Below are 137,480 nucleotides of genomic sequence, written 5' to 3'. Positions count from 1 at the left end.
GTTTCAAACTCGTTAAGTACCAGGTTGAAAATATAACAATATTTCAACAGGGAAGAAAGTAGTAGTTTCCGCAGTCGACCACCCCTTCATGAAGGAGTAGGTAAAGAACTGGGTCACAGATACAAAGTTCGCATACGAATTTACAATATTTCAAGTAAGTTGGCCATAGATTTACAAAATTACACACTTCTTTTTCTTTTTTCTTTTATTGTCCTTCACTGGTTTCAAGCCGTCCTCTTTCCGCGATTTAATTTCCCTCATAAGATCAAAGAATACTTTGTCAACGTTCGCTTTTGTTTTAGCTGACGTTTCAACAAAAGCTACGTTCCACTCCTTCGCCTTCGACTGAGCTTCGTCGGCTGTTACTTGCCGTTTATCTTCTAAATCAGCCTTGTTTCCAACCAGCAAGAAAGGTATATGTTCGTCGTCTCCCTTCACGCGAAGAATCTGCTCTCTAAATTCTGATGTCGCTTCAAATGACTCTGGTTCAGTGATTGAGAACACGCAAAGAAATCCTTCCCCGCTCCGAAAATAATTATCACGTATAGCAGCATAATCTTCCTGTCCTGCTGTGTCTAAAATGTCTATTTGACACTCTTCTCCGTCTAAAACAACTTTTTTCCTATAACTGTCGGCTTTGGTGGGCTCGTAATCTTCAACAAACTAAAATAAATTATAGCAAAATAGATTTCAATTATCCACTAGCTTGATGGGCATGCGAGAAAGTATACAGTTCAACTCTCTCAAAATCAGAGAATTATAAGTTTGATTTAAAATGTCATCCACTGGCAGAGCATACATAAATCGCTCACTGTAAAATAGACAGAAAACCCCTACGTTGTGGGTTAGCTGCTTCAGAGGACAGAAGAGTTTAAGCGCTCCTAACACCCACCTCATCATACATGAACTGCAGGGTAAGTGCAGACTTTCCAACCCCACCACTGCCGACCATGATCACTTTATGTAACCCCAATTGCTTTTCCTTCGCATTCGACATTTTGGCAAACTTTTTGCCGATAAAACTTGCTGTAAATCTATTTGAGCATGAACCGATCACACACCGCTCCTTCGCTCTACAGAGTTCAACACCCTTAAATTTAGCAGCCGCGCCTGTTCGTCAGTGATGGTGGAAGCAAAACCTAACCACGTGACACAAATGTCATTTCTATTTGAGGAAAGCGATAACACGTCCATTATGGAAGAGGACGATATAATTCAACTTTGATGCTATCACGCGAGTTTTCATCTTTGATTCCTCTCTCTCTCTCTCTTTAAATGTCTGAAATTCGTGTATTCCCTGTACATTGTGCAGGGGAAGAGTGTGTGGAACAAGGGGCTGGACAAATCGATCTCAAATTCGATTACCAGCTACTATAAATTGTAGATTCCAAGGCACTTCCACCTTGAAGTATTACTAAAACAGACAAAGACTAGACCCTGTGAGCAGGGTAACTGGGATACCTGGGTGGTACTGGATCCGTGGAATCAAGTGTGGTGATACTACGCGTGTCGGACTAGTATACTGAAATAGTGAGCTCAAGTCTGGCCAAGGGCATACACCTGTCTCAAAACATAGGCATGCTATGCATACAAGAGATATTTTTTCTAGGGTGGGTGGATTACTTGAAACATTGTAAGTGGTCTACATTCTTACAAAAGGAAAGAAGATTATTAACGCGGGAAAGAATGAAAATGTCGAATTACCTCACGCACAGGTATTTTGTGGTAGATTATGTGTGTTGTGCGAATAAATGTAACCAAAAATAAACTGTATTTGTGCCACGGATACCTGTTAGTACAAAATGTAGACAGCAGACTGCAGACCGGATACAAAATATAGACTGCAGAGTGGGTAAAAAAATGCAGACTGAGAATCTGAAGAGTTTTTACGTCTGGTATATAATAACATGTCATCTTACAGCTTACCGAGCGTCACGCAATCGCTTTTCCGCGATCAGCCTTCACGATTATTTGCACTATTGTGGAAAATTCCTGGCCCATTTCTTGATGAAAATCGATCGTAATATAATTTCAAGCCTTCAACATAGTCTTCTTACTTTGCGCGCGAGTTGGTTGGTGTGATGTCTGTACAGATTTTACCAATGTAATAAAAGTAGATGACGTGAATAATAGTGATGGTAAAGCAAGCTTAAAACGGCAACAATCGCCAGAAACTACAACGGATACACAGGGTATGATTAAGTTTTATTGATTTTTCGAGAAAAATCTTCATATCTCGAAATATTTATCGTTGTAAATCGACCATATTTCGTTCCCTATACTATTCCTTATAACGTGTTCAAATTTTCAACGGTTCCTAGAATAACTTACTCTGAGTCACACAACGCGTGACGCGTTCGTGAATTAATCGTTGGCTCTTTCTCGAAACGTGACCTTGGGTCGCCTGTGACGAGACAATTGCGTAAACAATACTTGACATAATAACATTATACACGAAAAACACGGGATTTTGGATCATGTATTTATTAAAAAAGAATATCCATACAACTACAATGAAAACAAACATAAGATTCACCTTTCTAATCGTGAAATTAATACCATTCGCACTGTTATCGTAGCTACGTTCCCTGGCATCAAGTGAATCTAACATGGCGTCTTTCTTCACTAGCAGTTTGCATCCATTTGAATTTTGTTCTTCATTTTCACGGTAGTAGTGTTGTTCAATAGATTGCATAGAGTATATGCAGTTTGGTTTCAGATTTCAGAATTTGCTTTTTACAACGAGTTTACATTTTCAACTAAGACATTGGCATACTTGGCATACAAGACATACAAGGCATTCCATGCTTTCATGGCTTTCAAGCGTTCGCGATTCTGTCCGATCCAAAATTACCGCTCAATAACATCTTTTTGTGTGGATTGGCCGCGAACAATACGACTTGTGTATGCGTCTATAAGTATTTTGAGCGTTTGCCCCATAATGCTCCAGATAATCGTAATCCAATTACGTTGAAATACAAAACGACTGACAAAATATTTTTATGGGCAAAAATCTCGTGTTCATCATGTGACCCGGCCCTGTCCGTGCATGACAACGTCAATCATCATCAAGATAGCACACGTGATCAGCATGTGAACACCTCATTGGATCACAGTTAGTTATCATGGTGTTGAGGGCCCAATGACCTCTGGGTACTATTGCACAATTTTTCCATTTTGTGGCGGAGGAAAAAAAAAAAAAAAAAAAAAAAGACGACAAAAAAACAAAGGCATTTTATGACTGGGCTACCACAGGTATCCCAGTAATAAAAATCTTGTGACCGATGTGTCAGGATCAAAAAATGATGGCTTCCCTAAATTTATTTTTAGTGGGGCACATTTTCTTTGATGGTTTAAGAACCAGTACCAAAGATTTCAGGATTAAGATTAATACTTGTGGATCGTGAATGGACTGAAATTAAAAGAACAAATATGAATAAACAAAAATACTCCTCAAGGGTTTACCCTTTACCGCCGCCTGGTTAGCTCAATTGGGAGAGCGCCGGACTGCTGTGCGGGAGGTCGAGAGTTCAATACCGGCCGGACCAACACTCAGGGTCTTAAAATTAACTGAGAAGAATATGCTTCCTTTCTCAACATCAAGAAATGGTTAGATATTCTAGTCTTCTCGGATAGGGACGAATAAATGGAGGTCCCGTCTCCTGCAGGGTTAGGGGTAGGAGACGTTAATTTCCCACGCACGAGATTACTGTGTGATGGATGTCCTCCCCTGGGGTGGGATGGGGGGGAAAAGGTGAGGTCGTTACATGGACTAAAGCGGCTGCCAGAGGCGCCTGATTATGCTGACGTCCGATCTCAACCTTAGTAAAAATTGTAAGCGCATTGAGATTCTTAAATGCGTATTAAAGAACGTTCATTATTATTATTATTATTATTTACCCACAAAAGCAAAGTCTTACTCAAAAGAAAGATCTCGACCCCTCCCTATCTCAAAAGTTTTAAGTCCTTAGCAGCAATGCTAATGTCGTTTGACAAATAATGACTTAAGCACAGAGAATAGGGGCAGTGCTAACCTTAGTTTTCAAATAACACGTGCAGGGGAAGTCATTACTTTCAACTTCATGTGAATTTGTCCTGTATTCTCTCTCTATTATCATTAAGAAAATTGAACACACACAAACATTTAGGCAATTATACAAGTCTGGATTCATAAACAAATTTTAAAATAGCCACTTCAGTCATAAAACTGTTATTGACATGGGCCCAGTAAAATGCTTTGATCCATTAAAGTAATTCATTGTCTGTAGTTTGCAAAGACCAAAAATGTTAGTGTTCAGTCACATTGGTTTTCAATCATTATCTCAGTTAAAACAACAGTTTACATGACCAGAAACTCCAGAAAAAAATTAATAAAATATTCAGGACCAGAGCAAGATCAAGGTTGGATTTAGGTCCCTAAACATCATTGTGTACAACAACTGATGTTAATTCATGATCAATAACTGACGAACAAGTGACCAGGAATCATCCCTCTATAAGGGATTTAGCCTTCTCTAGTAAATCTGCTTCACTGGCAGTATAATAACTTTCTTTCCAGATCTCTTTTAGTTTTCCAAGCATTTTTCCAAATTCTGGTCCAGGCTTGACTCCCAACTTCTTCAAGTGTCCACCAGTAATAGGAAACACTGGAATGCACCATGTGTTTATTTCCTGTGCATGATCATGTCTTCCCAGATAGTGCAGTGTTTCCAAAACATAACTTTTAATCAAACTCCTTACATGCTTATAAGGTGCTGACACTATTATGTCTTGATATGGCTTAAGAACATGCTCATGAGGCTTGGGTCCCCTGTGCTGAGTTACAAATTTGCCCAAGGCTTTCTCTGCATTAGACAGTTTCCACTTCCTTGCAAGGTTTTCAGCCTCCTCTGCAGTGTTGACAAGGGAACAGAGCAGAGTTTCAGGTTGAAGTGGATGGATGTTATGTTCCTTCCATGCTCTAGTCAATTCCTGCATGCTCTCTTTAGAATAAGTAGGCAGGCCTGAAATTAGACAACAACACTTACTTTAGTCTAACTTTAAAGACTAAAAAAATGTATTTATGGTGTAGGACAATTGTCTTAAGGCAAGTTAAAAATGCTTGCCTGACAAGCCATCACGACTTCATTACACACAAAATGATAAGTAAGTAGAAGTGACTATCATTAAATATCAATCATTAGTACATATTAAAACAGTGGATAACATTGAAGGTGCACTATGATTGGCTTCACAAACTCTGAATATCCTTTGCTATTCACCCCTGAGCAATGGGTGCAGGATTTGCACCCAAAAGTATTGTAATCAAGGCAGTAATAAATGAGTCAAATTCATCTTTTTGTGCTATATTATCTTGCAGCTTTAGTATATACTCAGTGTTAGTGGTTAATGATGGATATTAACCTTGTGGCTTTGCCACAAGGTAAATATCCTCCACTACCATGCTCCACTTCAGCAAATAGTAATTATTCATCTATATCAGTATCTAGACCTCAGCTCAAGATTAGATTTGCAGTTTTTGAATTTTTACCTTGTTCATATTTTTTTATTTATTTTAACTAGTATTTCAAAGCACCAAAGACAAATTAACACTTAGGCCAGTTTTATCAAAGCATCAAAAATTGGACAGTCTGATACATGGCACTGCATTTATCTTTTCAAATGCAGACACTTGATGTGGCTGCTGTATGAGTTTCATGACCCATTTGACACAAACTTATCCTAGTTTGTTACTTCTCTTTGATAAGTTGTTAGTCCACTGCATGTAACCCAGGCCCTCAGGAATTCTTCAAAGTTTCCCTACCAGTTTGATTGTACCCATTTACACTCCTGGGTGGAGAGAGACAATATGAGAGCTAAGCATCTCACTCAAGAACACAATGCACTGGCCTGGCCAAGGTATAAACCCACACCTTTCAACCATGCACCCAGCACACTAACCACTGACCTTATTACACCTTCCCCAAGCCCATACACTTTCTTTCTGTATCTATGGAGTTTGACTATCTCACTCACCAATGCACTGAGAAACATTAAGCTCATACATATGATGCAAAATACTTGGTGTGTAATTTCCAGTCAAAATTTTTGAGACTTCCATCCAAATCCGTTCAACAGCAATCTTCTTCAATCCGTCTGCGCATTCCCGTATAACATTTAATGTTGAATGGTCATGGTTGTCTTCTTCTGAAGCTATTCTTCCATAAAAACGAAAGTATCTCAGAATTCGAAGGTAATCCTCCTTTATTCGCAACTCTGGATCACCTACGAATCTGACACGACGGTTGGACAGATCTTCCTTTCCGCCAAAATAGTCATACAAACTTCCGTCTAGTCCCAAACTCATGGCATTGAAAGTAAGGTCACGCCTCTCTGCATCTAATTTCCAGTTCTGGGTAAATTCTACTTTTGCATGTCTGCCATCAGTTTCAGCATCAATCCGCAAAGTCGTGACTTCAAAGTCTTGCTTGTTAACATGAGCCGTGATGGTGCCGTGGTTTAGGCCGGTCTCAATGAAGTGTATATTGTGTTGTTTGAACAGCTGAATCATCTTCTCCGGAGTAGCATTTGTTCCAAGGTCAACGTCCTTCGGTTGCAATCCCAAAAGAATGTCGCGCACTGCTCCACCAACTATTCTTACATCGTATCCATTCTGTAGGAATGGTGCGGCAACAGAGTGCAATTCTGGAGAGAGAACGCTTTTGAACTCGGGCGAGTCCAGTATTTCCACGGCATTGTCAGACATTTTCTCTCGGACTGGATGAAACAAATTTCGCGAAGTACCCAAAAATTGTTTTGAAATAGTTATTTTTATCAGGTTGTTCAGACGAAACATTAGTTTGGAGTTAGTAACAAACATGAAACTGTTCCAGGCTTACTAACAGTTCAGACCGCCATCTTGATACTGCCGCTGATATTAGGCAAAGTGGCCAAGTATGCGTCACGATTTATCAAGAATTATCAAGGGTGTCGAAGGTTCAGGGGATTTCATGTTTTTAGCATGCAGTTTCGTTATACAAACATCCTTACTTTATCAGCAAACTTTAGAAAAAGCCTTTCTCGAAAGCATCCTAACAATGACCTTGAAGGGCTAACGAAGGGCTTACGCTCGAAATTAAATGTCAGCATTGAAACTCTATGGTGCCGAAATTATTGTCAACTAACTGTAATAAAACCAAAATTATCAAGAAATGATGGCTTGATTAGTAAGTGAAAAAAAAAACGCAATCAAAGGTGATAAGCCAAATAAACCATACAAAATGCAATATTTAACTATGACTATTTGTGTGTCTACTGATTCATTCAGTGTCCTGGTAACAAAGTACAGCATTCCTATCGGCATTCATCCCTACGATTAAAATTATTAATAATGGTAATAGGACCGAGTGGAGTCCAATTCGGTCTGTGATCATACGAGTGACTAACAAAAACGGACGACCGCGAAGCGGGAGTCCGATTTGTCAATCACGAGTATGATTACAGACAGAACTGGACGACACAAAGTCCTCAGTTACCAATTGATCAGAACTGTCACAATTTCGGAAAACAACATATACATTTAGGACAAATATGTGCAGTAGAGACAATGTCTAAGTAAAAAATTCCTCAACTTTGGAAATTCCACAATTTTTTTAGGATAAGTGATTGCTGCTATGGTTATTGCGATCAATTCTGTGATTGGTGGATTTGACTGAAAGGACTAAATATGATTGGCTGCTTCAACTGTCCGATTACAGGTGTCCGATTATAGCTAACTGTCCGAACACAACTCTACAGGATGATTTGTGAAAAATAAAGTATTATCCGGAAAATAAACTATCCCTGGTGTGGAAAGTGTGGATTGCGACTATCGGGTGTGATAGAAACACTAGATAATTCACTAAAGAGAAATGGGAGTAGAGAGCGTGATGCATGGATTAATAAAAAAATAGCCACAAACTTGCTGTTAGGTGTAAGCGGCCAAAAGACGGTTGTGAGGGAGGTTTACAACAATAACACCATCTTTGTAAAAGCTAACATCACAAAATTGATGTTTCGTCCCACAACTTATTTCGCATTTTATCCCAGCCTTCCCTGAAAGTTCATTTTTTAGCTGTTTCTCGAGATCCTCCCTCGGAATAAAAAATCCATTCGAAAGCCTAAGAATTTTTGAAGAATGGTAGCTTGCTTCTTACATCTTTACAATGTCATCTGTAGAATTCACCTTTCTGAGGCCGTTTTTATCAGTCAGGATTTCCTCTGCCCGTCCCATGGATAATTCGGTCTTCTCAACAAGCAACTCACTACATTAACAGCCGGATTAAACTCACACTTCTTCTTTCACCCAAATCAACTTTATAACCGAGCCTGCGTTTTCTCTTAAACCTCGCTTGAAAGCTTCCACTTTACCATGAACTACGTCAGCTGCGGAACTTTGGAGTGGGAACTGAGATTTTCGCAACTTTCTTTCATAGTCTCTCCTTTTTTTGAGGGAAAGAAGCCTTTTCAAGAAGTCCTGAGATCATAATCGGTAATTGCTGATGCTCCTTTTCGAGGAATCTAAAACTTTTTTCCAGCAGATAGAGCGGTTAAAGTGATCCGACTGAACGCCGTAGCACGTATGATGTCCTCCAAACAGCTTCTGCGAACATTTTGGGCTCAACTGAGATAGCATCTGGATTCCTTCAACTCCTCGACTGAACAAACTCACTCATCCAACCACAGTGTATTGTTCAACAGGGAAGATGACGCTGAGTATGTTTTATTATTCATGGTCAGTATTAATCAATGCAGAAATGGGATGTAAGTTCTTCTTACATTTTTTTGTACTTCTTGCATAGGACTATTTTCTTCTGGAAGTCCTGAAGGATTGATAAGTGAAAATGTTTGCGCCTCACGTAGATTAGTTTGAAGATAAACTCTTTTTCAACTGGTCCTAAAAAACGTATGCAAGTTACATGTGTAAACACGACCACCAATGACATTATTTTTCTGAAATTGTACTGATTGATAAAAAAATTTTGGAGTGTCCCTATTTTTTAAACTAAGATCAACTGTGAAAAGATCGCAGCTTCGCAGTTAAAAATGTGGAATTAAAGGAAATATACATTGATGCTACCTACCATGAAGGACTCTCAATTAAGAACAAGCTTTGCCATCTCGTGAGCTATCTCGCACGGCCGGGATGAAAAGGTGACCCTTTTTTTGCCTTCCCCCGTTGGTTTAGATTCTTCCCCAAGCTGCTGAAATAATGCCTGTACATTGCCGGGTTTTACTGAGTAGAGACTGGTTCTAGCCAGTTTTTCTATAAGCATGATTCAACTTACGTCAATATTTATTTGTTGTTTGCCTTTTTTGCGGTGGTCGTTTAAATATGAGTGGAGAAAAATCATCACTTCATCCGTTTTTAATGGAACCTATGGCTGAGTTAGAATCGGGGGTGGACTTCCTGGACACCGTCAACATAGAGGACGAAAGAAACATCGAACTTAAAGGTAGAAATAATTTTCGCATCATCCTTGGCTTTGACTGCCATTATTTCACCCACATCTCATAAAAAGCTGATCTTAAGTCCATTCGAGGGAAAAGTTTCATCTTCATAAAAAAAATAGAAACAGGAACATATCATCGAAATGGTGAAGAATTTAACTTCATCTTTACATCGTTTGGTCGCTAACCCGAATAACTATCGAGGAAAAAATCATCGTCTGTCTTTTCATAAGTGTCAATTGAAGTTTAGTTCAACTTTTTCAAAGAGAATTAAACACTTGAAAGTAATTTACCATCTATCTTAGTTTTGTATGAAAATCTCTTCATTGCACCCAAGTTAGCCACCTTTAATTTGAACTACATATGTGGGAGATATAATTCCGTTTTCACCTTTAAAGTCTATTGATCGTGACATTAGAGTTGAAGAAATCGGCTTCCCTCAGACACCGAAAGAATGGCGCGGATAGGATGGGAAATAGATTACCCATATATGGGCATGCACGAATGTTTTGAAGTTTTGCATGGTATTGTCGGGTTTTTTGTTGTCTCCCGATTATGATCCTTATTCAAATTGACTGGTTTTTTCCCTTTTTCTCGAACGAAAAGGGGACTCTGCAAAGGACCGGAAAGATGTTGAGGCTGGTTCAAATTCCGGCTTAATGAAGAAAACGCGAACAAAGATTTCCTTGTATCAAAAACTTGAGCTGGAGTGCGCATTTCTGCAGACTCCGTATCCTTCACGAGCAGTGAGGGCTCATTTGGCTCATAGACTGGGACTCAAGCATCAAACATTGTTGGTAAGCTACACTTTGAGCAATTGAAATTTGACAAGAGTGACAAAGAAAAAGCAGAATGGAGTGAAAGTACCTTCTCAAGTGCATCCGTACCTCGACAAACCCCAAAGCTAAAAGAATGAACCAATTGTTTTATAACATAGAGGAAATACCTTGTGTTCGGAAAAAGAGTTTTATTACCTTGTTGTGTCTGGTTTTCAAGGCAAAACCGACTAGAAATATTTCGAGACCGAAGTTACATTCAAATAAATGCTAAATTTACTATTTGGAAGCGAAAAATGCTCGAATTTCTTGTATGGGCGAGATGCGTAATAGATTCAACTTGTTTGAACCGTTTTTAGTTATTAGGCCTTAAAAATTCGTAGATTTGTGGCGAGAACTCTCAAAATCACATGATTAAAAAAATCTATTGAACAATACTTTTCGGATATATCAGTTCCTGAAATGATATTTTCTCTTTCAAAGAAGAGTCCAAGTGTCGAAAAATATTTAATACTTGAAGTCAGAAAAGCTCAGTTTCATCAGTCCAGCCATAATTCGTTTCGCGTTTAAGAATGAAGAATTAATTTTTGTCGCTTCAAAGAGCTACATGTTCATTGCTTTTCGGATCAAGTATCATTTAGTCCTGATAAGATAATTTGGTTTTTCAACTGAGTTGATAATTTAAATTGGCCACTGTAAAGAGTTTCTAAAGCTGACGTTTCGAGCGTTAGCCCCTCGTCATTCGCTCGGACGAAGGGCTAACGCCCGAAACGTCAGCTTTTCCTTTTTTTTTCGTTGTTCGTCCTTCTTGTTTTCTCTACAATTCAACAGCTTCAGGATTGAGAAAAATTAAAAAAATATTCATGGAAAATGTATTCATTTTTTCAGAACTGGTTCAAGAAACGGCGATACCGCTGGCGACGACAGAGCCTAAACCCTGGAGTTCCGGTGTTATGTTCCTCCATCTTACCCGAGGTTCCACTTAATATGCCGGGCGAAGCTAGACCACAGGATTCCTGTCAGTTATCTGGTTGCTTCCAGGCACCATATTCTTGTCATTATCAAGATAACCAACAGCCACCTTTTTATTTAAATCACTGAGTTTTGTAGGCAGTTACATCTAAAGCGAATTTATGTGTATTGACGCACTGATTCTTAAAATTGGTAGAGCACCGCATAACAGTGAAAATCTTGCGAGGTATAAATTTGGGTATTTTTTTGGTTTGTCCTCCATCCTAAAAAAGTGTGAAACACCGCATAAATACATGATCTTTGCCATCGTGCCTTATCTCCTCTTTTTATTTGATCTTGGCTTGGTTGGGGGGAAGGGGGGGGGGAAGGTGTCATAGCTTTTCGGTTGCTGTTTCAGTGTTCTCTGGATGAAACGTATTCCCTACGAAGTTTTTTTTTTATGGAGTTAAGTGAAATGACTTTAACAAGTAGCACACTCTGTGACTCATCAAATGACTGATAAAAGTGAAACATTCTGCTGGAATAAGTTTCCCTTCTTGTTCATGTTCTGCTTTTATTACAGAAGACTGCCAAATTTTTTTCTCAAAAGAAATTCGAATCAATTAAATCGATCACTGAAAAAAAATTTATCATCGAAAAGAGCCGCCCGTAATGCAATGTAGTTGTGATTTTTATAAAGCTCCAATTCTGATGAAGAGGAGAGGTGGCATGGCATTTATAACCCCTTGGTACCATCCCCCGGATATTTTCAAAACTTTTCACCCCCCCCCCCTCCATCGACTAATCGGGGCTCCTTAGCCTGACCTTTAATGACCCTTTCACTCCTAAGAGTGATCAAGATATAATTCCCCCCTCCAATTTCAAAACTATCTCAACCACGCAAGTGATGAGAAAACAAGAAAATGTCAACACAAGGAGATTATTTTCTGATCCAGCGCCAAATTCTCAGAACCAAAATTACGAGAAATGTGTGGTAGACAATAAATTGAGATTTGGGTTTAAAAGGCGTAACAAACACTTTTCGTGCATTTTATCCCCATTAACTTAGCTCGCCATCATAGAAATTATTTTGCTATGACCATCATTGGCCCTGGCGGCTAGTTTTGAGAGGTTTGGGCTCGAGCGGGCCAGGGTGATTCTTATTTCGTAACATTCCTCGTCAGTAATTTATGAGGAAACGTATCGGTAGGTGCTTGCAAATAGACAGGAACACTGGGAATCATCCCCGCGACATATTAGCATCTTAATCACTTTATTCTGTGAAACCCAGAGTAACCTCTAGCACTTACCACTTAGCTTGTTCGATTTTGTTGATAATTTTATATTGTTACACCGAAATGTTGTCATATGGCCTTAGTTTACAACTTAAAGAACATGAGAAAACAAATTTGTTATGCTGAACTTGAATGAAGAGGTAAAAGTTTTATGAGAATTTACTTTGCAATACGCCGAATTGCAACTAAAGGGTAACGAAAGGGTAACATGGAGGGTGACACGTAGGCAGCCAACAAGGTGGGAGGGAAAGGGGACGGGTTAGCAAGCTTTCTGAATTTTGGGCTGAAATGAAGACGAATGCCTCTCCCCCGTCCAGACCCCTACAGAATTGGGTTGCAATGCTGTCGCGTAACTGAATGACGTTCAAGAATCGAACATGATTGACGAGCGAGGCGGTGATCAGACACTTTGAAGATCAGACAGTTTGTAAAAGAAAAAGGAAAAAAAATGCCGATGTAGTCCGGCAGTGTCGAAAGAGGCTCAGCTGATTTGGCTTTTGGACTGGATAATTACTTGAAATTCAAGCTTTTGAAAAACTGAAGAAGATCAAACTAGAAACACTACACCACATTTTGACACCTCGCGTTTGAACAACATAACGAGACGAGAAATTTTAAAATTTTGCATATCCGGGGTTTATTGAACATTCCAGTTGTTATCAAGATACATTCACAACATGTAACTCGAGGTCCAGTTGTACGAACTAAATTACAGAGTTATTTAAACCTTTTTCCTTTTAAATTTTTTAGTCAATTCGCAAATTTCAAGGTAACTTTTTGACTAAATTCTTTTCAAGATGGTCAAGAGTTTTCCTTGCATCACCTTTAAGATCTGTAGCCGATGACGAACACCTCACTCCAGTCTTTATCTGTGACAGCTGCCACGCTCTTGTCGCCTTCTTCGTGCACAAGCTTGATGGTCAAGGTCCCGTCACCAAATGGAAACCACATATTGGCTGAGTTGACAGTATTTATGCCTTGCCCAGTCGCCATATTCAGGAACTGTGTAAACTTCTTTTCTCCTTGAGAAGTTGAGAACTCAAAGTAGCCTCGGTGAAACTTTCCTTCTCCGTGAGCTGTAACGTATGAGTAGATCAAAACCTCATTTGCTTTGACTGGCAGCTCCAGCTTGTAAGTTTTTTCTTCCCCATTACGTTCGGGCAGAGTGCCGAAGCTCTTTTGGATTGGTTCATAGAGAGCAGCACTCATGGTTGGTTTGGTGATGAAGTGAAACTTGCAAAATTTCCACCTGACCTCTAGCTCGTCTGCACAGAGTTGAACTGCGACATGCAACTCGATACGATGGTATTTTATTTCAATGAACTGTTCCCAGCTGTCACAATTGCATCCAATGAAATAACTTAGAGGTTGCATGGACTATTTTTCAATCGCCTTTAAGGCAGCTTTTAAAAAAAACAATTCAGGATCTTTTTCCACGAGGTGTTTAATTACCGGACGTTTGGGAATTATCGTACTCATAACGGAGACAAACAAACTAATATTGTTTGTAGCTACATGAGACTACCGCCTACTCCGTGAGAGTTGGGTGGCTTTCATATTACGCAACTCGACGAGTTTCAAAATTTTGGACGTGATAAATCACAAGCGGCCCAAGCTCCAGCTGTGAGATGATCAAGCGGCTTTTCTTATGTACGTTGAAAACCTCGAAATGAACAACTCGCTTAAATGGGCTCTGTTCATCAAATTAAGCGGTCAGATAACAAGTGATACACTGTGGAAGTAAGGTGAAGTATTTTTATTGAGAATTTGACGTATTTTTTTATTCCTTAGAGCGGTCGTAAATATTCCCATACAAACTCTTATAATTCCGCCATGACTGTTATTGCGCAAGATGATCATCTCACAGCTGGAGCTTGGGCCGCCTGTGATCAGACCTTTTACCTTTGTTTATTTAAAACATTTTGGGGCGCGGCGAATGATACTTCAGCGATGAGCTTGAGTCTCGAAATGTTTTTATAATGCGTTTATTTTGTCTCGTGGTTTTCCTTTGGAAGTCTTTTTTAATCTCGCAATTACTCCCATCGCTAAGGGTCTTAACAAGAGATAGTGAACAGGGAAGCTTAGTGTTATCGTCGTGAGCAATGACACTCTGTGTATGGTGGGGCTATGTGTCAATGGAGAAACATGCGGGTACTCAGTTAGAGTCTGACTTAGTGACTTTCAGTGCTCTCTCTCTTTTATGAAATTAACATTGCGATTTAACCTTTGTCATGTCGTAAAAAACAACGCATAAGAGATTATTACAAAGAGTGCGCAACATTTTCATAACATCCATACTATTTTTAAATGATATTACCTAATAATAAGGAGTTGTTCATCTTAAGTCTTGGCTGCTAAGTTTTGAACTAGGCTCTTATCAAGTAAAGAAACGATCTTTGTAGGTAAACTACAGTTAAAACAATTACAGAAAAGAAACCTGATGTAGTTAGTATTCACACCCCCAAATATTCGTGATAAAGTTGGCTGTGCGCCAATGAAGCGTATAGCTTATTACCTGAATGGGATCAACCCGGCCCCAGATATATGGGCGGCCGTCACCACCAAAAATACAAGGATGTCAAATATATTAGCAAATACAGATACCTTAGAACATTTACACATCCCTTCAATCTCTTAATCATCGTGCAGAGGGTGAGGGTGCGAGCGTGGGCGAAACAGAGGGGTGGGGGTGGGGGTGGGGGTGGGGAAAGACAGGAAAAAGAAAGAAGCTCTCGTTCCGCGCTCGCCGCGCTTAACGAAGGGCTGACGCTCGAAACGTCAGATTTTGAATCTCTTTACGGTGAACAATTTACATTATCGACTCAGTTGATATGACCAAATTATTTTCCATTGGCCCCCCCCCTACCCCTACACTGACGAAACACCGCAGTTTCCTTAGAAACTTGCCTCCTTCGCTCAAAAAACGCCTCCCGTTGACACCTCCGAAAAAACAACAGAATCTTTGTACACTCAGCGTGTCCGCGGTTTATGAACTATCCGTTTTCTACCTAACGAAAAGATATACTGTCAATCGTGGTCGTTTTACGGTCTTGACTGCAGCATCACTTCCTTTCATTTTTTGTCATGCTTTATTTGTATCAAGCCACTCCGTACATGTTACGGTAATTCTTTGTCACATAATTTCTAATCAAGTACCGAGTCACGTGTTTAACTTGCGATTCATTTAAGATCTGTAACCGATAACAAACGCCTCGCTCCAAACTTGTTGTGGACTTACTTTGCCTGTCACGCTCTTCACGACTTCTTTGTGAAAAAGCTTAACAGTCAAGGTTCCCTCTCCAACTGGCAACCACGTATTGGCTGAGTTGGCAGTAGTTATTACTTGTCAGTCGCTACAGACTGGTATTGTGCAAACTTCTTATCTTCCTGAGACGTGGAGAACTCGAAGAAGTCTCTGTGAAAGTCTCCCTCTCCGGTAGTTGCGGCAGAAGCGAAGATTAAAATTTCTTTAGCTCCAGGTGGTTGCGCCAGCTGGAATGTTTTTTCTTTGTCACCCTTTTCTGGCCGAATGCCCAAGCGCTCCATCGAGCTTATTCTATTTTGCGAAACGAAACGAAACCAGGCGAGATATAACGAAACGAAAGGGATAATGCAGGTATATTTTCTAATAAGGTAAAGATAACTTTAACCAGAAATTTGGAGTAATCGTCAATTGATAAGAAGGATTTTTATTCATTTCGCAAAGTAGTAATTTCAGAGGAGCTACTATTTTGCAAAATCGACTATTTCACCCTTGTGGTGACAACGTAACCTCTTTGATGTCACAAAAATACATTTAAACATTACAAATTAGTATATAACCAAAGATTTTGGCCTCCTCTTATTTCTTACCGTATTAAAATATATTTCGCTAAATAGTAATTTTAGGAGAGATACTATTTTGCGAAATGGACTATTAATCGATTTCGCAAAATAGTTACTCTTCTTAAATTACAACTTTGCGAAATGAATAAAAATCCTTCTTCAGTAATTAACGATTACTCCATATATCTAATGAGTGCGAACTAACGCAGAGTATTAACGGGAACTCTAACATAGTTCGCCGTTTGTCAACAATTTTTGATGGAATGTTCTTCTTTTACAATGTCATATGCCAGCTGGTTGGTATTGTTGTCTCAGTGTTATGTAGACGATACTTTTACTCATGGTCAAGCGGCACGATAATGGCTAATGTGACTTGTTAAGCTCACTTAGAGGCTGCTGCTTCTCCCGGCGGAGGCAAGTCAATAAACACTGGCCCATCGTTAAAATGAGTTCCAAATGAAAAACAGTTTCCTCCACCGCCAAGAACCATAATACCTTGCGAATCTTCCCACCAGACACTGCAATGATTGTGAAGCATAAGAGGAATTGAAGGTGTTGAACGCACCTGAAAGAAAATAAGCGGACACCCAAGTAAATAACAAAGGAACAAATAATTAAAAAATTAAGAACAGAATAACAATTCTACGCTTCCTTTACGCTAACTGGTAGACTTAGTAGGTTTCAAATTCTGTTTGAATATACCTAACCTATCTTATCAGGTTTTAGACTTGATAAATTGAAAAAAATATGGTTAAAAAAATTGAAACAATTTATTGAATGAAAAAGACAGTACAGAATTTCTGACGATTCCATAAAATAGGGATAAATGAAACCCTCGAAGTTTTTCCTTTTTTTTTTGGCAAAAATTTGTAACTTAACGACAAAGCAATTTTTCCAATTGTACTGCATACCAAATTAAGAGATGAATGGACAGCTATCTATGGAAGAAAACTTGGAAAATCAGAAAAAAATAGAAAGAGCTGATGATGTGAAACCAACCGGAAGTGTGTAAGATTTCCAGGTCAGATTCTTCAGATTCAAAACAACAACCCCTGCAGGATGGGAAGAATTCGGAATTACTCCGCCAATGAGAAAAAGATTTTCATCAACAACATGAGCTGTGTGAGAGTATCTGAAACAAACAAACCAAAAAGTAAACCAACAAAAATAATGCCAATTTCCTGGGTTCAATGCCTTCATAGTGAAATTATTCAATAGTCCATCGTGTCTTTAGTTCCGCACGCGTTGTAGGGCATCTCTCGCGAGAAAAGTAAGTTATAGCATTTTAAAAAGGTAGGTGTATCAGTGTCGACGTATTACCTCGGAGGTAAGGGAGGATCAACAGATAGAGTCCGTAGCTTTACAGAATTTACCTGCAAGAAAGTATGGATAAGATGTTCACCTTACGTGAGTTTCAACATGCCAGTGGTTCTCGTTGCGTCCCTGACTGTTGAATGAGACAGAATTGGAAGGAAAATAACTTTGTTCAACATTTGAATAACAGCCAGCAAAAACATGTATCTTTACAATTTGTCATAGGTATGACCAATAAAACCCTACTAGTGCAAGAGCTAATAACTATTTCATTTCTGTTTGCCAGTTAAAACCTCCGGAGTCCATTCAGTGCGGTCAGTAAACTGTTCAGTATGACTGTCAGTTTGTCCCGTTTTGTACCACGTGATAGGTGTATTTAACCAGTCAAGATAAGAGTACAAAATGCTCCTTACATCAGTTTCCATGGTTTGAACTATGCTCAAGGCTTGGAGATTAGCGTCCAGGCCTCCTGTCAGCACCACATGATTGTTCCATACGCATGCACTATGAGAATGACGTGGGGTAGCGACATCTCCTTTTATGAAAATCTGGGAATTCAAGTGAAATGGACTCCTAAATAAAAACCAGTCTTCAATGCATTAAAATTGAAACAAACAGAGACACACTTTTTCTTCGGTAAGGTGTAGCATACTTTTTTAGCTTCTCTGTGACTTTTCTGACCACATGATGGGTTCTGTTAATTAAAAAAAACTAGTGTACCTTATTCCATGTTTTTGATTTTATATTTAGTAAATAGCAATCTCCAAGAGCAAGGCATGAAGAAGCACGTCCACCAAATATTAGCAAGTTTTCGCTTCCTGTAAAATAAAGTTGAATTTATAACTTAGGAGCTGGTCTGGACCGCAGCCAGCCCAATAATTCTTTAGCGTGAACATCCTGTGGTTAGTAGCGGAGAAAAGAGAGAGGAAAAATAACAAAGGTCTCAACCCACTACCCCTGGGACCTTGTACTGAAGACTTTTGGGCCTTTAAAACTTCTAAGAGTTTCTGCTTTCAGTTCAATCGACACGAAGGCCCTTCTTATTTTTGTGTTCTGTTCTCCGCACATGACCTGGAATTAAGTTGTTCAATATATGTATTGACTTGAAACACTTTGAATAGCTCAAATACTTATTACACTTTCTGTCGCTTTTGGGTTCTACAGGCAAAGAGGAAGAGTTCGTGCATACCATCGGGAAGGGTTACATGTGTTGCTGTATGTCGCCATCTTGGTTCTGGTATATCTCCTTGACAACTGTAAATGGTATATTTATAACTTGGACGAGAGGTAACATCACCGTTTGTACAATGTAAAGGCTTTGTTTCATCCTTGTTGTCCAGAGATATCAGAATTGTTTCTTTACAAGGATTTGATGGTGATGTCCGCCCACCGTATATAAGTAAATCAGTATCGTTTAATCTTGTAGCAGTGTGAAACATTCGGCCACCTGATATGAAAAGATGATAAAATTAGTGTCATGGAAACCCATCGCTATTAGCCGTCCGCTGCATGCACTTAAATATTGTTATCCAGGAGATTTTTAGGGTTCTTCCACTTTTCAAAGTTAATCGTGTTTTGTAAGGTTGAAAGAGCCAATATACATTAGCAAGGGGATAGGGGGTGGGGAAGAGAAAATAAACCTTTCTTACTCGGCGCTCCATGGTTTTTCGCATTGGTATAAAAGGTGTTTTTAACTACTATGGACCCACTAACGTTACTTCGGTTATGACGTCGTCTCTCTTTCTTACCGAGTGTTCGCTCTGAATCCGGTAAGATGTCTGCACAGTGTAAATTACCTGGAAGAAGATCATTTGAGTTAAAAATAGACTGATCGATATTCTCATATAACCAAGAAGCTATATATTCACTGTTGCTATTTTAGTTTAAGTTGTTGTTCAGTATTGCCCCAACATTAAAAGTGACGGTTGTTGTTTAGTTACCTTCCACCGTTCGCAGTAGTTGAATTCCATCAAGCCGCTGGTGTTTACCATTTTCCAGACCAAATCCTCCAGTAATGAGAACTGCACCGTTACTAAGAGGAGTGGCTGCGTGACCTAGCCTAGTTATCAAAACGAGAGGTTACTTAGGCGTTTGTCGTCTAAAAATTAGTGTCTACTTGGATTCTTCTCAATCAAGAAAATTGGGCAACGGCGAAGAAAACGAAAACTGGCCTAACTTGTCCTTCTTTAAAAATAAAAGCTGCCTCAGCATGGTATAAATTTGTCGCGAAGCAAGTGAAAAAAACTCAAATAGTTGCTAGAGAAGTCAGAAACTTAAAGAAGCAGAATTGTTACCTTTTGAGTTTATCCCGCGAGGGTACAACGTCCATAACTCGAACTGTGCACTTTACATTTTCAAGTAGCGACGAGTCATCATGGATCCTTTTTGCTGAATTAGGAGGAAAAACAAAATGTCAAATGCAAAGGTAATGAATAAGACACCGAACCTGCATCTTGGGTTAGCTGGCACATGCAATCACCTACCATTCAGCTGCGAAAGCAGCTCCTCACAAACATCCTGACATATCCCCTTGAATGCAGTAAGGACTATATAGTGTGAACACATCAGATGCCATTCCTGAAAAAAAACGTTTTTCTTTCGAGTTTATTCAAGACTTACAAAACATAGATAAACAGTAAGAAGATAAAAAATACAGCAACGAATCAATTGAACGTGGCAAATAGCGCGCCACTGTAAGACTACGATTTTATTTCACTAAAAACTTCACCTCAAACTCATCAAATGGCTCCACATTTTCCACTCGCCTTTTTTCTTCTTCAGGCAAAGTATCATAGTAAAAGAAATTCAGTGTTGGACATCGAACCAAAGGCCATCCCTATAAAGTGCGAAATGAAAAGAAAAAGTGATGAACTCAAAGAAAAGACGACGTCAAACTAATGGCAAAGTGTCTGTTTTCAATTCACCTCGCCCATAAATCGCTGTATTTGACTTTGTCGGGTTGGGAAAGCTTCTGTGGCAAACAAAGGAGCTCCAACTGAATCTTTAAAATGGTTTATCCTGGTAACGAAGGAAAATCAGTTAATTTTTTATGCGATACAAATTTAACTTAGATATCGGGAATCACTTGGTACCAGGTAATTAAATCTCTGCAAAAGACAAGACCATTTGAATTGAATAATAATTGAATAAAGAATTAATGAAAACTTGAGAAAGAAGACCGTATTTCAACCGTTTTTTGCTCTCAAATCTACCTCTAAATAATAAATTCGTTGTTGACACATTGTGAGAAAGAATCATATCATAAATTGCATCTTAAAAAATTCGCTCCATAGCTATATTGATGGCGATTAAAGAATCTCACAAACCAAATATTTATCAAACATGGCAGCCCTTAATAATGATTGCCGATTATTCACCGAAGGGGAGAGGAATAGTGGTGGATATTTACCGAGTCGGATGACAGGAATAATATCTACAAGGTACAGGCTTTAACAACGCTTCGCACGAGGCTTTTTCCTATGTATATTATTGCCCATCCACGTCTTGTTTTTTTTTTCACCTCTACCAGGATAGAAACAAAAGAAAAATTCCCCGTCAATTGTTGATAAAATACGGAATTGTTTCAACTTTCTAAGCGCGCTTGCATCAATGGGTCAGAAATAGCTATCAGCTGAAATGGTCCATTTAATTCATGAAGTGCCACATTTAATTCCTCCTTCAAAACAACGCTTATTCATTTTAAAATTTACCGGTTTGACTAGAGGCTTGTATGCAAGTTATTTCAACCCCAGACAGGTGTCTAAATATGTCTGATAAGGGTGTCATGAAAAGGACATTTAAATTAAAAACTTAGCCAAATTTACAATTAAGTGTCAAGTTGAGAAGAGGCTACATTAAATTTCACTAAAACCGTAAGTAAACTATAATGGGGCATTGGATATTATGCACTGCACCTTAAAGAAAGTTTTTAAAGGAATCTTTTGACTTTCAACAGAATGAATATCTCTTCAGACAGGAAAACAATTCTTGAGGAATCACTTAGAGACAGACAGATAGGGACAGTTATTTTTGAAACAACTTCAGCCTTCATTATCGCAATATTGGCACTGATGGGAAACATAACTCTGTGTTTGGCATTTTACAGAACTTATGCGCTCCGCCGTATCCAGAACTACTACATAATTGCATTGGCTGCATCAGACTTGCTGTCAACGATTCTCTGTCTTCCTCTGGGGTTAACTGTGGTGATTCTAGGAAGATGGCCATTTGGAGACGTGATTTGTCAGATTCAAGGCAGTCTAACATACTACTTTGCATGTTTTTCTTTAATAACCATGACACTCATAGCGGTCAATCGTTACATAAAAATGATGCAGTCCGTGATTATTTACCAGAGGTTTTACACAAAAAGCAAAGTTCTTATTTCTATCGCGTTTTGTGCAATCTTTTCTGGAATATTTATAGTTCCATTTGTTTCCCAACGATTCTGTTTCCATCCCGGAAAATGCGCGTGTTTCGCTTGTAAGAGTCAAGACAGTGAAAATCAAGCAGTTCTCATCGTACCATACACTGTAATAATCACCATGACTTATCCAGTCATTGCATTTTGTTATTACAAAGTGTTCCGCAAAGTTCATCTACATTTCTCGCAGATTGCACCTTCAAATATCCACGTAAACCATGAGAAATCATACGCAGAGGAAGTGAAAATCACGAAAATTCTCTTCACCGTGCTGATCGCTTTCGTAATATGTTGGACTCCAGCTTTTATAATTGAATTTCTCGACATATTTCAAGGCCAGTACAAGCTTTCTCGTCAAGTTTATCTCATTATGCCGTTCACGGGAGCAGCGAATTGTGCTGTCAATCCTTTGATATATGGTTTGCAAAGGAGGAGATTCCGGGAGGCTTACATAAATGTACTAAAATGCAGAAACTAATATCTTGACAGATACAGAATCATAGAATTGCTTCAAAGACTTTTTTGTTTATAATTCAATTACTTCTTCTGCTTTATTTTTAAACACCAGTCATGTCAAATAATTAGGTCTTATGGAAATAGAAGACAACAAGCCGCACTTGCCACATAATTGAGCTAAGAATAAATCAGAAGTTACAAAAATGTACAGTACTTACATTTTTATTCCAAAGGGATCATTAGGGGATACCTACGTAATAAACCACTTGCATTAGTGTAGTTTTTGTACCCACATATCCATAGGACAGAACAGTTATAATGATCACAGGATAATGACCCTGCTTTCCTCTTTCTGTATCCTTTACCACATTTTCCCAACCCCTGCTGGCATTAAAGATGCAAAACACTTCATTCCCTACCTGCTCAAACATTACAAACATGGCAGATTTAAAGAAATCTGCTGCCCATCCAATTATGGCCGTGGAACTAAAACAGAAATAAATTAAAAATAATAAAAATAACTATGTTGGTCAGGAAAATTTCTTATCAAGTGCCAAAAAAGGTTAATTTGGTGATTTGGCTTTGCCTCCTTGATTGTTAGAGATAACAAAGCTTGTACCACCTTTTTGACAATATTAAAGAAAACCATAACAGATAATAATCATAACACATCTACCAAATTACTAAGATACATTTCTCACATTGAATTATAAGACCTCCAGCCCTTTCATCAAAACAAACCAACCAAACAAAAAACAACATTCATAGTTTTACAGTACGTGCTTTGAACCCGGGGGTAACATTTAATAGTGTCATTTGATCGTCCAGGTGAGTGTAGTCCTGAGAAGGACTATTGTTGATAATGGTGACTGAACTTTCAACAACCTGACCGGAAGTCATCATCAGAGTCAAGTGAAAGGTTGCTGTCAGTAGAATGTACTTAGTCCGGTTTGTATAAACTGATTGGTTAGTTTTGCCGTGATGTTGTTGGCTGTAAGACTCAAGTGGCATAGGTCAGTCATGATTGGTCAGTTTCATAGTTTTCTTACATTGTAATAAGATAAGTCAACTTCTTTTGCATGCAAACACATGCACATCACCTATGTTAACAACTGGAATGGAAGCTTCTCCAGTAAAATTAAAATTCCTCCTCTCAGAGTCTGTTTCCTGAGCTTCTAATACTTTTAAACTTAATAAAGAGTTTTTAATCATCTTCCTTCCTAATTTGTCAAAATCCATATAATTATATTTAACACAATCATATCTCCCTGATATTTTTAAGGTCCACAAAACAGCTAGTGCTTTCAGTTGGTGTGATGCTACAAAAATTCACCGGTCAAATTACTTATGTACCATAAACAGAGCTCAGGAGAATACCTCTCTGGTGGGTCCATATATGTCAGTACAACTTCTGACAACAATAAAGTAGGAAGTGATGTGTCAAGTCCACATTTCAACAGACAATTTTCAAGCATTGAACGATTTTTTAGGTTACATCCCAGAAGCGTATATTTTTCACCATCAACACCTGGAAATCAGAAATGAATAAAATGTATTTAGTTGGTAATTTGCTACAAAATCGCATGGCTAATGGTGTTCAGACAAACAATTAAAAGACTACTACTTGTTGTATCTCTAAATTGACAGAATAGTACATACAAATGTACATTAATATGAGAGAAACAGAGTAAAGTAAAGAAAAAGAAAAAACAGGGAGGGATAATAAAGGAAAGAGGAGAGATATTCCCAGTGACTGACCTCCTCCAAGCCACTGTTTATTTTCTGTTAAAATTTTTCCGATTCCTTGAAATAATTCTTTGTGCTGAAGAATCAAACTAGCTTTCTGTTTAGCAACCTCTGGGAAGTCAATCTATGAATCAGAAAAAAAAATTGCCAAATCTGAGAAATGTCAACAAACAAGAGATCTGTTATGTAATACCAAAAAAATTTACCTCAAAATATTTTGTGTCTTTTAGAAATGCTTCACTGGAAAGTGAGAAGAAAAGTGTGTCAAATCCAGCCCCTACAGAAACAATCTAAAATAGAGGAATAACACACAACCATAAGATTAAGACTACCTCATAATCAAAATATTCTCTACTTGCTTAATTCAATCCAGCTGCTGACAATTTCACCTATTTTGAGTACATATTTTTTGAGTGTATCATTATGCTTCATTCTTATGGTAAGTTACATTTAAATAAATCAACAGATTCTGAATGAATATCAATATATAAATACAGAATATTAATACAATTGCTATTATTGAAGCAACTAATAAATTAGGCTACTTCTTTGAAAAAAAACTTAAGAAAGGCAAAATTATCTTGGTGTATAGTAGCCACTACAACTAACTTTGGGGCTGATGTCAAATATCAACAAAATTCCTTATTTTTCTTAGTTCACAAAATCATTTGTAATTCATGTCAAGTACCTGTTTGTATGCACATTTTTTCAGCCTCAGGCTCTGTAAAAAGCCCTTTACCATGTACTGTATTGCCTTTGCCCTTATATAATATGACCTGCATTTGAACACATACCAGAATTTATATGTACACTTTAAGTATTCTGTGACAATACATCCTGGAAAAAGTTAATTTTCTTTTCCATAACATTCATTGATTAGCCAATACCAATCAATCATTTTCACATTACATCACGTGAGCTAATTTTTGATACAAATGTACAATAACAAGAAAAATTGACCATTCAAGGGAGTCAAGTTAGCTTTCTTCCACGGAAATATATGTATTTTTTAATTCGATATGCGATTATCTCCACTGGCCAAGTGAGCAAAGACAGTTGATACCTAGAACCTATCAGGCCCTATTAATCATCAATTGAAATTCAATCATTTGTATTAGTCTAGGTCAGGTAGTTAGAAGAAAAACCCTCAATTACTGACCAATGAATAATCGGTGCTCTTCTAGCAGTCTTGGAGACAAAATACTGTAAGAACTTATCTTCATAGTATCCATGTGTTACGGTTGAGAACTTGCTTAGAGTAGCACGGTCATTTGTTCCTTGGACCTGTAGGGAAATCAGAAACTAAATCTCAGTGTGCCATAAATCACTTCTCTTAAAATCATTTAAAGATGCTATAATTTTGAGAAAAACCGGTGAAAATAAGTTGTTGTGCGAGTGTAAAATATAACGGGAAACAAATTTTAAAAGAAAAAAGAAAGAACTCTCGATTAAAATTTAAAGTGATAGAAGTTACAGTCAAATGGAATAGACTTGCCTGAATATCTCTCTTGCCTTTGAAATGTTCCATCTTATTAGCAAAGATGTGTAAGTTCGTCCGCCATCTTCACCGCACACGTTCTTGGAAAACCTGGTACTGAATGGTAAACCGCTGGTTAAATGACACGTAAAAACAAAATGGCGGACGACGGCGTAATTTAGCCTGCATAGGACATATGCTGTTTATTTAACATGAAGAATTTCATTTTTGTGGGATTTGTTTTCCAATTTTGCATCTGCAACCCAGGAACTGCTTTGTATTCTTTAGAAAAACTGAAAATCTACAATTTCTTTTTTGAGCCGTATGGAATAATTTTTCGAAGCGATCTCATCTTGAATACTTCAGCAGACTCTAGCAACTGTACAGATCAAAAAGAGGCCTATGACAACTGCAGAACGATTGCTTCGAGTCTGCACGATGAGAAGCTTCAGAATTTGTCAAACATATGTCCCAGAAGCAGTTATAATTGTTTACATAATTACACAATGAATTCACACCCTGAATTCAGAACATGGCTTAGGAAAGTGCAGACTACAGTGGAAAATTTGTGCAAAAATCACTGTTGGAAAACTATGCAGCTTATCACTAAGAAGTGCATCTTGACAGGAAAATCAATGATAAAGGTAATGTGGTGGCAATAATTTATGTTATAGTCGGCTGAGACTAAGGAAGTAGGAAATATCTGCATTTGAGCTACGTACGCCTCTTTTGACCACATGAGAGTATCATGGTTGTCACAGATCAGGAGTTGAAATGAAATATGGAAATTGTAGCACCATTTATCCAATAATACAGACGGCTAGAATAGGTGAAAATTTTAAAGATTTTTCTTGTTTATCTTACACACTCTTTTTGAATTTCTCAGAAGGTTATCAGTTTTAAATATCAGTTTGTTGGGCAATAATGTTTTGTGGCTTCGTCATACCTGAACATTTGCTGATTTGTTTGTATCTTGCATAGGAGGATGACCAAAAGTACATCCTGTTTGTGAATGAAGTTCTCAAGTCTCTCTGTCAGCAGGATGGAATTTCTTCATGTGCTAATAACTTCATTAATGGGCTACTGAAGAATGAAACAGGAAGTTCACTCCAGGTAACACAGATTTAAATAATTTTCCCTTAAAAAATTATGAACACTCACTTTACTTTTCTGCTATTTCAGATACAGTGAATCTAAGAAAGTGAAGACAACTAAAATAGTAGACAAATTTGAGATAAATATTCCAGTTGAAAATGGGATCTAATGTCCAGTTTAAGTGCTTGTAGAAAGTTACACTATAATTCAATTTTTTTTATCAAATTTTAAAACTACTGGTATTCAGATTTCTTCAGCAAGTCAAAATCTTTTATAAACTTCTTCAGAAAGGTTTGAATATTTTACACATATTCTCTGATACATTTATACACTAGTATAATGTTGGCTTGTCCATGCACTCAAATGTTGTTGTTGTTGTAAGCATTAATAAACAACAAACTATTGCCTTTTCAACTTCTACTCTTGTTTCCTGCCCTCCCACTGTCCTTTCTCTCCCTTCCTTGTTCTCCTGGGCTGTGGCCCCTTTATCCCCCTCCACCAACAAGTAAATAGTCAAACATTCTTCAGTGCCAGTTGTTTCAAATGGAATTAAAAATGAATCCTGGAATATCTACAAGATGTAGATGTTGCCTTGACAATTAAACTTTGACTACCGGGAGTTGTTTACAAAGAAATGTGCCAATAGTTCACTGAGGTTCACACTTGCAATGACATGTGATGATCATAATTATAACTTTCATGTATGTCTAACCATATTTTTTTAGATATATCATAGGTAAAAATACACATTTAGTTTTTATGGATTGCTTTCTGGAAACTGATACCTTATTTTTCTGCATTTTCAAACAGATTTGTAATGTTCCCCAAAACTTGAAGGAAAATATGTGTTCAAGCCAGTGTCATAAGGTACACTATTTGCTGATGGGTTCTGTTTATGTTAGAGAAAATAAAGTATTGAAATTTAGTTATCTCCCTGAATTTCTGTCAACTGATGAGTAATTTGGGTGTTAAAATTAACAAACATTATTTTCCATCTAGGATGTGGGGAACTTTTATAACACCCTTGGCTGCTGTGTTGGGTCAGTTTTGAACATCATGGATTGCTACAGGTTGGTGTAGTTATATCACAAGTATTAATATTAGTTGGAGTCAATGTTAAGGTTATGAGAGCCAGTAAAATGAAAGAATAAGTCAGTCTGCACTAATTTGTTTTTACTATTAACCCTCTGCACACAAGACTGCTGGATTCTAAGACTATGCTTTCTGCTTTGCTGACATGCACAACCTCAGCATGGACTGTTTTTGATGTGGATGTTAACCAGCTATATGTACAAAATGTTGAATTGCACTGGTTTTGCATTTTTAGTAATATACTTTTGTTGTTTATTTATTATTGAATCATTTCTCTTCCACAGGTATATTTTTTTGTTGTTTTTACATTTATTCCATTGTTATCTAAAATAATTATCAATAAAAGTCTTGTTGAAATTTTTGAACTGTTTACTTGCAGACTTTGTAGTTTGCCAAGGATTTTACTTGGTGAAGTGATTATTGTGCATATCACTGACAATATTCTTCTTTACAGAATCAAACCAAGGAGCAACAGTTATGGGGTTTTTGTAAAAGATGGGAAGAGGTGTAACTTATACAAAATGCCACCAGCATGCACAGCAAATCCCAAGGTGAGATTTATCCTTTAGGGGTGCAATTAAACCATTTGTTATGATTTTAGGTCATCAAAATGGCAACTTTGGAAAAAATGTTAGCTGGGAACTCTGATAATCAGATTCTCAAAGTGTCCAAGTTGACATTCTTTGTATTGTTTTGTTTTAGTGCTCATTAACACCTTCAGGAAATCCCACCTCACCTTCGGTAAAAAATTCATTGGAAGGGAAGCAGATTGCAGGTGTTGTTATTGCTGTGCTGATCTGTTCTGCTGGAGCTGCAATTGTTGGAAACTACTTTTACAGGCGCATGAAGAGAAGGCAAGCAATTCGCTTTGAAGACTATGGCTACTCAAGACTCAAGATGCTTGAGGATGATTTTTACCATGATGTTGAGGATGATGATGACGAAAACTCTGGATTAGTTCAGATGTAGCACTGCTGTTTCCCTGGCAGGAAACATTCCTGAAAATGCTTATTTTATAGAACGGAATCAGATGAAAGTCTAGAGGATCCTAGATAACTCAAGAGTATCTTGACGTAATATAGTTCTAATTGTGAAATTTTGATACAACCAAAACTTTTTTAAAATAGAAATGATGGTTGTCATGTTCTCCTGAACTTCACAGCTGCCAAATCTTAAGAGAACATATCAAGTCCATTAATGAAAGTTCAATTTTGTATTTTTATAATTAGAAGGTATTTAAAACCTAGCTATAAAGATTTACATTAATACCAGTATTTCTACATATAGGAAGCAAAATCCAAGGAAGTCGCTTTTGTTAAATTAGATTATGTATTGAAATCTCATGCGGATATAAAATCAAGAAACACAGTAGTAAGGCTGAAGAAAGTAACTATTGATCACCTGGTCAGCTTGTCTATTTGGTTTGTGTGGAACATAAGTGACTTGAGGAATAAAATTTTGATGAGTTGTACTCCTGTATGTCTATTTGTATGCTTACACGATCACATTATCCAAGGGAGAGAAGTTCAGAAACCTCAGACCCTGAGTGCCTTAGAAGCAAACTAAAGGAAGAATAGGGAAGAAGGAAAAGAGAGAAGAAGGAAGAAACGGCCCAGTATTTTTCATTTTCAACAATCACATCCCTTCTATAGTCACAAGTTAGCGCCTACTCTTAATGCGTGGTTGTTTAGGGACATGGCAGACGAAAATCAAGATGCGGACTAAATTATCATCTCCAGTCCTCCATGACGGAACTAATGTTGATGCCCATTCCACCGTCTAGAACCAGCTTGGAAGTCATCATTAGCGTCAAAGGACTCGTTTGACTGTAATGGTGACTTTGCTAGCGTTTTCGAAACTTACCAGAGAGATTTTAAAGTCAGGATTAACAGTAGATGGAGTAGTTGGATCTTCCGCGCAAAAATAGTTCCAGAAAGGACTGTTATCAGTAATATTGACTGACGTTTTGACATCCTGAGCGGAAGTCACTATCAGAGTCAAATGCCTAATTACTTCCCTTTACATTGTTAGGACTTCCCTCAACCAAACGATCAGATTACAATTGAAACCAACATTGAAAAACGACACACCTTCTGTATCTTTCAAATCAAGGTTACTAACCCTACTCAGTGAGGTATTTTGTGAATTCAAAGCGGTTTTTGCACTTGCCTTGAACTTTAAACCTCAAATTAGTGTCCTAGAAGGTGTATAATAAGTTGGAGTTGCGCGTAAGATACACAAGCTAGGACAAGAGAGAATCACAACTGTTTACAAAAAAATAAACTACTTTATTTTGCTTGGTATGCCAATTAACACAATATTAAATAACGATCATAGCCATTAGAGTGCCACCGTGCGATTAAAATGAATTATACAACAGTTCAGTTTTACACCACGCTAAATAACTTAACCCTGACTGATACACGTGCACACCACACATTAAATTTGTTTGAAACACCTATGAAACATATTTTGACCACCTTTCGACGATATACTGAGTAAAATTGTCCAAACTTGTAAAGCAAAGAAAATTATGCAAAGATTACACTAAGAGTAGGAAGATATTCGACGGTGTTCGCTTAGCAGCAAACTGATATAAACAGAACCGCCTTATTTGCAAAAAAAATCGGATAAAGGATAAGAAAAAACCCGATGGACTGGGGAGTTCACAGCTTTGTATTTGTTTTAATCCTCATCCATCCCCCCTTAGGACTTGACTTTCAAGCTCATCAACAGTTTCTTCTTTTAATAAAATCCTTCATTATCACACCATGTGGGCATCGTCTCTGCAAAAAGAAAAGAGCCAAACAATTCTGTTATTAAAACTAATCACTGTTTATGAATCGTGTAAAAACGCACGCCTACACTGATCTACTTATTACGGTATCGCTTTATTTTAAATCCATTATTAAATAAAGTAAAAAATAGGACTGACAGCGCTACCATTCACCATACTAACGGGTCATACAGTCAAGCTACGGCGTGAGTTGGCTGTTTCACAAAAGTGCTGCAAACTTGCGAGTTCATCTACGGCCAATTATGGTTTTCAAAATACATTCGAGTATATTAGACAAGAGTGATGCTTAATTTAACTTTGATTTTGTTGCAATTGTTTGCACACCTAATTTGTTCAGTTTTGCCGTCTTCTGCAAAATGCTGCCCAGATGTCCCCGGTTGTTGTCTGTCTGCTGACGTCAAGGAGGCAACACGAGCTGCCCCGCCGGGCGGTTGATCAGCTTGACGATCTCGCAGCTGAAGCAGGTGAGAAATTCGTGATAAATAAGCATAACTGTATTTATTTAAAGTACATTTTAATCGCCATGCTATAGGCGACAGAACATGACGCCACCCTAAAATTCGTATAAGGGAATTTGAGTGGCTTATTTGAAAGTGAAAGAATTTTAAGGTTGAGAGGTCATCGAGGAAACGGGATCAGTGACACAAAGATACCACGCACTCTCAAAGCATGTCATTACCAAATCTTAGGGGTTTTTTTTTTTAACCAATCTGCGAGTAAATTCTCTTTACCTGATGCATGTACATCATGCTAGAGTTCATGAGCATCTCTCTTGCTTGGGCCTGCTGTTTTGGTGTGACAGCAGCACTCCCTAGAGGAATGAGGGACGGATCGCTGAGGGTCATGGAGTTCATATATGGTAGCGCTTGAAACTGTGTAAACAGTGAGAGAAAAAAAAAAAACTCTTCATGAATACGTACGTTATCATGTAGCACTTGATCTTGGTTTGTCAAAAGCAAAACAGCACTTACACTGCCTGATCTTAAATCTGGAAGTGAGTTGGCGTCCGACATTACACCGCTGCAGCTCAGGTTGAGACCTTCTTGGACCGCTGCAGTGAAAACATCAAAAGAATTTTCATACTAAGTACTACGTATTTCAAAAAGTTTAACTTCACAACACCTGTTTAGTATAACAATAAAACACTGAAGAACAACAAATCAAAACACTGCCACTGACTGGCTTGCTTATGATGTGAACGGCCTGACCTAGTGTTTCTATTGTACCTTCCTTCTCTATCATTTTCTATCCTATCAAACTGAGGGGGGGGGGGGTGGTGGGTGGGTGGGTGGGTTGCGAGTATGCAGGGGAAGCGGACACACTAGTAAATTGTTACTTGATGAACAAAGTTAGAATAAATTATGCAAATTCTTATCGATGGAAACTATCACCCCACCATGAGTCATTTTCTTGAAACCTATTCTGAAACTTGCGAATTTTTTTCACACGAACCGTTTTCCCGAATGGTGCTAATGAACTGAGTGCCTTGCTCTGATGGCTTCCATGTAGGGTTCCTTATCTGCAAAACAACAACATCAAGGAACAGAGTTTGTTGATGAATGTAACGACAAATATTGACGTTCAAAAAATTCCCCGAAAAAAACCAAGAAAAACTTACTGAAAATTGCACAAGCGACAGTTCCGTTTTGCCATGTTCGGCCTGTTCATACTGTGTTGCTTCCGTTAATCCCTGGGTAAGCCACTGAAATTTTACAGAAACAATAAGCACAGCTTTACAGGCAATAAAATAGAATAGACTCTCTCAGATATATCAAAGATTGTTAACCAGTCTGAGAATATGGACAAATATTCACCTCTGGGTTTCCATGTCTCTTGACATCCATTTGAGCAAACGAGCAAACATCTCCGACACCAACAACATCAACAGTAAAATTCCTAAAGAAATCCACAATATCCAGAGACTTGTACCGCAAGTGGAAACACAGAAGGAACGGTGTAACAATAGGGCTTAACAGCTCTTGAAGTACATATTCCTGCAACGAGAACGACAGCAAATTAACTAGTTACTTGAACAAGTCTGACGTATTTAAAAGTAAAACTCACGCACAATTGTCTTCAGTTTACGAAAGTAAGGAAGAAAGTACGTTAAGTTCTTTTTCCTCTTAAGAATAATGCAAAAATTTCCCGACATCATTCTTTTTCCCAAAGAAGAATTCTGTGCGTTTATGTCAGTGGATCATCTTAACTGGATGATAATGAAAGCGCCAGCAACCTGCAGACGACTACAGTAACTTACCGCTTTATACTGGAACACCTGGGAAAACTTTTGCCTCACCTGAAATATAGTTCAACAGACTGACTGTGAGACAATTAGAACCCTGAACTACGGAATAACCAGAAGATATATCAGCTTTGCATCGTTATAAAGCAAAAACAAAACGTTGTACAAACCTCGCTGGTATGCGCCTTGCCTCTCCACGAGTCAGGTATATAATGAGTATGAGACACAATTTGTTTTAACAGTTGTTCAGGGTCCCACACAGTGTTCTGCAACAATATCAAAGGTATGCAAAAAATTCATATTTTTCCATTTTGCTTGGGTATATTGTGGAGTAAGTGTATATAACTGATTACTGTTACTGATGAAAACCTCAGTTGAAAACTTCATCGTTCCGAGCCGGTTACGTGTTTCCCGCGCTTAGCATGTGTTTGGTTTCGAGTTAACTTCTGAACTGGTAATTGATCTGAATTGGTAACAGATCTGAAGTGTTGAAGTAGCTACAACTTTTTTAACAGACGTTGACTGTTAATTGATTTATAATTTTCTAACTTGAGGCTAACTTGGTCCAAAATTTTGTAAACCACTCATGAACAAAAGAAAAATAGAACGTTGAGCATATTAAGTTAATGGCCTAAGAAATGAATCATATACCAACCTCGTCAGGGATAAAAACGTAACATCCTCTTATCATTAATCCTGAAAAAAATGAAAAGCAAGGCAACAGAATGTTTGCAAAAACTCTCAAACTTTTGTATGGATAGCTGAAATTAAAGACGGTGCCTTTCTGGAGCCAGGCCGAGAGTATAAAAGTATGTCAATTGGCTCTAAGACATTTCCGCTATGCAATGGAAACTGAAGAGTCAACATTAATAAAGTGACTCGATTGCATCGAAATGAAAGTTGCTTACCTAGTGTTGCTATAACAGTTAGCACATGTTCCGCCAAAAGAACATCCTTGTCCAGGACAGTAAATATGGTCAATATGGCAAAAATCGCGCCAGCGAAAAATGCCATGTTCCTACCAGATTGAATGAACGGTTTCAAACAAGGTAAAAATGGTATTCGAACTATAGGCTTGGGGTTAAACATAAAATTCGAAAGACTTACTTGGCTATGATGGCCATAAAAGGTGACACGAAAAGATTCATATACTTGGACGCTGGTTCGTAAGCCTTACTTAACCTAGAGAGCACGAACAAAGTTAGTATCTAAGTATTTTTGATGTTAGACATGTTCTTCTGTCTTGCTACCTCACCTTGACGTCTCTTGTAAACGCAAGTCTAAGGGTGGAGTGTTGAAATTTAATTTCTCAGTGAGAAAACCCATAGATCTTGTTACCGTTGTCTTATTTTCTCTTCCTAGGTTAAATGTGCCTCGCCGTAATGGAAATAAAATTATTACAAACTGCTGTGTAAAACCATACTCAAGGTGTATCGTTCTCTTACAGTTACCTCGTGTGTATCTCGTGGTCCAATTCATTAAAATGTCGAAAAAACAGCTTGCCGTAAGATGACCTGAAATGGAAATACAGCGTAGTATATTTTATCAATTGAGAAATAAAACTCGATTGATTCCTGAAGCTCTCTCCAGTCCACTCGGCTCTTAGTAGCAAAATTTTGAAAAGGAGAAGCTATCTATTCTTTTCAGCAATCCTTCCCAGTTACTAGTGGCGCAAGCAAATGTAACTGGGCTGGAAGGAAACATGAACATGCACACTAACTTGACAGCATAGTTTATTTTTAACGCTCCTCGTTCTTAAATAAATCGATGCCTTTCAATTAAAGCTGCAATCTGTACTTCTTACCATCTGCGGGCACCAAACGTATCAGGTTCCCTTTTCACCATCTTCAGATTAAAGAAACAATTCAAGTCAATAATTGTGTCAAAACTGGAATACGCAAGACCATGGTACACAATAAATACATTGCTACAATAAAATGATGCCAAAAGAAGTAAGAAAGAGCAACCGGCAAACTCAGACAGCAGCTTGCCCAAAACTGCGAACACTAAAGTAGAGATTTCCAGGCTAGTTAAAAAGATTCTTAATTTACAAACCAATATTTTACATAGTGACTCTTTTAGCAGAACTTGATCTTACCTCAGCATAAGTAAAGAAGGAATATAAAATAACCCAGATAAAGATGAAAGGGGAAAGTACAAAGTTTGCTATTCCAATCCAGAAAATACGTCTTGCCAACCTAAAATGCGGGTAATGGAAATACCAAAATACTTTAGGTTGTTAAGGCACTACCAAAAATGTGTCTTTATTAGAAAGTCATTGATTGAAAGATTTCAAGAATGAAACACTTAAAAAAACAAAACGAAACTGGTTTAAGGTGGGCAATTTCAATGGTCGTTTTTAAAGAAGGGGCTCCTGATCCACAAGGAGGTTTAAGACTTCTGAAGAAAATACTTCAGTCTCAACGGTACGAGATGTGCGCAACTAAGACGAACTACAACACTGGTAAGCAAACTGCTTGAAATTAACGTCGTGTTCCACAAATTTATGGGGGTTTCCATCAATTGTTTCAAGTTTTCTTCTTCCACTTACCGACTTGCCAGGGGAAACCTACAAGAAAGAAGACAACACATCCCATCATCAAATATTCAGTGCAAATCTAATTTGTAACAAGTTTGTATTTTGGTGTGTTTGTCACCCGTAGATGACATCTATATGCATTGTTATTGTAACTGAAAATATTTTCTGTTCCAAACCAAAAATAAACCAAAAACAATTCAGTCAATCTTGTGTAACTGAACTGCCTGCTTAGTTACAGTTAACAGGATATTCTGGACAAAAAAATTGAGGGAAATGAGGTTTCAATTATTTCTTGGAGGGACCACATTGAAGTACTGGAGGAGGCGAGCGTGGCCTAGTGGTTAGGGCGTTGCACTTGTAAGCCGGAGGTCCCGGGTTCAAGTCCTCCTCCCTGCCACTGGATGGATTTGTCTTCGGTGGCCCCGAATTCAACTCCTGCACGCTTTGTAAATAGCCAACTGGTCTTCCTCCGAGTTTCTGTTCATTTACGATATTTGGTTCCTTATTTACAGTGTCCCCAATTGGCACAACAGTGCTAAAATACACTGACACTTAAATAAAGTTATTATTTATTTATTATTACTGTTGATAACAGTTCCAGCAACTCAGTTTGTCACCAACCTGTTTGCTGGGTTCCTGAATTCATCTCTTAGCTTCCAGTTGTTTTGAAAAGGACTTCCTGGTCCCCAGAATAAAATCATTTTCAGATTGTACTTCATACCCTCTGTCAAAAAGGCCCTGGGTACCAATGAAAACAGTGGGTGAGGAAAACAAGTCATGTCATGTCAATAAAAAACATAAAGGCAGTCTGAAGAACCTATTTATGAATTATTTTGTAAAGGCTGCACATTACTCACCTTTCCCCAACAAATGGAAAGTTGTATGTACAAGAAATAACTGACTTGTTTTGCATTGCTAGCAGGTAGTTTTTCCATCTCAGAATTCGGTGATGGATATCTAATAAAATAATGTTAAAGTGAGGCACAATATCTTACTGCATACCATTCAACTCACCAAAAAATTCATATTTGAGATCCAATTGAACAAAAAAATTTCTTTTTTCTAACAAAAAGAAAGGCTGCTTTATCTAATGATTTACTAGCAGTGCTTGATCTACTGTTTCTTTTACAAAGGAGAATCTGTCCCAGTTAGAAATTTTCTGGAGGGCATTTATCTCTTTGCTTTTTCTTTTTCTTTTTTTTTGAGGGGGGGGGGGGGGGAAGAGAGAAAGGGAGGGCAAAAGAGCCTGAAGACAAACATGAAGGAGACATCTTCCACTGTTGAAAGAACACTTGCAAATTAGGGTTGGGGTTCCCATTCTTCCACAGTTTTTAATGCATAAGGCTATATTATAATAAATTATAATACCTTAATTGAAATGGCAGTCTATTGTTTAAAATATTTATCCATACCATAAACTTAACATATAAAGTAAGCAAGCCAATGTCTCCTGGCATTGCTCTAAAGAAAAGGAAACACATACCAAGTTCTGACAATTCCTCCTTATGAACACACATTTGATGAACTTTTTGCACTTCTATCAATCGTTTCTGAACATCTTGCCACTGTAGGTTTGTTAGTTCACTCTGTAAAGACATTGAGACATTTGAAAGTTTGAATTAATTTAATTCTGACATCATTCAAAACCTGATATCACTTAATTGAAACAGGTTATAATTGAACTCACCTCTGATATTCTAAGTGCATCCTTATAAAATGCTCGGATTTCCAGAAGCTTAAAGAAATGAATTACAATTCTAGCCACACGTATCAACCAAAAAATAAAAGCAATGACCAGACAAGCCATTATTGCAGGCTCCATGCTGCAAAAGAAGACACATATTGTACTTAGATCTTATATAATTAGATCAAAAGAAGTGGCAAATATCAATCAAAAATGAAAACAACAACGACATTTGTTAAATATTTTAAACTGTACTGGTTTAAGTTAATTTAGGTTTCAGTTTGCGATGTCTTTGTGTGAACATAATTTATAGTTAAATAGACAGAGAAATAAATGGACTTACTGTTCTATTCTGTGGAAATACACCACATTTGAAAAGGAAGGTTGTTTGTGATTAAACAAGGTGTTATAATCCACACAAAGCACCAAGAAAGAGGTAAATAAAACCACAAACACAAATTGACTGCAAGAAACAAAAAATCCAAAGCATGACACAATCAGTACGTTCAAAGCAAAAAAGTTACTCTCTTTTACATCTCCAAGCCATAGAACAACCACAGTTTTTCAGTCATACTGCCATGTGTTGCCCTCTCTAAATAAAGTTGTTACTTACTGACATTAAACCTAAGGGTTGATGAAAAGCCAAAAAAAAAAAAATTAAATGAAGAGAAGGATATCCCTTGGAAAATGGGCTTTCTAAACAGTAAACTCAATCAAAATTTAAAGTTTTATAGCTTGGATCCACACTATCAAATGAAGAAGCTTTTCAAATTGAAAAAGTTATGAAAAAGAGGTGTCTCACATTAATTCGAAGACTTCCTTCAGGAGAATACAAACAAATCCATTGTTCCTGTGATATTCATATATGTGATAAATTGTTAAGGATTTAACTAAAGTACATGCAAATTGTTTCTACTATGGTAGAGAAATTATTTTACAACAAATTTGACTTTTTATTATTAGCTCTTGTATTTTTAAGAAAAAATTACTTTAAGGGGGGTCACTGATGGGTAAATAACAGTGTCGTTACTTAGCCTCTTGCTAGTGAGCTTAATAAGGAAAGGCCAACATCCTACTCAAAGCTGATGGGCAAAACATTGTTTAGAAAATGAAGTATGAATAGAGTAGCACACAACTTGATGGCCAGTTAAGGAAACTTCAAGCCTCTAAAAGTATCTTGTTAAAATCCTATTATACCTACTAAGTCTTGCACTCTAGGAGTTGCATTTGATAAACTTGATTTACCGTTTATCACATCAGATCAATTATGATTATAATCTGTACTGTTTTGTTTATTTTGGTTTTGATTTCATGAATTGGTCAGTAAATCTTAGAGATCTTGGGTTTCTCACAAAAGAAAATAAATCAGCATTTTTTTATGGAAAGGGTGGGTCTATATAAAGTAATATAATAAGATAATTGTGACATTTAAGATAAAGGATATCCGTATGAAGAATTCATCAAGATTCTCAATGTGATTCCAACGCCCTGCAAAAATGAAACATAATGATGCCATTAATCAAAATGTTGGTAAAATATTTGTAACTTTGTGGTGAGCGGTTGTCTTAAGAATTGACTTTCTATAGATTATATAGAGACAAAAAGATGTTACCATTATTAACAGTCTGAAAATCCAATCAATAACTATGGTGCAGTTAACAATTATTTACAAAGACCTTACCAAGATCACAACAAATTGGTATAAGTACAACAATAAAGAGATTATTAATGTTGAGCGGTTTGCCTGAAGTTCTGTTTCTATTTCTGACACCCATTCAATTATTGATTAATAACTATACTTCGATTTTCTCAAATAATACCTGTTTTAACTGTCCCGAAAATCACACATGGAAAACCTATAGTACGCTGTCAAGATACTCATGTTTGCATTCGAGTTTCTTTCATCAGAAAGTTGGTGCAGAGTATGGACAGCAGGTCCTTCCCGCCTTAAAACCAACAGTTGTGACAACTGTACATGTAAACAAACCACATTGCGCCTCGAAGTGGGCTTGGATGTACAAATACGTATATCCTGAAAAATATGCATGATTACCTTTCTCGACTTCCTCAACTCCCCGGGTGCCGATATCGAAACCTTGTGGAGGTAAGTCCTCTTCAGGATCATCTGAATTTGAATTTAATCGAGTGTACTGCGTCCGAAAACCTGCCATATTTTGTTCGTTACTTTCTTATGACAGTATGTCTTGGCGGATTCCTAAGACAAAAAACGTTACAGCGAAAGCGGAAAGTTCTTCCCTCCCTTCTGTGTTTCGAAAAATAATTCACGATACCCACTTTCCACTTGGATTTCATATTTTTAGCCCCATTTCGGCAAAACCAATGTCCATTCGAGCTTAAATCCTTGCAACACAAAGAACATCGAAATAACACAACTACGCCATTCACATATGCGTCATCACGAACACGAAGGCTCCTTTCCTTAATTTTCCAGATTCCGCGGCTCTCTGAATTTCTGTGCGCTTAGAAAGCTTTCAAAATTAGAGGGAGTTTTCCCAGGAACTTGAACAGGGTTTAAATTTCTTCCAAGTTGTGTCGCCTTTCGTCAGCCCTTTTCCAAGTTGATTATTATTTATGTTTATGTTCTAGTGGACATGCGCAAATTTTCATGCAGACCCAAGCCTCCAGGAAGCCGCGCGGTTGTCAAGTCGAGGAAGGAAAGACTCATTTGATATCTTTGTCTTCTTTTCTGTCTTTCTTTCCTTTCATTTTTTTGTTGCCTTTGCTATGAGGGTTTCATTTTTCCTAGATGGAATTTTTACCTCTCGAACCGTCGTTTTCAGGTGGTTTCGTTCTTCCTACAAAACACACCCTGTGACAGAGTGGAACATTATATATTTTTCCAGCAAATGTGTCCTCGTGGAGACACAATCACAACCAAAACGTCAGGTGTTTCATTTTGCTTTTAATTGAACTTACAAATACTTCACCTCGCTGATGTATGGTGCTTAGCTTGGGTGAAAAAATACAGGGAAGAAATTAAATCAGTAAATTCCAGAGTGCAGGGCTAATGATCAGGCTCTATTTCCGGTCAGGTCCTCCATCTTTTAATTGGCTAATAAGGGCAGGGCAGCTGGTTGTCGATTTTATATGGTTATCTTCTAGCGAAATAGCTGAAATATCACCCTACAAACAGAATGTAGTTAGAATTCTAACTCTTGGGAGGTGACCGAGGTTAAAGGTGTGCGTGACGTTCATTTCAACAATTTAACTGCAACTTAATGTTTTTAAAAAAATTGGCCCGCGATTTAGCTTTAGTGGTATGGTGCTTCTGAGGTCAACCTAACTTCTATAAGTAATACGTTCTTGTTGTATAAAATAAGAGACTGGTACAGTCATAGATGGCATGCGCAGAGTTCCTGCATGAAGCAACAGCTAAGCTCATACACAGATCCTCTGAGACTGAGGTGCAGCTGCACTTGACACGGGTATGCACAGCAATCATTCACCTTCAAAAATCACCATCTTAATAAATCTGTCTTTAGATAAGAACCTAGCTATATTGATAATCTTAAATACGGGAGGGAGGGAAAGAGACCAGATTGGTTTTTTTTGGTGTACACAAAGTATTTCTTTCTTCAAGGGGAGGGTTTCCCACTCAAACAAAAACCCTGTTACAATCCTCGCATGACACATCTGAACCCAGTGGATGAACCTACACAACAAGCTCTCTTTTGTTTAATAACAAAGCATCTGACCAGAAACTGAGAAAGACGGGCTCGATCGAAAAATTATTTGTTCTTTCCTTTTGCCTCCCTTGATAACAAATTCTGAAATGTAAGGTTATTAGTTTATAAAGAAAACGTACTGCTGCGTCTGTGGGCTGGTCAAACAGTATGTTGATCATGTAACACACTGTCGGTCATCTATATTTATTATTTTTCATTCATTCATTATTTATCATTTAGCTTTTAGAAGTATGTCGTATCTGTCATATAGTGATGTAGTACTTTTAGGTTGTCGTAGTTCCTACACGAAACATTTAGGGTTTGATACAAACTAAATAGAATTTATCTCGACTGCTTTAAAAGAGCCGACTTCACTACACTATACGCCTAGTTTCTCTTTTAATTATTGATCATATGTTTGTTACATATCTACAAATATTTTCATTCTTGGTATTGTTTTCTAGTGGACATGAAGAGCTATTTGTACATGTTCAAAATGTCATTATTCGTAATAATTTGCGGTCTGTGTTGATGACATGCAGTCATCTTGGTTACTTTACAGTCTCTTCTTACGTTTCTTGGAGATTGTCTTCGACAGCTAACTATTAATTTAAGGTTTCCCTCAATTACAGGAGTATCGCTATGAAACTAAAAATGACATAGGTATTTAAACGTAACGCGTAGCATGAAAATTTAGCGGATTTAAATTTTTGCAGAACAAATGTCGGTTCGTACTGGGACTCACTCAAAATATCTCTTGAAATATTCATCTGCCAAACATCTATCGTGTATCTCCTCGTTAGATATCCCGACCAGGCAGAAAATCTGCGTGTACATGTATTTTTTCCTTGTCTCACGAATTTTTTCCCAGCCGTTGTTCTAGTGACCTTACGCACCAAATTTTATTCCTAAGAAACAAAGTGGCGATCCACAGGAAAAACTCCCGGAAAACGTCCATGCTATACGTTGGGCTGGTCCTCTATGAATTCATACAGTTACAGTTGGTCCGTAAGTTCCAACAGTGGTTGAGTGAAACTGTCCGTATCAGTAAAACTACTGCGGAGGAGAGTTTTCAGAAAAGGCTCCTCGGTGTGAATGCAGAAGTCGCTGAGTCCTTCCAGGTTGGAGCTGTCTGACCATATGTCTACAAGGAAAAGAAAATGAAAAGAAACACGTAAGTGGCAGAGTTTTTTTTTTTAGTTCGCGTTATTAACGATTTGTTGAGTTTCAATCTGGTGCAATAGAAGCCTATCAGACCAGAGCAGTACTTGACCAGTGAGTGGTCTAACATTTTGCTTGTTTTGCATATACACTTCCGGTCCTTTCACTTTCTGGTCAGATTCTCTCGGTTTTTAACCAGAAATGTAAAGCAGGCTTCAAGTGTTTGTGTAAGAGAAGAAATCCTTCATTGGTCATAGTTAAAGCAATTATTTTTAAGACTCGATTAAGGGATTGAGGGATAATCCCTGAAGAAAACAAAATGAAAAGTTTATCCACACACCAGGGTGTTTCCATTTCCTGTTTTAGTGAGATTATTATCGCTTTAACATCAACGGGGATCACATGTAATTTAGGACCTTCCTCCTTTAGTTGCACTCTTGACGTCAATATGCCACCCTTATAAGGAAGCTTGTTATAACTTGAGACTGTCCACTTTTTCAAATTTATATAAGTTTGGAAAGACGATGTGCAAATGATCACAAGAGGAGTACTGCCGAGATATGCTGAAAGTATAGCTGTGGACAAGTGCCAATATTACCTGTAGGGATCAGTAGATAACGGTAAGAAGGTCGACGCCCATTATCAGGGCTCTGTCATTTGTCTGCGCCGTTATGTGTTTAAAAAGTACAATCTTTCGTATGCGACGTTTTCATTACGGCACCGTCTACTTAACTTAAACAAAAAAACGACAAGGCTTTAGAACCAAATAATTATCGTAGGTAGATTACTACCTTTGGCATCCTCGACATTTAATGTTAATTTTAACATCCAGTTGATTATATTAGTTATAAGTGCATTTTCTCTGGCTAAAAACGCTGTGAGCCATTATCCTTGAAGTCAGATATGGTTAAATTCTCTAAAGTTATCTCATAAAGGCCAGTAAAAGTAGGTAACGTAATAACGAGAGGGCATAATCCTAAGATATGGCACACACATTTCTTATTGCATGTGAAGTCGAGTCGTGATGGCATTGTATGTCTATTTTTGGATAATGTTTCATTAGCATAATGAATCTGCACCAAATGATAAGCAGAGCAGGCTTTCAAAATAGGATAGGACATTTTTATTTTTGAATATTTTCGACACCTCTATCGAGCCAGGAGCCAAGCGGATTGTCAATCGGTTACCAACAGATAAGCAAGCCAGGGTTGTGGTCGCGCCCTCATCTCCGGGCTGACCAATTCTGACAACATGCGAAAATCGAATGACTCGTTTAAGATCTGTCTCAGATGGATCGAGTGGCTTGTTGTGATCAAACTGGATCATAAACAATACCATATCATTTCTGATCCATTTTTTTCAATGTGTTCCAGAAAGACTACTGACGCTTCTAAAAAGATTTGCGAGTGATTTTTGAGAAGAGGAGTTAATTGCCTTTGGTGATTTTAAAACTGTCACACTTGGTAATATCGAAAGTCATTATTGACAAAGCATTTAACAAGAAAGATGTTATCAATGACTTTAACCTTAACTTTAAGAACACACTGGCCCAAACTGATAGACGACAACCATTATTTGTAACCCAAACTAAGATAAGAAGGAATCTTAGCCTAAAACGTGGTGTCTTAACCGCATTTTTCTTCTCCTTAAGATCATTAGAGGAGGAAAGTAACACCGGATATGAAATATGTCCCTTGCCTTATTTCTCTCTGTTTGCCATTCATGTTTAGTCTAGCATAAATCATTTTTTTATTGGATTTTTATGGTGTTCACATCAAATCGACATTGGAACGGTTGGGGATCGATAAAGCGTAATTAAGTTGGTATCTGAGAAGTAGATCATAAAAGAATTTTAATAAAATTCCCTCCAGTTTGTTCACGGAATTTAGAAATATCAAATGGTTTATTCATATGTGCCCTTTATGAATGATAGAGTTTATTTAGTAAAATGGTTGGGCTGTCAAACAATTGGGCTTACTTTTCACAGTAATTTCTTAATGCAAATAATCTTTGGAGATAACTCATTTATCTGAGCTTTAAGATACCTATTTTAAACTATGAAGAAATTATGGAAAGTGCGAGCAAAACTATTTTCTAAAATAGCAGAAATATTTCAAAACTTCGGCAGAAAACATGGGTAACAGGCCCTCGAATTCTCTAGAATAAAGTAAGCTGACGGATTAGGTTCATTTTCCAACCTGTGAGATAATTAAATAATGCTAGCCAACACAACAGTGAACTTTATTTCCCGACCAATCTTTTTCTAAGTAATTGCCATAAAGCCGAGCGCTTTCTCTAACGGAATAACGTAAACACACAAACGTCATATCAGTTGTCTGACATGTTTAAATGGTCGGCGCTTTTGATGTATTTGGAGAGGAAATAAACCTCAGCTGGTTGATAAACATGGAAACAGGTCACACATTAAATATACGGAGGCAATTTGTATCGAGCCTATCCTTTGCGAATTACTTCAATCCTCATAAACTTCGATACGATTTCAAATATCTTTCAGAATTAAACGGTGGGAGTTTTTAGATATAACCTCCGTCAGAAGTGTCAGCTATGTGCGGGTGAGAAGTACGCTATAATTAGCTTCAAGGCCCATGTATTTACGGTACTTCATAGCTCTTTCAGTCCTTTTTTTTTCTCTTTCAAAAAATCCTAAGACCTGTCTGGAGTAACATGGCCTACAACAAACAATCGAAGACCACAGGGATACATTGTCCGAAATAGAATCCCTCTCTTGGCTGTAGAGATTATACTACACGGTTTCTTGGATGGACTCGATGAATTTCGCAGAAAAGAATGTACTAAAGAATTTCTCATAAAAAGGTGCTCTGTTGACTTCAGTGTAAGAATTTGATATTTGAAATAAAAGTGCTTCCTTTCCATATAAGGTCTTGGGTCAAAAGCGGGAAATAGGAATGCAATAGCCAGGTTTAGAGGTAAATCGATCCTGCCTTGTTGAAAAGTCAATGAAAGGCAAGATTTCTGCGTTGTTGTCTTTTTAAACAGCGTGATTGATTTTACGCGGCACCTTGGAAACATGCGGAGAAACAGTTGAAAATTTAACTCGCTGGTATTTAAGCCTCAAAAGAAATAAGGTACACAAGGCTATGATTAACAGTTTGCTGAAATTCTATAATAACAATAAGCCAGGCATTTTCACTCTTAGAGCTGTAAAAGATAGCGACTCGGCTCTTGCGCTGAGCTGATAAGAATGCAAAAAAATAAACAAACGCAAAGTAACTTACCTTGTCCTTGAAGAAAGCAATCGTCTTCGAGCTCGTGAACGTTGATCGAAAAATCTTCTCCTAGAAAATCATACAACTGCGGCTGGACAGCAAATTTTGGTTCCGAGTTTATCCTTTGATCCTGATCTAGTAACTTACTCAGGTGGTCTATCCACTTCGTCGCCACTCTTAAGATGTCAATCTTTGAAATATCCACAGAGTGAGCCAAAGGAAGTGCGTTTTTCAAGTCGATGAATGCTTGATTTACACCTTGAATTCTTCGGCGTTCTCGTTCATTCGCAGCGCGCCGCTGCCGGCTGACTCCTGTTAGCATGCGCTTTCTTCGCCTCTTCAGCTTGCGCCTACCTTGTTGAGCGATGGGGCTGCTGACATTCTCTAAGTCCCCATCCCCGCTGATTGAAGAAGGGGTCGGGGAGTTTTCTTCTGGGCAAGAAAAAGGCTCAACAGTATCATCCTCACAAGTCCATGAAGCTTGGGGTTTTCCATAAGACATGTTCGGCGAGGTGCGTGGCGCGTTTCTCGTGTGATCTCTTTGGATAATGACTAGCTCAAAATGTTTACAGCTGATGGTCTAGCCCGTGAAAGGCGACACCACAATCAAAGACTGTAGGTGAAGTCGATGAAGAGAACATCTAAGGTCGAGCTTCTATCGATGTTATGGTATTGGTGTCGATTGCAGTAGACTGATAAACCTTTTAAAAGCCATTAGGTATAGTTTGATTGGCAGATTGGACCAGACATCCTTGATGACTCTGTCCAAGCCCTCTTTGGAGTTCCAAGCATTTTAAGAGCGACATTCTCTCGTCCGAGTAAATTTTTCAGGAGCATTTTTTTGTCGTTACTGTCATTGATCAGTTGCAAATCGCCACAAGGATCCTACGTGGGTGCGAGATGAACCGCGGGTTGATTGTGTCGTCGCGATTATAAGAACAAAGGCGGTATCCTACTGGAGAATCAAAACCGATCGTGAATTGTTCTACCCTAATTGAGCCATTTATTAATGGCAACTAATTAAAATACGTTTATGCTAACGGTACTTTAGAAGTCAATAGGTTACGATCAATGTTGTGTACCACTGGATTAAGTCAAGCATATCGTTTTGGATATCAGAGTTATTTCATGACGCACAGTCAATAATTCGAAAAATTTTTAGTTTGGGTGGGCAACGCTTCGTTTTCATTCTCCTGAAGATTCGATTGAACTGGCATCCAATCCTGGAATTCACTCATAGTTCCGGTATTTTTTTCGGAATTCTTTTCTAAACAAGTTTGAATGAGCTTGTACGTCAAAGTATTGATAAAACATAGTAGTTTTCAATTGAACAACAATCAAAGCAAATTGATTAGGTGTCAGTTAGTGTGTTATACACACAATTGAAGTAAAAACAGTTTATCCTTCCAATTAATGTTAACGAGGTGTTGTTGCTTTTATGCCAAAAAGGTAAGTCAGGTTCCTGCGTCGACAGTTGATAAAATATGATTCGAAGAAAACACTAGCTGATACTCTGTTGATAATTAAGAAAAAAATACAAAAAGAGAGAAAGAAAACTTTGAAGGACTCAGTTCTTTGACGGGTAAGGCGCAGCAGGAGAAAAAAAGGTAGATTCGCTACAAGATCGGAAAATATTTGGAGAAAATTCCACCGCTGAAATGCCATTACCAAAAAGATGCTTGGAATCATTGTTGGAATTAATCTGATAGGCAAGGAATGAAATTATTCCCATCTCCTGACACGAAAACATATTAGATAAAAATTTTTCTTCGACTTGCACGAAAATGTCAGTCAAATATCTAAAAAGATCAGATGCCGGCCAAATACTATTGAACGGTATGGAGCCTAAATTATGACTTGAGACGTGTAGGGAGCGAGACGGGTGTAATAACGTAATATGTTTTCATAGATGAAATATATTAGACAATCATTTTTATTCGACTTGCATGAAAACGTCAGTCAAATATCTACAAAAATCAGATGCCCGCCATACACCATTGAACGGCATGGAGCGTGAATTATTACTTGAGGCGTGTAGGGAGCTAGATGGATGTATGTGTGAAATTAAAATTTTTTCCAGTATTGCATTGACATTTTGCTTACTGACTTCCAGTTATGTGGCTCATTAAAAAGTAGACGATTTTATAACTAATACAAATGTTGATGTTAAGGCGATGTAAGAAACCGATCTCTAACAGGTTTAGGACATGACAGGAGGTGTAGGGATCTTTATCAAGTGTGTATCTTTTACTGGAGAGCATCACACTCAAAAATCATTACTTTAATTTTTGCAAACAGAAGACACACTTCATCGAAGTGGCTCCTTTCATAACACTTACTGATTGTCTGTGGTTGATCAAATCTCAAGCACTATAATCTGCACCAATGGTAAAATGATATTTTTGAGCCTTCTGTACGTTGCTCGTGAAATAAGCCACATATTAACCTCATGAAGGGGTCAGTTAGCTACTCATCTTGCCGGGCGACAAAGCTCAACGTGCATTAAACATCATGAAGTCTGTGATTTATGCCGCCGGATTACTCAGTTATGCCGCAGTAAGTAACTCCCATGGAGGCAACACTGGGCAGTTATCAGGCATTGTCAAAAAGGACTGGATTGTAATTAATTTTACACGTTTCCACTGTTGTGTTGTGGTTTACAGTTGTTGAGATCACCGGTGTCTCACTTTGATATTGAGAATCAATCAAATATGAGCTCCGAAACTAATTAAGAAATAACCTCTGGCGACTCACACAAGTCTTGTGTGGATAAACTGCGAGATTCATAGACATTCATGTAATCATTATTCATATTTGGATATTTTCCCAGTATTTGAACACTTTGTTTTACTTTATAGCACAAGTGCCGACAGATAATAAGTAGGATTCGCCTCGAATGAAGTACGCCATTTTCCTCTATCGGTTTCTTTTATAGTGTCCTAACATTGTGCATTGTATAAAAGGTTATAAACGTGAGCGGTTTGAAGAGTATAACCATGCGCCTAAACGAAAGTCACAGAACTAGGTTGGATGAATCTTCATCATTTTTCCACAATTTTCCGAAGCAGTTTTTTGGCTCGGGTAAGAAGCATCACTCGAAGGGTCAACTTTCTTTTCTTTTCATTTTAGTGTTCTGCCAACTTTGGCGCCGGCTCGGTTCGGTTACGTAGAGAGTCAGTACTATAAACTGGATGAACTGTTCTTCGGTTCCAGTTAATAGGAGACCACAGCGATAAAGGTCCTCTGGTAATCTAAAAACCTAATCCTAATTAGGGATGAATTAAAAAAAGTCTGAAGGAAATTTGCCTGCAAATTATAATAGACAAAAACGACCTTCGTGATTGTGCCTCTATTCAACGGAAACTGCTGACACCTATGCTGCTTTTTGTGCCTTCTGTGACCAAAAGCCTGTTTTAAGCGCCTGCAGGAGGCTTCTTTATGGGTTTTTGACATTCTGGAAAAAGCACAGTTTTAAAATTTTTTCCATTTCAGCTCATTAAATTTTATACAAAGTAGGTGGGACATGCAATAGAACCAGATGGCATGTTGAAATTTATATAAAGTAGGTGGGACATGCAATAGAACCAGATGGCATGTTGAAACTCAAACTTCTGTAAAGTGAGCTACACTTCTTGTACTCCTGAGGCTCAAATGACGTATACAGTTAACAGAAGGAATAGTTATGCTCTCATCAGTTACGCAATCTACTTCCGTGCGTGTACGCAGAATATAAATCTCACTTGTTATTGGCATGCACCCGTCGGTTTGAGTGATTTGTTTCTTGTTTAAAATTGAAGTCATTTTCTTTGTCATTAAATCCTGAATAAGGGAAATTCTTTTATGAAAAGGCGTTAACTTCCCCGAACCCTTTCGAAATTAGTGGAAACTTTCCTTTCATTTCATTACGCTTCAAACAAGGGATAAACACTCAACCTATATTGAAGTTGACCTTGGAATAATCGAGGAAGAACTTTTTGGTCAAAAAATGACAAAAGTATGCCAAGAATGAATCAACGCTTGTTCACAATCAACGTCTGTCATTTCCATGACCTTACAGTGATGTGTGGAAGAATGCTAAAATGGTCTCACCAATCAACTGAAATTTTTGTCCTGCCCGAGGCTCTTTTGTTTAGTGATACATGTTATCACTGATATGATCATACTATGCATAAAATCCATTCTAACCGAGTATTGTGAAAACTGCACTGGCCGGGAATCAAACCCGGGGCTCCCACGTGGCTGGCGAGAATTCTACCACTGAACCACCAGTGCTTCTAACGGGTGCTTCTAACGAGTGCTTCTAGGAGACTGACAAACCAAATCAAACAAATTGAACAGTTAACAGTGAGGTGAAGAGTAAAATAAGTGCTTTGCTAAAGTTGATGTCACCGAATACAAAACGTGTGCTCAGTCTATATTTTTTTAACCCGTAACTTTTCATGGGCAGAGGACCTAAATTCTTTTAGGTTTCTTTTCTACAGTTGCTAAAATTACACCTCACCCGCAAGGAACATTGCCGCCTTTGCTTATGAACAGTTTATTGGAGAAAGTGACAAAAGTATGTCATGCGTGAAGCAACGCTTCTTCACAATCAAGGTCTGTCATTTTTATGACCTGGCAGTGACGGTGTCACTGCCACTGGAAAGGTGTGTGGAAGTTCAGATGCATGGCTGACTGTTTCATGCTTGGCATCTTGTCGTGATCAATAAACTCTGGAACAATCCCTCGTAATGAATACAGAGAAAATAAAAAGAAACTTCAACGACTGTAGGTCCAGTCTGAATTATGTCAATAAATTGTTTCTATTAGGGTTTAAAAATCGATCGCAAGGTTCATGTATAGGGTGGTTCTCTTAACAACTGCGCAAGCCAAATGAACTACACAATTGATAACTATCTTTCAGTTTATAAGCAGGACGTGATTTATAAAACGTAAGTGACCCGATAATCCCCTGACGTTCGCCTTTCATTAAAATTTGTGGCCACTATTTCTAGCATGAATCGTTTTCGCGTTTTAATTTGGTGCAAGAGAATATGTAGATGTTCTCTTGTTTTGTATTAATCGATCCACTCAAGACAGGCTTGAATTCACTTATATGGTCGGCTTGGAGAAGGAAGAAGAAATAGGAAATTGGAGGACATGTCACAACAAATGTACCAATAATATTCCGAAAAAAAAGGAATATAGGATTTTGGAAAAACACTGCGAGGTAAAATTTGAAATAGGTGCTAATATTTCAGAAGGCCGGGCCACTTAGAAACGATCTCAATATTCAAAAGAAATCTTATCCAACCTGAGGCTCTTTTATTTAGTGATAAACGTTATCAATGATATGATTGATTTATAAAAAAAAAAAATTCGCAGTCACAGTACGTCAAGAAATTTGGACACCATTATTCTGTTTTCTCGTCCTTCGAAATAGATAAAGAGAGCATTGTACCTTGTTCAAGGAAAGTGCATTGGCCGGGAGTCGAACCTGGGCCTCCCGCGTGGCAGGCCAGAATTCTACCACTGAACCACCAGTGCCTTTTACACACCAAACAGCAGGCACACAGCAGATACATTTTTATTCATAAATCCTTTGACACGAACGGTAAAGTTGTACAACGTAACTCAAGCCATATCTACATATAATTACAAGTATACGGCTTGAAGTGCTCTCAGACCAAATCAAACGATATGGTTCTAAGGTCTCTAACAAAAAGTGGCTGCAACGCGGAAGAAAGAAAAGAAAATTAACTGACTTCAAATAATTTCGTCCTGAAGACTGATCCGTGGATTTATGATAGATCTAGACAACGAAAACCTAATCCAGGCAGACAGATCTGAGACAGTTGGTAAATGTGAACTGCACTCAACAATAAGAACTTAATTATTTTTTGTCCTCTTTTACTATCGCCTTTAAGTTTTCACACACACCCACACAAATCCGTTTTTAGAGATAAATCAACCGTGATTTCAACTCATAGGTCTTGCGATCTTAGCAGAATATGTTTCACTCAGCCTGTCAACGACTCCCTCAATAATTGAGCCTGCAGTAAGTCAGATATTTTTTCGTGAAGCCATGCACAGATGCAATTCCTCAATGTCTTGTTGCACGCATGTTTTGAATATTTAGCGACAGGATAATTGCTATTCATCTGTGAGTTATGATAACGAATGAGCGATTTATAGAAGAAAATGAACCCCTAATGCGAAGTCCGCTATCCATTACTACTGCTCTGTCTCCTCACGTAAGGTTTAGATTCCATATTATTGCGTTGCACAGCAGATTATTATTGAAATGTATGATCATTTTCCTTGCACGTGTAATCTGTTGTTTGTTCCTTCATCTTTAGAAACCTAGACAGAAAAATTAAAGATAACAGTGTAATTAGGTTAAATTGAATTGAATCCTAAAAAAACATTGCAGAATATGAATAACAACTTTAACAGGGGCACGCGCCTGGTTGAGAATCTGCACCAAGGTACGCAAGGGTATCCTTATATTCCATTGATTCATTTTGTTTTGAAAGACAACTGAAACTGTGATGGGGTAAATTCACGACGTGTAAGACACCTCATAAACTGATCCATAAGAGAAACGATCTATGTAAATTCGGTAGAAATGATGATGTAAACCGAAAGTTTGGCGCAAACGGAGCTTTTTAAGGATCTTGAATTGTTACTTTTTTTTTCTAGGTTACTAGCTAGGGGACCAAATATCCTCCCCCTCTTCTCACAGACTTAATTTTGGCACAGCTTTCGCCATATATAATTTGTAGCTCGCATGTATTGTTTGACTTGCTAATGATTCCTGAGCGGCTCAATTGATCGAGCTTCGAAGCGCGGAATCCGAAGTGCTGATGAAATCAGATTTCTTTCCTGTCCCACATGCACGAAACAAATGCTTAGCAATTTCTTCATTGGACGACCAGGATGAAAAGTTACTATATTGAAATCTTTTTATCCAAACTGTTCTTGCTTCAAGCCTTAAAAGACGTTTGATTGTAGCTTATTTTATTTTCTGCACTCAACTGTATCAACAGGTTACTAAGATGAACTGATGGCGTGAGCCATGGTATGGGGCTATGTTTTGGTTACAAATTTCCTTTAGTACTCGTTGTAATTATAGTAATAATTATTTTTTCATATGTGGCACTGATGTCGAAGAGGTTGCTTTTTCAAAGCGTACCGCCTCACATCACGCGAGTAGCATGTCAGTAATTATTTTGATAAACTGATGTCTGGAGAAAGAAAACCGGAAAATAAAGCAATTAAACGCTGTGTAATGCATCACAGAACAACAAGCCCGGAACTTTCAGAAGACTATTTTCTAAAGCTCAAAATTTTCAATGAAAATTTTTAGTGTTAATACTAACAACCCGTCCATGAATTACTTTTCAAACTACAGCAGGGACGTTAAACTGAAAATTGTCCTGAAAAACCAACCGAAGAGATCATTCCATCTTGAAAACGCCGAAGAGATCATTCCATCTTGAAAACGTTATCTCAATGGTTCGGAATAATCTGTGATCTTCTGAACAGACGAGTTCTATTAAAAGAACATTAACAGTTATAAAATAGATCTCTTTGCGTCATTCACAGCAGTATACGGTATCCTGAATAGCCCTAGCAACCACTTCAATTGATGAAAAGCTATCAGCTCTCAGAGTAAAAAGTGCCATGCTGAGATTTTGGTGTAATGAATATCGATCCAATTGCTTCGCAACGACATTGTGCTTAAAGTTTTCTGATGGGAAAATGCTTTTGACGAACGATTATTTGATGATTGTCAAGAGAGAGAAAGGGTGCGGGAACTGAAGGGAGACATTTGTGGCTAAGGAAGAAGAGTCAAAGTCGTGGCGTTTTTGTAGCCAGTGAAGAGAGAAAACCGTGCTACTCATCAGAGATAACGGCATTCACACACAAACACTCACCGAATGAAGAAAAATCGAAAAACGAGAAAAATCAAAATGAAAGAGCGGCGCGAGATAAACTCATCCAAAGTAAACGACGAGGACACGTTTGACTACATTGAACAAAACTATACGTTACGGTGGGTGTGCACTAAACGTGTAGAGGAAAGATTCCACAAATGCAACAAACAGTTATGGAAAAGATTTGTATGATCATAACAATCCATGATCGCTGCTATGTAATTCATTAAAAAGCATTATCATAAAGCTGTTTAATTTAAAAAAGCTAAAAACAACACACCTTATCCGATTTAAGGATTAGTGACAACATCAGAGACTTTGTTTATCAATATAGTTCTCCCATGATCCAGCAACATTTGTTATATTCATTTTATTACAAACTCTGTGTTGTACACGATTAACCTCGCGTCGATTTCATTGGACAGCAGCTTGCTAACAGCCTCCCAAGGGATTTATAAGCACATACATACTTTCCTTCCCTTCAGAAAACCATGTTTTAGCTCTTTAGAAAATTACATGTCGGTGTTTATTCATCACATGCAGGTAACAAACCTTGATGTCAGCTTAATCACACCTTTTCTCGTTTTGTGGTGAGACATCCCCACCAGATTATGATCTGTGCTATCATTATTGTTTTGCTGAAGTAACAAAATGAAATAATCAAGGGTCTGAATGACTGCCAATTAGCTCCATTCATTATTCCCAGATTGGCAGGTTTTTTCAACCAACTGGTTGATACTAAACATATAGTTTTCAGAAATCCCCGCACGATTTCCTTAATCAAATAATCCATTGCTGCACACAGAGTTCTTAATTGTTGAAATAATGTTTATGGGGTGTCTTCGCCTATTGGTTCGCCTATTGGTTTTGAGAACTGAATATTGACCTGTTTTACCTTTAGCTCAAGCTGTGAGGATTATAGTAACCACAAGAAGGTCTTAGCGTGTTAAAAGATGATAATTTTTTTAAACTTCTTTGGATTTTTTCCTGGCTAATATTAGAATATTTGTCAGCATTGTGTAAGACACTGTCCTAATCGTTACTTAGGCCAAATGTTATTATTTTGAAGTACCAAGAATGGAAAACGTTGAGAATAGGTGACTACCCATGATGGCGTGACTAAAGGAAAAACACAGTCGTAAAGCCTCGTTTATAATAAGGAAAACGAGAATTTAGTCTAAACATAGACACTGAGTCATTATCTCAACCTACGAAAAGGAAAAATTAACAAATTTGAACCGAAGGGGCTTGGAGCTTTTCAGCTCACCGGAAACATGATATGACGCTTTTGTGATTATCCCGTCTGAAACGTTCCCTATTTTGGTCAATTCAAAGACAGTGAATCATAATGTCTGAATAATGGCAACAATAACAAAAGTAGTTGCACATTTTTTTCACCAAAAACCTAAACTTAGTTTCGTTTGGAGACTAGACAGCGAACAAAAAAAAGGCTGAAATGTTTAAGGACCCACAGGTATCCTTTAAGCCACAGGACATAAACAAAAGATTTCCGATCGTTAATGACATGAAAAGAGCGATAAGCTATCGAAAAGCCGACGATTGCATGCCATACTGTTTAGTACATCAACATTAACCCTGCTGTACATTTTGTACAACAGAGTATAAAGACTTTGATAATCACTTACCGCCTTAAGTAGGCTCAAACAAAATGTACACACTCTTGATGCTGAAGATGGTGAAATGGCTCCATTGTGTTCAGCTGCCTTTGCTACATTCGGACACTGAGTTCCACTCACCAACATTGATCCAAGATGCGCAATGTAGCTTGAAGCCAAGCGCAATGTTTCTATTTTTGAAAGTTTTCTGTCAGAAGGTTCAGTAGGTATAAGAACTCGTAATGCATTGAATGCAGAATTGACACTGTGGGTTCTACTTCGTTCGCGAGCGTTTGCAGCTTGTCGTTGTTTACTAAGGCCCGTCAGACGAGGTCTTCTCCTTTTTCGTTTGTTGATCTTTGAAGTTGAGGTGTTCTCATCATCGGACTCACGCTTGGGCGAGGAGTCATATTCATCTGAGTCCAACGCGTCCAAGTCGCTGAGTTTTGCTTTCTGTTTCCTCTTGCGTGTTCCCTCCATTTAAAATAAAATTCTAGTCAATGTAATGAATTTAAACAAAGGATCATCCTTCTAAACCGTCTTATGGAGTTCTGGAAGTTTACAACAAAGAAGTTAGCATAGGTTTCCGCTAAGTAGTAGAAACTAAGGCAAGTCGAAATTTAAATAATCACCCATCAGGAGGGTTTGTATTTTAATACACGGCGGTCTTTTTGACGTACCACGGGAAATCGGAGCCGCTAATCGCTTAACCAATCAAAAGGCATTGATCAGTTTCATTCGAGTCTCTAAACAAGATTGAAAGACAACATCCCAGCCTGTTGACGAGATAATTACTTTATGGACCTTAAAGGCCACTTGCAACGTTTTAAGGAATTTGCCATTAATTTTAGTCAGAACTCAACGGTTAGAAACAGTTTAGGGAAATCAGATCGATTCCAGAGACGGTGAGGTGTTGAAGACACCTTAACGGAGGACTGCAGATGAAAATCATCAAATAAGCTCACCAGTTTCAAAACAAGATCAGCTACCGACATCATGTGATATTTTCATCTTTGGCGATATATTCCGTAAACTAACTTGGCTACTATCAACGAATAATTGAAGCGAGGAGGAGTTTAAGGAATTAATAGGGAATCACAAACAAAGGGAGGACTTTAGTAATGGTGTTCAGCTTTCATTTGTTTAATTGAACTAATTAACTGAAGTGACTTAAACAACAGACGAGTTGTTAGCAGCACTTCAGACTAAAACTCAACTTGATGCGCTTCCCACTTGATATAAACTATCACCTGTGATCCTTGAAATTCACATTCACTTGACAAGAGGAGAGCACTGCGACAATATTTCATAATTTTTGTCGTTATTAAATCAAGGACTTCGGAGGATGATAGTGAAACAGATAAAAATCACGCAATTTCGTGGTATCATTGTCAAAGTAGTACGCATGCTTTTTCCTCATATCATGTTCTTCTTCGCAGACATTTCATTTCAAGTTACATTTTTTATATCCTTGGACTCCTGAAAACCTGTACGCCACTAAATTGATCGATGAACCAGACAAAAACAATCCATGGGCACGCAAACGAATCAAGCTTATACCATAAGTATATTCTAACATGAAATGGGAGACGTACTGGTAACTGTAATAAACGAGTGACCTCTGAAATATTATTCATATCCGTTGAAAATTGAATTACTCGTTGCTAAGCCGCTTGACTCAAGTACCCACTTGAGTTTGCTATCCTAACGATCTCAAATGCTACTCGTCTGAGAACAGAACATTTAAAAGCTCTACAATGGTCATCTCGCGACACTACATCAGTTATTAGCGTGAACTACCGCAGCGTAAAGTCATGTCCTTTTTAAAGCAAGCAGCTTCGCACATTCGCCTAATCAGTCACGCTTAAATTCAGTATTTGCCGACTTATTTCAATAAACAGTGTATATATTAAATTTACATACCTTTCTGATACACGCAACGCTTTCCATTCACGTCGCAAATCACAAATCCGCGATTGAAGCTTAAAAGGACTTAGATACTGAGATTGCAACCACTGCGGCTCGGAAGATGGTCAGAAAGTCAATAGATACAAAGTATCGCCTACCTAAAATGATGAAAACCTTAAAAATGAGGAAAGATATGAAGGACTGAACGTTGGTTTGGCGACTCACCTTGTTCACAGACGAACTCTTCAAATGCAACCGGATATGCGGCTTCCACATAAAATGACGTCATTGTAGAATAAGCCGCAGAACAAGTTAATAATCAACAGCCCCAGTACCACCCGAGCGGAGGGACAGGCTCAAGGGGTATCATCGTTTCAGCCTGGACAAGGAGCCCATCACCCTGATGGACCCGATGAGCTTCTTTCGGGCCACATACAAACTTAAGCTATGTTCCTTGAATCAGTGATTTCCTTTAAGAGAGGTCAAAATCATAACCAGAAGTTCAAAACCTATTGTTAAATTTCAGAATTGCCTTGTCGTAACACAATGTAATCAGTTAGTTCCCCTACCACTTCAATTGTTCCATAAACAGTAAAATACAATACAATATTTTATTGACCTTGACCTGGGGGCTTTTCAAGGAAAATACAATAGAAAAACAAACTGAAAAAAATCTTTAAAAAAATCAAATTGGATAGAATATTTACAGCGAAAAGAATGGGTAGACCTTTTACCGTTCCCGACATCATGTACCTACAGTTCTGTAAAACTATATTGCTGATGATAAAACTTAGATATGATATTTTTCGGTCAGTGGCTGATCCTTGTACAAGACAAACCTATATCATTCAACTCACAGACCTTTGCAACAATGGGCAGTCAATTTCATATTCCGGTTTTTATCACGTCATAGTCATGTCCACTCACAAAGATAGATCATCAACTAAAATGATTTTTTTCCTCTAAATATACTCCGATTGTTCGAGTATGTTATATTTGCCGTCTCCCTACAATATCCACGACGCCCACAGAACGACTTCTTCGATTATTTACTTTCGTTAAAGCCAAACCAAGCAACAGACAAGAAGCACCATACAGGTTGTCCTGCTTCCTACATTGAAGAGACTGACAGAAACCTGTGGCAACGTCATCAATCACGCAGCTGAACGTCATCAACTTGCGAACCACACCATGTAATGGTTAACTTACTACTACTTTCAACGACTGGCTCAGGAGGGTGTGTCACTGACTTAGAACAGACCTCCCTCGACAGAAAGTTAACAACCCACGCTAGCACGCAAACGACTTATTCACGACATTTACACCACAAACGAACCGAAGAAAACGACCTTCACAGACGAAGTGAAACCGGCCAATCAGAACCTACTTACGCTACTTGAGTCCCTCAGCCATGACATTATGGTAAAACCGATCAAATCAATTCACACAAACCGGATCTATAACACTCGACTGACAGCTCTCTTCCTACAACTCTGATGCTGAATTCTGTTGGGGTTATCGAAACGTCAGTACTCTCAACCTCACGATAAAACTATGTCATCAAATATTAGTCTTGGGTTGAAACCGCCTACTGTATCAAGTTGCAGTTAGCTGTTACAGTTGTAACATTTTAATAAATGCAGGTTTAGCATTCCGCCATTCCATTGTCTCTTTTTACATTGTCTCTGAAACAGGTTTTAGTTTGATTTTGTCGTATTGAACATTCTTTTTGGTTCAAATCTACTCAGACATGTTTTATTTGTTTGTTCAGCACTTTCAAATAAATCTGCGATGTTCCATCTTCGATTTCGTTCGTCGTAAACCCAGCTGGAACTCAGTTAAATGATTTCATTTTAAACAAGATACTTTGGATATTTGGTCTCTTTTGTTTCATTGTAATTTAAACAAAGTGCATAACTTCTACCGGCCACCCATTTCTTCTACAAAATCATCTTGTGGATTTACTAAAACATGAGGTCGTTCTTTAGTTTTCTCACCTGCTCATTATTTTGCTCTTTTTACAAGTCATAATATTGACACTGATACAGAGGTGCTCAAATGCCATTTCTTATTTTGTTTGAAGTTGACGGAGCGAATCTTTTTTAATGAGAAGAAAAAAGTTAATTGCACACCCTTGCTGTTCTTTTCAACAAAATGTAAACATTAGGAACAACGAAAACAAGTTCTAGAAAAATCCATCTAACATTTTTAACGCTTAAACTAAGTGCAGGTGCTCAACTTAATCAATTACATACTTATAGCCACATGCACGAAAATTCTGATTTTTTTCCCTGCAGATAAAACTTATAAGCAGTACTTAATTTGTGCTTAAAATTAGATCGAAAAGTTGTTTATCATTTCAGCACTGCCACGCTGTGTTTTATAGCTCATTGTGTTTTTCAGAAGACGTTGATTTTGACTTACCTATTATTTCAGAAACTCGGGATAAGTTTCCTAATGATTTGACATGAGAGTTAAAAATCAAACGATAACCTAAGCATTCTTAAAATTTGATAAAGAGAACAGACCTTTGATGAATCTTATCACAATGAAAATCGCGTATTTTGTTTACTGTCGTATTGTTTTAAGAGTACTATCTTATTAATTAGATAACATTTTCTTTTATTTCATGATTATAATCTACCAGCTATTTGTTGGGTGTCAGTTGAATACTTTCAGTTGATAATGGAGAATTGACTGCAGAACAGTTGAGCAGTAAAGAGCTTCCGGTGGCCTTCGCATGATTCATCGAAGGGTTGACGGGCGAAAAATCACAGCTTCTACTAAGTTGATTTACCTTAATGAACATTGTTAGCTTTTCGATTTTCCACCGACACAAGTCGATGGTATTTGAAGATAGAGTTCAGTTTGAAAATAACTCCTTAACAAACCTCTCAGTGATGTAAAGCAGTCGCTTTTTTCTTTCCATATGAAAAGGGGATTTTAAGTGATAGGAATGTGGAATTCATGATTACATAAGCTATTTCCTTCCAAAATTCTTTATACGCCCACATATATGATATCAATTCTTTAATTGTTTGAATATACAAATAATTTAAGTTAAATTAATTAATTTGATTGTAAAAAAATCCCACAGAAGCGGAATGTGGTCAGGCAAAAATTTTTATGTAACATTGCTCAATTTTTGAGAATGCATGTGGAGTTCCTGTTTGGACAATTTTCTAACCTTGATCAGTATGTGAATTAGCTCCAGCTGAGCCTCTGAATACGACTGAGCCAAAACACAACCTGCAAGATAAAAAGACTCTAGCCAAAGTCAAATTTTTATTTTTGTGACGTGATCCGTTTTAATGAAGGAATGTTTGTTTTTCGAAACTAGGGGAGTTTTTGATATGATCTGTGTCGTAAAATGATTGAACTATGCAGAGAAAAGTAATATGGATACAGTTAATGACGAACTCTTCATATCTGCTCATGTAACACAAAGTGGAATACAATGTAATTTCACGCATCACAAAAACACGTCGCTCGGACAAAAATCCAAGGTTCCCTCAAACTCCACAGGGGACTCACTACTGACGTACGATATTCTAAAACATAGAACTGATGATACCTTTGTGCAATTACAAAAGACTCAAAAGGCATGACGGCGCGTGGCTTCACTCCTTTGGTCAAATATGTTGATATAATACGATCGTGTCAGTCGATAAACAAGTTATACACTGCCACATCCGCGATATGGACGTCGCACCCATTGGAAAAGTTATTCCGCAGCACAAGAAGAAACCCCGGCGACGTGGACCACGTCTTACAGGCGTCAGCAAGCAGCGCCGGGTGGCGAATGCACGTGAAAGACGCCGGGTTGAAATTTTAAACATGAATATCCAGATATTACGACATATGATTCCTCTTCCGCCGCAGGAGAAGGAACCTTCAAAGACTGAAGTGATATGGCTAGCTGTAGATTACATCACAGAGCTCACCAAAATGTTGGATTCTGCTGATCAGTGGCAGGCTGAGCTTGAAATGTTCGATATTGACTCTTTGGATAGCTTAGATCACAGCCCTCTGTTTAATTTGGAAGGTTGGTGTTACCGGCTGAAAGAAATGGGAGGGAATGAGAGTTGTAGGCTGTTAGGTTTTAGGGTGTGTATGCAAATCAGTTGGAATGGCATAATCCTTCTAAGTAAGCCAGTGACTTTTTAAATTGACGTTAAAAGAACAATCCATTTTTAAAGGCCTTGTTAATGACTTTAAGGTTTTACCTCGTGAACGGTAATCTTCGTCTAGTTTCACAAACTATTAAGAGAACCCCTGGCTCCAGGTCATGCTTTTTCAGGAGAAATAACTCAACCTTAGGTAATATACCGACATCAGACATCATGCATAATGTTTCCCATTTAAATTAGATCCCAATTAGTGAACTGGAGCCGAAAAAGCCTAGTTTGCGGGCGAAGGAGCTAAAGGTTGTCCAAACAGTATTTATTCCGCCGTCACCTTTATGCATTTTGTCTGACAGGATCAGTACTCTCCTATTGTGCACCGTAAGGTGCAACTTATCAGATTGTTTTTTTGGGCTGATAACAAATTGATTCTTTTCTTGTATGAAATTATGGTGTATTGAGTGTTCTCTAGTGAGTAAATATCTGCAAGAAATAGCGTGGACAAAATCAATTTTGCCGAAGTCGGCATTTTGGCTTCCCCCTGAGAGAGGCGAACCGTGTCGTGAAGTAATCACATAGCGACATATCGTAATCATTGATCTTGCCTAGTGTTAATTAGTAGATCTGTAAAATTTCTTGTTGCGAGCAGATAAACTTAACGAAGCCACAATCTCCTAGACTGAGGCTTTTGTCGAACTCCGGTGATTCATTGTCTCCCAATGTTTATCAATTTTTATGATTGATGAGCTGACATTGAACTCTCCTTTTCTTTCAGATTGTGCGCCATTGTCTTTTTGAGTCGTACGCCTTTCCAAAATAACGATGCGTCCAAACTTGATCACTGATGGGACTGATTTTCTATTTCATAGCAAGAATTTTAGTGAATGTTTGTGACACAGAACGTTTTATCCTCACAATGAGGAATCACTGGGTGCAAATTAATGTAATGTCAATTAATTACTTCGGTCAAGTTGTTGTAAATTTATGCATGGCATGAATTTCGAGGGCACATAGGCAATACTTTATTTACTTACTTAATAGATATTGCTGTTAGAATTACACAGTTTGACTGGTACCGATATGCTAAAAATATTGAAATATTTCTGCTTGATATTCAAGTACAAAAATCATTGATATTTGGGTGTTACCCAGTAATATGTTTGCGCAGGCGCATTATTGTCAAATAAAAATATAGATCTAAGAGTTAGCGTGGGTGCCTTGTTTTTACTGAAGAATTCTGCATTCAAACTTGCTCTAAAATTATTTTTGCACCTTTACATGAAAGGAAAGCCAAAATGAACCTCATTCTGTCGGCGAAACTGGCTAATAAAAGTTGGAAAACTTGCGCAATGTTTTTGTGTCAAGGAACGCAAGGTTATCGGCTACAATCATATAGTTATTGAACGTTACCCCTGAAAACACGCCCCTAACAAGCGAAATATCGCTCGAAATAACTCCCAATTAACATATTGTTTATTAGAGCCATGAAATACCTATTCTCATTGAAAATCACCAAGCCGTTGTGTTTGGGTTCTTGATAATTGTAAGCTTCTCTGTTTGAGGCCAAAACCTCATTAAATATCGACTTATAATATCTCCGTTCCTTTCGTTTATGTCATGAACCGGTTTTAGCTAGTGTTGTGATCGTCACAAGTGAGGCTTCCTAAGGACATAGTTAAGATCAATGAATTATTTCTTGGGTGAGCTTACGGTTTGTCTCAAACACTCAAATTCAAATTAACTTCAAACAATTCAACTTCTTGTAATCTGGTAGATAAATTGATGTGTTCGTTGACATGTTTTTGTTTACTGTCAGGTAAATTTGATTTAGATTATAAACAATACTGAACTGATGCCCTGTGGAGTGTTATAGGTAACTTTCATTAAACGGCATTTGGATCATAATAGCCGCCGAACACCTCTCTGCACCTCTTTCGATCTTTTAGTTTTGCATTAACGTTGCATCACAGGCATCAGTTGTGACCCGGAGAAAAACAATTCAGGAAAAATGTGAGATTGTGCAGGACAGCAACAATTTTGATCCTGAATTTTGGAAAAGGAAAAATTGAGAATCTGTGTTGTAGGGAAAGAAATTTTGTTGGGTCACATAAGCTGTAAAACTATTTAAATTATGTAAAGAAGCCTTGAGTGGTGAACTGTTTAGATAACTGTTTGTATGTTCACACAGCTAACAATAGCGAAGTTTTCGTTAAACAAAAGTTGATTTATATAATCATAGCCTTGACGACAAAACCTTCAATTTACATGCGATAGGATCAAGGGTTATGAGCGTAGAGCTTCCGGTGTTTTGTGTTCAATGTTTTCAATCCAACAGAAAGCTTCAAACAAGCGGAACGGATTTACGAAGGTAACTTCATCCCAATTTCTCTGCCATGCCTCACTTTTTATCGATTCTTCTTTTAGAGGAAATTGACCGGTTGCCTTGATTCATGCGAGGAAATTTAGGTAATCTGAAAAATGGAAAGTGTTGATAAAGGACCAGAATCCATGCCTCAAAAGAAAAGACCAATACGCCGCAGTCCCCGACCAACGAGCGTAAGTAAACAGGGAAGGCTTGCAAACGCACGCGAAAGGCAACGAGCGCCCACTTTAAATAACAACATCACGATTTAACGTCGTTTAATTCCTCTGCCTCCAGAAGAGAAAGAACCTTCTAAAACAGAGATAATTTGGATGGCGGCCTCTTACTTTGGTCGATTGATGTTGTTATTAGAGGAAGAGGGAACTCAGACACAAGCAGCGCAGAAGAATGATGCATAGCGTGTGTATGATATTAAATTGATACCACAACTTTACATGAGATAATCAAAAAGTCCATGATTAATATGTCATAATATGAAAATTTTCATGTCAGTCATTTTTTTAATGCGCAATTACTAAGATTACGATAAGTAACCAAGTTATTTTATTTTTGACAGGGAGTGTATTTAGACGATCGATCATGAGTTTTTTCCTTTTTGACCTGCAGGCATTAGGGTAGGAATTTGTACCATTCGTAATTAATAAGACTGAAACACTTGGATGGAATCATGAAAACCTCGTCATCTGTAGATTCCTCACATTCAATCGATCATGTTATCCAAGCAAATGAAGGCCTCGGATAACAGAAGAAATGAGAGATTAGCAAGTGAAATTTCCGCTCGATCATAATGAGTACAGATGCCAAAATTTTTTTCTATCATTTGCAAAAGGGAATTCTTTGAACAGAAGTACAGAAGCGATGTTAAGCCTTTGCAAAAAGTGGAATTGATAAAAGGAAGTGGACAAATTTATCAAGAAAAGACTATTCCACAAGGGTAAAAAAAACTACAAAAGTTGGTCAAAATTCTATTACACTTGAACTGTTTATAGCGGAAAATATTTTTCAACTATGCCGGTCCTTTTTTATTATATCACCTCCCTCAGAGTTTTTAAATGCTGTATTTCTCAGCTGAATGTCTCGAATGAAGCCCCCTACAGAAAATCTTTTAATCAAGGTTACAACGGTACATATAAATATTTACCACACAAGTGTGCCTTTGTGCTAAACATCGTTGGTTATAGAGCTTTTGAGCTCAGAAGTATTTTTTACCTATCAGTTCAGTGTGTGAAAGTTCAGAAGTAGTTTTTAATAGGAATAATTATTGTTTTCACACGCTTGTTTACTGTTTTGATATTAAATTTAAAAGGGCTGATTTAAAGGTTGGAATTTAGAAACAAAGTTTATGCTCGCACGTTAGATTGTGGTTATTTTGTGCAATGTATACTAGGAAGAACGTCCAGCCAACGGGTCAACGATTAGATCAGCTTTCCAACCGCAGTAGTTGAGAATCTTGTCAGTGTTTCTAAGTCGGTATTTAGTGTTTTGTTTGTTGTGGCTGAAACCGCAAATTCTCTTGGTCAGACCTAACAATCAGCGCAACTGGATATTTTGAAACAACTCCCTTTCATCAAGCCGCACAAATTAACATCTCGAAACTAAATTTCTTCGCTGACTGACCTCAGGCAAAGGGAATTCAATGCATTGTTGCGATGATCTTATTAGATTACTTTGCCAAAAAAAAGATGCTCTAATGTACAAAGTTTTATTTCCAAAGGATGTAAACCGGGCTATCTATCAAGAGGGCTATGAAAATCGAGGTTAGAGTGTTACAACCTTCTTGGTTAAGATATCCATTCAAATTCTCCTATGCCGTACACATCACTTTCCTCCAAGCTTGTAAAGGGAATTTTCTGAGCGAACCACGGTAGTTCTCTCCTAATTTGTTATTTCTTACTTTTAATTGACTCTTATCTGAATTAACACACTGTATTCTACAGGAAAACTCGGATACTGTATTACAAAGAGATTGAGGCGTGGGCTTGGAAACAAAACAAAGCATGAGTACACACGTCCAATGCCTATGACTACAAATAAACTCTCTTGGTAATCAATCTATGTTAGCGAATATTCAGCCATAATTTATGAAAATGTTTGCATAAACTTCGGGAAGTTTAAAGTGCAGTGACTGAAGTCGTATTGTGATACGATCAAGTTTATGAAACTCTTCGGGAACGTTCGAAATTGGATTACGGCAATTGTATCGACAGAGGGGAGGGAAAGGGAGACGGAAAGGTGGCCTATTCCGCGAAAAAAGAGACGCCAGGCTTAGACATAAAACAAATGTATTAAAACTAACATGAGGAAAAACCCCACTCCTTAGATTAATTTTGATTTTCAAGTTATTGTTCTGTGATGTCTGGAAATAATATTATTTCACTTTCTCACGGGTAAGACTATTTTTGGGTCCTAGTTTGCTTTGCCGGAATATACCACAGAAGAACATATATTTTCCCTTGATTAAAGAAACCCACCAAAATAACTGAATGTTGTGAAAGCTGATCCTAAAGCAACAAATTCGAGAGGTGTAGATAAGGTGATAATTACAATGGCTCGGAGGTCTATGTTTCAATTGGACGTCACGGCATCGTTTAATGATTGTCTTGACAAGGTTTTCACCAGCTCTGTCTGGAAGAGAACCAGGATTTCTTAAAGCACGAGCGGAGCAAAATCTGAAAAGGAAAAAGCAAAGAGGGTTTAGTCTGGCGAAGTGAGTTTCTTAGTTTTAGGTTTGTTTTGGAGATAAGATCATAAAACGAAGAGCCGTCATACAAGTTTACCGAAATGAGCTCCTCGTCCATAAAGATGAATACTAAGATAATACTCGGACAGATTTTGAGACTGGACAGCGTCAGTGGTTTCAATCCTTGCAGAATGTCTCTTTTCATCAATAATAAATGGCTACCTGCGAATAGGCGCAGATATCTAGCAAAAAAAAATATCTAAGGGGTGGGGGAAAGGGTTTGCCTGGGATGGAGTACCGCCTAATCCAAAAGGACTAATGCTTCAGAAAACACAATAATCGCCAGCCTTTCAGCTATTAATACTTAACCAGTATTGACAGATGTGCATGTTTATCGGCACAATAGGCTTTTCGTATCAGCTGAATGGGTGCAACCTTGCTCAAAGAGTCGATTACAATATCACGACAATTGAGTGAGACCGCGCAAATGACTTGAGTCTTCAAGAAAATAAAACCAACAGCGCAGCGTAGGCTTGTTAGTTCAACCAGATAAGAAAAAAATGACCCTGCAGGGTAAGGATTAAGATAGTAGGTCTCCAAAATTTTGGAGTTTTATCAAATTTATTCGTCTAAATAAAACTGCAACTCCAGCCGAAGAATCGTAAATTTATGGATCAAACAGCAGACCACAATATAGATATCGGGGTCAAACCTTTAATAATTCATAGTGAACGAAAGCAATTTATCACGTTGAGGGTCAAATACATTGCACCTACCGTCCAGTTCAAAGAGACTGTCAATATCTATACCCAGTAGTTTATCAAAATCCAGGAAGGAATCCTCGTCGAAATTATCTGAGCTTTTTGCATCCTGCAACATTTGTGTAAGGACATCAATATATTGAGCTGCAAGCCATATAACTTCTGTCTTCGTTGGCTTTTTATCTTGTGAGGAAAGTGGTAACAAACTTTTTAAAACTTCAATTTCCTCATTTAAATTCTGCACCCTCTTTCTTTCTCGGGCGTTGGCTATTCTGCGCTGTTTACTGATCCCAGTTAAACGCGGACCACGCCGCTTTCTCTTCTTTTTCTCCTCATTGAAAACCGCAGCTTCAAGCTCGTCAGCCATGGCTGTAAATGAAACCTGTTTGGAGTTATGACTTGGAATAAGTCCTTTATATAAAGCCCAGCCCGTATTGGTTTCACCTGTCCGTTTGCCGGATGCCTGAGCCTTTGAAGTGGAGTGGAACTGAGAGATAAAAACATTACTTATCACTAGCCTTACAGACATAGACCGCCCTCGGAGATGTTTATATATGAAATGACATACCCGTCGAAAAAAAAATCGCATTCTTTTCAAGCAGGTTTGAAATTTTGACTAGGAGCGAGTGTTTTTTACAATCCATACCTTATACGTTTCGCGGCGGCGCTTGATACCAGGGGATATTTGAGTTGAATGGGGCTCAAAGATAAAGAAAAACTTATCACTGTCCTCACAACAATAAACGACCGAAATGTTTATTAATTAAACAAAACAGCGACCCAAAAAAAACAGTCATTGAATTTTTCTATTCTTTTTTGGAATCATCGTTATAAATTCATAAACATTATTTCGCTGATTTTTAAAATTTATTTCAAAACGATACTTTTCTTATTGAACAGACTTAATTCCTTTTAATTCGTCGTAATGATCCGCGGAACATTCAAATCTTATCAGTTATAAAAACTAACTAGTGATTTTTTTAAACAGCTTATTACATTTAAATGATAAATGCAAATGTTTATAATCTTTAGGACGCACTCGTCAGCAGAGAGAATGGAAATCAGAAGGAAAGATTGTTAAGATGACACAATTACTTTCAGTCGCATTAGGCAAATTTTATTTTCGTGACAGAAAAATCAGTTTTGAATAATGTTAGCCAACTTTTAAAACTTAATGTCTTACCTAAACCTCTTGCAATAAAATTTTGCAATGTATTAACCCGCAAGGATCTTCGACACACTGGCGGCAATCGAGCCAATATTGTGTTAATTAACACCCTTATAATAACATAGATTGGGAATGGACACTTATCTGCCCGAAAAAATATCCATTAGACTTCAGGCACAGAAGCGTTTGAAGAATACTTCCTTTTATAGGCCCTAAGGTTGTAACAAAAAAAAAAAAACGCGGACAGTTTTGCAGCTTGCTGCGGGTCTCAGCCAAAAGGGTATAGCTTTGCCTGTAGCCTTGCATGTATCTTAAGGTGGGAAGTCCGCGTTTGATAGATGCGGCTTGGAATTATTTCAATTTAGACGCCATAAAAGGAAACAGAAAAGGGTATAGATATTTTAATGCAAAATTTGAGGGAAGCGACGGTAGTATCATGGCCGACATAATAACAATTGTTTTGGTTTTGGTCCCGGACTTTCAAAAACTGATTTTAGAGTGTCGCTAGCCTCGGATTAGACGATTTTCCTTGCACTCCTTTTATAATGCTGTAGCCAATAAAGTTTCGGGTCTCTTTCACCCCCGAAAATGAAATCTTCCTTGTAGACCCGAAACGTATTTGTCACTCAAAGGATAGCACACAGGATTACGTCAGGATTTCGAGCTGGGAGAACGGAGGCTTGGCAATAGCCAAAAGATGACTTGTAAGTATGCACATCTTTCCAAATAAATTTCCCGGACAGCTGTCACCTCGTTGTCAATCCACGTAGTGAGTTGAAGTCTGTAAAAACATTAAGGAGAGTTATGAGAGTTACATGGACGTGCTCCAGTGCAGTGAATGGCATTTGGAAATGTACAAATTGACAATTTGGATCCTAAAAATAACTAAATATAATTATTCATCTTCCCTGCCGGTTGAGGACATAAACCATATATTTAAGCCACCCTGTCAAGCAGTGTTGTGTTTTTTTTTCGTTGTTTAGGTTTAGCTAAAAGCCTCCCGCAGGGACACCAAGCGTTCCATCTACCATCAAAGAAAGATCATTGTCTTTCCGAAAACAGATTAATTTCTCACTGAAGAATCCAAAACATTTAGTGGGCTTCAGCTGGAAGAAAAATGCCTTTTTTGTTTATCGGTTATCCTAAGGATTTATGGAAAGTCCTCACTAGCTACTCACACTTAAGTCCAAGCCGAGAGAAGGTAGTTCCGATAAGACGGGCCGGTCACTGCATTTGGAAGTGACTGGTTAGCAGTGGTCCTATGGGACATGACTCGTGTTTTACAAATTCAATTAACCATTTTAGTAGTGTATCTATCAGAGTTAGACCACTTTAAGACCTGTCCGCTACTTATGATGGCTACACGTGCCGGGCATGCCGACAAAGTTTTAAACATTGACTTTGATGAATAACAACTTTTAAAAAAGGTAACCCTTTATGGTGTAACTACTACACCCTATTGATTGGTAACTATCACGTTCACCCGTTCATTTGCAATAAAAACGGAAGAAAAGAGTCAGTTCTCAATTCTTGTTGATGCGGTTGACTCGAGTAGACAAGCTTTAAATTATCTACTTTCGTAAAAATTCTCGTTGGACCTCCTACGGCGAGATTGTTATAATCCAAGTTTCGATCTAAAGCTGGGTTCTTAGTTGACGTGATTTATGAAGAACAAAGCTAACACAAACAACTTATAAAAATATTCGATATAAGAATATAGGTTGAGCGTAGGATAAAATTCTCATATTTAGTTAGCCAACACCTCAAATGCATATTTAACTATACAAACCTACGTTTGAATTGTTCTTTTGTTTCTTAAGGTAAACATTTTTGCTTGAAAGATTCATAACAACCAAATACCTTATAAGCATGTGTTAATTTTAAAGTTTTAGATTAGTTGATGGTTGGCTAAAGGAATGACCTGTGATCTGTAAACTTCGCGGTAGTCTACTCAAAACACGATCACTAAAAACATCAGAAAAAAAAGTCGGCGGTGCGTCAGTGTGTCAGCAAAAGTTCCTGAAAATAATGAAATATGCCTCCTTCAACTGTAGAGCGATGCACGGACAAAGAAGACTCACTCCAAAATTGCAAACGAAAGAAGCGACGCGCTCCAAGATTAACTGGGGTTAGCAAACAGCGAAGAAAAGCAAATGCGCGGGAAAGAGATCGAGTAAACATCCTGAATAACTATATTCAAATTCTACGAACTTTAATTCCTCAAACACAGAACAATTACAGGGTTACCAAGTTTGATGTCATAGTGGGTGCTACTTTGTACATCTCGCAGCTTTCATCCATCTTGAAGGAACAAGGAGTTTTGGTTGGCAAACGGATCGAAGACGTTCAAGACCCTAAAACTGAGTTATCAGCTCTGCAAGAAACGGAAACCTGAACACCTCTTTAAGACCTCAAAGTTTACAAACTGTGATTAACTCCAAATTAAGCCGAGATTTTGAATTGCAAAAGTTCAAATGTTAGTAATCTTAGATAACCAGTTATTTTTTTTATCTAGAAGATAAAATAACGCGTTTTACTGGACTTAAAATTACAACTTAGAGCGGTTCAGCTTCTGACGGAATTTCGTTTAAGCCTTGTTCCACTTTTGTTTTGCTGTTTACCGACTTCTTAACAGCAAGAGTCAACAATTTGTAATAGCCTCGATACAGTGCATTCAAAGCCTCTTTTCTAAGCTAGGCACAACAATGTTGTATCACCGAGAGATGAAAATAAACTCAGTACAGTTCTCATACCCATCTACTTTTTGTGTGTTGAGTTTCTTTTGAATTCTTTAACTTTTACAAAACTTAAGACATGTTTGAATGATTTACCAAAATACAACTGATAAGAGTGAAAGCAATCATCGATGAAAAGATTCTTTTCAAACAACAATGTTTCCCTCAGGCGAGAGGTGATGTCTATTTTTATTCATTTTTATTCATTTTTATTCATTTTTATTCATACATCAGAAAAGTATGTACCAGCTAAGAAAGGCAGTTTTTATGAATATTGCTGACGATTACCAAGTTTTTGCTCCTATTTCTTCTGAGAAATCTGATGCGAAACTATTCATTTAAATTTTTCAGCAATTATACTTTATCTTTTCAATTTTGGAGCAGATTAAAATGGTTCCTTCGGCTTCTTTCAAAATCAGCCAAACGTAAAACCCTATCACAGATAAGCCACAATTTGAGCCATAACTTATACTTAAATTATTAGTTGTTATTCAAGTAATAATCTTCGTCCTTGACCCGGTCTAAGACAGGAATTTATGACTTTTTCCGTCCTCAACCAAAATCTGAGAAAGATAACGGATTAAGGAACGCAAATATACAGTTACACATTAGACCGGAATGTGTTTTGAGAGAGTTTGAAATTCTTTACCCCCCAGTTTAGTTTTTGACAAATTACCCGCTGAGAGAATAAACTCGAGCAATGCATATTTTTGCAGAAGTTGTTTCGATCCGTTTAACGAACAAGGACTAATAAGAAGAGATTTAAATTTGAGCTTTCACGGGGCAGAGGTTTTAAAACAGTTAACACAGATACCAAAGGTGAGAAGAGTATGCATTTGATTTGCCGAAATGTTGCTCTAATAGTGATTAACCTCTAAGTCATTCGCCGTTAAATTGTATGTTGTTTTGCTGGCACGCGCAGTACAAATCGTTTTGACTTAGTGCGTGTGCTTTAGCAATCAAGATTTCAGATCAAATAGGCAATATATGTAATCTGATAAGCCATCAGTTTTTGCACATCCCGAATATATTTTTGCCAAGTAAATTTCGCAGCCTTCGCCCAAAATATTTTAAACCAAAGGTCGCATTCATATTCTCTTAATATTCAGTTCAGGTAAGACAGGGTACAAATATTTGCATGTTACGATTTCTAAGTGACATCTCACTTTTTATTTGACTGATATTCATAACCTGCTGTAAGTTTACAGACCAAGTAGTCTCGTTCTCTGCTACAATTAGAGATACTATCAAAATGCACATCGGTAACTTCTTTGTTCATAAAAGCAACTTGGCCCAGAGATGGCCGCAATTACCAAAGTTATTGTTCGGGACAATAGCTTATTGCGGTAGGTACTGAATAACACGTTTGCCCCCCAAAGTTAATAACTGAGATACCTCGGCCGGATGAGATGAAATAACTAATGTATATCGCGAATCGCTGTTGCGACATTGTTATAGTACAAAACTCTGTATTGTTTTCTTTTTGAGTGGAAAGCAGTGTATGTACTTTTACATTTAGTTGATTTCACTACAGAAAGGAGCAATTACGTTTGGCTGTTTCCAGATGGATAACTCTCGAAAACCTGTCGATAGTCTGGCGAAACCTACCGAGCAATGCCGACAAATTAAAAAAAAAAACCGAAAAATGGAAATCTACGATCGAAAAGCGCCGAGACAAACTCTAACAACTCTTCCTAATTAATTCTATTTATGATATGATTAGGATTAAAGTTGCAAGCAGAGCTTGCTATTGAGCAATTGCGGTTATGGAGGTTTTATTCCATTCGATGCGGTTATCCGGTTCCTAAGAAATTCGAATTAACATTACCGACTGAGAAACACAGTTCTTAACATAAACTTTCTCGCAAAACGTACAGATAATCAAAAATTTCTTAATATTCGATTTTTGTTGGGTGCACTTAGTGTTGACATAGCATGTTGTAGGGTAAAGTAAGCTTTTTTTCCTTGAAATTGTTTGAGTTGGTACAAAATTAGATTTCTCACGGCAAATATTTCATTCACAAGCAAATACAACAGGGCTGTTTTATCAACAATGAAAAGAATGACTTGTGACTGATAACTATGGGGTCCTGTCGAGAGTATTTAACTGAAATGATTTTGTACAAACAGGGCTTAAAGATGGTGAATTCACTGGCAAGTGTTGGGGTCATGCACTCATCTGTGTGTAGCAATTACAAGTTTGATTCACCGGCTTCAGTGCCTTCGTCGCCAGCTCAAGCAAAGAAAAAGCACAAGAGACGGGGACCAAGACTTACAGGAGTCAGTAAACAAAGAAAGACAGCAAACGCAAGAGAGAGGAATAGAGTACAAGCTATCAACAGCGCCTTTGAGACTTTACGCGATTTAATACCTCTACTTCCAACAGAGAAACGGCCATCTAAGATAGAAACAGTACGACTGGCTGCACTTTATATTCATCATCTCACAGAACTGTTGAAAAACAATCGACAATGTGAGTCGACTTTAACGAAGCCTCAAGGAAAAAGCGACGCGTACTTAGTTACAGTGAAAGAGGAAAGTTCTTCTGATTCAGATTTTTGAAACTAAAATTTGACATACAGTAAACTTGCTGCGATCTAAAATTTTCTTCAGTCTTGAAGAGTTTAAGTAAGACAACAACAGTGACGACAATTTCATTTGTCCTCAATTTTACCTTTCCATAATGGAAACATTCTAAACCACGCTACTGTGGAATGTAAGGGTATTCTGCATTCTATGCAGATAATAGCGGATGCGCGAACCTCTGCGAAGATAATCAGACCCTTAGGCGTGCAGGTTTTTCAGTTAAAACAGGTTCATTTAGAATGAAAAGAAACTGAGCTGTTTATAGACAGCATATATATATATATATATAAATTCCTCAAATTAAAAGAGTTGTACCGAACTCTGACTTCAGTTAGTTGTGTGTTCCCATTTTTCCTTGCGTCACAAAACAAGTGACCCTCCCTCAGTTTACTCATTATTGAGTAGTGCCACTTCCTTGTATAGTCATAAACTGAGAGTTATAATGTTACCTCTATCTTCTAAAGAGTAACATTATAACCCCAAAGAGTTATAATGTTACCTTCAAGATTCATTTTTCTCCATGGTTTTAAAAATCTTGCCGGGTCAGCATGCCTTACTAAATAGCTCTAAAGGCCAGGGTTCAGGCCTAGGGGAGGTCATTTTGTTGTATTCTTAAGCTAACAATGCCTGATTCCACCCCAACATGATCCGTGTAAAGAGACAGATCAACAAACTGAAAGGGAAACCCGAGGAAATACTGGATTGGTTTCCTGCAATGCACCGGTATCCTTACCAAGAAGAGACGAAATACCTTTGGTTGCTAATGCTACTGAAAGAGGGATATGCTTCCAATACTTCCAAAGAATAAGGCACATGGCTGGTAATCAGACCTGCCTATCCAGTTGTTGTTTTAGAGCCAAACTCCTTTACACCTCTTAACTAGGAAAACGGCCCACAGAGCTATCTCGAAAAACCACGGATAACAGAGAAGGGAAAACAATAAAAGCAAATCAAAGGACTGTTCAACTCCTACGCCTCTGAGACTTTTATGATAAGAGAAAAATAATAAAGAGTGGTTAATGACCACACCCCTAGTAATTCAGATTTCAGCACTCTGCTATCCTCTGTATCCTGACTCAATTCAGTCGTTACCACTGGTAACAATATCTATCACGATATCTAATATTCGTGATACTTTGACTTTATTTTACATATATACACTACAGAAATTATTTGATTAACTGGAACGGACTAAATGTGTTGGGAGTTTAATTACGGAATGAACAATATCCCCGCATTGTGTTGATTAAACTTTTGAACCAGAACTTTTCTCGGAATTCACAACCTTCCATGCCAGAGAAAAGGATGATATTACAAACGAACTACAGAGACAAAGCCTGTCGTCTTTGTTTTATTAGGTTCCCATTCCTCTTCTGGCAAGGTTCCCATGGCATGGTATGGCGTGGGTTGCTTGCTTTAAATCTACTTGTGGAGTTGACATAGATTCCCGAATTCTTCGAGTTAAAATTTCTCTTATCCTGAAATCTTCAGTGGAAAAATTACTATATGCTTCCCAAATTAAACTTGCCAATGAAATGGGAATAAAGGAAGTGAAGAGATACTTTCTATTTCTCAAAGTTGGTCTTGAAATCGGTGAGAGAGCACTATCGCACAGAGCGAAAAACCTTTATCAAAAAGTTGATCATGTTTTGCATGTAGCTACAGTTTCCAGGGGTCAAGAACGTAAACGTTCTTGTTTCTCATTCACCATTAAACGAACCCATTTTTCTTCTGTACTGCTGTGTCCCAAAAATTCTGGATGAAGATGTTGCATCCGTAAACGGTTAAATCACTACATTGTCCGCTTCACTTTAGTAGAATATTTTCTCTTGGGTGAAACCTGAAATCGTTTCGTGATCGTCATTTCGACTTTCCTTCATTGATACCAGAGTTGCCTGATCTAAAAACAGTCTGTTATACTTCATAGGCGGTATTACTCGCCGACAAAGACGGTTTTCGTTTTGATAAAACAGTTTTTACAGCAAAATTAGGCAGTGAATGAAAAGGTCATTATAAACAACGGTTAGTAACGGGAGAATGGAAATCTTACTAAAGTCGGTTTATCTCAAGAAAACTCATATGGTTCGTCAGCCAACGTGTGCATATTACAAAATGTGTTCACTTTTTCATGTGTTCCATCAATCTTTGTTTTTTTTTTTGTTGGCTGAACATCCATTACAGCTTGAAAAATTGGTTTGCGTCCCAGGAGACAAGCAAAGGAAATTGTGAGTGAACTTTTAAGTGCTACGTGTACGCTTGAAAACTCCGGTCCATCATAGAAGAGAAACAGTTTGTGCGTGGTTTAGCTTGCAAATTTTGTGTTCTCGACTTTTCACGTTTTATCTTAGTCTTCACATCTTAAATACTGAGAAAACTGACGGCTGTTGTGATCATCAAGGAAGAAATTCCGATGGATTTATCGACGCTTGTTATCGCACTTCTATAGCTTAGCGAATTCAAATCATCACTACATACTTTTACACTTGTGTGGGCAAAGATTGAAACAACACGATATATTCCGACTTATTCGTTTATTTATGTAGACTGTTGTCCAATTTGTACTTTATGACTCAATTATATAAATCCGGAGAAACGTTGGCTGATTCTCGAGTTCCCGGCTATCATAAAATGATATTGAGCTAAAAAGGGCGCTTGAAGTCTGTGATTAAACAACTGAAACAACTTGTCAACGCTGGTCTGGTATATATTCTCAATAAGGCCGCCCGATAAATTCCGTCCTTTTTGACCAGTAATAGATCCACCGCGTGTTAAAAATACTTTTATTTACGAACATAATCCTTCTTAACTTCTTACAAGACGATTGTTGGAGAAATAAAAATACCAAAGGAATTATCTCTTTCAGTCGGAAACCAAAACAAGTCAAGTTTGTTTGGTATCACATGAAATACCAATTTGTTTTCTCATCGGTTTAACTCGCAATGAAAATACATCGTGCGGGTTTTATGTTATCATCAAGAGCAACCGCCTATTTGACTAAACTTAACCTAGATTTCCTTTTATTTAAGGACTCTTGAATTTGGGTGATCCAAGATCAGTGGGATTCTTGACGTTCTTGACCTCGAGGCGATTTTTAAAACTTGCGTCAGTTCCTTTTGTGATCTGAAGTTTATAAGATAGACAGTTTTCCTATTTTTTAACGTCAGTGAAGTATCTTCATTTACGTGTTTGTTATGACTCGATGTCTGAACTACCATGAAGAAATGTGCCATTAGCGTAATGATGATTAAATTGTCTGTTTTACACGGACATCAACGGGTTGAACACAGAATCTTGTGATGAAAATTTAAATACTAATCCAGCGAAAATCAGTTTTCGTCTAAAGATCCCTCTGAGTCTGTAAAAAAGGATAGAAACAGCATTATAAAAAAAACTTCAAAACTAGGAGCTGTACAATACGACAAAGTACAATTTTTAGAGGTGTTTTCATAACACGAAGACAATAACAAAAATTTGGTGAATTATTTATTTACCTGTGAGAAATAAAAGTTCATAGGCGTCCAGATTCAGCTGTGATACTGCGGAGCAATCATTAAGGCCAAAAATGTCGGACACTGTAGAATAAAAATACGCGAAAATATTAGATAAAATTTTTATCACAACACTTCAACGTGAAGGCATAAGGAAAAATTTTACAAACACCACTAACCTGCCATATCTACAAACGTTAGGTCCAAACTTTGACGAATTTCATCAGAGTCATCGCATGTATTTTCAACAGTATTGTCGGTTTTCAGTTTTTCTAACAGGTCAGTGAGAAATTTGATATAAGTTGCTGCCATCCAAATGACTTCAGTCTTGGTTGGTCGTTTCTCAAATGGCGAGAGTGGAATTAACTCCCGAAGGTTTTCAATATGTGAATTTAAAGCGTGTACTCTTCGTCTCTCTCTTTCATTTGCCATTTTTCGTTGTTTGCTGACTCCCGTCAATCGAGGTGGTCGCCGTTTCGTCTTCTTCTTGGCATTTTTATCAGCCTTCGAGTCTTTACCTTCGATTTCTTTTTTACCCATTTCAACTTAACGTGACTGTTTGATGTAAGTGGCGATGCTGTTGCGGAGATGTTCGCTGTCTCATGGAATGCGCGATATAAACAAATGCAAACAAAATACAACCCAATACAAGTCAAATACAAACAATCTCCTCCCACTTTTGAAGTGATCAGCTAGATCCAGTTACACCATAGTTACACCTCCGCAGTATCAGTCCATGAAGAAATTAATTCTTAGACACGACAAACTGCAAATCACTTGACCTTTACTCACAAAAAACGTTTCCAAGTCATCAATACAGCAATCTCTATTTTTAACGTAAAGAGCGTCAGGAAGGAAAGTTATTGACGGATACTTCAAACAGTTGTAAGGGTTAATTTCAGCTTATCGGCCAGCGATTTGGTTAAAGAGAGGTCATTTGGTATGAAATATATTTACGAGAGAAAATGACCTCTATTGTGCAACAAATCACCCTGATTTACTATATATTGCCATGATGACAAGGGCAACAATAAGAATATTGAGTCTTGCGGATGTCACCGCCGGAAACAGTTCTTCCCACTTAATTTTCTCAATCATTATTTCATCGAGGCTTACGCCTCACTACGGACTTCACAAGTACAGACATGGAAAATGCCGCTGGGGTTAATTAATTGTTTCCCTGAAAAAACTACTGCTTGTTTCTATTTCAAGCCCATTTTCCAATAACTCTTAGGAACTTGTCGTGTCATATGCATTTGCAGATAGCGTGTGGTACGACCAAATGTGACTCTGTTTTAGGATTATCTTCAGTAATTCCGGATACTTTTCAGTCTAAACCTGCAGCATGTGTTTGCCAAAAACGCTGCTCATTTTGACCACCGCAAGGTAATTATTTTAATCTGTTTCTCCTAAAAAAAGAGGGGCATTGGCTCATTCTAGAATGAATTCAGCGGAACAGAAGAGTTGGTGTGCTAGACACGACAAACACAAATTAAAACCAGCTGAGAATTATATTACTTTGCGGTAAAAAAGTTAATTGTATAATGGAAACTTAAACATTTCAAATGGGCACATGCAATAGACCACTTATCCACAGGAAACTCCCACTAGAAAGTGGCTTTTTAAGTATGAGCTTAGGTTAAAAAAACGTAAGTAGAACAGAGTCCTCATTTCACTTAACATTCTAGCTAAATACTTTAGTATGATATCGTAAATGCAATAAATGGTATTTCCTCGTGCTTCACCAGGAATCCACTCGGAAGAGAATAAAAAGAGAAGGAAAACGACTTGTAAAGGTCCTGTTTTGTCCATATCGTCTTGACACCATCACTGTCCAAATTTTTTTATGCTCGTCATAATCAATATTTGTAACACCCATGACGTCTTCTACCACAAATGTCCATGGCATAGGAAGATTATAATGAAATACTATCTTGAATGGCCAGACTACCTTGCTGCAGCTTACAATAAGCTGTGGGTATAAAATCATGTATAAATATCAGTGGTCGGGGAGTTTGTCGGTTGAGTCCCATCGGTTCATTGACGACCTGAATGTTGACCACGTCGTTATTTTTCTAAACTTAGACTAATAGATCATAATGAGTTTTGGTAACTAGCTGTACTCATAAAAGCCACATTCATTTCTGTGGATTTTGGCTCGTAGATTGAGTCCTTCCCAGTTGACGTAAGGTAATTTGCGGTTGTTTTGATGTCTGCGTTTTCTTAAGAATTTGGCCAGTTTGGTGTTTCCGGAAGGTTTGATGTTTACTAAATCAAACTCGTAGAGTCTTAATGGAAACTTTTAATTTATCGATGTACAAGTAGAAAAGTCTCATATTCATGGTTCAAACTTAACTTCAGAGTTATAGGGTATGGAGGATGGCTTCAAGCGTTCTTATTTGATAGAAAGAAAAAAAATGAGAAATGTAATCGCATTATTCGTAGATGAGAAGTACGTGCTGATAAATAGTGAGCTGGCTGGTTTTCAATATAATTTCGGTGATTAGAAGAGTTATTTTTTTGTTTTGACTGTTTAACTTGGGAGTGAGAATCAAAAGTTCACTGTGCTGACTGATTATTCAATCAGATGGTGACGAATAATACAGATGGCAAGCATTTGGCTCAAATATTTGACAATAAAAAATGAGTTTGATGATCCTTTTTGGTGAACTTTGTTTAAAACTCGAGTTCTTTCAATGAATCTTCTTGTTTATTGTTCATCTAAGGCTATCAAAGCCATATTTGGATCCGTGTTTGCCTAGCTTTTTTCTTCAGTTTCATCATGATATAACTCAGTGTGATGAAACCTAAATCGCTTTTTATCAAAGCCAAAGAATCTCTTCTTGGTGCGGTGCCTAACTTTCTTTCCCTAACTTAATGTTACGATGATGAAGGAATGTTGGAGGTTTAGGGACTGTTGGGAAATAAACTTTTCCATAGTTAGTAACTTGCCCACACGGTGTTATCTAACTATTTTCAATAGATGCTTAAAAACCAGGGTATGTTGTGGTTCAGCTGCAGGTTGGAAGAAGCCGTCATGATTCGAATCTTAAATATTCTAAAATTAAATTCAAATTTGCTTATTTCGGTACTTTAATCTTTGAAAGAAACGCGTTCAATGCATTTGATCGTGGAAAAATGTTTCGCATAATTGGGTTAACCCTTTAACTCCCAGATCAAATTTGTCATTCTCCTCACTGTCAATCACACAATTCTTACAGTGTTAGTTCAGAGAATTTATTATTGGATCATCTAATTATCCCCAAATTGATATTTTTCTCTATTCTCATCGCTTATCTGGTTGATATTGTATTGATATTGTAAGGAGAAATTCTGTCTTGGTCACTCATGGGAGTTAAAGAGTTAAGTTAAAATGTTTATTATTTACAGCTGAAAAAGTGTCTTTGAATCTGTATGAACGAGAAAGATCTCTTGTCAAAACATAATCTCAAATGGGACAGTAGCTGCTCCCTCTGCCGAAGGAGTTCGTCAGAGCGGCGCGGCAAGATAGAAGAGTGAGGTGTTTTTGAATGCATGGGACAAGCATTGGCATCAAAGAAAAACGAAAATAATCCCATGGCGTTTGAAAGAAGTAGACAAAAAAAAGCGAATGGAATCGAAAAACATTTCATATCGTGCTTTTGAGTCTGTTGCGTACAATTTTCACTTCAAGAAACTACTAAAAAATGGCTACAATCTTTCGAGAGGCTGTTACGTTGCCATATATGGTAGGATTTCAGTAATTTTATGAAATTTACGCGAAAAGTATCAAAAGTCTCCTTTCTAAATCCGTACTGGTTACAGCAGCGGTAAGAGTTGTAATAGCTCAGTTAAGGCATGGAGTATTCTGATGACAAGTGAATCAGTGAATGTAACATAAAACACTGTCTCGAAGACAGAAATGCATAATTTTATAGCCTGAAGGTTGACAATGATCGATCATGATTTTGTTATTCAATCAACCTACAAAAAACATCATCCAATTTACCCCAAGTTAGTCACTTGCCCTTTAGATTTGATTCATTCGAAGAATTATCGAATGGTAAAATTGAAATGTTAGGACCATTTTCTCTACCATCTGTCCCTAAAGAAAGCTTTTCTTAAAAAGGTTGCAGTTCATTACAATGCTAGAAAGAAATAAAGGACTTTTGTCTTCTTTGCTATCCTGGCTCATGTCAAACAAAGCCTTGTTTGACTAAATAAGAATTTCATTGCACAATTTACTTGTAGAAGCGCTGTTTTATTTTGTCGTCAATTGATCAGCAGGCAGTATCAGTTTAACCTTCAAGATAATGATGAATTATTAGCTGATCAAAATTCACAGAACATTTAAACCACCATTAAAAACAGATTAAATAAAAATATCGCAATTTGCATCTAAATCAAATCAAATGATATAATTTTAATTGATGAGCAGTATCATATGATTGCAAAAAAGAATATACATGGACTAATGTATGGAAATCAGTAGGGTTCCTAGCTTGTAATAGCAAGACACCATGGAAGAGAGGCGGGCTTCAGAGTCTCCTTTACTCTAATAAGAAAGTGTTAACTCATAACAGCAGTTTACTGGAGATTCAACAATTGGATTGTGAGATCAAGAATTTTATCGTGTGGTACTTGTGGAGTTGTTTATGAGAGGGAAGGGAGAATCAACTTTCACGCATTCAAAATTTTGAGCTCATAATCAAATTGTTTTATCGTAAATCTACTATGGTTCAAATCGTAACGACATAACAGGATTATGCGGAAGAGTTAGCGAGTAGAGTAGCCAGTCAGATTGCAGCACATAAAACACCATTAGATTTGCCATTACACTGAGAATCCAGGCCTCGAATAGCTTTTTTTTAAACATTCATTCAAGAAAAACGTCTTCTCTTCATTTTCCCAGTGATGTGTTTTTCGACTAATAATTCTCCTGGCGCAGTTAATATTAAATGCAGGCGACAAAAGAATTCAAGTGTTTGGGGATAATTAAAGGGACACTGCACACCAAGACCATGGACAACAAACGTCATCTCCATCAGCGGTTAAATTGAAAATGACCCTGAGAAATGTGATAGAGAAATTTAAACACAGAGAGCGAGGACAATATACTTGACGCAAAGACAAAACTTTGTTTGCCTTTCTGCACCAATGAACATGTTTTCGATTCGTTACAGAATTTTCGAAGCCATTGAAAAAAAGTAAATAAATACCTACTGTACGCTGTGAAAGTAACAACGACAAAATACTCTCAATTTTTCAAATCTTCTTTGAGAAGGCAAATGCTATGGTTTTGATCGTCTCTTTTAGTACATTTAGAATGACACTCAAAAAATGCGATGAAGAAATTTAAACATATCGGTTTCTAGTCCAAACATCATATGGTGAAATATTTAGACTCCCACCGATGGCTATTTTTATTTAATGTTATTCCTGCTGATAGAAATCGCGTAATTTCCGTGATGCTGGGAATGTTTTTAATGTTATGTAGACCTGAAAATGTCAAAGGAAGTTTCTAGATTTACTAAAATGAAATAGAAGTAATCAACAGGTGAACGAGACCTTTGTCGGAGGTTAGTTTAGCGATAAAAAAAAACGTCCGTAGTATTGTCCTCGTTGTATCACATTGTCAGCACTCTAGGGAATTGGTGGGAATAATTGCCGAGCATGTAATCAAACTGGAATGTTTACGAAACACAATTAAAACAATACGCATCTCTGCTAATAGGCATTAATTAAATCAACTGAAACAAATCTGCCATAAGCAACTAAGTAAAAGCATGTCCTTTTGGAAAGAGACACTCCATTTCATGAATTAAGATCGTGAATTATGACTTGTCATTCAAACAATTAGCTGGAATTTTTTTCTTCCTCTTCAACTCATTTAAAATTTAATAATCTGGCTTTTTATCATGGAAATTTAATTTTAGCTTTTCTTGATTAGGAGCATTGATGGTGTGGTAGGAAGCAGATTTGTTATTTTAAGCAGCCCACAGTTTTTCTTCATTGTTGATAAATAGTCCCAACTTTGAATAAGTGATATATAAGAAAGCAAAGTGACGGCTGTGTAAACCAATCTCTTATATATTCCTCTCAGTTTACTCATTAATAAAACGGAAAGATACTGGTCGAAAACATTCTATCAGAGTAATTATTATAAGGTACCACTTTTTGACTCCTGAGCTGTGCGAAGAAGGCAAATTATAACTTTTCAATTTAAGTTTTTTTAGGACTGGACCGGCAGAGTAGCAGCTGCTTGTAAACCGCGCTATGGTTCTCACCATTTGAGTTGAATTCTGGGATATCTTAAAAATTTGCCTGTGTGGCTAGGTTACTCAGTTATTTTCAATGTAGCAGCGTTCACAGCTGAACGTCTTAACAAATTTGAAAAACAGAAATGTTTCAAGGGTTAGGTTATTCCGTGGATTCTCAAACCGCATTAAGTTGTGAGTTTTTGCAGTCTCTTCTTCTTTTGATGGTGGAGCTTGAATGGCGAGTGACCCTTTCTTGCCTTAATCACTTCGTTCTACAGACAGAGCTTGAATAGCTGTGAGTTGAAAATTACGAGACTTTTATATATTAGTTAACCTCAAATCGTTTGTTAGACCGTAGATGAAGAGCATATTAGAAATTAAAGATAACATTCACCGGTCTGCAAATCATCGAAATGAAAAAGGCGTTACTTACTCTTAGCCGGTTCAGCTTTAATTGGCGACGGTCCTAGATATTCGGTGTTGTTCTAATGTGAAGTCAATTACGAGCAGTTTCAGTAATCGACTCTGGAATTTTAAGGCAATTTCTCTGATAGAAGTTTCCGTAGGGTTCGTAATTTTGAATTGCAGGACCATGAATGAAGCAGATTGATTGGTCAATTTTGTTGTTAACCCGCTTATGAATTAAGCTCCAAAATTTTAGTCTGGTTCAAGGTCATGACCTTTGAACTTCGTTGTGCCCATTCTGCAAGCGATGAGAGCCAAATATTTTCCCGTACGATCCGACCTGAGTAACTCAATTAGCATTTATCATTTGACCGTTGCTGTTCCTCTGTTTCATTTCGTATTTATATTTTCATAGGATCTTACGGCTTTTCCAGCCCTAATCGTGCCATCAGCTCTTTTTCGGCAATTTCTTAAAATAATGTTTCTCAATAAAACCGCCAGAGCGTTACCATACGGGTATGACTGTGTTCAGTTTCCTTCATCTCCTTTTGCCTACACAGTTATAATGAGGGGCAAACCGGGAATATATTCATTACAGCTCGTTTTATTTCCTTTGTGCTAGTTTTGCTTACTTCTGACCACCAGTTACTGAGGAAGAAGCAGTTAATGCTAGGCTTGCGGGAGGCTCTTACGCTTGAAATCCAAGGTTACAACAAAGTTGACTCAGAACGTGATCCTTAGAGTTTGTGGTTGGCGGGGGAGGGGGGGAGGTTTCCTTTAATATACACATGTTTTATGTAGTCGGTCCTTCGAAGTACGACTGGAACAAAAAGCTTGGCTCTTAACTGGGTACAAGACAGCTTGAACTGATGAGTGAATGATTGACATAGTTGTATGTTCTCGACATAACAGCTTAAGCTAAACTTCTTTTCACGTGCACTCCTACACTAGACAAAGCTTATCGTAGCGCTGGTCTCGATATATTTTTTTAAGGAAGATCTTGTCTCAAAATCCCAATTACCTTTGGTGCTATTTTTAATGAGTGCCCCGACCTGTATCGAACTATTAGCAAGCACGTGCACGGTCAACTTAAATCCGAAGTATAACCAAACAAAATAACAAACAAAAGATTAGGGTTAGAATCAGTAAAATCACAAGAATTTCACATCACAACACAGCAGCAGTCTAGGAACGTGCACGTAAGATAGTAAAGTTAACTCCAAGAACCCATCAATAGGAACAAAGTAAATACTAAATCTTGTTCCACGGGGTCCTTTTGTCCCAGTAGTAATCGTATGTCCTCATTCTTCATTTTCTATTCATGTCTCGCATGGCTAAGTTTTCTTTTAAATAAACTCCATTTCAAACACAAGAAATATTTCGCGTTAACCCACGAAAAAGTCGGTAATCCTAGCGTGCATACACATACCTGTCTGGAAAAGTTTCCATAATAAGATGATAGGGCAAGGTCATAAACACATTCTATTTAAGAAAAATTTGGCATGAACCACAAGAAGATTTTCATGTTTTCACGTACTGTCCTCGGTTCCTGCACATCAAAAGAGCTGCATAAACATAATAATAAATCAGTTGAAAATTTGTTGAAACAGTTCATCATTACCGATCTGTTTCAATCTTCTCCATCCTTAATCATTCCTGTTCATGTTTGTTTCATTCTGAACTCTTTTGTGTTTTCTATCTTAGCCAGCTCATACTTTTTTGTCCTCTTCAAGTTGGAGGTGAATTTGCTTGCCGCAACCGAGAGAAGCCTCAGCTGGAATAAATGATGACGTGACATCCCAGCTTAATCCCATTTTCCTACAAGCTCCTATTTTCCCCTTTTTCCGGTGAACATATCATTTTAAAAACTGTAACATAGCTACAGCTTTGTTGACGGGAAACGAAAAATTGTTGCATGAAGAGAGTTGGCCTTTGTGCATTCCTTCTACGTAAACGGAAGAGCAATTGTAGATACACCGCTACCTGTAGTCACAATTCCACTCTTGACGTAGAGAGATCCAATTTATGTTTAGAAAAGTGACTCTTTGGATAAGCCGTTGATAGAGGGTCACGCAGTGCCACTTCCGCGACAACAAGTAACTAACGTATCCAATGACACGGATTACAATCTCCTGATCGTTGCTGACCCTACGAGGTATGTTTGCTTAGATTAAGAATTTGAGAGAAGATCCTAATCGCGGTTAGCTCGATAGCAAGGCTGCCAGAAATGTTACATAGTATTAGAGTCAGCACAAAATATCCAGATTTGTTAACTGGATTATTTTTTCTTTAAGCAAAAGCCGGCTAACTTATTGGATAATAACATCATCGAGTCGCAGCCAACTAGACTCCGCTCTGACGTACATGACATGGTCTTTAATAACTTAAAAATGCTTTCTAGGTGATAGTGATCAACAATCCGGTAGACGGACCGCTGTCTTGGTTTTAAAAGAAAACAGATCTTTTAGAACAAATTAAATTCTGGAAGACAGCATCATGGAAAGTGAAGTTCCAGAAGAAGAAACTCCAAGAGCGACAATTTCAAAGAAGAAAACAAAAAGACGAGGGCGGCGCCTTACTGGTTTAAGCAAACAGAGGAGAATCGCCAATACGCGCGAAAGAAACCGAGTCCATGTCATAAACGAAGGGATAGATCGCTTGCGAGATCTCATTCCTCTCTTTCCGAACGAAAAAAAGCCTTCAAAAACCGATACTATTCGTTTAGCAGCATTGTACATATCGCATTTGACAGAGCTTCTGGAAATGGCGAATACAGAACACGAAGAGATGATTGGTAGAGAGAGTTTGGACGAAGATTTGTCAGTGACTTCACTTGAGTTTGACCCGTTCGGTGTAGAATCTGAAGGTAAGATAACAGTTTTGTAATTCATTTGTGGTAAACTTATGTACGCCTGCATTTTGATGAAACTATAAAAGTCTATTATCCAAGGGCGTAGTAAAACAAAAATCACAAACAACTTTTTAGAGCATTTCAAAATGTTGGTAGCGAGGAATGGTAGGAAGGAATTTGTTTAATTATGAGGGAAATACTACACCGCTGAACTATTTAAATATATCATAACAGTTCGTGAACTTTTAACGGCAACTTTACCTGTGTGAGATAAGCTTTTTTGATATGTAAGATAATTAGAAACTGAAGTTCATTTCTCTTTTTGTTTTGTGTCAGAATTGACAGTTTTCTTTTGGAAAGATGATGAATTAAGTGGCAGCGATGGTGGCGGTCTCTCGTCCGTATTTTAACATCAAAAGTCCAAAATCAGGCCAGAACAGCAACTGAAGAGCAATAAAATATTTCATGGGAGTAAATGTACCTCAAGTGCATGGAATGCAACTTTCATTTATCCGTGAGAAGTATTGTTGTTGTTGTCATGAAAACCACGTCACACTGCAGCCTTTTTTTGTCACCAAGATTGTTGACTTACTCTTCAGTGGGTGGCATCAAGAAATCTTTACCTCACGAGAATAGCCACCGTTCATCATAGCCATAAAATTTTGGTTTTCCAAGTTAGCCTACAATGCGATTAACTTATCGGATCTGAGTAGTTTGAGCTTTTTTTATATCAAACTATTGAGTGTTTTAAGACACGATAACCATCTTACTTAAACAAGAGGCGCCCTCTTGCGTCGGAATAAGCAAGCTAAGTAAACAGTGTAAAGTAAACTCACCTTTCCTAATTTAGCAAATATTACCTGTTTCACGATAAACCCGAGTCAAAAACGCCGAACTGTGCTCGCCACTGATCGGGCGCATAGTGGAAATAAAGCAGTCACGTGTTGTTTTAAGGTTTGCATCACTTCCGTGCTGGTGAAGAATGGACGGGTATCGTGCGCGGAGCAAGTAATAAAATCAGACTTGTGCAGACTTGTAAGCGTCTCGGTTTTTCGGTCAATTGCTGTATTTGAGGTAATTTCGGTAGGTATGTTGTCCAGGCTTTAGTTTATTTAATAAAGTCGGAATGCTTAGCGCATACAAGACAGCTGTGGCTTGCAACAGTTGACTATTACTTTATAGAAGGTTATAAGCCTATTTCGTTCAGACTGTTTGTAAAGGTTTGAGTAATAACTAACAATTATGCATGAAAATAGATTACGAAGCTCTTAATCTAATTTTGAAACATCACCTGACGTAGAAGCTTAGGGGAACCTTTCTCACTCTTTTTTTTTTTTTTTACCAGCTGGGATCAGCTTACAAACAAATAAATTCAGCAGGATTTTAAGTCTGCCTGTCAAATTTTACCTCTTATAATTGATATCATCCTGCTCGATAGGATTTAAAGTCGTTGCTAAGAAATGTCGTTCAAGGGGCTAAAAAAATATTAAGGTTATTTTGCATAATCAACTTACTCTTGTTATTGATACGGGATAAGAAAGCTCAAAGGCTTAACTGACGCCTCATGTCTCTATATTGGTTTTGTCTTACGCAAAACAAAAAGACACGCTTATTTTCACATTTTTCTCTTCCATGATATCTTCACTATTGCTTTTAAATTAAATCTCTGTAGTTAAGATCTTGATTCATACAGTCTGGATTTAGCATCATTGAGTGCTGTTCACTCGGATAGTACGTGTGCTTGAAATGCAAGCGTACTTCCGAAGATACTTTACAAAGATTAGGTAAAAAAAAAAGGAATCATTTGGTTATCAATAAATAGTTCCTAATCGAAACTGTGGTTCTAAAATACCATTGTGTCCTAAATCGTACTTGACATGAAATGCTTATGTTGTTGCACCATCGCCAACATCTTTTCCTGAATGTTACGAATTAGGTTTTGAGCGGCTGCTATCCTCCATGTTATCAGGAATTCGTTTATTACTTCGTTTCCTCCATTTGTCTTAGTTACCTCGGATACTTCACGTATTAAAGCATCAAACTAAAAATTAAGCGACACTTCATTCATTGCAGCATTTTTGTCAATTATCGCCGGTTTTTGTGTGGTTTTTTTTTTTAGTCAGGACTGTCCTATCTCGTCACGTCACGTTGAAAGATAACTTAGAGTGACCCAGTTTTCCAGGTCACTTCTGTTTGGCTAAATCCCGTGTTTAACCTATGAGGACATCTGTTCTCCTGGATCTTTTCAATCATCGTTTGTAAGTGCTCATTTAGCAGCAGTGTTGGGTACTTTTACACTGATAAGCTACATACAGACAGAGCTGTACTCAGGATTGCATGACAGTACGTTGGAAAATGTGCTAATGAGACTCATTTGTTCACACGTCTGTGATGTTTTGTTTAATTGAAAATAAGGTGGCACTTCACTTTACAGCACGTTGCACGATGATCCCGAAAGAGAGTCATAGAACGAACCGCCAATTACAACATTTCAGAAATTGAATGAGAAGGCAAATGAGAATGTAAACTTGCACGTTTTGGGTGCTATGAAGACAAATGTCCAAGTATTTTTTGCTCGCTTTATCTTTCATGTAATATCCACTGGGTTAAATAACATCATTTACGACCTTCGTAGAAGTTTTAAAATTGAACTCGGAGTCCTCAACTTTGGGCCTGTTTTAATTAAACGTCAACTGAAATATCTTCCCTTCCGTTATGTTATACTAATCATCAACAAACATGTGACCAAAATAAGTCGGACGCACGACAAAGAATAATGGCTCGTAAACAAAACTTTAATGAAATTGATCTTGAAACCAATAGAGGCTGATGGCGGTCTTGTTAGTTTTACATACTGTACGACTATCGGAAGCTCACTTATTGATTCAAAATTACTGAAATTATTCATGACCTTTTCTATAGACTGAACTGACTGAAAATAGGTCCTAAAATAACAAAATTAGTGGGGGGGGGGGGGTTGCTCTCATTTATACACCGTCTGTCAATTGCGGTTTTTCCTGTATGGGCACAAAAGCATCTCATAATTATAAAGATTGTCCTCTTTTGGCTGCTGATCCAAACTGATCCAAAGCAAGCAGCAGCTTTGCTCAGCTCACGCTTTTAAAACTTCTTCAACCACATGTATAGTTTCCGTCCTTTTTAAACATGACCACTGTTTTAGGTGACTCGTCAGGATCAAAAAAATTTAAATCAGACAGAAATCTAAATTTGATCAGGAGAAATCGATGTAAATTCTTGATTATGCAGTCACACATCAGCGTTTCCTCCAAAAAGGATCGATTGAACTTAAAACTTAAAACCACATTTATTTGAGTGAGGTTACAATCATTCCCGGAAGGATGAAGGTCCAAATTAAATGTATCATGAAACTGAAAGAGAAACACATGACTTAAAAGGAAAACCGTGAGACAAGTTATTTCTTTTCGAATGTTGAAGGTTTCTCGAGTTCATGCCGTATTGGACCACACCTAATGACCTGAACTTATTCAAACCCCTTTTGCCCAGCCGCCGTTGGACTTGCTTACCCAACAATTGTTATCTTCAGGCTTAAAATCAAATGCGGAGAAGCTTATCGACACATCAGAGCGTACGAAATAAACTGTTATGATAAGAGCTGAGGCAGCCTCTAGATGGTCCTATTTCGTTGAGAGAAAGCCAAAGAGGAAAAAAAATTGGCGTAGATAATGTACCGCAAAGTATGTTTGATCAACTTAACTTAAGAAGCAGAAAGGAAGAAGGGAGTAAAGAAAACTTAGTGAAAATGGGTAAATACGACACTGGACTTGCAAACTTACAATGTAGGTTGCTACTCCTTAGCAAAAAAATCCAGCCGAGGTAAGAAGGTAAAGTTTAAAAACCAAAATTGCCCAATTTGAACATCAAAAGTTACATGTCTAAGCTCTCGCTTTGCTAAGTAATAATGTGCAAAATAGATCTTTCAATAATGCCTCAATGTTATCAGTGTTTTTGTAGGCGTACACAAGGTAACCTTTAAGCGAAATCAAGCTATCTGGGAATCTGTTTTACGTAGTATTGGCTCCTCTTGTCTGAGTTCCCAGGTTACCTGTAATATCACAAACTCACCGATCTTAATTAAACACATCTCCCATAAAGGATCATTCAGATTAATGATGCAGGATATTGTTCATTTCCGAAAGATAAACTGAGATAAATCAAAACGTTGTGGCGAAAGCTGTTAGGTTCAAATTTAAAGCGTGTTACACGGAAAGATCAAACAAATGTTTTCATCGCACAAATGCTCACAAAATGTTCTACAGCTTGTTCGTGGCTGCAGAGCTTTTTTCCAAAACATGCAATGACTTTACTTTTATTGACTGAGTGCCAAAATGGCAACCTATGGAAACGATTTGAGTGCTCGTTTCAGTAAAGCCTACAAGCAAACCACCAACGGACTGTCTCCAAACTAGAACTGATCTTTCGGTATCAGCATAGTTTGATATGAAAATAATTTCCAAACGTATGCATGAATGAGAATTTACTAGGCCCTAGTATCATCAAGGCGGATGGGGATAAGTTTACTTCGGCTGAAGTAGACTAAAACCAACCCGCAAAATTTCAAGAGTGGAAATTTACGTGACGCATACAAATCCCTTTCATTTGTGTGATGTTTTTAAAGCAAATAAGTACGAAAAGAGAGCAAAAACAATAAACTTTGAAAGGTCAAAGAGTCATTTGCACGATGAGAGCGTTTGTTGTGAGCGGCTGTCGTGACGTCATGTCATATCAACCCACAAGTTTTTGAGGCTGGAGCTCATAGCAGCGATGACACACAGGTACGGTGAGCATGTAAATGATTCCAAACCTTAATACACTAAGCTAGAAATATTGACCTAACTAAAATCCACATTTGAAGTAAATAATAACCACAAACTTTAAGTGTTTTTCAATTATAGCATGAGGGAGTTCGGTCTTCTTTCGACGCAATGCACGAGTCACACATCATCAGTACATTATCATAATGGGACATATTCACGATTTACTTTAATCGAGAAAAAGGGCGTTATTTAATGTGAGAGTAGCTAAAGAAAATAAACAGTTAAAGGAAGTTTACGATGCTGTTGTGCGTGGGATGGACCAAAATGCGGTCGAAAGAATGTGCATTGAGCACGAAATACCCACACGTTATTCAGAAGTGCGATAGTAAGCCTTATCTTGTATAATATCATGTGTTTATGTTTCTGGACTTTATATAATCGTGTCAGATGAGTTCCGTTCTGATGTCTCCTTAAAATGGAAACCCAGCTGACAAGCCAAGCCCTGGAATGCTGCGATAAGTAACTCGTTCAACGATCTCCACGCCTTAGTTTAAACTCACATCAGTTACAAGCAGTTCAACCAAGCACAGCAGTCAGCCATGGAAACTACTATAGCGGCTAAACCTGACAATACTCAAGGAAAAAAGAAAACAAGGAGGCGAGGACCTCGTTTGACCGGAGTCAGTCGACAAAGACGAATGGCTAACGCACGTGAGAGGAGCCGCGTGCAAACCCTTAATGCACACATTGAGAGGTTGAGGGATCTAATTCCACTTTTTCCTGGGGAGAAGAAACCTTCCAAAACGGAGACCATCAGACTGGCAGCAGTATACATTTCATGTCTGACCGAGATTCTCGAGAACACACCTGAGGGTTTGGAAAGAATTAACCCAGACGAGCTACTTCCAAGCCTTCCAGGATTTGAAGATGGTTGGAGTCTCTCTGCAAATCTTCCACGATTCTGCTTTGACTCGTTCTCTGATAATGAAGGTACATATGCACCTTGAAGTTTTCACTCAATTATTTGTGACGGGGGCCGGGGATAAGTGTCATCAGCTCGAAAATCTGGGAGGTCTGATAGTTTTACAGTTCTCGTCCGTCATTTTCAAAAATCGTGACGGAGTGTAAATTGTTGTTGAACTTTTTTTCCAAATTTTCAATGCAAATATTTATGAATCCGTGAGTTCGGGAATTGAATGATGTGTACAAAGATAACAGTAGTCCGCTTTGAAACATGTTAACTAACAATAATTCGGTTTTCATTGTTAATGTAAACAATATGTATTATCATTTTTAACACTTCCTCTCTTAGTTGTCGCGGATTGGATCCGCTCTTGTTGACTTCCAATCAAACCTTAAACGGTCCCTCAAGCAAAAATCGAAAAAAAAATTGAACTTTCATTGAAATGTTGCTTGAAAGTGATCGCACATTAATTTGTTGATCTCTTATCACGAAAGGCTTATGGTGAAATCCTAAAAGCTGTATTTGTTTTGTTTTGTTTTTGGTTTATATGAATGCATCTTTTATTCTTATTTTTTTCAGACAACTTACTGGACCTCGACCTTGGTGAATACCTTTGGGAGGAATACGAGTAGCACTCCCTTGTGTGGGAGAGCACATAGGTTTCACAGCCATTCAACATGATCCACAGGACACTTTTATTTCAAATCTTTCATCCTTGTACGACAAACCACTTATCGGTAAAATTATCACCTATTTTATCAAGTATCTGGGACAATCTTTGGAATGTGTGAATAAGGCACACAATGACTCCAAGTGGTGATTCCTTATGTGGCCAGTTGGTGAAAAGAAGTTATGTCACGGTAGTTGAGCAATTTCCTACCACGCGTAACATCACGCGGATACCTCAACCCCAACTATGAGAAAAAAAATTGATTGACACTTAAATGAGATAGTAAAGCACCAATTAGATTACTATAAGCTAAAATGAAAAAAGGAATTTTAAGGATGGAGAAGATTAACTCGGATTGCATGCAATGAGTTCGTAAAATTGCTAGATCCTTTTTCCACAAACCGTGACTTAGCTTGTTTTCGTCTTACATTCGTTGAGCTTGGAGATGAAAAATTTAGGGTATCTTGTAATCCGAGCGACAAAAGAGTTACTGACTAAGTGTGCTCTTGATTCAGTTCAAACTTCCACTTGTTAAATTCGTTTCCAATCGCACAAAATAAATTATGAAGAATATATTGTTAAGTTGATGAGAGTCCAGGAATATATTTATCGCGGGACTTCCAAGGAACATTCGTAAGAACGATTTCTCAATCAACACTTGTGCAATTATGGGTATTGATAAGCTAATATCATTATATTTCAATAAGATATTCTATTAAAATCGTGTGGCTTTACGTTTGAAGCATGGTACTGCATCTATTTTGTGAAGTTTATGATTTATAATGTTTTAAAAAAATTACCCATTTACAGTTGGATCTAGGTTCGATTTCTTGATGTAAGCGGCAGGCATCGTAATGAACTTGAACTTTTTATCTTAGTAGTACTAACTGACCTCATCACGTTCCTGGCCGAGAGCCCAGTGGCGGCGAGGAGAACATTTCAATCCAGTATAGAATTTTGAGGTCGAGGATTACCTTACAAAGATTTGATGGAGATGCTTGCGTTCTATCCGTGACCAAAACCATCAACTGGCAACTCGTCAGGCCTTATCGGTACCCTCCACCTGCACCTGGAATAAAAAAGACTACTTTCGTTTCCTTGATGTAGGAAGAGATAAAACAAGAGATTTCATTTGTACCCGAACGAGTTTCCCCTTGAATAGTCGCTAAAGATATTACATGGGATCAATCTTTGAAACCCCTCGCACTTCTATAGTTAAACTCCTGCTATTTCTTCCTTTCTAAAAGCCCCCAGATCTTGCTCCTGGACGGAGTCTCATGATCAGTAATTTGTTTGGTCCTCGCTGACATGATGAGTTTGTATTGCGTTCGATCTTTGTTTGAAACGGCACTAACGACGGTTTGTGATGACAAAGATAACGGAGAAATGACTGCGAAAGCTGAACAAGAAATTCCTCTCACGATGGAATCTGTGACGAGCCTAGTATAACTAATCTAGGGGAAAATTTTCCTCCTTTTTTTTCGATCCAAGTGAGGTGGGAGGTGGATGGGAAGAAGGAAATAGATTATTCCCGAGTTTTCCCGAATAATGATTAATGATGTTCTTCCGTGACTTCCTTACAGTACATAAGCTGGACAAGGTTTCGTTTGGTCCAAGACATCAGTCTGAATTGTGACCGGCCACAATTTCCGATAACACTCTTAAAGACAACGTCCGGAATTCCAGTCAGAAGATAAAGTCTGGAACATCAGAAAGTATCTTTTAACGGAGTTATGCGTTGATGTAAAATTTTCAGAGATATAACGACAGTCAAAGGCATACAAGAGCGTGAAATCTTAAGTATGGCCTGGAATAGTGTTTGGTTTGGAATAGGAATAACGCCACTGCACTTTGCTATTAAAAGGATTTCGTCACGCCAGAATCGAAATAATAAATTGTTTTGTTGATCCAGTCATCCATTGTTAGTTTTCATACGAAATTGCAAGCCTATCTGATTTTAACTTTAGAATTTAAGGTTGTACGTACTTCAAGGTTAGAAAGCTTTCTTAAGCCGACCACTTTCACAGCACTTTACCAATATTGAAACTCTGGGTTCAGGAATCAGTCGACATGGAAAGGCTAGGGGAAAAAATAGGGGAGGGAGAGATTTTAATTAGCTTGCCGTGTAAGGGTTCAATTGATAAGCCCCTTAAGCAGAGTGACTCTTAATAGAGACTGTGGGAAGACATACCATCTTCGTCCTTTTTCTGAGTGCGTGAGATTCAAAGCTGGAAAGAGGGTCTGCTTTCACCGGTTATCGTTTGCTACCTTGAAACAGTTTAGTGTTCGTGGTGTGTTAGTTGCAGATCGCATTGCACTAAAATGCTGACAAAACAGTTTTGAGAAGAATCCATTTTCCTTTGGGAACATTCAGTGACAAATTCAGGACATTTTAGAACAAAATTTTCTAGATGTTTAATCCAAGATATCTTTTTTAATTGGCTCAGCGTAATTGATTTCGGAAATTCTAACGCAAACATGAAACAAGATATGGACTTTTGGGTCAGATTTGAAAAAAGTGTATCTGAACATCGAATATTTTGGTGTAGCCACTGGGTATTAAAAAGCACACCGTTATAACAGAAGACAAAGTCTGCTGGACAGAGATATGAAGCCGAAAAGTAAGGTCACCCGAACTGGGTCGATTCAAGTATTCTGTGAGAACCCAAAACCACCCTGATAATAAAGAAATTACCTCCAAAGTCTGTAAGAAATTGAGAATCTTTTTAAATACTGTAAACAGATAACCAAGCGTGCCTTTGAGTTTGTCACTAGCCATAGAAAAGATGCTGTTCACATACGCTCGATGACCTCGCAGATAACCGCAATGGGTACAACTGATCAAATAACTTAAGCCATGGCAAGTGTTGAGGAGGAAAATGAAAGAATTTCATCCAGAGATAAGGTACTTTCTTTATCTCCAATAGAATAATATCAATCTTCCAAGCTATCTTGAGTTCCCATTTGCACCCATTCTTCATAACAATGGAACCCTTCGAACAGGATATCACCCAAGGGTTATTAAGCGATTAAAAATTCCCAATTAAAACTTGTCATTCAGAGAGTAGAGTGTTTAGTATGTTAAGTATATATTTCTAAATGTAGCAAATTCGAGCTGAAGTCAACCACATTGACCTTTGAGTATAAAAGACTTCAGTGTAGCAAATTTTGATTCTACTGTGGATCTTGCTTTCCAAGCCTTTATCTCTTTTTCGTAATATTTGTAATAATCAAAGATAACTTGTTGTCTTCCGCACTGGTGATCATGGGTATCAGTTCAGGCACACAATCGATCGAAAAATTGTGATTGGCTGTTTTTTAAACACAGCATTTAATCACCGGAAGTATCAAAATATCTTTTGTGGTTTTCCTATCTTAGCGAGGACATAAACATGTTTTAAAATTGCTTGATTGATTAAAAGAAGATGGATACTTATGATCAGGGACCGCGATCTCTTTCAGAAGAAAGTTCGAGAACAAAATCTAAAGGAGGAGGATTTCAGCGGAAATATAACAATGCCATTTTTCCTTTTTTTTTTTTTTATTAATACCGACCAGAATTTAAGGGGCTCAATCCCCTTTGCGCAAATTAAAAAAAAAACAAATTGGCACTGGCTCTTAATAATTTAAAGTTCAGGACCATTGGGTTTTGGTTACTTCAGAACTCTAAGATTTGATAAAGTCACTGACATTTTATTTAGATATTTAGATTTTTCCATTTAACTTTGCACCGTAATTTACTGTAAACACATTCATCTGACGTGTAAAAATTGCATCTGATGTTTGGAAACTCCATATCAATTAGCCTCTCATAAATGTGGTTTAAATGGAAAAAAACTGAAAAGTGTTCGATGCGTAGGTTTGAGAGATAAGGAAGCCGCCTTGTTATAATCCACTCAGGAATTAGTACACATAGGATGGAATTACAATTTCGTTAAAATGTTATACTAGAGATATCCATCCTTATCCCGACTAATGCTTAATCACGTTAGTTTGTTGAGAAAAAGAATTCTGCGGTCTCATGCACGTATGATATGCCTGAATGTCAGAAATATTTCTTTGTCGTGACTGAAACTCTCCTAACACAGAATTCACTGATCAGTTTCCAAACAAACAATATCCTTGCGTTGGCGTGTAGGTAAAAAAAATACAAAATAGGTTAATCTGATCATGCCGAAGCGTTGTTGATAACAGCAAATTTACCACCGAAGTCGGAAAACCTGAAGTTTTCAGTGTCTTAGTCTCCAGAATCTGTTGCCTTCAGTTACGATCATGTTGAACTTGGTTTAAAAAATAATTACCCAGAACTACTTTTTATTCGAAATGATGCCTCTAAACTAAATGAACCTTTGCATGCCAAAGCGATGCAGAACGTAGTCTAAAATTAGATGCGACACGAACTGCATGCGATAGTTGCATTAATTTTCTTGCTTCTCGATCGATAGTTAACTTCAGAAAGACAATCTTGGTGTGACATATACAATCCTACGCGATAACTTAAGAGCAAATTTTTGGGTTCCCACCTTTCTTTCAATGAATACGATGCTGATAGGCTTGGTCGGGGAGAATGAGTTACCCCACAGCTTAGAAAAAACAGTGTCGCTCAAACAGCTTCCTTCGGACTCTCAAACTGAGTGGGAAGTAAGTCGACAGGATTTCAGCTGGGATCGCCGAAGCTGTATTGTATATTCAACTAATCATGAACATTAAATTGTGCTATCTGGTGAGAGCAGTTTATTTGTTGATTCAGACAGTTGAGGTGATTGGATCTAGCCACATGGCAGACAAATTGATCTATTTCTTAGCCTTCTACAAAACATTGGTAATTGTCCTCGCTGAGGAAAAGAATTTATTTAGGCTTCAGTTATTAAAGCGGAGCTCAAGGAAAATTGGATAATTAAGATTTCCTAGCGAAATCAGTTTTCTGGTCTTTCTTCAATTAGTTTAAAAGGGAAGCGGCAATGTATACGTGGGAATCTTTTTTGGCAAAGCATCAAGTCTCCTATTTTTTTCCAACTCTAGACTCAAGCTTTCTAACACATAATCCATCATTACTTTGAAGATTACTTTCAACTAATGAAAAAAGTGCTCTATATAGGTCTATGCTACAACAATTATTTATTTCAAGTCACAAGTGACATTGGTGTTTGTAGGCAAAATGTTGGCAATGATGAAGCACCTATGTTACCTTCAAGTCACATATTGTGGGCGTGGAGAAACCTCGAAATATGAGCCAAGAGTTAATAACAACAACAAAAATAAATTGGGTGGAATGTTCAAAAATTTACTTTCGATTGCACAAATAAACATGATAAAAGTAAGAACGTCAGGAAAGTTGAACCACGAGTGTATGAAGATATGGATCCAAGAACTCTTGCTTTCTCAGTCTCCTCCAATGTAGCTGTGAAGGGCGCTGGTGTGGTGGTTTTCGTCTGATTATTTTCTATTGTGAGCCTCAGACTTCTGACATTGGTGCTGCGTTTGGGTGCCTGGGTCGTGCTTGTATCTGCTGGGATTAAGGTGACTATTTTGAAGCCCTGCTTTTCGTGCTTTGTTTTATAAGGCGATGGATAATCCAGTGTGTGGTAAGCGTACACCAAAAGCATCGGTCCTGGCTGCAAAAATGAATTTGTCAAAAAATGGCGAGATTAAAGCTTAAAGTGAAAGGAGGAGAAAAAAATGAACTACTCAAGGACATCTGGGAGCAGCCGAGCAGGCGATAAATGGATCTAACAGTCAATTCGCAAAATGGTTTTAGCTGACGTTTGTATCCCAAGTGTCAAATTCATTCCTTTCGACGTTTTGTATGAGCAATTCAAAAGATCATTCGTGGAAATCACTCTCTATCTTTTCCTATTATTAAAATCATGATGTTGTCAGCTCTTAACATTAAGTTTGTGGTCCTTTGCAATGTTTGTTTTTTTAGCGGAGGTACACTTCTAAATCGAGTTATAAGTTCAAAGATCTTTGGACTGCGTTAACTAAAGTTGTTTTGCTCGACGTGGAAAGTACTTTTTCAACCTACCGTAGTTAGTGGGATGATATGCTCATGTTTATCTTAGAAATAAATTCTAATTATAATAATTTGTGATAAGTGTAAAACATATTCGGAGCGCGGAATCCAAAGGTCTGAGGTTCGATTCCTCATAAGGACTCAGAATTTGTCTTTGTCCCACAGTCGTGACAAGACGAAAAACTTCCTCTATTTCTTTACCGAGCTCAAAAGTTACCATCTCTCTAATTTTATTTACAAACATGGTGTTATCGACATTGTTGATCCCAGCAGTTTGAAGGACGCGTGTCATGTGAACTTCGCACCGAAGTGCGAAATCCGAAGGTCTGAGATTCGATTCCTCATATTATATATGAGGAATCTTGTCCCACGCTCGTCACAAGACGAAAAACATCTTACCCAATTTCTTTAACGAGCTCAAAAGTTACCATCTCTCTTACTCTATTTACGAAAGTGTAAAACATGTTTCACTGAGGACCGAACTCACGAACTACATGCCAAAGATATGTGGCGGCTGTCATGAAAGAATGAAGTGGTAATGTCGACTTAAAAAATATTCCTGCATTTCGATAGATATACTCAGTTTATTGGCTCGTAAAAACTGTAATGCTGTAATGTAATGATGGTGTCGAGTAATTTATAATTGAAGTTATCAATACTGCTTAATCCTGACGTCAAGAGTCTCGAAAACACTCCTGATTACTCGGGTAACAGAGAGTGCTACATTATAAACCCAAGATTTGAAAGGGGAAGGATGTCGATATAAAAAATTAAGAAATTAATTATAAAGAGTATTGAAAAAAATTGATTTGCATAGAATTAATAAGTTCATTCTAACCTTGATTTCAATGTCTTTCTTGTCGCCAGTGTCTCTTTTTCTGTAGAATTCCAAGAATGTTTTGCCGTTGCTTTCATTGAAAGCTGTAAGATTATAATCTTGGTATAGATCTGCTAAAGGTTCTGAATAACCGCCGGTAAAACGATCCTGGAGATGACAAAATGTTACAAATGAACTCTTAGAGAAATGAAAAGATGTTATTTTTCTTCTTCAAAAGCTTCATGATTTGCAAAATACTTCTTTCGTTGTATGGTGTTTGACCAAATTGAACGAACATAGAGAAAACTTCAAGCCAGACAGCAAATATAATAATCTTGCATTAACAACATTCTGTGCCTGTATTATGAATTTGTTCATTTTCATATTTTTTTTAAAATAGATTGCTCTCACTAAGACTGAGAAAGCGAAAGCAAATCAGTGGAACCGGATAAGCTGGTGGTTCCTGCCGATTTACTATTTTAAATGCGTGACCAAGGACGGATTAAAAACCAAAATAATTATTTATTTACCTCGCTGGTGCGTTGTTTCTCTCTCGACATGCATACTTAAGTAAAGTATAAAAATCGTGCTACTTTTCTAATTGAGATTCAAAACTTCCAAAGAAGAGAGAGATTTAAATACACAGAGAGGAACTTACGGTGAGCCATCCCCTTCCATTTTCAATCTTTCCAACAATCACATCATAGTTTTTCATTCTGTTGATTTTGTTGGCAAATCCGAAACCGACCCATCCGAGCGTGCTAACCTCCAAAACAAAATTGACTGTATTGGTGCCATCATTGTACACCCAATACATTTTAAATGCTTTTTCTCCATCGAGGTAAACAGAATTTAAAGTTTCCTTGGGATGGACAATAGAAAACTCGAAAAGTAAAATCAGAGCAGAGAAGAACAACTGCGACATTGCGAGAAACGTATAGAAAACCAAGGTGGAACATGTGATATTGTCATACGGATTAACTTTATTCGCCAATATTTTCGAGGAAGATATTGAGTCTTTGGGAGTAGAGCCCTCTTTTATACCTATATCGAGTTAATCCTTGAGTTAAAAGCATTTCAGTGTAACCAGAAACCCATTATCAACCATGGTTACCGCTACCACAAAAAAGACAAGTCGTTTACAATACGAAAACTGACTCAAATACGTGTATCGCTCGCAACTTGATCGAAAAATAACATTCAGTTACCTTTGTTGTAAAATATAGATTAAGACTAGGCATGTTTTATTCAATTCTCGAAGATTCGTCAATAAATTCTCAATTCCGCATCATGTCAAAGCGTGTGACTTAATCGTGCCTCTAAGGATTTGGCAAACAGCACGAAAACGTGACAATTCTCCCGCAGCGGTGTAGCTCCAGAATCGTCCAATACTACAATATTAAATCAATCCTTCTTGAAATAATGATATAGTAGTACCTTGTCCAACGGTAAACAATAGCTTACAATGAGAACTGTGCTGTACGATTAAAATTCGTGTGTCAGAGAGAGGAGAAATCAAGAAGAGGAGAAAAAGACATTTTAATTATCTTTAAATGATTTCAAATAGGTTTTCAGTTTTGATAGTATTAACAGCTTGTTTCAACCATGGATTAGATGGCTCTACCTTATCCTTTGACAATGGTAATTTTCATGTTTCTTGGAGGTACGAAAAAGACCACGATGAGTTGCATTTCGAACTCAACGTAAAGACAGAGGGATGGGTTGGATTTGGATTTACCTTCACACCAAAAAAAATGAACAACTATGATGTGATTATCGGTGGAAAGACCCGGGCAGGAACTCCCTATTTGAATGTAAGTTGTTTCTTGTGCACTCGCTATAATTAACGAATTAATAAGATATCTTGTCTGCTAGAGTAAGTTGCTTGAGGTTATCAAACAAGTGTTTTAATTAAAAACATGGTACAATGTCGCGTTGGAGCTATGAACTCATCAAAGGAAGAAATGTCATTCCCAATCTTCAGGATTTTTTCACTGTTGGGCTCACTGCTCCAGTCTTGGACTTGAAGCAAAGTTACATGTTGGACATGGCCTCGAAGCAAGACGGGATCACAACACTCCATTTCCATCGTCCAAGGATCACGAGTGATTCAGAGGATATTCAGTTTAACGTAAGTTGACGTTTGTCAAAATTGACTCATGCAGGTTCTCGATTTTTAGCAACGGTCTCCTCTAGAGCGCTCAGAAATCATCTTCGTTTGTTTCCAAAAGCTATAGGAATTAGAAATTTTGTAGTCTGGGAAATACTCGGACAATTTGAATAATAATGTTCGTAAAAAACATTTCCTAAATCAGTTTTAACACGTTTTTTGTCATTTCTACTTACATGTATGTATAGATGACCACCAGTGTGTTCATACTGTGGGCGTATAATAAAATCGACGATGCACGCGACCCAAGCAGCTTCAGCAAACATTCTCGGAAGGGTTACAGTAGTGAACCTCATAGAATCGTAGTTGAAGCTATTCCAACGGTCGATGTTTCAAGTCAAGACAGTACGAAGCTCACAACATTTCACCTGAGCACACCGCCTCTCGCAACGCTAAAACCGGCAAAAGCCTTGGGATTTCAACTAAACCTAAGCACCATGACCATCGCAATAGTCTTTACTCTGAACCTCTTTGTTCAATTGGTACTCAAGTAACATAGGATTTATTGCAAGGAGCTGCCAAGAAGTTAAGGAATCTTTCCAGTGCTATTGTTGTATGCGCTTACAACTTATCATCGGTAACATTTTACGACACTCAAATCATGAAAAAGAACGATTCAAGCGTGTCGTAATTAGTAAGGATCATAACGAGGTCAAGCCCTGAAAGGTTTCCATCTGCTAACTGGCTTATATCTAATATACACAATTTGTTGCTTTGTTTTTATCACACGTAAAAGCCTACTCAAAACCTAAGTGTGTTTACATTGTCAATGGCAATTTGGCTTATTAACGAAGTTACGAGAGGCCATCGGTTGGTTTTTTCCGGCTCAATCCGACTTTTTTTCTACTATCGCAACCTTCAACTTGTTATTTTATAAACAGAGAAGAGTAATTATATTTTGGTTGTCGCTTTATTCTTTACTGTAAGCTTTAAGTTAGATTTTGGGGACAAGGGGGGAATATCAAGTACAGACCACGATCTTGATGCCTAAGAATAGGATCTTTGAGAAAGAAATGAATACTCGAAAAATCACGACGTCCATTACCAATCAGCACTGATTCCTAATTGGCAGTATCCCCACCATTGTCTCCTTCTTACCAACCAGAGGCACTATGAAGTGATGAATCACGTATTCAGCCATTATTGAAAAATCAAATTTTAATAAGGAACATTTCTCTAATCGGGTTGCAACCAAACAGAAATTACTTTTCAAATCTTGAGATGGTTCGCTATTTGGATTTCCTTTGATCACAGGGAATCAGTATGGAATCTTTCTATTGATACTACTTACACTCCTGATATAATTTCAACAATTCCGAGTTTCCTGAATGTCTTCTGTTGTTATATGTAGATAATTGCGAAAACATTCATTTTCTGCAAATGTTGAAATGCTGAGTTCCATGTCATTTTTTCTCCATTAGATCTAGAAATTGTACATCTCTAAAGTTACTTAAAGAGTTAAAAAGAGGTCTATTAGACATTATATGTGTCGATCATCTTTAAGAAGTTAATTCAAAAGTATATAAAAATGAACTAAAAAAAATTTTCTTAGGTAATCAAAGTCAAATGAGCATAGTGTAATGAATTGGTAAATACCGAGCTAAGTTGTGGAGGACTCTCCAAAGGCTTCATTCCTGCTCTTGGCGCTGGACAGCAATCATTTCTCTCCAAGTGGCGAAAAAGGGAGGTCCAAAGTCTGTTCCTGGTGTACAGTGTAAAAGTATAGCGAAAAATGGGGATTTTTGGGTCAGGTCGCGTGAAGCAACCCAACTCTAGACCCCTTTTTCTCTCCGCGCCTTCACAGAGCCCCACCTACTTTTTTAATAAGTGTGTGTAAAAGGATAGGAACCATAAAATTTTGAACTCTTTAGAATATAGATATGCTGAGCCAGTGAGACTCGACTCTTGCATAGCTCTTGAATGTTTTTAAAGCTTTCTTAACTCAAAATTACAGTTGTTAGATTCCCCTGACTAGTTACACATAACCAAAGGCCGGATGCGACATTTCGACGAAATGAAGATTTGTTGTTGATGTTTTTTTTTTTGCAACATAAAGTTCTTATTTGGTTCTGCAAGACATGTTGTAGAGTTGCACTGTCTCAAAAGATTATGCACTGGAGTTTCTAATCTCTTGACTGTCCTGATTCCTCGAACAAGCGATGATTATCTATATCACTTAAAGCTATAGGGCTTGCGGAAAACAAGGAAGTCCGCGGTTGTGCAAGGTAATTGCTTGAGGTCCTACGCTTTGATCAAGGAGGTACTGAATCAGTTTAAACTGAACCTTTGGTCTTATGCTGACTATAGTCGAAAGTAAAATTTTTAGCATAAGACAACAGTATTCAGTACTTTAGGTTCACGAAGAACACAAGGCATATGGAATGAAGGATGAAAAAATGTAAGTCTACCTTAAAGTTCGGCATAATCGCACAAACGTTAAAAACACCATCTTTAACGTCAGGACAAAAAAAAAACTCACCCTTTATCCTTGAACATATGGTCACTGGACGGATATGGCAATGTTGATAATCTCTGCACACATTATCTGCAACTGATAAACCATGACTTCAACGGCAGGCCGGGTGTTTAAGATATTGGAATTGTCATCAATTGAATGAAAATATAAATTAAATAATTTTAGGGACTTTTCCTTTTTGTACTCCTATGACAAATTACTTCCTGAGACTTTCAAAGAACGCAGAAAAGCTCAGTTTTAGATATGATTATTTACGAAAAATCTACCCCACATAAAGTTGGCATTTTGCTTTTTTATTTTAACGAATAAGTACTCTTTTGCCCATTTCAGTCAGGGATGATTTTACATCTTTTTTTGTTACCGATTCATTACTCTCTCGTCAGCATAAAAAAGATATTTTATGTATTGGTCAAATAATTTCATTTCGGTATAATCATTTTCTCTAGTTGAAAAATGCAAGAGATGCACGATTTGTATTGCCAACTGTATGGGTTTTTTTCAAGAGCCATTCAAAAAAATTTTAAGTTAAAAGGGGCAACCGGGATTGAACCGGTGACCTCTCGATCTGCAGTCGAATGCTCTACCACTGAGCTATGCCCCCGCAATGAATGAATGGCAAATTTTTGCAGTTAATAGGCCACATGACGCATCATTCAAATTTAATGAGTCCTCGCTTTGTTATATGTGGGGGACTTTGTAGAGAGCCCAGAGATTGTCGTTTCTTTAATCTACGAATAAATTCTAGATTGAAGCAAAGTCGTTTTGTTGTTTTTTTTGCAGTATGTATGCTCGTATGCTTGTTAGGCAGAGGAATTAAAGGCGCAGTAGTACATGAGATTTGCTGACAACACAGAAGAAGCCGGCTTGTCGCGCATGGATTCTAACGGGTCCTCGCTGATCCGCGAGTGTGTTCGGCGGCTTTGTATGACCCGTGATCTTCTCAATGTCTATTAACCTGATTTTATATTCATTATTTCCATAATTTGTTGAAATATTACCGAAATTGCTTTGATTTTGGTGTAATACGCTGTAATTGGTCAGAAACTCGCGTCAAACTATCAACCAATGAAATGCAGTTTTTAATTTGGCTCCACTCGGCCACTCGGCCACTCGGTTTTTTCCGCGCTTGATCGGCTGATACATGTATTCACTATTTTAAATGTTTTCCTAGTAAGCCGCAGCAATCGACTTTTTTGTGACACAGACAAAAACAGCTCAACGTAACTTGACTGTTTAACCCTAAAACTGCCAAAAGTAACCAGCATTTAATTCAGTTTTGCCCACATTATAACCATTTATCAAACATTAACGTCATGAGAATAGTGAAAATGATCAGTGACTTAAGAAGCTGCTGATTGTTAAACAAACTCTCCTTGAATCTATCATAAGAAGTGTGTAGAGAAAATCGCTAGGAATATGCATACTGATGTTGTCAAACCTTTTATCTTAAGCAGGAAATTAAACCTTAAAGCTTCGAGTTTCTTGGGATTTTAACTCCATAACAATAACCCAACTTAGGATAAGGAGCTTGGTCGCGATCATTTTAAGTTCTTCTTAGCGACACAAAAGTAATAATCTTCGCCAAGTTATTTCAGCGTAAGCTTCCTATAGGTCACTTCCCTCGCTGAAAGAAATTTTTGTCGATCCTCTCCAGCTGTTTCAGCAGCAATTCTTTTTACTTGTCAAAAAAAAACTTATTCGACGAAATATTCAAGACTAAAATACTAACGAGATATAGTGAGTGAAAAGGAAAACACTTGATTCTAGTCTCCCTGCAGATAGGTATCTTAACTAAGCCTACTTAGTGATAGGTCTACAGAGCAGTCGGTATAAATGTTCAGAAATTGAAATCGCCTGGAACAGGGAAAATTATTGTATCCAGCGGTGTCACAATGTAGACAAGGAACATAGGAAGTGTTTTTGTACTAATTGACAGAAAGAATCGTTTGATACGAGACTTGAGGAAATTAAGAGTTATCCTGCGTCGCAGAGATTACTTAAAGTTACATTATATTTTGATTCATGCGGAAAAAATATATTAACAGATGGCCTTTGGTTTCCGTGGGATTCAGCTAATTGCGAATAAAAAAAACAAAATCTGAGAAAGACCTTTAAATCTTAGGCCTTTAGAGGAACATGTTATTAAATCTATGTAACACAAAACATTTTCAATCCAAGGAAACTTGTCTTCTACCGCTGAGCAGTGAATTGGACATAATTTTGAATTACTTTAAGCTTTCAACAACGCATCATTTTCCAATTTGTAGCAAAATTACTTTAACAGAACTTCACGGAACAATCAATAATCTCTACGCTGAAATCCGGTACAGGAAACATATATGGCTACCATGCTAGGAAATTGAACGATCTTTCGACCTGGGGTAAATCAATACTACTCTCGATCTTTGAACGCAACCCTTGATAATCAGAAAAAAAAATACATGGGGAAAAACCTGAAATACTTTGTAGAAAATATGTAGTGAAGATCAAAACACCCAAGTTACTTGGCTCCACTAATGACGCATTGTTTTCAGTAGAAAGAAAAGAATCCTTAATTTTTTCCCGGGCTCCACAGAATAAAACTTTTCCATTACTTATGGTGACAATTTTCGTTTATCAAGGCTCAGAGAAAGGCTGCAGCTCAATTGGAAGAGTAAGGAGTTTGCCGATAACCGAACAAATGGAGTTAATAAATCACGCGTGATTTTTGAAGTCTGTTTTCTATTTCCCGAACTTGTTGTGAAAGGATTGCTGAGCAGAGATATTCAGACATGCTCGATCAGAGCCGGAAAATACGATTCAGGCGAAATTTCAATGTTTTCATATTTCTGTTTTGTGGGCTAAATTGTTGTTTTTCACTTCGTGATTACGTGAGAATTTAATGTGCGAAGTCATGCTGTGAGAGATGTTACCCAAAACGGAACATGAAAATAACAATAACTGCAAAGATTAAAAAGAAAAATAAAAAAAAACTTTTACAGTTTTCTTTTGAAACCGAGGATTTTTATTTCAAAATGTTGGTCAAACGAGGAAGCGCACTTGAATTTTTAGTTTCTAGTCTCGTTCCAAGATTTCCGAGATATTTCTTTATCACGAGATACGTTAATTGGATAACAGTAACATAAAATTATTAATTCTCAGAGGGGGGTTCAAGCAACACTTTTTGATATCTACAGAATTTTCTTATCAACTTTTACTGAGTAGTTTTCACAGTTTTCAATCCTGATGTGGAACCCACCAGTGCGATGTCAATGAACACAGAGTTCCACAATTACCATGTCATTAAAAACAGTACATGCCGTGAGGTATTGCCGTTTCACACGCGCAATAACAACTGTATTACTTTTACAGATGTGTCGTCCATTCAGCCGCAAAATCAAATTTTTTTTGGTTAAAACGCAGAAAATAAACTCACTTATCTTACTTGTGCATTCAGAGGTGAGATAACAGGTCTCTGCACGTTCAAGAATCGCGCCCTAAAAACATTCGTAAAAAATATCACAAAGGAAAATCCTAGAGCGGTGACTCCCTATGTGTACAAGGATATTAAATGTCCTTTTTCAATACTTCTTTGAGTTTCACTGACCTACTGCCTCGGCAACCCAAAATATTTCTGAAATAAATGGTAGGTTCTTAATTTCAACCACAGAGATAAAAATCTGAAGACGATTTCTTCGTCGGTAGACCTAATTTAACTTTGTTTTTCCGTTTTTGAATGCTTCATTTTAAATTCTATCACGAAGATCCATTGGCCCGAACCAATCGCCTTGGTGAAATATTTTGAACAATATTTCACTGAAAATCAATAACTGTTAATATCAGCTTCATCAGATGCCGACGTAAAATTAAAGCAAGCAATTTGTCACATGGTTTTTATTTGAGATCCAAGTTTATGAATTGCTTCCCCGTTTTCTTGCAGTTAGATAATTAATATGACAAACATGTTAAAATAAAGATGAATTCCTTGTTTACCCACTTCATTCGCTTGCTACAAATCACAGCTAAATTTCAAGCTTATCTTCTTTTCAAAACAAGGCTGATATCATCAGTTGCCGCTGAATAAGTTTCTTTTAATTTATCAGTGCAAAACTAAAGAGCTTTATCAGTTTATCAAAGATTACAAAAACACAATTTTATTCTTGAGAAGTCTTTCCCGGAGTTTGCCATCATTTCCTTTGGGTTAGGTACCAAGAAAATTTCTTTTAAATCGACGCTAGTTCAAACACGAGCATAGAAACTGCCTTAGATGTTAGAGGAGCCTTTTCTAACAGTACAGGATCTTTAACGCTGTAAGGGAGTCGGAAAAAGTTCCTGCATCGATGGCGGTGCTAATTGTGACCTCCATACAACAAGATGAACATCGCATTAGAATGGAGAAATCAGATGTAACTATATTGGTTCCCCAAATTAACCATAGCTGGCACTCAATCTTTATCAACAGTGATAGAGAGAAATCACGTGCGGCGAAAACGTGGTGTTTGATATATCTTTTCTGAGACACCTTTCCACTGGTGCAAGCAGCAAGTAAGAAATTAAACGAGACTGGGAAACAAAGCCTTTTTCTCAGCAACCATAATCAGTCTAAAAAACAAACATAGGCATCTAACTCTCTCAATAAAAAAGTTGTCACTGAGAAAAATCTATTCTTCTCCCTTCTCATCTTTTTTCCTCTCTGTTGTAGGTGCCAGATTATCAAATCACTTACGACTTAAAAATTTGCTCGCCATTACAATGTACATGATCAATTGGCAGCGCACCCGGCGTAAACCAACGGGATCACGGCTGATTAGGAAATAATTACGAAGTTATTGCTGCACCCGCATGGTGCAACCATGTGCTACGGACTAAGTTTGATGAGTTTATAACAGATCTGAGCATATTCACGGACCGCCCCAATAAATTTAGTTTGTTTTTCTTTAACGTGGGTTCAACAGGATGTCCACAAAACCATGTGGGATGAAAAGTGCTCGCCGAGGCGGTAAATTTCTCTCGAGATGACAGAGTGTTGCCTCAGGAATGGAAATTTCAATGAGCCGATAAAAGTCTGAAGATTGTTTGTGAATTTTCTTCAGGAGTACTGCACAAAACCTGCAACAAAACAGTCCTCCCACACCGGACGAGCCAAGAGTTTAAAGGAAACGAACTAATTCGCTCAGCTGATTTAGTGTGAAATTTGAATGGACGAGTTTTTTTTTTTTTTTCCATGGAAGCTTACAGCCGGGTTATGATTCCACAAGACAAAAATAAATGTGTTTGCCGATCACGAAACAAGGAGAGAATTGACAGCAGAAAAAAAATTCAGCAAAAAAAATTAACGCCAAGCTGACGGAGAATCCTACCACGTTTTAGCCTCAATCGTAGCTTTGAACTTAGGAAAACCTTTGCTGCGGCAGAAAATGGAGCGAATCTAAATGATTTCCAGGGAATTAAGAATTAAGAATTGACATTTTTTAAAATTATCTTGAAAGGAGAAAGGTGCATCAGGATAAATTGTTTATCGATCTAAAGATCGGGAAGTATCACAGCTCTGCCTTACTGGATGAAGTAAACAACTGCCTTACCGCTCACGCCTCAGCCTCAGCCCGACAGAAGAACTTCTTTCTTAGAGAACATATTATAAAACATCATAAAATCTTCCCTTACTTAAAAAAGCCGAGAGAAATTCGATAAAAAAGCACATGTAAAATTTCATGTCTTTGTGGATTTATTTCTATCACTGACTTCCGATGACTAATTCACAAAATATTTCTCTCTGCTCTGTTGGATATGAAATACCGTCTTACTTCGCTAATAAACTCACCTCAGCGTACTGTTTACCATACGTATGTACAACATTGCGCTCACGAGCTATCAACAAAAGTCTACGACATCTAACACATTACCTGAACGGAAGCTTAACGCAAAGGCTTACTTTGAACAATTACTAATGTCATACAAAGTCTGGTACTTAAACACTCATTTAACATTAGATAAACAATAAGGCGAACATTTAAAAGTTGTAGCTGAGGTCTCGAACAATTGTACAAGAAAAATGTACAACGATTAATTGTAACTTAGTTATAAAGAGCCAACCACAAATGCGTTGAACATGAAAATGTTTGTGCAGACTGTCTCTTTCTTCCGACGTTTGTCTGACATTGTTGCACAGACCACTCAAAGTTCTTTAGCAGATATTTCTTTTAATAAACATCTCTGTTTTTAACATCATCCTTAAGGTTCATATCCTCTCCACATAAGCAAGCAATGTTTTTCATGTAAGGCATAGGACACGCTTAATATTTTGCCGCATAATTTTCTTCTCGATCGCTTGAGAACAATGTGCAATCAGTGGTGTTGAGTTCATAGAAGACAGCGTTCATATCAAAACATCTTTGGCCGTGAAAAAAGAATACTGTCTCTCCTATTACTGATGTTGAAACCAAGCTCCTTCCATTCTCCAGACACTGAAAGCATAACTAAGCCGTTCATGAGCAATAAAGCAGCTGCTTGCTGTTGAGTTCGGATGCTTTTCGTTGTTGCCTAGAACCTGGCACAAGAAGTCGATGTAGCGCGCAGCCAAGCGCAATGTTTGTATCTTTGACAGCTTATCTGAAGGCAAAGTTGGGATGATTTTTCGCAACTTGTTGAAGGCTTCGTTCAATGCTTGCGTTCTTTGTCGTTCACGAACGTTAGCTACGGTTCTCTGATCGCCTTTACCATGACTATGGTCATGCATATGTGCGGGATGAAGATCCTTGCGTTTCGATTTCGAATTACTTGATGTTCTGTACTTTCTACTTGATTGAGTCATGGCGAGAGACTTCTCATAATGCGGGAGCCCCATAGTCGGAGATTACAACAAGAAGCTGTTAACTGTTCGATTAACTTAAGCTGGACAAGCTTAACCAAAGGGCAACTATGTCTGTGAAAGCGACCCGAGTTCAAGTTAGAACTTAGCTCACCGTCAGCCAACTTGGTAAACTAACGTAACGCTATCGTCCAGAGACAGTTATGCAGGTATGGGCTAAAATAAACACGCCCTATCAGCTTTCTGTGGCGGGCCGTCAAGTTGTCTAATTACGTTCACTCAGCTGTTGAACCCTGCCAATAAGATTACAGCACCATGTGTCAATGGATACTTCAAATTTAATTAATAGTTTGCCTTATCTGCAGTAATTGGCAATAAATGTGATATTTACAAACAGCTTCGGCCCGACAAGGTGAGAAACACAGGACTTAAAACGAGCCGGCCTTGGGTGATGAAAATGACTCAAAGAGAAAACGGAACTTGCTTTAACAAACACTTTACAACTTTCATAAAAAGCTCCCGCACAGGGCTTCCATTTTAAAGTGCGTATAATTCCTTGAAGACAAATTATTCCTCTCTTGAAAAAGTCTTTTTATTAAAATACTTTCTTTGCTCTGAGTTGGTTTTTAAATTTTAACTCCGAGGTGCGCGCTTCGTTTCCGGAAATAGACTCTTTGTCAACAGCGGGAGTCAGTGCTTGAAGTTTGCCGAAGAATTTTGTGAGCCTTCAAATAGCTGATAGATATATCTGTATCGATTACTAGGTCAAGAACAAATGCCCCCTGCAAAAGTCTACATGAAGAGGAGAGACACAGTGTAGTGGTTTTGTGAATATTAAAAAGAGAACTTTCCAGTGAATGTATATTGATAAGCCTGACAAACTGAGGTACCGGACTGTGTTCAATAGGCCGTGATGACAGAATGGTCCTGACCGCCGCTGATATGCGGGAACTTTTCCGATTGCCGGTGTTCAGTGGTCAGGAGTAGAATTACACTGCATTTCACGAGCAATTCATGGTCTCGTTACAAACTCTTCAGAGAAATTAACACACTCAAGGGCATGCGTACATAACATCTTATAACACAATGGGATGTAATAAAGTATTCATTGCCTGCTCTTGAGTTGCGTTTTGCGGCAATCGAGTGCATTTGGAAAACGCTTTAGTATCTAAAATACACAGGCTTTGTTTGATCTACATGTATGGAATTCAAGCTAGATGCTATCTTTAAGCTCCTCAAGTTGAGTGTACAGCATTCAACAGTGACATTGTATACGAAGATGAGATATGTATTACACCTTTCACAAGGTTGCTACGTGGAGTTTGATGAAGCCACCAGATAAACCGAACCTGCCACGCTGAACAGTAACCAGGGGCCGACGAACAAGTGAAGTGAAGTTTGTTTTGTCTAATTCATACAAAGAACCATGAGGCAGCTGTTTTAGTAATTAAGGAAAGAATGCCTTATTACACAAACAAACCATAGAATTATCACAGGTAGATAATAACTACATTAATAATGTCAATTCTTCAATTTTCGAAAATATCTTTTAGCATTCTGATCAAATGAAGCGAAAGAAAACGTTCGGATATCAGATAAATCGCTAAAAATTATGTCCAGACCGAGCCACCTTTGTATTTTAGACAGCCGGTGACATCAAAAGTAACTCTAAAAGTGAATTCTTCTTTGGTGGTGGTCATCAGTAATGACCAACTAGCTAACATAAACATACTGCGCTTTTTCAACTAACTGTCCGAAGACAAAGGACGGCAGCAATGAGAAAAAATAAAGAAAATGGTGTCAACGAAATATCTAGTCATTCTACAATTATCATCTTTACCTGATTAGTACATTAAAACTGGTGATTCCTCGGCCTATCCTCCTGTTAGCTTTTTACTTTTTCTTTACTTTTCAGTGTAATCAAATGTGAGTGAGTACGTTCAGACAACAAACACTCCAGCAAAACGTAAATATAGAATCTTGGAACCTTCTGGAGAAGAGAGATGTGTTCGAGAAAGTTCGAAAACTTGTGGGTTGTGCGGAATCACGCAGTTAAGTTTGACTCAAAGTAAAGATAAGAGATAAGTTTTGGTTGCAACCATAAATGTAAAGAAAGTTTCGAAAAACCAAGGATTAAAAAAAAAAATCAGGACTCCACCGGATACAGTAGAGATAGAATACGAACAGATTGCTGCTGAATAAAACGAAATTAAAACATCGATAAAAAAAGAAAGTTCTCTTAGAACTTTGGTTTCCCTTCCAGACCGAGAAGTTTGAACTAAAAAAGGCTCGAACAAAGTACAGTAGGGTATCGTTTTCCGGATCTTCCGCCTTTTGTAACAGTGTCCCATACTGTCTTATACTGTGAAAATGTTTGGAGATGTTTTTAGATCAGTTTACGGGTTTTGTTTCGCAATTCGTTAAGGAGGCGAATTGAGTTTTTAATTTCAACATAACTTAAAGCTCACCGTAGGAAAGTCTTCTTTTCGTCTCATAAAGTCGTAAATCAACCGGCTAATCGAAGTTGTAGAAGCATGAGGTAAAATGTAGCTACGCGCTTAAAGGAAACAAGAAAGATTACCTCGTAAGCTACCACGGTGCCGATCTATAGTATAGTGGTGTTAACAGTATCCATTACACGGACACTAAGACGAAGACATTCCTTTAATTTTTAAAAATTACATTGAGAAAAAACTTTTGCTTGGCAACTGATTTTCCTAAGTAGAAATAAAGTGGAGTGCAATTCTTAAGCAAAGTAAAGCTGATTTGTAGCTTGGAGATTTTTTTCCTGCTCATTAAATTTGACTGCTTTCTGGTTTGCTGCTGTGGAAAGAAGTTTGTTGTGAAGAGGCTAAGAAAAATGTGAATGAATGGACCGTCCACCGGAAGTAAAAATACTGGTCATAGTTAGGAAATGGCGGTTGTGTACAGAGGTGGCTGTAAGTGAAGGGTCGACGGTAGCAAAGTTGGCTCAGTCTAAAACGGATAAACGTAACTTCTATTCGATAAGTTTTCCTCACATCGCAACAATCTTAAGAAAATACAAAACATAACTACAATTGAGACAACCTGATTCATAAACTACCAGCATCTCGTCAACAGCCATCACAACCATACTAAGGAATCGGAGACAACATAAGAAGATCAAACGAACCGAATACAAAGACTTAATTAACGCTACCGACGGATCAAAAACCGACTTACATCACTGTAACGTCAAGTGACTTGAATTTTGCACCTGATGACATCACGCTAAAACTGACCAATCAGATTTCACAAACAAGACTTAACGACTCGATAGACCAACAACTCCTCAACTCAGTCGAACTTGTATCAAGCGGCACCGTAGTAGGCGGTCACTCTGTATTTAGCGGTCAGTTGTCAAAGTCCAGAAATTGTCTGCCTTTAACCACTGTCATTTTCACTTCTATCAAGCGGTCGCGGTCACCTTTTACTTAGTCCCAACGGTCTGTTTTTATTGTTCTCCGTCTTTATTGAACGGTCACTGAAAGCGGAACCACTCAAATAAAACTAAGAATAATCTTCTAAGTAATATTTAGTCCATGTTTCTCTCCCAAAATCAAATAAAGTAATATTTTCGAGCGAGATTCTATACATTAAGTGTTCGATTATGGCATAGAGTACAGTTTTTTATCGTTTTTTTATGATACCCCTATCTATAGAACGTACACTAAGCAGTCAACCTGTATTAAGCGGTCACCAAGCTATCGTGATCGTTTAATGACTTTTCATCAATTAAATAATTTTTTATCATTTTATCCCGACTGTCTAGATACGCTCTCCATTAATTACTTTCAAATTGATGCCATCAGTAAAAAAATAAAGCAGTTTATAACATGATATTCATCTGCTTTTCAGTTTATAGCGACTTAGAAAGTTTCTTTAAGGAGTTTTGGTTTGAATTAAGTCGACATTCCAAGCGTTATACTTACAGGGAAGAACCCTGTGTGAAAAATAATTCTTAACGTTGGTGGCTGGCTGAGGTACTGCAAATTTCATTTGTTGCTTTTGCCGGCTAAATTATTTGGAAAACTTAAAAGTAGGCTGTGATAGTGGCATCAAAGAAAATCGGCAAACATAAAAAACCAATGAATTTGTATACTCTTCCGTATTCCTCTTCACTTACAGACAGTGTGAAGTGCAAGTGCTAATGTTAGGGACTGAAATATGACTGAAATATGACCACCGCATTGCTCCAAGCCCAATCTCGATTATGAATATATTGAGATTCGTTTAATAGTTCATTTCTGATACAAAGTAAACAGCACTGCCCGTGCTTTAAACCCAGGGATCACCAAAGAGCCAGCTGATGATGACCTGCACTAAGATGGATTCCTCCAGATTGCCGCTAAAACCAGACCATTCCTCAGCACAGCAGCATGAGACAGGGCTGCGATGATAATTGAACAAGCCATGGAGACATAAAACCGTGGCTATCACTGCAAAAGTGCATGGGTCCTATAGTGATGAGAGTATCGAATGCTATAGAAGATGAAGCTGGGCGAGTTGGTACATAGTTAATGATATTCAACCGAGCGAAAAGATCAGCCTGGTGACGAAAGTTGCTGACCCACCCAGTCAGAGCTTATTCAAGTTTCCTTAGCATGAAGTCGCTAGGAGTTAGGGTTAGGGTTAGGGTTAGAGCTTATTCAAGTTTCCTTAGCATGAAGTCGCTAGGAGTATCGCCCCTCCCCCTAGGATGGAATGCCAGGCCCTCGCAAGGTTCGACTAACATTTCACCAAGCTTTCCTGGTAATTCGTCGTTACTCATTCATACCCTTGGATGGATAAAGGCACTGTGAGAGCGAGGTCTATTTCCCAAGAATACAACACGTTTACCCAACCAGGTATCATTCCCAGACCTCTCGACCTCAAGTCCATCGCACTGAACATTTGGCCGTCGCGTCTCGCGCGTCCCACACAGTATCAACGATAAAACTTCTCAATTACAAAACTACTTTGTTTTTTCTTCCAGTATTTATCTAACATCGCCTTGTGTGATAATTTTCGTGTTTAAATGTATGTCTCTTCACTTGCAAAGCGTTTGAGGTAACCAATTGTTTTACAATAGTCGTTAGACATGAAATACTCGGTTACAAACGCTTCACTGAGTGAAATAATAAGTGAGATAACAAGCGTACGTCTTCAGCTAAATCTAAATTTTCATTTTACAAAGAGACTCTCTCTCCCTAAGTGCAAAATATAAATATTTTTAAACAAAACTTAATTACCAGATAAGAGTACACGCTATCTCTGTTTACGTAATTTACAAATCAGCACTTGACATGGAATCTTAAACCACTAAAGCACTTAAGAATACAAAAATTGGGTTGTGCTAATCAGTCAAATATATTAAGGGTGGAATATTTGTTATTTCATATACCATCAAAAATACTTTAAGTCTGAAGTCTCGAGTGGCGTACCACTGACACTGATTAAATCCTCTTGATTTGAGAACTTGTTCAAGTGGTGCAACCTCGATGAGATTGATGTTGAACGCACGACTGGGTAAACTCATGGTTAAGCGAACATTTCAAATTCAGTGTAAGAGCTTCACAGAAAGATTGACCATTTACGGGTTTTGAGTATGAAACGAAACCTTCACAATAGTTTAAAAGTACACGCTCCTTATTTTAGACAATGAGCACTAACAAATACGGAAAGTAAACGCGAGGACTACCCTTTGCAAAGTAATCTCAGTTTTTGCTTGCTGTTTATCCATCCTTTAGTAGTCTGGCATCTGGGGTTGAAAGGCGGCAGGTAATGAATTATTTTCTCACTGTAGTGGTTTGTAGTTTTCAGGGGATTCTGCGGATACCAAGTTTCTAAATACTGATGGCATTAGGAACCTCCTTAGGATCCAGGTATGGGTAAGGGAATGGTCGGCTCTTATTTCTCTCCGCGATAATGTCACTCACTTCCAACAAACGCTTCCTCAACCTGAAAGGTTAATAGATTGTCGAAATTTAATTACAGTGAATCTTTCTTAACTATGGTAGTTTGACATCAAATCGAGGGTGTAAATTACACAGGCTAGGTTACAATGCATACAGTAAACTTAAAGGCCGAACTCGTTGAGTGACAAAACGCCTTTGAGACTCTTTTCGGTGGGCAAATTACGTTATCAACTCAGTTGATAATACTAAATTACCCTTTTTTAAGAGCAGTATACATGAAGAGACTTGTCGCATTTAGCGACCGATTTCGCGTTGAGTCCAAATACTTTTACAGTACGACACTGAGATATCTGAATATCCAGTCGTGAAAAGTTGAAATCAAGATCAGCTAAGTTATTTTATATATTCATTTTATTTTTGGTATTACGGCAGTAAATGTCTCACTTTTCCACAGGCTTGGTTCCTCTTGGGTCGTACATGTATTGCACTTCAAAGTCACCAAGAGCGTTCGTACCGCGATCACTGAGTATTTTTGTCACAATAATAATGTCCAGCGTCATGTCTTTCACTGGAAGGGAGTCAATGATATCCTTTTCTGTCAGAGGTTCCTAAAACATGTATACAACCCGTTAGTACAGTTCCACTTGTCGCTTTTTTTAAAAAATGTATTTAGCTACCTGTTACGCCTACCCGCCTCTTATAAACAGCGCTTTTCGATTAAGTGTCGTAAAATCAAAACCAAAGTGATCCTTACAGCCAATCAGAAGGAAGGAAAATATCTTAAAAAGCCAATGAGAAATCAAAGTAAAAAAAAACAAATTGCCTAAAGCGCGGGAAAACACGCGTGACTAAGTCGTGATTGGTTTGCTTTAGGATCTGATTTGACCAATCACAGAGCGAAGTTAAGCAAAACCAAGGTAATCCCGGAGTACTATAGACACTCAGTTAAAACTTGATCCAAATTTGCAATCCTTGTGCTATCCTAAATTAAAAATTGGGATTGATTCTCTATGCATCTTTCAGATCTTTTCTTTGCTTCAGGTGTAACTTTCTCGGATCTCTTTCTTTTTCCGCGTTCTTAACAGTCCATTAATCTATGCCATTTAAAGAATCTTATGATTTAAAAATTACAACAAGAGTGACAAAATTAAAAACAAAAATTTTGAAAATAGGGAGAGCAAAATATCTATAACATCAATAATCATCTAAGCGACCATCCCAAGGATAGAAACAGACTGAAGCCGCAAAATTACCTTGCTTGTTGGCGGTTTCCCACGTAAGAATGCAGGATAGTTTGGTGGAAAAGCATACTCATCATACTGAGCGAAATTGGCCGCAGAATGCCCCACGCTACTGATGAAGATAATTGTGGTCACTGCCTTGATCAAGTCTTCCAAATCTGTAAATTTTCCACCTCCAAAAACACCCTGTAAAACACACAAAAGCGTATCACCCTTTAAAAACCAAAAAGAGAGTTCTACAGTGCTCTTGCTGTGGCTCAATTGCAATTCAGTTATAACCTGAGAAAATTTTTGGAATCTACGGAGAATTAGTGGTACCTTGATTCCCAAGCCATCTTCTGGGTCAGCCAACATGTGTCCCCAGTTCTGGATTTCATAATCGTCTGTCAGTTTTTCTGGTGAGTCTGAAATATTTATAAATGAGTGTAAACTGTAACCATTTTGACTAGAAATCAAGTGATTATGGAAAAACCAAAACCAAAGTTGTTACAGTGGCTGGTCGGAATAAAGGTTCACATTGTGATTAGCCTATGAGAATTCAAAGTGAAAACAAGCACACTGCTTCAAGAATGGAAAATAGCGAATGTCCAAGTTGTGATTGTTTGTAGCTGTGGATCTGATTGGTTGAGAGGATTGCATAGTTTTGTGGACCAATCACAGAACACATTTAGGTAAAACCAAAGCAATCCCCCATATCACATTGATACCTAATCTAAAATTGCTCAAACATAGGACTTGACAACGTAGCAAAAGGAAAAATTATATCCACAAAATAGTATTTGCTCACCATAAAAAGCTTCCAAGACTTCTCGTACATAGGTATAAATGGCTTCATGAATGAGCAATGCATCATCTCTGTAGGGGTAGTTGGGAAAAGCTTCCTTGTCATCCACCTTAAAAACAGATTAGGACATTTTGACCATCACTCACTCAACTGTGCATAAAATTCTTCACATTTCATTAGGGGAGTCACATAAATAATTACAGATTAATTTAGTTAAGTTTGGTATCATAACAAGTACATAAATGCAAATGTGACAAAAGTACATGTACATACCCCTCGAGCTTCAAGATCAGAAGGAAGCCATCCATCAATATCCATTCTCCAGTTTTGCCAACTAGTAAAATTTCACAATAAAAAAAAAGTTTAGTCATGTCAAGATTACAAAGGTTGCATAGAAGCCTGAGTGTATGAAATGATATGCAAAGGGCTTGAACACTAAATTAAGAGCATATTTATTTACCACTGACTGACAAGTTCCATCAATCCACCTGATCCAGTTGTCATGGTGTTGTCAATCCATCCATTTGGTGCAACAAGTTTGGCCAGAGCAAGGCTAATCATAAACAGCAAACACATATTCAGCCAATTACATTACTTCTCATCATCATCCCCCATAGAACCTTCTCCTCTGGCATTCCAAGGAACAAGAGAAGAAATCAGCCTTCCAAATCATGTCTTCATCCTCCAAGGCTGCTACTTTCTTCTACTGCTCTGTGTATGGGACTTATATATTTATTTCATAAACTTGTAACCCCATCCAAGGTTGACAATCGGGTTTACAAGATCTCAAGACCAGTTAAAAATTTTTAACTTTTGGACTTTTGAGGGTTGCATAGAAAAGCTGGTAGAAGACATCCTGTGACAGTTAAAGCAAGGTTTCAACAACCACTTAGTTAGTGGCCCCCAAAAGTTGTGAGAAAGAAGGGGGCCACAGGCTCAATAGTAATTGTACAAACTACTGTGTGGTGCTGACTCTAAATAAGAATTGATCGATTAATTGAAGAAAGTATTGACAAACATCCACTGAATCAAAAACCTGTGTGCACATTAACAAAGTTCTGGTGACTTCAAGAGCTGCCCCCTTTCTCCCTTTCTACTAAGGAGAGAGGGAGAATTTTATTGGCTACATTCCACAATAAATGTTAGGTACTCACGAATTGATGGCCAGGAGATACAGAAAATGAGGAGCAAGCAGCCTGAAAACAGGATGTGATGGTGACAACTGACGATGAGTTCCCACGCAGATTGTTTCAGCTACCAAATGGGTGAATCCTATAAAAATGAATATGGTAAAAATAACTGCCTTAGACTTTCCATGAGATTTCTCTGACCATTGATTCCAACTTGCATCTACTTAAAATTCAGAGTGTGGTCCTCCACTGTCACATTGGCTTAACTGTTAAGTTCTAAATATACCTCCTTAGCATGATGGAAGGCTAAAAAAAGGGCCAAGAACCAATTAAGATGATGCATCATAGTGACCACTCAAGGCCTGCCCCCATACCCCATCAGAGAAGCAAAGAAAAATTAAAGGATAATGGTTTACGTCTCTCCTATCCTTTCATCAGAGTTTGTCTTCTGTTTTAAATTTATTGCAAATATTCCTTACCAAGATGAGTGCAGGACTGATGAAAAGCTGCATCAGAATTGTTATAGTACATCTTGGCAAGCATCCAGGTGTACTTGGGATCACTTGGCAAGAAAACCTACCATTAACAACAACAACAACCATGTCAACCTGAGTATTTATTTCATCAGTCATACTACATGTAGCTTCATGGGGTCCTGAGGCCTTATAACAAAAAGGTTTTACTATGTCCATGCTTGTAATTTAGTCTCACTCTTAAGGCTCATAAGTCACTGTCAGAATTTCATCCAATAATGACAACCTTATTTTTCATTTTTCTTTTCAGTTTTTGAGTCTCTGAGACTTAAGTAGCAAACTTATACAGACTCACTGGATTGTCATCAGCTGGCTTCTGGAACAACTGGATTGCAATGGGCATTAGCTCGTTTCTGCCATTGACAAAGAATAAAGCCATTGGTTTGCAGATCTGAGGGAAACAAATTCATCACAATCAGTAAAACTAAGGATGCTATTCGATTTAGCTGTGTAAGTATTTCTTGTAGAGTGATGTGGTAAATACAAGAGAAAGAGTCTCCAAAAAAATCAGTAGTTTGTACTTTCCTGGATTTGTTTATTTGTTGGTTTGTTTGTTTTTTGGTATCGCTTATCAAAATAACAACCAACTACAGAGTGAATTGGCTATCATTTCTTAGGGGCTGGATAGATGGATCTTTAAGTTTCTATAGTTTTAACCTAACTCACCACTCTGTTAAATCTACACATGATCTCTGTGAGTCTTTTCAGATTCACAATGTAGATCTTTTTATTCTTCATTGCCTCTTCCAATGTAATCCCTTCCAAGAATGGTTCCACCATCTCAGGTGTGACCTTGAAACTAGAAGATACCATTGTTATCATGACACAAATTGGATTTTTATTTAACAACCAACATTACAAAAGCAAATTAAAATTTTTAAATAAGTGAGTTATCTATAAAGCACTCTTTGATAAATTCAAGACATCATTCTTCTTGGAAATATGAAAAAAGTTTTTCTCTTGATCTCTAGTTTCTAGGGATCAATAATAAAAAATTATTGTATCCCAGTTTTGGCTTAAAGTATTCATTGACAGCCATAAATATGGAACATATGAGTTGAACCAGTGTTCAAGGTAGTCACACATAACCATGACTGTGGTCCAGTGGCAGATATAAACTTTCAGTGAAAAGCTAGATAACATTAACTAACTAACCATTTACAAAACTCATGCCCACTGATAAACTGTCTTACTTTTCAGGGATTTCCATGCAAAGTCTGATAAGGGTTGGGTTGCACCCTTGAAGCCTCTGACGACCAAAGTTTGAGTCTTCTTTCCAGTTAAAATAGCCCTGTAAAAAAAAAAAAAAAAAGGAAACCATGATCAACTTGATGCCAACCTGAATTTTTCTTGATTCAGTTTCAATCCAAGATGCATTTTCGAAAGATGTCCTTACATAAGGTAAGTTGAGGCTTCCTTTGTATAGATTGCTCATGTCATCTAATGTTTCCCAGGGATCAGAAGTTAATTTGGCCAGCTTACACTTCACAGCCAACTTGTACTTGGTCTGCTGAATATTCCACTATAAAGAAGAAATAGCACAACTATGCTTTACAACTGGCTCCAATTCTACTCCTAAATCATAATTAATTAAAATTGTGAAGGGGATACAAGAAGTAATAACAACAGAGACATAGGAGATATTCTCTGAATTGTTTCTTAAATTATGATTTCTCGGAGTGTTTGATTATGAAAAAGCTTTAATTAAGTCCGAAAGGGAAAGGAAAAGAATCAAGCTGTATTGCAATCAGCTCCATCTCCAATATGTTTAAAAGAGGAGATGTTAGTTAAACGTGAATATTCCCATTATAAGGCTGTACTTGGCTAAGTCTGTAAATCGTTATGAATTAATCTGTAAATCACTATGAATTAACAGGTATCATGTTCTTCAGTATAAATTATTAAAAGTGAATTTTTCCATTATAGTGCTGAACTTGGGTTAGTCTGTAAATCGCTGAGAATCAACAGGTGTTATGTACCTTTTCAATACAATAACAGCTAATATTATTGTCGTGTTTAATGTTTTTGTTGGATTTTCTTCTGATGTTCAGAGCTTACGTCAAACTTCAAACAATGCTCTCAATACCGAAAGAAGGCAAATGTGTCAAGTAAACAGAAATATTGAGGACTGCATTGATTCAGAAGAATGAATTTAAATTCAAATGGTTGCATACTCAAAATAGCTGTTCTAGTAATTAGAAATCTCTCGCCTGAGTACAAAAAACAAGCCAGGAAAAAAATTAACCAAGAGAAATATTTCTTCAGGTAAACAAGTTGAGTTTTTTAAGTTAAGTTATTAAATTAAGCTTCCAGTTACCCTACCAAACGAATAAATAACTAAATAAATGTTCACTTGCTGATACCAATACCTTGTAGTCGTTGCTAAAACTCTCGTCACGGGGACAACTTTCGATCTACAACCGAAAATAATAAGAAGTCTTACTTTTTGGTTACGTAACTTACTTAACCAACCATTTAATTACATTTAACCTAATAGCTGAGTAAAGAAACCCATAGTTACATAACTTTGGTTATCTGCGAAATAGTTTGCTAATGTTTAAGATCAGTTGCGTAACGGCGATTGTAAATGCCCCAAAACTTGCCACGAAATTGCAAGCCAGCGATAAAGAGTCTTCATTCTTGAGGACTAACAGAGTACAATAAAATAAAACAGATTTCCACAGCAACACTAATTGAGACTGTACCACTAACCTGTTTAGGAATGCCTGGAGCTTTACGCGATAATCGATAAACGTCTCTCTTATCCTCTAATTCTTTCTTCCGTTGTTCTTTGCATTCGTCAAACTGTGGCAGTACACAGTCATATTCTGTCAAAACTAACTTTCGTTCTGCTTTCACCCATCGGTTACAGGGAAAGATCACCTCGTCGGACCCAGGATGAAGATTCTTCACTTTAATCCATTCCACATACCAGTCGTCACCGATACCACTGTCGTCCCTCCAGATTTCAATTTTATGCAAACGACCAGGTGGCAAGCCGCAGTGAACTTTAAATCGGTCCACGGAACCCTTCTCAAAATCGTTCTTCCATTTACAGTCGAGGTTCAAGTCACGCGAACGAGTGCCATCTTCGTTGTACAGAGCGCTGAAAACATTAGCGTCTGTTCCTGCTCCTTTCACATCACCGGTCTTGACGATTATTTCACAGTCAGGAGGTAAACCGCTGCATGAGTTTCCCATGTTGATGCACTTTGCTGTACAGCGAGAAGAAAGTCTTCTACAGAGTAAGTGATCCAATCGTTCTTTCCCTTCGGCGCTAATTAATCTTTCGAACTTACAATCTCAGTGTCAAACGCACAAAACCAAACAAAATCTCCACCGAAGGCGAGGTGATCTAAGAATTAAGGTTTGGCCAGGGATTTCTGAACTTCACGGAGTAGCCGCGATAGTTTTTCTCTCTTTCGCTCTTCAAGAACTTCTGCACGTACGTCAAATTCTTACAGAGGTGTTACGGAATTTTGTCATTTAGCTGTAGTGACGTCACAGCTGATTATCTCCTACGGAGTGTTATTCCGTTGCCAACCCACAGTTGTTTATGAGCACGGACGCGTACAAGTAATCATACATTCATATTTCAATCGATTAAGCTTTACCTCTGACTGCGTAACATGGAATTTGACCTTGTCTAACTGAGATAATTTGAATTTTCAACGTTAGCCGTAATACTTGAAATCTGGCGCATATTCAATATCTCCATCCGGTTGGCCACTGAGCGCATCATAGTAGAGTTGATATTGCTTGTCTTTCAAAATACGGCGTGAAGGCGAATTTGTATTAACAGAAAGCAAAACAATACATTTACATCACACAAGACTGTGTCACAAGACATCTGACCCAAGGCTAGAAACATTGTTTTTAGAATAAAAGTCTTGATCACATTAACACTTGATCAAAATCAGAGATCTAATAGAGCAAAGGTTTCCAAAGGGAACTAATTATGCGAACAAAGCAACCAATAGAACTTTTACAAAATTATTGTTTCTTTTAAAAGTTTTTTTACAATTAAAAACCCACCTACTATCAAGAGAATGAGTTTAAATGAGCTATATGAAGGCAGTTCATGAAAAGCTGCACGAGTAGAAGAAACTAGATTTTTGAAGCCAAAATAATATTTAGGAATTGGAAATGGGTATTCCAGAAAAGTGTCACCTAAAGAGATTATGCTTAGTCGCAAAAAATCAATTTGCAAATATACTTCCTAATCCTTTTATCTGTTAGAATGGAGTGGATTTCGCTCATGTTCTAAGAAACACCATAGTGATCACAGACTCAATCACTCCAACGGGGCAAAGCCCTGGAGTTAACCAGTGCAAATCAATTAGTTGCCAAAAGCATCTTGTTTATTCACTTAGCATTAAAGAAAAAAAACAAAAAAAAAAACACTAAGCATAACAAACTATAGCTTCTAGGACTTTTTGGTACAAAACAACGACGACGACAGCAACAACAAAAACATCAACAGTGAGCACAGTTTCCTTTTATTCCCTATGTTCAATGTATGTAGTATCAAGGCTTTCATATCAACAAGCCTCACATGCCAAACACACACTGACTGATAAACATACATACAAGCTGACATGCCCGCTTCCAAACAGGCTTGTTGGGATGAAAGTCTCATTGTTTTTTTCCCTAAATCAATACATATATACTTATATGTATATAAGAAAAAAAAATTAAAGACTTCAAAAGGCACAAATATCATATACTTTGGTAGTAAATGTTTTACTGGTCAGGGCCTCATCAGTACAAAGTTATGCATACTAAGGCTAATTAAATTTATACAATAGGCTGCTAGGGTTCGTTAACTTGAAGTGTTACTCCATTGTTAGTGTTCCTCCTATTCATCCACCATTCATGATTGACATGTTTGCTTCATTGCATCTCTTAATTTCAAGAGCCTTGATCATCTTTCTAATGTAAAAAACATTAATGTTAGGATGTAGAATTTCCCATAAGACCTGGTTGAGCATGGGTCTTTTGCTGTGGTTGGTTAGATGTGGCTAGATGACAATAGACTGTTTTTTTTAAATTCATTCATAGGTTAGGAAGCCCAAACCAGCAAAACATTTACTACCAAAGTATATAATATTTGTGCCTTTCATGGTACCATGCCTTGGTTGATATATATATAAAGTGTAAAATTTTGACTTTTGTAACACAGTGCTCGATACATAGGAGTAGAGCATTGTATATATTGTGGGAGGAAAAATACAAATAAACTACAAGTTCATCCCTACAGACCTGTTTCGTGGTTGCCCACTCATCATCACACGAAACAGGTCTGTAGGGATGAACTTGTAGTTTATTTGTCTTTTTCCTCCCACAATATATATATATATATATAATTATATATATATTGATATATAGCAAACAGTATGTGTATTACTTGATTATAACTTTTATTCTCACACAAATCGGCAAATAAACAAGGTGAGGATCACACTTTTGTCGTGGGTATTTTAAACAAATTAATGAACTTAAGTTGATAAATTTTATACCATACAAAAAACTGTTAGTACAAGTTTTTAAATTTATTTTCTATTTAATTAAAATGAAAAGAAAAAAAAATCTTGACATTTCAGAACTCTTGTATATGTAATTAAGGGTATCATTCTCAGGTATTTCTCCAATACCTTTGGTCAACATAATCAAATTATAGTGAATCTATCATTTATAACCTTTGCAGAACTTGACATTCTTCATTAAAAAATAATTAACACATTTCACAAAAACAAAGCAAAAAGCAAGCAACTATCTTTGAATTATATTCTAGCAGTAACTTTTCTATGAGATGCCAAATTCTGTCTGAGATTCTAGACCAATTTTAATGTTATTTTATCTATCAAACGGTATTCCAGATATTAATTAAAATGTTTAATGAGTGTACCTCACATGGTAATCATGAATGAACAAAACCTGCTTTATGGTACACAAAGCATTAGTAATCTGAAAGTCAGACATCTCTCAGATTTTGAGAGACTGACATTAAATACATTTCTTATCACAAAAAATACTGTAAAGATTTTTCCAATTTATGAGCTGTGTAGTTAAATAGTCATTTAAGGTGAAGTTATACAACAAGTACAAACAATCCTAAATTCTAAATTACTTATAACTATCCCTTTGGAAAGCAAGTTTTCCACCATTTTATACCATTTAATTCACAGTTGACAAACTCCAGCTGAGTATCAGATGCTTCTGAAGATGAAGTCAGTGAATGAGTTTTAGCTGTTACTCTGTGAAAAGGGAACAACAGGCTATAATCAGCATACATCACTTTGACACAAACATTACCATGGAATGGAATTGTCAGAAGAGGGCTCTATAGCCTATGAGATCCTTCTCCGATTTCCAACTAGTACAGGTCATAATCAGCACACATCAGCTTGAGATAAAGGTAACCATAAAAGCTAGGAACAGTCAGGGGGTCCATAGATTATATGACCCCTTCCCCTTTCCTTCTGGCATGATAGAGCAACTGGGAAACTTAGTAAGTAGAGACAGCAGCTTTGGAAAAACATTGTAATGTGCTCAATATTCATTTACATTGTATTGATCAAACATTTGACAGTGTATGGATATCTTTCACATATTTTTTTCCTGTTTTGCGAAGATCTTCATTTAGTGTCTTAATACTTAAGCATACAGTTACAGCAGCCTATACGGAGATTGGAATGACTTCAATAGCTATGATGTGCTCTCTCTGCTTGATATGCAAATAAGCATTTAAATTACATACGTTATGAGGAAAGCCAAATTGTATGACCAGCCACAGCAAACTCTCCTGAAATATCACAAAAAAAATTGCACTCACAAAAATGCATAAATATTGATAATAAGAGCACACAGCTTCCAAACTGGAAACAAAAAAATTAACAAATCAATTATTTTACCCAGAAAAAATCATAACATATCTACAGATCCAAAACCTGGAGAACAATGAAGAAATTCACCAAAAAATTACAGAAATTTATCAATCATTGTGTAAGATATATCTTGAAAATCAAATGATTTTAAAGGATATCCATTGAGGTGTGATGGTAAAGAACAGGACAGGAGCCAACAGAAAATCAGATCCTCAAGAAAAAGTGGAAACATATAAATGATATGATAACTGAATTTCCCACTGGCAGACCTGTCTACAGGTGTAGGGCAGGCATATAATGGTGAGAATCCTGCACAGTGTGTTCCATTTAAGGTAATTTTCAGTGCAATGAAACTTACTTTATTTTGTCTGCTTCTTTACCTCTGTACATTGTTTCCACAATAAATGTGTGCTACATGGGAAAGATACACAACATAGTGACTACTTCATAGCAAACAACACTTTACTTAAGTGCTTGAAAAAGTATGTGTAAAATATTAATTTACTTCTATTAAAAAAATACTTGTAGTTGTAACCAAGGAAACTCATTAGAAACTCAATAGAGGTTTTTCTTTGGCATATTAAATATGAGTGCAAAACTGTACTTACCTGCAAAGATTGCCCCTTTCAATTTATGGACACTACCAGGGTTTTTTCATAAATGTGGTAACATGAGAAAAGTGTAAACTAATTGGTGAGTTTACTGCACAATAGTACTACATCTGAATAACACAAAGTCAACAGGCCACTGAAATTTAGTCCAGGAATCCTCTGATCTATGAAGTTTAAGGAACACTATCTGATCCTGTGTTCAACTCTTCAACTCCCAGGATCCAATTGTAAATTCTCCCAACTAGCTGCTAAGCATTTCCTTGTAAATTAGTTACAAGAATTTGGTGTTCTATCAACGTAACAAATTCAACCTAATAAGTTTGAGCATTCTCATTACCTGCTTGGTGGATAAAGCTTGGATATTATGGGGAGAAGTTATATGCTAATAGCTTCTGGGAGTTGAAGGGTTAAATCAAAACTTGCCCCTACTGATCAACATACATGAAGACTTGACCGTGCTGGCACTTTTATCTTCCCTAGAATGTCTGGGTTGGCTACAACATATCCATTCCAGTTGACTTGAATGTTGATGTGATCCAAGCTTGCCTCAAAAAAGTTGGAATTGTTGACTAAAATAGTGCTCTGTTGAAATTAAAAAGAAGTATTCATAATCAATATCAGTTCCACCCACTTTATTACAACATTACTTTGAATTAAATTGGATTACTCTGTAAAAAAAACAGAGAGACACTTCTAAGAGAATTTGAAAATCAGAACTTTAGATATTAAAGAGCCTCTTAGAATGCAGCATTAGATCAGCAGAATTACAATGCAGTGATATGAAGAGTACCATTAGTAGTGGCCCCCAACAGGGAGGTACAGAGTTGAAACTTGTCAAAGCCTGATCACTCTATATTCATAATTTTTACAATATTTTTGACAGATTTACTTACAATTACCATGAAAAAAAAAAAAGAAAAAAAAAAGAAGACTTATGATCAAGATAAAAAAATAATGAGTTAATACATGGCTGGTGATTTCCTCTAATTGTTAACATTAGGAACATCCTTTTCATTATGTCTATTATTAGTATTATTATTATTTTTATTTTCATTATTATAATCATTATTATCTTTATTACCATGATCATCATCACTGTTTTTGTTGTTATTATTGTCACATCAAGATTAATACTCATGTTTATTCACTCACATTTATTATGATAACAGGATTTGAATAGTTTGAGCTTGGGATGCTAATATTTTTTGGTGATGCACCAACTAATTTGATTGAAACAGTTCTCGGGAAGAAAATCACCCCAACCACTGCGCAGATTGCCAGGCAAAGGAACACCGCCAGGACAAGGTAAAGAATACTGAAAAACAAGAAAATGCAGATCAGTAAAAAGAATACACCATCCCATCATTATAGCAATGCCATTATAAAAGTATTTCAAGTTCAAATAAAGTGATGCACTCGGCCAACCAGGATACAAAATATAATCAGCATGACTGTTCATATTCCTTTAGCTTCTTCTGCCTTTTTCCCTTACAACCTCAGCCATGAGATCAAAATGTTAACACTTGTCATGTGTATTATACACTGATCAAATTGTTTCAACAATCCTCCCCTTCCCCCCCCCCCCTCTCCCTTGACAACCCATGGGCATTTGATGGTTGTCTATGACTGGGGAAGGGGGGTGGAGAATTCAATCCTTGCCTGGCTAGGGTGAGAAAATTGAGCTGGAAGTGTCAAGTCTTTCCAACAGAAAACACCTGTTTTATCTTTTCATATTGAGGTGTTTATAAGGTAATGGGTTCACTTTTTCAAGGGAATGGATCAGAAAAAAATGTCAAAGAGGTCAAGGTTTTCATGCTTGGTCAATGAGTGAATCTCTGATGTTTCTTTTTACCATCAAATCCAGCACTTGAGGAAGGCATTTGAACCCAATTTTGACCCCAAGGAATGGGGCAAAGCATTCTTCAAAAGTTCAAATGCTCAGAAGGTAGCCCAGGAGGGGAGATGTTAAAGCTTTGAATCAATTGACTCACTACTCACTCAATATCATCTTATTCATTCAAATGCTAAAGGTGGCCCTCATTTTCCCGAAACATCCATAGGGCTTGAGGTTAACCTTTACATCATTAAATCTTTGTGGCAAAACTGGTAGGACCACTAACAAATTCTTAATTTCATTCATTTCCCCTTTATTATCTGCTTCATAGATTTGCAACCCATTTAACAACATATTTCTCTCTCAACTTAAGGGTGTTTTGACCCTTTCACTATATGCGTGATGCACTGAGTACATTGCATAATTTGAATATCGTGTGCTTCCATGACATACTCAGTAAGTGGAAAATTAGAGAGTCACTGTCAAATCTCTAGCAGTGGAGATGTAAAATACACTGGCCTCTTTAACTCAAAATAAATCAACATTTTGAAAAATGATAAATCCATTTGCTTTGGCAAAGGACTGCTCAGTGGAGTTGGCACTTAAGGGATCAATACTAAACCCATTAATAATGATGGTGAAGAATAGATCTGAGATTAGCAGTGTTCTCTCTGTATAATCACAACTTCATACTTTTTAGTTCTTTGGTAGTTCAAGGTTGACAGACCTTGCTGCGTGTGTGGTTGATATGGAGAAGGGAAGGGAGAGGGGAATGTTTTTTTGCACCCAAATTAACTTTCCTCTCTTCGTCTCCTCTGTATGCTAGCCATATATATTGTTAGGGGTCATAGGCCTCTTTACCAAGGCAGTAATTTTTATCATCTATGACAATTAAAAAACAAGATAATTTTTTCTTTTACATCCCCAACCAAGAAGGAAAACATTACATGAATGCCCAGAAGGAGTCCTTAAATAATGCTGCTGACCAGTTTAACGCTAAAGCTAGAGGCTTTTATCTACCTTGCAAATTATCAAAAAAATGCTCCCTTTTCTCGAGTTTACAAGCACTGCTCTCTAGGCTCTGCTTTATCCTCGATCCTATGTTCTAAGGTGTTTTGTATTATCTGCGCATAGCACACTGAGCTCTGCATCCTTTTTTTTAAGGTGTTTTTGTATTATCTTTCAAGGAGAAGTAATATCATGATATAAAGTGACCTACGTTCTTCTTGGCTTGAGTCGTCTGTCTCTCACAGGAATTAGTGCTACTAAGTCATGTTCTTGCTCTAAATGAAAATAATAATGACAATCAAATTAATTTTTACTTTAGATTATTTGGGTCTAGTGGGCAAGTTACTGATTTCTTTCACTGATAACATAAACATACCTATACCCAATGTACTCTTGAAAGAATTATAAGTTACACTTTCCTTGAAATATTACCCTTCCGTCTGCTGTATTGGACCAACATAATTATTTACTTTAACATGTAGAAATGAAAAATATTAACCATCATTCACTATGATAATTATGGAGGAAACCGCAATGTTTAAGATACTAAGTCGAAAATTTGGGGCTTGACAAAGTAAGGCTCAACACCATCATGCGAAAATGAAATAATTCCAAATGCAAAAGAGGTTGAAAGTTTGGGTGCATGTACAATCAAAATGCACTCCGTGCCTTCTTGGTACTACCTACGACTAGTCGTATTTCTACACGGTCTCCATTTCACAATCTCCAGAATTTCAAGTAGTTCTGTGCATCCAAGTTTAACTTAAGTTTGATGGATAATAACAAACTGGGAATATGATATCCATATTTATCTAACAATTACAATATAATCAATTAAATATAAGTTCACTAAATAAGTTACAGTAAATGATAAACTAATGAAATCAGTCATTAACTCGTGATTACGTGAGACACAATTTCCTTCCTGGCAATCTAAATTGCATCACAATCACTCATGAGAAACATGCTTTTATCAAATCAAAGCAGCTAACCTTTTGTTAGTTTTCCAGATCCACCGCAAGTTGGACATGTTTGTGTGAAATTTTCCTGATCTGAAACAAAGTTCACTGGAGTCGTGCTGTCGAATGCTTCGTAACTATACACAGAACTAGATGGCCGCTCTGATACCTGACCATTCGTGGAGACATTCCCATCACTTGTAGGGTCAGACAGGATGTTTTTTTCAAACGACATTGCTCTCTGCCGCTCGAAACTCCGGAGCGAGCTTAACATATCCCAGACAGGTTTGTTTCACAACTTACGTGGACAGCGGCTGTTCTTCGTTACATCACTTTGCTCAAATAAGTCTGAGTAAAGTATCTTAAAGTACCCATGATCCCTTGAAATACGCCTCTTGTTACAACTATGGCGGCTTCCTCTAGTCTTTCGAGATTGAAGGTACATGTAAGTCTGATAGTTTTTTCTCCCTTTTTTCCTTAAGATTTGGGATTAAAAGGATACCAGAGTAATCAGGTTTGATTTATATCATCTTATTAGACAGTTAGACAGTCAAGAATCGGATTTTACAGTCACAGTAAGCGCTGCAACTCAACCAGACATTAACCCCTTGGCGCATTTTCCAGCGTCATTTGAAGTCAAGGAAAACAAAGAAAACTAGTGAGTAAGCTTATTTCACTTAAGCTTACTCGTCAAACCGCTTTCTCACCAGATTTCTTTCTCTCATTGAGCGACCACCATGCAATTTTGAGTATTGTATCTCACAAAGTGGTGGTAGGAGTGTCTTAAATCCCTTTTCACGGTCATCTCTTAGGCAAGTGTGATTCAGATTCGTTCACCCAAGTTACTGTATGTGGTGAATCTGTGTGTGGGTTAGGTTCAGTGTTGCAAGAATGTGACTGGCCTGGGAATAATCAAACACTTGTTATGATCTCACTATTTTTTCCCTTAAAATGATTGCACCATCCACCCCTAACACTGAACTGCCAACATGGATCAAACTGAATGTGTGTATCGCTCACCATTGGTGGGGTGTGTATCATTCATTCTGACACAGATAGGTGGTAAACTACATGTACTAATATGGGAGCAGGAAACAAGAATCCAAAGATAAATTGCAATGTAGGAGGTCTCATAGTTTGCCCTGAATTTGCAGGTGTTTCAGCCATTTGTGGGCTGTATGAAGAACAACCTCACTGTTTTAACCAAATTACAGGTAAGAATTGTTTAAAGAACAGGTCTCTACAATATATCGGTGCAAAATCTTCTCAAAGTTTTAATAATATGACTGAACCAAAAGAATGAGACTTCAATCACACAACCACATGAGACATTCAGATTATCAAGATTAGTGTATTTGCTGTAAATGCAAAATACCCCATCATAGGAAATTTTTTTAGTGCAGGTGTAGAGAAGTTTGCTTTGTTTAAAATATTTTGGATCAGTTTGATTTTATTTCCCTTTGTCTCAGATTATGATGATAAATGCAAGATAGATATCACTCAAATTGGTATGAAAAGTTGTAAACCCAGGAAATATCTTTGAAGCACAACATATTTATGTCTAATGTTATAAACTGTTCATATCTTGCTGTGCTGATCTAATTTTTATTGTCATGTAGTCAGTTGCAGTTCTAAGACGGGGATACATTGCTTTGGTTACAATTCTAAAAGTGATGTACTGTCACACTTTATTTGTTTAATATGTCAAATGACTAGGGGTGGTTATTTCATCAATTCATGTCCATGAATTACTTAAAAAAAAAAAACTCTTGCATGCAATTGATTGCTCTTGTAGGTCCCAAATGTGTTTCCTTGCTGTCATCGTGCCACAAAGACACCTCTTCCTCTACGTTATAAGTACATGGACCGATACCATTATGGAATCTACGCCAAGCAGCCTGCACTGGTGAAAGACTGCGCACTGGAGTCAGCCCGGCTGGCCATCGTGCGTGCCACCAAAACTAAGGAATTGTACATCGTGACAGCAGACATACCAGTAACCAGAAAACCATTAGGGAGCAAAATGGGAAAAGGAAAAGGCAAAGTCGATCATTATGTGGCAAATGTTATGGCGGGAAAAGTTCTCTTTGAATTCAATTGTGACAATGAAACCCAAGCCTTAGAAGCTTTTAGGCAAGCCACGCACAGGTTGCCAATGCGCACACATCTGAGAGTGAAACCTTCCGGGAAAAAAACAATATGGACTAATTTTTGAGATGCATGTGCAATGCTTAAATTATACACGGCCACCTTAAAGACTCTCCCTTGAGGAGGAACGTTTAACTAAGAAGCTTGCCATTTCTACTCATGAATTTTTTTCCAAGAATCGCATACAGGTTACACAATCTAAAAGTAAAGGTGTCTTGTAAGATGAATGTTGACATCATGCCTTGTTGACAATTTTGAAAATGCGTTCAGTTGTACGTTTGAAACAATGTTTTCCATATGGGAATGTGGGAGCAGGAGAATACAATCGAATATAACGAGATTATTCTGTACGTCGGAGTAAATTAACAGCTGAAGCGGTGAAATTTGATACGGAGAATTCTGTGTTGTATCTGGAGGATTCTCTGATCGGCGAAGCCAGATGAACAACCTCAACAGAAGCTCAATTTTCGTCGTTGTAGGTACTGAGACTCCGGGCAATTTATCCAGAACTTCTTTCTAAAATTGCACAATTAAACTCAAGATGTTAACCATTTTACCTTCTTTAAAGTAATGCTTTCAAAGATTCACGTGACGGCAACTTCCGTCAGGTTGTCGAAAGGTCAGTCACCACCGCCGCCAACAGTCATTCTCGGGCCCACTCTCACCTGGACGACCAAACTACACGGTCAAATGTTGTTTTTTTATATGCTTTTCCGTTGAGAGACGGAGAAGCAAAAAGTAATCCTTTCTATTGGTGCCAAAGACCCATCTTAAAATGGCTCTTGTTTTGTTTTGTTTTGTTTTTCTTTGAATGAGAGGGGAAGGTGGAATTTTACTGACAGGCTTCAGGAATATACAAGGTTCGCGAAATGAAGGATTTTCTGAACAACTGAGTTCGGAAACAGCGCACTCTCTGTCGTAACACCGATCGTGTTGACCAACATGAGACCAAACAAACTGTGAGGAGTGCATGGTTTAGTGTGAAGCGTGATAACTGGCATAGGAAACGGTGCGTGTTTTTAACGCGTGCGTGTGGAGCGTTGCGAGTGAAAAAGAGCGCAGTCTTACGCGCTCCCAGCAGCTTTGATATCCTACCATGGTCTTTAATTATGTTGTATTTATCAGTATTATTATTCAAGTATTATTATTATAATTATTATTATTTGTACCAGTCATTTCTTTTTTTTCTTCAATTGCGAGGAGCTAATAGAACATCAGCCCTCAAACTTTGAAGGATCTGTTCTTGTGATTTCAAAAGATCGGGAAGAGTTATTTCCTCAAGTGCAACTTTCAAACAAAATTTTTATTATAAAACTTGCATTCAAAACAAGCAGGAAACAAACAAACCCACGTGGATGCCTCAATAACTGTGGAATAACTCATTTGAATTTTCAGCGCAACCATTCACAACAGGGTTGAAAGTCTGAAACACCTGCGACAACGTACGATGTGATATATACTGGCTACGGTGAAATTACTCCCTGATACTGAAGCACATTCGTTAAGATTTCATTACTCGATACACTTTCCTAGGATTGTGTCCTATACCCTGGTTTACCAACAAACATGCTTGGTCAATATTAATAGAGCAATAAATTTATGTACTAGAATCTCCTTTTATTGTGGGATGTAACATTGGATTGCTACACTTAGAGCTTCCTTTCCTTTCGTTATTGCAAAGCAATATGTCTCCAAGATCAGAGTACGCAACAATTTTGTTTTTGCGAGAAGTATTTAGTCTCTCTGTTATCAGCCACATGGAATGGAAACGATCTTTATATGCCTTGTGGCTTTTTTTTTCTTTCCGGTTCTGTTTTAGCAGCAGTAACAGCTGGCACGGTTCGCTTCTTCGAACAGGCAACCAAGAGAGAGCTAATTTGACTAATTAAAATCTGTAAGGTCATTAGGGAACTGCTACCAAGTAAAAACAATCCGGTCAAGGGTAGAAAAAGCACATGTCCTGATCTTATCGCTTTTGATTTATTTCGTTTTTGCCCAGTAACGGCCACAGTTTGTTGATTTTGGCGTGAAATGTCCACTTGAAGTTAACTGTCGGAAGCCCTTTGCATTGTCTTACAGGATCCATGCTTGAACGATTGTGTAAAGCCGTCCACCTTGGCTGCACTTGCTGAAATGCCGAAACAATACCACCTTAATATGGATGCTTTATGCAGCTCCATGTGAAGAAGTGATTATTACTAATCACCGATGATTCCATCGTACCTGTGCAAACTTGTACAAGACTGGTGATTAGACAAAAAAGCTTAATATCGATCAGAAAATGTGATCAGCTATCAATAGACAAATAATTAGGCGCTAACAAGCTAGCTAATTAGCTAAGCATCCAGTCAGAGATTTGAGGAAGTCGCTTATTCCTTTGCGATCCGGATATGACATTTAGATTGACAAAGAAAGTTTGCAATGAACTTTTTTTGTTGACCAACACGTGCACGCAAGAGTTTGTTTGAAATGGCTTTCGCAGTACCCTGTTGAGGCAGTTTAGTGTTCGCACCTGTTTCATAATAACTCGCAATAAGACTTAGTTGAAACATTTCCGACCTAGATCTTATCTACTTAAGCCGTTATTAAACTGGGATTTTTTTTGTCGCAGCACCCAGTGTTTTTATCCTGGAGCACGCTGTCTTGCGACAGCTATTGGACAGGTGATCGATTGTTCATCGACCCGCGAGAAAAGCTTCTTACCTTTAGCCTCACTCGCCGATTGCCGTTTGTTTATTGAATCCTTTTACTTATAAACATGCAATTAAGCAGGCAGGTGTAACTATATAATGAACACGGCACGTGTTACTGAGACCACCAAGATTTCTAACTGAACCTGCTAACTGTGAATAAATGATTTGTCTAATCAATTATCTTCCTTCTATCCATTTCTTCTCTTGGCAGAACTAAAATCATTCATATGATTTTACATGTATTTTAATAGTTGACCTCTGGTTTATAATTTAAAATGACTACCACCAGAAAATCGATCGCAGTTAAAATATCTGCATTCTCGACAAGTTTATTTAGCTGCTAGAAAAGTGGGTCTTTACTTAGCAATAACCAGCGGAAATACTTTTAAACATTTATTTACTCACAGGCCGAGTTGCAGGGACAACATCCATTAGTTCACAAAAGCAATTTGTCAGCTTGACATCAAAAGAACGTGCTAAGATATTCTCGATAAATTAAACTGAAACTGTGAAAGAGGATCGAAAAGGAATTTAAAACTCATTTACTGAGAACAAGCACTGTCAATCTGTTTTTAAACACAAGAACAACATTCTAGGGAAAAAAAAGCATAAAAGCATGAGTAATCTTTTTGTTGTTTCATTTGTTGGTTTTTTTCTTGCGTCTCGATTCAAACCCACTTCGTTAAAAAAAAAATACATTCTCCATTTTTTATACTTAAAATAATCAACATAAATACTCACGGTTTTTCTTTTTGATACATTTCGTATTTGATTCCCTCATGTAGCTAGTTAAAGTATAATGTGTGTGAAACTGTTGCTGTTTTTTCCCAATTAATCTATTACCTATTACCCGGCTATGGTTAACTGACCGTTAGCAGAGCCATTCACATTTCATGCTTCCTT

General features: G+C 37.5%; 20 protein-coding genes and 3 non-coding genes across 28 annotated transcripts in view; 8 read left to right on the top strand and 15 right to left on the bottom strand.

The window, feature by feature from the left end:
- The window catches only part of LOC131791636 (ras-related protein Ral-A), a 2,879-nt gene extending 1,785 nt beyond the window's left edge, over positions 1-1,094 (bottom strand). The window contains exons 1-2 of the mRNA XM_059108978.2: positions 893-1,094; positions 1-663 (exon numbers count right to left, since the gene is read on the bottom strand). The exon at positions 1-663 is cut by the window's left edge and continues 1,785 nt beyond it. Coding sequence (XP_058964961.1) covers positions 172-663; positions 893-997 — 597 coding nt within the window. The 5' untranslated portion in view covers positions 998-1,094 and the 3' untranslated portion in view covers positions 1-171. The remainder of the gene's footprint in view (positions 664-892) is intronic.
- Positions 1,095-4,013: 2,919 nt separating this feature from the next.
- On the bottom strand, positions 4,014-6,903 carry LOC131791717 (CCA tRNA nucleotidyltransferase 1, mitochondrial). The gene is made up of 2 exons (XM_059109091.2): positions 6,016-6,903; positions 4,014-5,003 (listed from the first exon to the last, which is right to left on the bottom strand). The coding sequence occupies exons 1-2, from the start codon at positions 6,857-6,859 to the stop codon at positions 4,486-4,488; spliced, it is 1,362 nt and encodes a 453-aa protein (XP_058965074.2). The 5' UTR covers positions 6,860-6,903; the 3' UTR covers positions 4,014-4,485.
- An 8,663-nt stretch (positions 6,904-15,566) lies between these two features.
- On the bottom strand, positions 15,567-26,769 carry LOC131791626 (tRNA wybutosine-synthesizing protein 4). 3 transcript variants are annotated; one of them, XM_059108964.2, is made up of 21 exons: positions 26,678-26,745; positions 25,750-25,848; positions 25,414-25,538; positions 24,943-25,030; positions 24,461-24,544; positions 24,267-24,378; positions 23,886-24,036; positions 22,928-22,994; positions 22,727-22,758; positions 20,554-20,647; positions 20,358-20,465; positions 20,113-20,206; positions 19,924-20,017; positions 19,570-19,688; positions 19,378-19,425; positions 18,819-19,076; positions 18,350-18,447; positions 18,043-18,177; positions 17,636-17,688; positions 17,315-17,447; positions 15,567-16,880 (listed from the first exon to the last, which is right to left on the bottom strand). In XM_059108964.2, the coding sequence occupies exons 2-21, from the start codon at positions 25,780-25,782 to the stop codon at positions 16,698-16,700; spliced, it is 2,109 nt and encodes a 702-aa protein (XP_058964947.2). In that variant the 5' UTR covers positions 25,783-25,848; positions 26,678-26,745; the 3' UTR covers positions 15,567-16,697. The 3 variants fall into 3 exon arrangements, with proteins under 3 accessions (XP_058964947.2, XP_058964949.2, XP_058964948.2); XM_059108966.2 differs by lacking the exons at positions 15,567-16,880; positions 17,636-17,688 and adding an exon at positions 17,723-17,762 and having other exon boundaries at positions 17,318-17,447; positions 26,678-26,769; XM_059108965.2 differs by lacking the exons at positions 15,567-16,880; positions 17,636-17,688 and adding an exon at positions 17,689-17,762 and having other exon boundaries at positions 17,333-17,447; positions 26,678-26,769.
- On the top strand, positions 21,495-22,655 carry LOC136283992 (histamine H2 receptor-like). The gene is made up of 2 exons (XM_066173646.1): positions 21,495-21,501; positions 21,585-22,655. The coding sequence occupies exon 2, from the start codon at positions 21,586-21,588 to the stop codon at positions 22,528-22,530; it is 945 nt and encodes a 314-aa protein (XP_066029743.1). The 5' UTR covers positions 21,495-21,501; position 21,585; the 3' UTR covers positions 22,531-22,655.
- Positions 25,890-29,389, top strand: LOC131791629 (uncharacterized). Its single transcript, XM_059108970.2, has 6 exons — positions 25,890-26,375; positions 26,713-26,844; positions 27,637-27,693; positions 27,826-27,896; positions 28,373-28,469; positions 28,621-29,389. The coding sequence occupies exons 1-6, from the start codon at positions 25,944-25,946 to the stop codon at positions 28,885-28,887; spliced, it is 1,056 nt and encodes a 351-aa protein (XP_058964953.2). The 5' UTR covers positions 25,890-25,943; the 3' UTR covers positions 28,888-29,389.
- An 807-nt stretch (positions 29,390-30,196) lies between these two features.
- LOC131791627 (autophagy-related protein 9A) lies at positions 30,197-39,768 on the bottom strand. Its single transcript, XM_066173091.1, has 24 exons — positions 39,234-39,768; positions 38,625-38,668; positions 37,983-38,047; positions 37,524-37,643; positions 37,184-37,319; positions 36,980-37,082; positions 36,354-36,453; positions 36,118-36,234; positions 35,509-35,526; positions 35,056-35,155; positions 34,762-34,802; positions 34,409-34,471; positions 34,065-34,139; positions 33,866-33,975; positions 33,613-33,653; positions 33,128-33,223; positions 32,973-33,011; positions 32,530-32,709; positions 32,334-32,417; positions 32,168-32,234; positions 31,687-31,766; positions 31,447-31,587; positions 31,040-31,170; positions 30,197-30,704 (listed from the first exon to the last, which is right to left on the bottom strand). The coding sequence occupies exons 1-24, from the start codon at positions 39,349-39,351 to the stop codon at positions 30,683-30,685; spliced, it is 2,091 nt and encodes a 696-aa protein (XP_066029188.1). The 5' UTR covers positions 39,352-39,768; the 3' UTR covers positions 30,197-30,682.
- A 1,320-nt stretch (positions 39,769-41,088) lies between these two features.
- LOC131791765 (transcription factor 21) lies at positions 41,089-46,247 on the bottom strand. Its single transcript, XM_059109146.2, has 2 exons — positions 45,285-46,247; positions 41,089-42,010 (listed from the first exon to the last, which is right to left on the bottom strand). The coding sequence occupies exons 1-2, from the start codon at positions 45,775-45,777 to the stop codon at positions 41,862-41,864; spliced, it is 642 nt and encodes a 213-aa protein (XP_058965129.1). The 5' UTR covers positions 45,778-46,247; the 3' UTR covers positions 41,089-41,861.
- Positions 46,248-49,476: 3,229 nt separating this feature from the next.
- Positions 49,477-49,547, bottom strand: Trnag-gcc (transfer RNA glycine (anticodon GCC)). The gene has a single exon. It is a non-coding gene; the product is annotated as a tRNA-Gly (tRNA).
- Positions 49,548-50,730: 1,183 nt separating this feature from the next.
- On the bottom strand, positions 50,731-50,801 carry Trnag-gcc (transfer RNA glycine (anticodon GCC)). Its single transcript has one exon. It is a non-coding gene; the product is annotated as a tRNA-Gly (tRNA).
- A 26-nt stretch (positions 50,802-50,827) lies between these two features.
- On the bottom strand, positions 50,828-56,984 carry LOC131791689 (transcription factor 15-like). Of its 2 annotated transcripts, none has more exons than XM_059109055.2 (4): positions 56,944-56,984; positions 56,734-56,876; positions 54,841-55,284; positions 50,828-51,617 (listed from the first exon to the last, which is right to left on the bottom strand). In XM_059109055.2, exons 2-4 carry the CDS (start codon positions 56,758-56,760, stop codon positions 51,567-51,569), a joined length of 522 nt encoding a protein of 173 aa, XP_058965038.1. In that variant the 5' UTR covers positions 56,761-56,876; positions 56,944-56,984; the 3' UTR covers positions 50,828-51,566. The 2 variants fall into 2 exon arrangements, with proteins under 2 accessions (XP_058965038.1, XP_058965039.1); XM_059109056.2 differs by having other exon boundaries at positions 56,734-56,825; positions 56,944-56,967.
- Positions 56,985-60,395: 3,411 nt separating this feature from the next.
- LOC131791749 (transcription factor ATOH7) lies at positions 60,396-62,038 on the top strand. Its single transcript, XM_059109130.2, has 2 exons — positions 60,396-60,763; positions 61,618-62,038. Exons 1-2 carry the CDS (start codon positions 60,418-60,420, stop codon positions 61,638-61,640), a joined length of 369 nt encoding a protein of 122 aa, XP_058965113.2. The 5' UTR covers positions 60,396-60,417; the 3' UTR covers positions 61,641-62,038.
- A 3,833-nt stretch (positions 62,039-65,871) lies between these two features.
- On the bottom strand, positions 65,872-67,033 carry LOC131791784 (factor in the germline alpha-like). Its single transcript, XM_059109174.2, has 2 exons — positions 66,682-67,033; positions 65,872-65,894 (listed from the first exon to the last, which is right to left on the bottom strand). The coding sequence occupies exons 1-2, from the start codon at positions 67,031-67,033 to the stop codon at positions 65,872-65,874; spliced, it is 375 nt and encodes a 124-aa protein (XP_058965157.2).
- Positions 67,034-69,869: 2,836 nt separating this feature from the next.
- On the top strand, positions 69,870-70,229 carry LOC131791730 (transcription factor 15-like). The gene has a single exon (XM_059109112.1). It carries the CDS (start codon positions 69,870-69,872, stop codon positions 70,227-70,229), a length of 360 nt encoding a protein of 119 aa, XP_058965095.1.
- A 2,422-nt stretch (positions 70,230-72,651) lies between these two features.
- On the top strand, positions 72,652-73,131 carry LOC131791714 (helix-loop-helix protein 2). Its single transcript, XM_059109088.2, has one exon. It carries the CDS (start codon positions 72,652-72,654, stop codon positions 73,129-73,131), a length of 480 nt encoding a protein of 159 aa, XP_058965071.2.
- Positions 73,132-75,851: 2,720 nt separating this feature from the next.
- Positions 75,852-77,242, bottom strand: LOC131791713 (helix-loop-helix protein 15). Its single transcript, XM_059109087.2, has 3 exons — positions 76,823-77,242; positions 76,647-76,727; positions 75,852-76,510 (listed from the first exon to the last, which is right to left on the bottom strand). The coding sequence occupies exons 1-3, from the start codon at positions 77,181-77,183 to the stop codon at positions 76,482-76,484; spliced, it is 471 nt and encodes a 156-aa protein (XP_058965070.2). The 5' UTR covers positions 77,184-77,242; the 3' UTR covers positions 75,852-76,481.
- An 8,289-nt stretch (positions 77,243-85,531) lies between these two features.
- Positions 85,532-87,973, top strand: LOC131791697 (fer3-like protein). Its single transcript, XM_059109065.2, has 2 exons — positions 85,532-86,153; positions 86,475-87,973. Exons 1-2 carry the CDS (start codon positions 85,784-85,786, stop codon positions 86,546-86,548), a joined length of 444 nt encoding a protein of 147 aa, XP_058965048.1. The 5' UTR covers positions 85,532-85,783; the 3' UTR covers positions 86,549-87,973.
- A 2,961-nt stretch (positions 87,974-90,934) lies between these two features.
- LOC131791715 (transcription factor ATOH1) lies at positions 90,935-93,302 on the top strand. The gene is made up of 3 exons (XM_059109089.2): positions 90,935-90,952; positions 91,382-91,924; positions 92,478-93,302. The coding sequence occupies exons 2-3, from the start codon at positions 91,534-91,536 to the stop codon at positions 92,528-92,530; spliced, it is 444 nt and encodes a 147-aa protein (XP_058965072.2). The 5' UTR covers positions 90,935-90,952; positions 91,382-91,533; the 3' UTR covers positions 92,531-93,302.
- A 4,004-nt stretch (positions 93,303-97,306) lies between these two features.
- Positions 97,307-100,356, bottom strand: LOC131791771 (DBH-like monooxygenase protein 2 homolog). Its single transcript, XM_059109153.2, has 3 exons — positions 100,057-100,356; positions 99,420-99,566; positions 97,307-98,183 (listed from the first exon to the last, which is right to left on the bottom strand). The coding sequence occupies exons 1-3, from the start codon at positions 100,321-100,323 to the stop codon at positions 97,845-97,847; spliced, it is 753 nt and encodes a 250-aa protein (XP_058965136.2). The 5' UTR covers positions 100,324-100,356; the 3' UTR covers positions 97,307-97,844.
- Positions 100,357-104,573: 4,217 nt separating this feature from the next.
- Trnac-gca (transfer RNA cysteine (anticodon GCA)) lies at positions 104,574-104,645 on the bottom strand. The gene has a single exon. It is a non-coding gene; the product is annotated as a tRNA-Cys (tRNA).
- Positions 104,646-110,447: 5,802 nt separating this feature from the next.
- Positions 110,448-110,867, bottom strand: LOC136283652 (twist-related protein-like). The gene has a single exon (XM_066172842.1). The coding sequence runs from the start codon at positions 110,865-110,867 to the stop codon at positions 110,448-110,450; it is 420 nt and encodes a 139-aa protein (XP_066028939.1).
- Positions 110,868-115,791: 4,924 nt separating this feature from the next.
- On the bottom strand, positions 115,792-124,061 carry LOC131791690 (polyunsaturated fatty acid 5-lipoxygenase-like). The gene is made up of 15 exons (XM_059109057.2): positions 123,150-124,061; positions 122,807-122,851; positions 121,834-121,959; positions 121,631-121,728; positions 121,104-121,236; positions 120,733-120,828; positions 120,384-120,480; positions 119,929-120,046; positions 119,235-119,327; positions 119,048-119,108; positions 118,778-118,883; positions 118,309-118,394; positions 118,003-118,176; positions 117,194-117,357; positions 115,792-116,792 (listed from the first exon to the last, which is right to left on the bottom strand). The coding sequence occupies exons 1-15, from the start codon at positions 123,636-123,638 to the stop codon at positions 116,678-116,680; spliced, it is 2,001 nt and encodes a 666-aa protein (XP_058965040.1). The 5' UTR covers positions 123,639-124,061; the 3' UTR covers positions 115,792-116,677.
- Positions 124,062-124,915: 854 nt separating this feature from the next.
- Positions 124,916-132,047, bottom strand: LOC131791683 (transmembrane protein 106B). Of its 2 annotated transcripts, XM_059109046.2 has the most exons (8): positions 131,770-132,047; positions 130,989-131,052; positions 129,088-129,250; positions 128,377-128,517; positions 127,683-127,735; positions 127,198-127,242; positions 126,612-126,694; positions 124,916-125,369 (listed from the first exon to the last, which is right to left on the bottom strand). In XM_059109046.2, exons 1-8 carry the CDS (start codon positions 132,008-132,010, stop codon positions 125,362-125,364), a joined length of 798 nt encoding a protein of 265 aa, XP_058965029.2. In that variant the 5' UTR covers positions 132,011-132,047; the 3' UTR covers positions 124,916-125,361. The 2 variants fall into 2 exon arrangements, with proteins under 2 accessions (XP_058965029.2, XP_058965028.2); XM_059109045.2 differs by lacking the exon at positions 124,916-125,369 and having other exon boundaries at positions 125,777-126,694.
- A 57-nt stretch (positions 132,048-132,104) lies between these two features.
- Positions 132,105-134,440, top strand: LOC131791684 (large ribosomal subunit protein uL16-like). 2 transcript variants are annotated; one of them, XM_059109048.2, is made up of 3 exons: positions 132,105-132,175; positions 132,891-132,950; positions 133,532-134,440. In XM_059109048.2, the coding sequence occupies exons 1-3, from the start codon at positions 132,143-132,145 to the stop codon at positions 133,949-133,951; spliced, it is 513 nt and encodes a 170-aa protein (XP_058965031.1). In that variant the 5' UTR covers positions 132,105-132,142; the 3' UTR covers positions 133,952-134,440. The 2 variants fall into 2 exon arrangements, with proteins under 2 accessions (XP_058965031.1, XP_058965030.1); XM_059109047.2 differs by having other exon boundaries at positions 132,116-132,181.
- The last annotated feature ends 3,040 nt before the right edge of the window (positions 134,441-137,480 follow it).

This window comes from Pocillopora verrucosa, chromosome 10 (genome assembly GCF_036669915.1).
Source record: "Pocillopora verrucosa isolate sample1 chromosome 10, ASM3666991v2, whole genome shotgun sequence".
NCBI lineage: Eukaryota > Metazoa > Cnidaria > Anthozoa > Scleractinia > Pocilloporidae > Pocillopora > Pocillopora verrucosa.
Note: the sequence above shows the minus strand (reverse complement) of the source record. Positions and strands in the feature narration are given on the sequence as shown.

Bases quoted from the DNA above. Each gene is read 5' to 3' on its own strand.
- LOC131791626 (XM_059108964.2), bottom strand. From the start codon at position 25,782: ATGGAACATTTCAAAGGCAAGAGAGATATTCAG. The intron at 20,207-20,357 runs GTGAAGTTTTTA...GTTTTTTTTCAG, and splicing joins AGCCATTTGATGAGTTTGAG to GAATGGCATCTGATGTGTTC. The intron at 19,689-19,923 runs GTAACAATTCTG...TTTGATAACTAG, and splicing joins TCGCGGGATAAACTCAAAAG to GCTAGGTCACGCAGCCACTC.
- LOC131791749 (XM_059109130.2), top strand. From the start codon at position 60,418: ATGGACGTCGCACCCATTGGAAAAGTTATTCCGCAGCACAAGAAGAAA. The intron at 60,764-61,617 runs GTTGGTGTTACC...CTTTTCTTTCAG, and splicing joins CCCTCTGTTTAATTTGGAAG to ATTGTGCGCCATTGTCTTTT.
- LOC131791684 (XM_059109047.2), top strand. From the start codon at position 132,143: ATGGCGGCTTCCTCTAGTCTTTCGAGATTGAAGGTACAT. The intron at 132,182-132,890 runs GTAAGTCTGATA...CTGAATTTGCAG, and splicing joins TTTCGAGATTGAAGGTACAT to GTGTTTCAGCCATTTGTGGG. The intron at 132,951-133,531 runs GTAAGAATTGTT...TTGCTCTTGTAG, and splicing joins CTGTTTTAACCAAATTACAG to GTCCCAAATGTGTTTCCTTG.
- LOC131791627 (XM_066173091.1), bottom strand. From the start codon at position 39,351: ATGGCAGGTTTTCGGACGCAGTACACTCGATTAAATTCAAATTCAGAT. The intron at 38,669-39,233 runs GTAATCATGCAT...TCATTTTTGCAG, and splicing joins AGTTGAGGAAGTCGAGAAAG to GGCGTTGGAATCACATTGAG. The intron at 33,976-34,064 runs GTAAGTCTTTCG...TCAATCTGGTAG, and splicing joins TTTATGGCCATCATAGCCAA to GAACATGGCATTTTTCGCTG.
- LOC131791697 (XM_059109065.2), top strand. From the start codon at position 85,784: ATGGAAAGTGAAGTTCCAGAAGAAGAAACTCCAAGAGCGACAATTTCA. The intron at 86,154-86,474 runs GTAAGATAACAG...GTTTTGTGTCAG, and splicing joins GTTCGGTGTAGAATCTGAAG to AATTGACAGTTTTCTTTTGG.
- LOC131791715 (XM_059109089.2), top strand. From the start codon at position 91,534: ATGGAAACTACTATAGCGGCTAAACCTGACAATACTCAAGGAAAAAAG. The intron at 91,925-92,477 runs GTACATATGCAC...TATTTTTTTCAG, and splicing joins CTCGTTCTCTGATAATGAAG to ACAACTTACTGGACCTCGAC.
- LOC131791765 (XM_059109146.2), bottom strand. From the start codon at position 45,777: ATGTCTTATGGAAAACCCCAAGCTTCATGGACTTGTGAGGATGATACT. The intron at 42,011-45,284 runs GTAAGTTACTTT...TTTTCCTTGTAG, and splicing joins TTGCTTTCTTCAAGGACAAG to ACATATGGTCAGACAGCTCC.
- LOC131791771 (XM_059109153.2), bottom strand. From the start codon at position 100,323: ATGTCGCAGTTGTTCTTCTCTGCTCTGATTTTACTTTTCGAGTTTTCT. The intron at 99,567-100,056 runs GTAAGTTCCTCT...TGTCATCTCCAG, and splicing joins ATGGAAGGGGATGGCTCACC to GATCGTTTTACCGGCGGTTA. The intron at 98,184-99,419 runs GTTAGAATGAAC...TCATTTTTGCAG, and splicing joins AGAAAGACATTGAAATCAAG to CCAGGACCGATGCTTTTGGT.
- LOC136283992 (XM_066173646.1), top strand. From the start codon at position 21,586: ATGAATATCTCTTCAGACAGGAAAACAATTCTTGAGGAATCACTTAGA.
- LOC136283652 (XM_066172842.1), bottom strand. From the start codon at position 110,867: ATGGGGCTCCCGCATTATGAGAAGTCTCTCGCCATGACTCAATCAAGT.
- LOC131791689 (XM_059109055.2), bottom strand. From the start codon at position 56,760: ATGGAAAGCGTTGCGTGTATCAGAAAG. The intron at 55,285-56,733 runs GTATGTAAATTT...TTTTAAATGGAG, and splicing joins GCGTTGCGTGTATCAGAAAG to GGAACACGCAAGAGGAAACA. The intron at 51,618-54,840 runs GTAAGTGATTAT...TTTTCTGTCTAG, and splicing joins GTTTGAGCCTACTTAAGGCG to GTTTCTAAAGATGAAGGAAC.
- LOC131791629 (XM_059108970.2), top strand. From the start codon at position 25,944: ATGAAGAATTTCATTTTTGTGGGATTTGTTTTCCAATTTTGCATCTGC. The intron at 27,694-27,825 runs GTACACTATTTG...TTTTCCATCTAG, and splicing joins GTTCAAGCCAGTGTCATAAG to GATGTGGGGAACTTTTATAA. The intron at 27,897-28,372 runs GTTGGTGTAGTT...TCTTCTTTACAG, and splicing joins AACATCATGGATTGCTACAG to AATCAAACCAAGGAGCAACA.
- LOC131791730 (XM_059109112.1), top strand. From the start codon at position 69,870: ATGCCTCCTTCAACTGTAGAGCGATGCACGGACAAAGAAGACTCACTC.
- LOC131791714 (XM_059109088.2), top strand. From the start codon at position 72,652: ATGGGGTCCTGTCGAGAGTATTTAACTGAAATGATTTTGTACAAACAG.
- LOC131791717 (XM_059109091.2), bottom strand. From the start codon at position 6,859: ATGTTTGTTACTAACTCCAAACTAATGTTTCGTCTGAACAACCTGATA. The intron at 5,004-6,015 runs GTGAGTGAGATA...GTCTAATTTCAG, and splicing joins TAATGTTTCTCAGTGCATTG to GCCTGCCTACTTATTCTAAA.
- LOC131791713 (XM_059109087.2), bottom strand. From the start codon at position 77,183: ATGGGTAAAAAAGAAATCGAAGGTAAAGACTCGAAGGCTGATAAAAAT. The intron at 76,728-76,822 runs GTTAGTGGTGTT...TTTATTCTACAG, and splicing joins AACGTTTGTAGATATGGCAG to TGTCCGACATTTTTGGCCTT. The intron at 76,511-76,646 runs GTAAATAAATAA...CCTTTTTTACAG, and splicing joins TGAACTTTTATTTCTCACAG to ACTCAGAGGGATCTTTAGAC.
- LOC131791690 (XM_059109057.2), bottom strand. From the start codon at position 123,638: ATGGGAAACTCATGCAGCGGTTTACCTCCTGACTGTGAAATAATCGTC. The intron at 121,729-121,833 runs GTAAGGACATCT...TTTTTTTTACAG, and splicing joins GAAGCCTCAACTTACCTTAT to GGCTATTTTAACTGGAAAGA. The intron at 120,829-121,103 runs GTGAGTTAGGTT...TGTTTCCCTCAG, and splicing joins TGTGTAGATTTAACAGAGTG to ATCTGCAAACCAATGGCTTT.
- LOC131791683 (XM_059109045.2), bottom strand. From the start codon at position 132,010: ATGTTAAGCTCGCTCCGGAGTTTCGAGCGGCAGAGAGCAATGTCGTTT. The intron at 128,518-129,087 runs GTGAGTGAATAA...TAATTTCAACAG, and splicing joins ATCCTGTTATCATAATAAAT to AGCACTATTTTAGTCAACAA. The intron at 126,695-127,197 runs GTATGTAATTTA...CCCTTTTCACAG, and splicing joins AATTTGGCTTTCCTCATAAC to AGTAACAGCTAAAACTCATT.
- LOC131791784 (XM_059109174.2), bottom strand. From the start codon at position 67,033: ATGGCTGACGAGCTTGAAGCTGCGGTTTTCAATGAGGAGAAAAAGAAG. The intron at 65,895-66,681 runs GTAGGTGCAATG...TTTCCTTTTCAG, and splicing joins CAGTCTCTTTGAACTGGACG to ATTTTGCTCCGCTCGTGCTT.